Raw genomic sequence first — 108,417 nt, 5'->3', positions numbered from 1 at the left:
CTGAGGGCTGGCGAGAGAAGGTGAGAGTCTTGGATACTCCTAGAAAAGATTAAAGGGGTCTTCAGGGAACTCAGGCATGGATGCCCAGGTAGGAGAAACCCTGAAGCTTCTCTAAGTCCCTCCCAGCCAAATTCTGAGGGTCACTTCAGAGGATGCCATGGCCGACATGGGGTGGTGATGGTTCCAGCCAGTGTTCACTGCCTGATGCAGTGGATAGGAGGGAGCCTCTCCTCTTGTTCTGAGTACTTGTTTTGTGTCCTCTGCTTGCAGATTCCCCAGGCAGCCTGGCCATAACGCCTGCAGTCCCAGGGGGCAGCCTCCTTGGCCCTTCCCACTCCTACTCCTCCTCCCCACTCAGCCTCTTCCGTCTACAGGAGCAGTTCCGCCAGCACATGGCGGCCACCAACAACCTGGTCCACTACTCATCTTTTGAAGTGGGCGGTCCTGCACCTGCGGCGGCTGCAGCTGCGGCTGCTGCAGTGCCCTATCTAGGGGTCAACATGGCCCCACTGAGCTCCCTACACTGCCAGTCCTATTACCAATCCCTGTCAGCAGCTGCTGCTGCCCACCAGGGTGTGTGGGGGTCCCCATTGCTGCCTGCGCCCCCCACAGGCCTGGCACCCGCCTCAGCTGCGCTGAACAGTAAAACCACGAGCATTGAAAACCTTCGCCTCCGGGCCAAGCAGCACGCTGCCTCCCTGGGACTCGATACACTCCCCAATTGACTGTCTGGCTTCCAACCCAACCATGGTCTTGGGTATTCCCCTGTCTCCGTCCCATGGTTATTCCCAGAAGGTTCTCCAAGTTTTTCCAGAACTAACTTTGAGAGCCCAGGGATCCTAGGGCCTGGAGTCCTTTCACCTTGGCCCCTTCTTCAGAGTTCCAATCCCAAGTGAAACCCACACACCCTCTGCATGGCCCTGCCTGGACCCCATGGAGGCCAAATGGGGAGAAGGGGAGCAACCGGCTAGATCCCCCTTCTCAGTATTGCCTCCTCCCTCCTGCTCCTCCATTAGTAAGTTGATGTGTGGAATGTGAGATATAAATATAAATATATAAAACTATATTTTCAGGCATTGCCTGCCCCAGGCCCCTTTCCCTGTTCTCCTCATATCATCGCTACTGCTACCCTTGCCTCTGAGATTAACTCCAGCAGTTGTTCTCTCTCTCTCTCTCTCTCTCTCTCTCTCTCTCTCTCTCTCTCTCTCTCCCTCCCTCCCTCCTTCCCTCCCTCACACTCTCTTGTTCTTGTTCTTCCTCCTCCTTCTCTTCCCTCCCCTCCCCCACAGCCCCACTGCCTTGCCTCTGTCTTGATCCCTGTCCCTCTGCCTACCTGGATCTAACTGCTATGCCTTGCCTTGGCTTTGGTGCTGGCTCTATTGTTCTGTATTCTCAAACAGTGTTTCCTTTGGGGTTGTGGCTTTCTTGGTTTTAGTCATTTTGTTTCTTCCTGTTTCTCTTCTGCTCTGCTGGCCTATCTCCTCCCTTAACCTGAACTCTCTCTAGGCAACTCTTCCATTCCACGCCCCATGATTCAACAAAGTCCTGCTTAGAGACCCTGGAGCATCAGTCAGGAGGTAGCTCTAACCCCACAGCATCTTCCAGATATTAGGAGGGGCTCACGGTCACCTTTTCTTCTTTTTCCTTGCTTGAAAAGTACCAGCTCCCTAGATTGCAGAGGGGGTGTGGCCTCAGTAGAAGAGCAGCCTCATTGCAGGGTTCTGGAATTCCTCATCAGCGAGTGAACCTTATGGCCACACACTCTCAGGATTTGTTGGCTTCCTGACACAGAGGCAACCATGGGAGTAGGCGGGAGTAGGTGCTTCTGTCTGGTTAGTCACTGGCACAGCAAGTTTGCTCTGCAGACTCCCTTTCAGGGCGGTATGACATTGGGTAAGCCCAGTGCTTTCTGAGACTGTCTTGTCTGGATAAGATGACTTGGAAGATTCTGTTCATTTCCAACCACCCAGTGTTCTGTGCCACAACCTTGTATGGCAGAGGCTTTGATTAATTTTAATAATAATAACCACAGCCTGAACACTTAGAGAAGCCCAACGTGTAAGTTAGAACTTACTGTGGTTTTGCTGAGGAACAGTGAGTCCTGCATACCTGAAGCTCTCTGTGGATACTGCCTCAGTTTCCCAGTAAATGCACTGGCACCTTTCTAGGTCAGACAATCTGGATTCGATCCTATTTTTCTTGGATTCCAGTGTGAGCCTTCGGAGCTACTCCATTTCCAAGCCAGTGGTGAGGGTAGGGCAAGATAACTTGAATAGATTCATGGTTAGGATTCCCCAACCCTTCAGTTCACCGCAGAACCCTCAACCCCACACCCACACAGTGGTGGCCACCTGAGTAAGGTCAGTCTGGGCTGGGGTAGGAGAAGGTCTTGGCTAGTAAAAAGTGGGGAGGGCAATACCCTGAGACAGGAAAAGCATGCAAGAAACAGGAGAAGAAAGCATTAGTGGACCATTGGACGAGAGGTGACTGGCCTCGTGAGAGGTGAGGCAGAAGGTCTCGGAGGCAGCCTCATATTCCCACTGTCACGCAGCAAGCACCGAAGGCACTTGAGGGTTTCTTAAGAAGGGGTATCCTCCTGGGATCTGGAATCTGGAAGATCAGTCCAAAGCCTTGCCAACAAGAGGAAGAGAGACTTGGCCAGGGAGATGAGAGGTTAGCAAATCCTTAGGGAGAGGAGGGGTTCTGGGTTGGGGAGGGTTCAGTGGCCCATGGTTACCCTATTGTTGTTAGTTTCAAGAAATTCTGTTTCTGTATTGTCTCATCTGGAACAAGGCAAAGGGCTGAAGCTGTCTTTCTATTCCTGGGTGCAAACGACTGATTGACACTGGGACTTGGGATCCAACACTTCTAGGCAATACCAATCCCAGAAGCCTCCTCAACCTCTAAGGAGCAAGACCACCTGAGGTGGGATTCTGTCATGACACAAGCCTGGTCTAGCCTAGGCTTTTCAAAACTTCCTTATATCTTCACCATACATTCTCATTTGCTGACCCAAATCCACAAGGCCAGAGAAGGAAGGGAAGACACATGTGGGTCTTATCCTCAGGGATCTCAAGGCAATTTAGGGTACCAGAGAGAGCTAACATGTCTTCTTAGGAGGATTAGAGGGCACAATTCTTTGAAGAAATTAGAGGGCTTGAGTGTGGGTGAGCCCACCTGCCTGGCACCGCTGATGGAATCTCTCCCACTGCTGGTCCCTTAGGGCAGAAAGCCCAAGGTTGAAACCCTGACAAGCCCTTCTAGGAAGTCCTGTACTTCTTTGCTCCTTCCTGTTTGAGGGCTCCTTTTCTCTGCTTCCTCACTTCCCTAGAGCCTGGTTCAGGGGCCTGGGTCCCCACCTCCATGCAGAGGCTGATTGGCTGTATAGACTGCTTTCCAAACCAGCTGTTTTGTGACCACTTGTGCTTAGAGGTTGTACCAGCCCTTGGCAAAAAAACAAAAACAAAAACAAAAACAAAAAAAAACCAAAAAACAAAAAAAACAAAAAACCCACTGTGTATTGTATTTATTTATTCTGTTAGTTGACGACAAAACAAAACTCAAACCTCTCACTTGCCCTTGTCCCGCCCCCTGTGTAGCACAGCATGCTGTCTGTCCTGTGTACCTGTCTGTCAATCTTTTGGCCTTACTTCCTGTGACTTTGTGACCTGTTCTTTGTCCTAATTGGCTAATAAAAGAGAACCTGGCAGCACAGCCCTTGATCCATTATTCATTTCCAGAGACGCCTACCATGGTTAAGTAGATGGTGTTTCAGAGTCTCGCCGTGGCTGATGGGATACAAGGCAGGTCCACCTGCGGCAGCTGGCTTCTCTGCTGGTTGTGAGACCCTCTCTATGACTCTTGTCTGTAGCTGGTGAGACACATCGGAGAAGTCATTGGGAACAGAGAGTGTGGTACAGCTGTCTTTTCTGAGCTTTTGGGGGGCTCACCTAGGGTGAGAGGGCGACCCGAGGTTCTGCAGGTGAGAGGGAGGGATAATGTGTGGAATGCCAAGCAGGCCAGAATCAAAGCTGAGTACCAGGGAAGCAGCGTTGACGCTCCAGGCATGGCGCCACACACCTGTAACCCCAACACCTGGGAGATAGAGGCAGGAGCGTGCAGAAGGCCAACTACCCGGGCTACTTGAGACTTGGTCTAAAAAAAAAAAAAAAGATTAATTTTGATGATTTTGGTGTGTGGTGCTTTTATTTACTTGCAAGAGCTTCTTCTTCTTCTTCTTCTTCTTCTTCTTCTTCTTCTTCTTCTTCTTCTTCTTCTTCTTCTTCTTCTTCTTCTTCTTCTTCTTCTTCTTCTTCTTCTTCTCCTCCTCCTCCTTCTCCTTCTTCTTCTCCTCCTCCTCCTTCTCCTCCTCCTCCTCCTCCTCCTCCTCCTCCTCCTCCTCCTCCTCCTCCTCCTTCTCCTTCTCCTCCTCCTCCTCCTCTTCCTCCGTCTCCTCTTCCTTCATAAAAATAACAACAACAGCAACAACAATAACAACAATAAAGTTTATTAAACAAACAAACAAAAATCCAGAGCTCCTCTCTGGTGGAACAGGGGGGCCTTTGAGTGGAGTGAGTTCTTTATCATCAGAGGTGAGCATACAAGTCAAGGAGAGGGGGTTTCAGCAGTGGTAAGGTCATGTGTGTTTATGTTGTTGGAAGTCCGTGTGTAGGAATGAGGACTTGTGCCATGACTTTAAGGGCCTCCTGGCATTTGTGTTCTTCGGATGAGCAGGAGAGAGTGAAAGCCAGGAGCCAGGGTTTATAGGTGGAAGCTAGCTGCAGGAAAAGCATACAGCTCAGAAGTGTGTGTTTGCGAAATCTTTGTTTCTTCTACTTATTTCAAGAAAAAAGAAAGCCAGGCATGGTGGTGCATGTCTTTTTGTCCCAGTACCCTGGAGGCAGAGGCAGGTGAATCTCTGTGACTTTGAGGCTAGCCTGATCTACGCAGTGGGCTCCAGGACAGCCAGGACTACTGAGACCCTGTTTCAAATATAACAGCAGAAGAGAACCAGACAGCTCCGTTCTTTGGCTCTCATCACACTGGCCCTATCTTCCTTCTCTGAGCATCAGAGTGTCTGCAAAAGGACCCGTAACCGGGAGGAGTTTTGCTGGATGGAGCTGGGGTTTAGAGGGCTAGGCCCTCTCTCTGTCAGGCCTTCTTGGTAGGAGAACCCCAGCAGGCCCAGAGAGTATGCAGATGGGCTATCTACTGGATTTTCCAGAGCAGGTCCTGACCTCACTACTTCCCAGGTCATTGTGACCCCAGCAGCTGCATTCCTCTCCCAAGTGGGGCTGAGGATTAGAGTGAGGAGCACCCCTTACACCTCCTTGACAGAGAAAATGTCACCCCAAATCTCCCACAGGTCTTATCTGGGCTCCGAGCGACCCAGTGCTTCCTACATACCTCAGCTTTGAGGGACACACCTTCCCTGGAGTGAAGCTTGTCAGGTAACACTGCAGTTCAAATCCCTCACTCATTCTGTCAGCACTGACAAGCACCTTCTGGATGCCTAGTCTTATGAAGGATGCTGGGTATAGAGAAACAAGCATTAAAACCGTGCCCTGACAATCACAGCTTGGGGTGACTCAGAGTTTGAAAAATAAGGAACTGGCAACACACAATGTCCTTAGTTCAGCACGGGGAGGTCAGATAGGTGCTTTAGGAGAAGGACATAACCTGAGCCCCGTATGTCAGGTGCTTCCTAGGAGTTCAAGAGCAAAGGGTCCGAGGAAAGGCACAGTCCATCCAAGTTGCAGGACTGGAAAAGGCAGGGTGGGAACAGAGGGCCATACGGCGGGGCCAACAGACGAAGGTAGAAAGGGAACTGAAAAACTGGGCATGTGGGGCACACTGAGATCTCAGCACATGGGAGGAGGGAGTGGGGGCAAAGGGGATCCTCAGAGGTCAGCCTTGGCTACAAAACAATAACAACAACAACCACAAATGTCTAGAAAGAACAACAAAAGGGAACTGAGTTTAGAGTCAAGCCCTAGGACTAGAGTCTGGAACTTTGGAAATGGGTAAGTGAAGCAATCTGTCTTGTATTTTAATAATATCATATTCCTCATGGTTTGTGCCTAGTGGGTCATAACAAGGATCTAGATGGAGCGAGAGAGGAGGCCACTGCTATGTCCTGACAAGAGACAGTAGCATCAATCTGGTCTACAAGAGTTGAGGAGACGGGCTGATAAATGAGTGATTTGGGAGGTAAAATCACCATGGTAACAGCAGGATGGGAAGGCCCTAGGAGCTCTTAGGTCTGGCTCAGCTATAGGGTAGATGGATGCCTACTCTGCTGGACCTGGGATGATCCTGAGCTTAGATTGGTCTTGTTGGCATGTAGGAGGAGCCTTACCTATACTTAGGGGAAAATGGTAGCCTGGACTCTTCCGTTGGTATGAACTTGACTCAACAGGTTCCTCGTGGTATGCATCCTTTAAACAATCCACTTAGTCCAGATGCAACTCTGTGGGTAAGTATCGTTAGCATCCTCATCTGATATATAGAAAGAGTCCAGGAGCACCAGATCAGGACCCAGCTAACCTTGACATTTATATCCTTAACCTTGATGGTTGCCAACACAGAGATGGCTACGGGAGCCATGCGGTTGAATGAAGTGGTTCAGAGAAGTCTGAGGTCAGGACCTCCAGGAAATGCTGGTTGTGGTAGAGCCGGGGCAAATGCAACACAACTTGTTGTTTACTGTGGGTTCTTCTCTGGCCCTCAGTTTCCTCCTCTGTGAAATGGGAGCTGTTAATCATGTCTAGCCTGCTTCACAGGAGACTCAGATGAGGTAAAGAGTAAGAAGGCATTTGAGACAGAAGCTGAGTAGTAGTATGGCCCCCACCCCCAGTATTAGTGAGGAATGAATGGGCAAGATAGGAGGTTTCCTCAAACTGTAATCTGGAGTTTCACTTTTTCTTAAGGCTTGGCCTTGATGTGTTCTTTCAGATTAGGAGTCCATGCCTCAGCTCTGGTGGAAGGAACACCTGCTGACAGGGCCTGGAGATGGTCCCTTTTAGGGCTGGGGAACCCTTCCCCATCTCTTTCCCACAGAGCTGCCCTGGGCTAGAGCCCCCCACCCCTAATCTTTCATTCTCCTTTGCTTCTGGGAAAGCCGATTAGGAGGCGGCCTCCTGCCCGCCCCCCTGACAAGTTCGTCTGAACTTCCAACAAAGGCTCTTAGAGGGCTGAAGAGGGAAGGCTAGGGCACAGGGAACCTGACACCACTGGCCTGGGATCACCCCAGCAGCCAAGCAGGCTGCACTGCGGCTCTGCCCACCCTGTGGTGAGCAGGAATGTGCCTCCAAGGGGACATTGGCCCCACAAAGGCCTGGGGGATGCGGTGGGGGTGGGGGGGGGTGGAGCCCTTCACCTGAGAACCCCTCACAGCTCCTAGGCTAGCAGCCAGGGACTGCATGCATTCTTATACACACATACATTACACACATACATCCTAAGCCCCCCCGCCCTGTGATATGCCGACTTCCAAATTGAGCCACACTCTGTGTCTCATGTTCGTGTACGCATCCACCCCCTACAAATATCATACACAGCCTGCAGTCTGCCATCTAGACACTCCTGCATAGCTGCTCCGCCCCCAGAAATGCATTCTTTCAGCTTTACTCACATCCGGACAGCCCCCTGAGTGATCAGAGGTAGGTGTAGGGCAGGCTCTAGACAGGCCTCTTGAGAGAGGGGCCAGCTTGGGCCGGACGGTTCCTAGGTGATTGTTGCGCTGCACTTGTGAAGATGCTGCCCTGCTGCCTGGCTGAGGTCCTACACCAGCCCTGTTGCCCTTTGTACACCCACAGCTACTCCCACGCACCCATGCAAGGGGCCGCCCTTTCACACACAGCAGCCTTCCACTGAGGCCTAGCTTCACGGACCCCAATGAGGAGTCAAAAAGGGCCCTGGGCTCAGTCGCCTCATGCCATTCAGGATTTCCTTTATTTATTTACTTATTCATCTATTAAGATTTATTTTTTCCGGCTGGAGAGATGGCTCAGCGGTGAACAGCACTGACTGCTCTTCCCAAGGTCTTGAGTTCAAATCCCAGCAACCACATGGTGGCTCACAACCATCCGTAATGAGATCTGATACCCTCTTCTGGTGTGTCTGAAGACAGTTACAGTGTACTTACATATAGCAATAAATAAATAAAATCTTTTAAAAAAAAAGATTTATTTTATCAGCCGGGTGGTGGTGGTGCACGCCTGTGATCCCAGCACTCTGGGAGGTAGAGGCAGGCGGATTTCTGAGTTCGAGGCCAGCCTGGTCTACAAAGTGAGTTCCAGGACAGTCAGGGCTATACAGAGAAACCCTGTCTCCAAGAAACCAAATCCAAAACACAAAACAACAACAAAAAAAACCAAAAAAAAAAAAAACCAAAAAAAAGATTTATTTTATCTGTTGTTTGTATGTGGATGAGGGTGCATACATGCTATGACATACATGTAGAAGTCCAAGGGCAACTTTTCAGGAGTTGCTTCTCTTCTTCCACCTGTTTTTTGAGGCAGGGTCTCGTGTTTCTGCCACTGTGCTGCATATGTGAGCTTCTGACTCACCCCTTGTTTCCCTCTTCCTTCTTGCCAGAGAAATGCTGGGATTACAGACAGGAGCCACCACATCAGGAACTGAACTCAAGTCATCAAGCTTGCATTATTTACCCACTGAGGCATCTTGGGTTGTCCCCAACCCCTGTGCACGCCTGTTTTCAGACAAGATCTCATTTTGTACTCAGTCCTGGCTGGAATCACTGTGTAGTCTTGAATTTATAGAGTTCCTCCTGCCTCTGTCTCCTAAGCACTGGGTGCCAGGCATCCATCCATCAGCCAATCAATCATTGTCACCATTTTGGTTTTCTGAGACAGGGTTTCTCTGTGTAGCCCTCCCTGGCTGTCCTGGAACTCACTCTGTAGAGCTCGATGGTCTTGAACTCACAGAGATCCTCCTGCTTCTGCCTCCCAAGTGCTGAGATTAAAGGTATATATCATTACTGCCTAGCTAAAATCCTTTTTTTTTAAACAAAAAAAGAAAAGAAAAAAGATTTATTTTTTTAGTTTTTTATTTTTTATTTTATATATGTGAGTACACTGTTACTCTCTTCAGATGCATCATGGTTGTGAGCCACCATATGGTTGCTGGGAATTGAACTCAGGATCTCTGGAAGAGTAGTGAGTGCTCTTAACTGCTGAGCCATCTCTCTAGCCTCAAATCTTATTTTTTTTTTTAAGACAGGGTCTAGCATTCTTATTTTATAATGGCCTCACAGATTATGTGGTTGCTCCCTCATCACTGTCTCCCTCAGCTGACTGACTAGGTTTTAGAAGCCCTTGGCTTCTCTATTATCCAAATGAATTCATTCCCCCTGACCCACACACACATACACAGCGGGTAGCTAGAACTTCCCTCCCCACCCTCACACCTTACGTATGATGAGAAGGGACCCACTCTGTGCCTAGCATAGTCACAGTCACATGGGGCCAATGATAATGCCAACTCCAGGGTTCTTCACGATCATTAATGAGATGACGTCTGCAAAACGCACACGTTGGCCATTCGGTAACTGCTTGTGTTTCTTATTGCTGCTACATTCTTATCAGTGCTGGTAAGCAAAACCAGGCTCTGCCCTGCATCTGGTCTCATGGGGAAAGCAGAAAGTGCCACACTAATCACCCTGTGTGGAGATGTAAAGCAGCCAGGTGAATGAAAGCACACAGCTCACACGGCGCAGGGCTTACAGCACACAGGAGGCGACTGATCTGAAGCCAGTGATCTAGGATGAGTCACAACTCTATTAGAGGTCAGAACCAGAGCTCAGTTTGGAGCTGCAGTGAACTTCGCATGTGCCTGGCCAAGGCCATTTTGTTTCCAGTCGATTGTGGCCCATCTAAGAAGCTTGGGGGGGAGAGGAGGGGGCAGAAGGGATGGCTCAGAACCTGGGAGTGATTCCCAGCACCAGCATGGTGGCTTACAACCATCCACAGCTCCTGGTCCAGAGGATGCAAACCCTCTTCTGGCTTCTGCAGGCACCAGACACACAGATGGTACACAAATATACATGCAGGAGAAGCACCCACCTATAAAATAAAAACCCATCAAAAAAGAATTCTTCCAGGTTTCTGTGAATTTGTTTCATCACCTATAAAATGGGGAGTTCTCCACTGACCCCCCCCCCCTGGTTTGTGAGAACCCAGAGAACCGAGCATGGAAATGAAGGATTAAGCTGCCTGCCACCGCTAATGACTCTAAGCCTCACGCTGGGTTTCCTCCGCCACCTCCCAGTCCAGGCCAGGGCTAACTTGTGCAGCCCTCTACCCTGCCTCCAGCCGTGGTGGAGGTGGCAGTGGCGAAGCTGCCACCTCAGCCTGGGATCCCTTCCAAGACAAGTCTGGAACAACAAAGGCCACAGGAGCCGTATTTCCTCCTGGGGGCTGACTGCCCAGTGGCTCCTTTATCTTGGCAAGCAAGCTGAAGCACTGTTCATGGAAAGAGCTCGTGCGGGGCGTGTGGGTGGGTGCGTGCGATCCTGAGCGTGTGCACACAAAGCTGCTTATTGTTGCCGTCCCTACCTGAATGGGCTGACAGACTGGAAGTCTGGGTCTTTCTCAGGCCACCCCGACCATCCCTGGTCCTCCTCACAGCATGTGCTGGGCAGCCAGGAAGGAAAGGAGGCAAACTTTCTTACCGAAGAATACTGGAAGGAAGCCACGGTACTTCAGAAAAAAAAAAAAAAAAATCCAGGCTAGCAGAGGTGCATGATGACAATTAGGGAGAGATGAAGGAGGGATTCCATTCTTTTAGAAGGGGCAGGGCGTGCCTCAACCCTGGACCACTTCCGGGTACACACCTAGCAACCCTGGACCACTTCCGGGTACACCCCCACCAGGGCCTACGGGGACTAAAGGGCTCATTTACCATTCCCTTCAGCCCTCCATTGATGAGCCATCTAGAGAAAGACTGTGCAGCTGAAGGCTCTAGCCTGGCTCCAGTTGTGGAGGCTGTTGGCAAAGGCTTCACGGCTGTCGTAGGTCTGCCTTGGACTTGGACAGTTTTGTAACCCTGACTTTAGTCCCTTGGACTGGGTTGGCTGGGAACTGGAGATATGCAGGCGGGAGTGGCCGGAACTGTCCACCAAGTGGCTTGGCCTGGCCCTTATCTTACTTCAGCCAACCAGAAGACAGACAGGTGGGGCTGGATTGCCTGCTGGAGGGTCAGGTCTGGGCAATCCTAAATCAGATCCCCAAAACAGACATCTGTGGGGCTCTCTTCAGTCCTAACCCAGAGCAAGAGTCACCACGCTCCATGCCTATCCACAAACCTAAAGAGGTGGGGGTCACTGCTATGTTTTGTAATGCGGTGACATGATGTAGGGGAGGAGGGGCTTCAGCGGGTCCATGTGAGACACGCCCCCCCCCAAGTGCCAGCTATACAAAGGGAGGCTAAGAAGGGAGTAGAGGCAGAGAGAGAGAGAAGGAGAGGGAGAGGGAGGGAGGGAGAGAGAGAGAAAAAGAGAGAAGAGGAGGAGGGAGGGAGGGAGAGGAGAGAAGAGAGAGAGAACAGTCTTTTTATAGCAGGCCAGGCCAGGCTCCTACCTGGCTGTTGCTAGGTAACTGTTGGGCAGAGCCTAGAAGTAATGCTAACAATCACCACCTTCCATCTTGCTTTAGGGAAGTTCTTTACACTAAGCTTAAACCTACACACACAGTAGTCAGTCTTCTTATTGGGCTTGACTTGGTCAGTTCAAGGACCATGTAGAACGTGTCTAAGCACACTGTTTTGGCACATGCCACAAGACTGTACCCAGATGGTGTCTCAGATGCCCAGTGCATCCTTTCTCATGTGACTTTGGTTCTGCTGAAGCAAACATACTGAGACTTTGGATCACCTGTTCCAGGAATCACTGCCCGTGGGTGGGAGATGGTATCCCCTCCTTCTCCTGCCCTTCTTGGCTACTTAGGTACAATTCTTGGCTACTATGCAGGTGAGATCCATGAGCAGGACTTGGCTTGGGACAGGTCCTGGTTTTCAGAGCTGGTGTCCAGCCAATACCAAACTTGTCGAGCTAAATTGGAATATCCATGTGAGGGACAATCAAGGTCCGGGCCCCTGGTGAACCTGGTTCCTGTCTGGCCTTGTCCTGGCTTTGCAATATGGCCTTGGGCAGGTCTTAACTTTTTCTGGGCCTTTGGTACTTATGTGCAGGTTGGATAGAGTGATCTCCACATGCCTCGGACAGGCTTAGTTTCCAAGTGTCTTGCTGAATCTTTTTTCTTCTTTCCAATAATAACCCCCAAATTCCTTCACTGTTCTATCTAGATCTCTGACCATCCAAGGTACTCCCAGATATGGATATAAATGGGACTTAGAGGAACATATGTGGCAAAGGCCCAGCAGTGACTTGATAAATCAGGTCAAAGGAATCTCAAAGGATGGCACTTGAGGACAAGCGAGTATGTCTGTCCCTTCTCTAGCCTGCTTCAGTAATGGCGTTCGTTACAGTCCCCATCTCTTTCTGAGATCATGGCCTTACCCTAGCGTAGGCTTTAACTTTCTCTTTTCAGTCCTAAACATCAACTTTTAGTGTTTAGGGACTATGCATCAGCCTGCAAGGCAATGAGAGTGGGCTCAGTGAACTGATGGTTAGGGAGCATCATTCTTCCACTGGCCAGATGTGAGTCAGCAGTAGGCAGGATGGAGTCCCTGCATCTAATATGCTTCTGTACTAAAGAGGATCCAGACAGCAAGCAAATGAGCAACGAAATATGTACATCTTGGCTGCTGATGGACGGTTATAAGGACCCAGGAGATGGAGGCACGAGGACCGAGCCTGAGCTACATAGTGAGTGTATAAAGATATTAAAACAGTGCATGGGGTCAGGGCTTGGCTCAAGAGACCAGCAGAATGATCAGACCCACAGTTAGAACACACAGATCTTTAGCCAGGTAAACAGACCGTGGGGAGAGAGGCTGGTCCAGGCCTGCAGGCAGGATGGAAGCCTCAGGGGTAGAAAGAATAAAGAGGGGAGACAGGATCTATTAAGCTGATGACTCCAGGCCTTAATCCTGTGCCAGGCCCATTCGGGCAGTGTACGTAGGGGGAGGGGAGCACCCCCCGCTGGGGTGTAATTTCACGCTGAAGGGTCTGATGGGGCATCCCATGGACTGATCCTTTCTGGATCAGAAAACCCACTTCCCTTTGTCGCATGCAGGGCGATTAGCGCCTTAACCCTTTGTAGGCTGGCTCAGGGCCAGTTCTGCCCCACCTTGCCTCTGGCCCCTGGGGACCTAGCCCAGAGTCTTTCTTTGCTCTCAGCCTATCCAGCTCCTGGATCTGGTCCTGTATGTGTGTGTTGGAAGGATGAAGCTTCCTGAGTAAGGAAGGCCTGAGAAGACCAGGGGATAGGGTCTAAAGCAATTTCTGACCATGTCCCTGTTCTTCGATACCGCTGCCTCTGACTGCTGTTACTGCCAGTAAATTGGTGACCCCCCCATGCAGGGTCCTCCTTTTATTACATTTTAAAGTATTTAGTGTGCGTGTGGGTGGGTGTGCATGCATGCTACAGTGCACACATGGAGACTGAGAGACAATTTATGGGAATCTTTCCATCATGTAGGCTTTGGGGATCAAACTCAGGCTAGCAGACTTCATGTCAAGCCCCTTTAGCCACCACTGGCTCTGCAGTAGCCTCTTATAGCTCATTTCAGTCCACACTCCTTCAAGAAGTCTGGAGTCCACTTTACCCCCTTGCCTTACTCAAAGGCTGGCAACCCAAGGCCACAGCCTTCCCACAAACCTTGCACTGAGGAACTCACTACCTCCCAGGCAATAAGCCAGAATCCTCTACTCCCAGAGTCTCCCTGGGAGTGAACACTGACCCTTGAGGTCAGACCCTCTGAACACTCGCAGGCCATGTGTCAGGAACATCGCAGAGATACCCCTGGCCAGTCCTTCCAGTCGTGACATTCCAGGACTAAGTAGGTCATCACGTCCAGCCCCTGCATTCACTGTCTCTTTTGCTGATGACCTCCTCTTTGTGTCTCTGCTCAAAGACCCACCAGGAAGTGGTCTCACCTTTGGCTCTGTATGTCTTTGCACCTTTCCCAGGCTAACTTCAACATCCAGGGGCCGCTCCCCTGGCTTGGGAGAGAAGGGCAGGGACCAGACTTGGCCTCCTTTAAGCTCCCTGGGTCTCTAAAACCCCAGTCCCATTAAAAGAAAGCCCCTAAATGTTATTTACACTTCGGAGTCTTAAAAACCATTAACAAAAGCCACTTAATTCAATTATCTTCCCGGCTGGCTCGGTTCTCAGCGCTGAGCACTGGCCTCCCCTTGCCACCCCTCCCCACCCCCCCACTGTCATTGTGTCGGGCTAATGAGGTAAACTGAAGCGAGCCTGTCCCCCCTGACAGGTTTATGAGAATTTAATAAAGCGTGGCCGGGACCAAATGAGTTGCCTCAGCCTTGGAGAGCTCATTGTCTTCAGCGTCAGCGTTTTTTGACTCAAGCTGCCCCCTCCCCCGCCCCAGCTCTTGCCTGGCCCAGCCCCAACCCTCACCCTTAGCACCCCTGTAGGTAAACCCAAAGTCCTGTGCCTGGCAGAGACAGGGTGTGGCCCTGCAGGGCCAGAGCACCCATGCCAGTCCCTGAGCAGGGCAGAAATTAAATCTATCAGTTGTCCCTGGGAAGTGTCCCTTTGTGGGCCTACAATCCCCCACACACATCAGACCCCAGAAACAGACCTGGGGGCTTCTCCTGCTTCTGTGCTATAACCCCTGACAACCCGAGGCTAATTTGGGCAAGCCTCACTTTTTTTCTTGCTTGTTTGAAGTGACCGGCCAAAGGGAGCATCTCAAACCAGGGGATCTCTCTTCTTGCAAGGGCACATGGTGGGTTCTGGGGTCTCCACTGCGGCCTGGACTGCGTCTTTACGTGGACAGTCATCTCACGTTCTCAGTGACAGAGGGTGGAGCCCAGGAAGCAGCAGGGACTTGTCCAAGGTTCCAAGGCTGTCATAGATGGAGATACTCCTAGGCTAGTCTCCCAGCTAGACCCTCCCGGGAGCGCTGTGAGACCCTGAGAAGCCCGGATGCCTTTCTTCCTTTATATCCCAGCTATCCTAGAACCAGCCTTTCTCTTCTTGCCCTGCCTGAGACCCAAGGACTTGAGCTCTGGACAACCCAGAGACCTAAAATTCTTTTTATCTCCCACAGAAGTGGCGCTAAGCATTACTTCCTGTGGGGATAGAAGCTAGACCTGAAAGGAATCTTAGCTTATCTTCGTGTCAGTGGACTATCAGGAGAGCAAGGCTTAGTGATCAATGAGTGTGAGTGTGAGTGTGATACAAGTTCAATCAAGGGTCTGTGACCAAAGTTGGATTGGGATGTTGTCAGTCAGGGCTCAGTAAATAGACCACGGTCAGAATTGCTTGTTCCCAGAGTCAGAGCTTAGTCTATAACCAAAACAAGAGCTAATGCATGTCCATAATAAAAATTCAGGTCGTGTCTAGGTCCTAGTTCAATATATAACAAAGGTCAGGGATCAGAGAATTTGGTGATAAAGGCCTGGCTCAGTACACTGACAAAGCAGGATCAGGACTCAGAGTGTAATCAGGGTCAAGTTCACACTATAACCAAGGACCAAGGCTCAGCATGGACCAGGGTGAGGATCAGTCTATGACAGGCTCAGGATTGTTTTTTGTTTTTTGTTTTTTGTTTTTTTAATCTTGATGAATTTTATTTTCAGGTCAAGGTTTCCTCAGTAGTTTCTAGTTGTAGAATGAATACTTTCCTTAGTACATTTAGGTGACTAACCCCCTGTTCCAGCTCCTCTGATTTCCCAAGTCCTTGGGGGTATTTGGCCTTCAGAAGATAAAAAAAAAAAAAAAAAAGACAAAATTGTTCAGGCGGCTGGATCCCCTGTCGTGTACTCAGGGCGCCCTCTGGTGGCAGTCTCCATTAGTGTTGCTTTTCTCAGGCTTGGCCCTCTTAGGCTTCTGGGAAGCCTCAGCCTCTGGTGTAGTTATGGAAACACACTTGGTTGTCTATGTGTTTTGCATTACTGCACAGCACATGAACAGAGGAATAGACAGGGGAATCTGCACAGTAGACATCCCCCAAGCTTTTCCCTTTTCCTGTCCAGCTGGCATCTATAATCCCTGTTACCAGAGATCTACGCCTCAGCCGTATGATGAGAGTCGCATCTTTTATGCATCAGTTTGACAGGTATCATCATTCACCTACCTGTGACAGGTATAGAAGAGAACATAATAAATATCTGCACTTCCTGGTTCTCATTCCTCTTCTTAATCACTAACTCCTGGCCACATGCCCACTAAACCCACTGACACCAGCTGAGGGTCCACAGAGCTCCAGAACATCCTAGGGTCCCTTCTAACCAGACTGACAGGTTAGACTAAACTAGGCTTGAGGTCTCTGCCTCTACCTGTCCTCACACCCCCACCACCCGTAGGCCAGAGGCTCCTAGGTCTACATACCAGGGGCCTCTTCTCCAGAACCCAGGCCTGTGAATCCGGGTCCTTCAGGGCTGCTTTGCTGGGCTGACAGCTCCAGAATATGGCCTAACAATCTGTACCCAAATGCTCTAGGCAAAATTTTAGCACTTCCTTTTAGAGTCTTTTCTTTTCCTTCCCCAGGAAATCCAGCAGATAACTTGTCCCATTTACCTTAGAGAATGGTGTAGCTGCTACAGTGGCTACTCTAGCCCCAGTCCCAGCCCCGGCCCCAGCCCCGGCCCAGCACAGCCCCAGCCCCAGCCCCGGCCCCGGCCCCAATGTCTCACCCTGTCCTTACCAAGCTTGCTGTGGCTGGACAACACCCCCCTCCACACAGCCCTCATATCACTCCCTCCAATCTCAATCACCCTTCTCCCTTATTTTGACACAAAGAGGCCAAGTTCATAATTACCTCTGGGCTTTGTCAATGACCATTTTCTGAACTTAAAGTGTTCCTGCTCTGCCTTAGCATGGCTAGCTCTTGTCACTCCATTCAGAGTTTAGCTTCTCTCAGAGAAGATCTTCCTGACTGCCCAGGTCCTGAGACACGCTGTCCTATTGTGATTTCTAGCATAGGACTGTTTACTGGTGTCTCCTGGTCGTGTGTGTATGTGTGTGTGTGTGTGCACGTGTGTGTGGACATGGCAGCGTGGCATATGTGCATGTGTGGACATGGGTGCCCATGCATGTGTGCACAGGGGCAGTGGTCAGAAGACAACATCAGATGTCCTGCGCTGTCACTGTCTGCCCATGCTCTTGAAACAGGACACCTCAAGCTGAAACTAAGGCTCGGTTGGTGGCCGGTAAGCCCACTGATACTTCATACCCACTAGCAGTGTACTGGGCTATAGACTCGTGGCTTCCGTTGACTCTGGGATCTGGTCTCAGTGCCTCATGCTTCTGCAGCAAGCACCAGTACCCATGGAACCATCTCTCTAGTCCTGCTTACTGCCTGCTTCCCCGGGTAGAATGTATAATCCCAGTGCTGGGCACATGGAAAGGTTCAGGAATCATCTGTTGGATTCATTTATAAAAACCGACTCTCAGTGACTACCCTCATTTCTTCTAGTAGGATTAGAAGGAAGACACCTCAGTTTCTGACCCCTTATGGGTTCCCTAGTTCAGTCTAGCAGCAACTTCCTCTGAGATGCAGGGATTCCTGGACCACCCCAAGTTCCCCATGGCAAATCCTGGGGAGCACTATCCTTTCAGAAGGATCAGCTCCGTGTTCTTCCTGTAGCCCTGTACCTCTGGGGATCACAGGATCAGGTTAGAGCGTTTAGTCCTCTGCTGTGCCCCTTGCAGGCCTTATCAGGCTCTCAATGACCCCTCCAGGTCAGGGAGCTTGCTGTCAGAATCCCACCCTCATCTTAACAGAAGCAGAGTCCCAGTGGCCTGCCTGGGAGGGGCCTGCAGAGGTGTGGGCGCAGAGCTGTTGTTTGGCACCACTATCTATAGAGAATGGGGCTGCTCCTCGTCTCACTGAATGATCCTCCCATACTGCACTGAATGGGTCTGTCCCTTAGCGCTCACTGGGGAGGTTGTAAAAAGGGAGGAAACCCTGGGTGGCAGGTCTGGAGACCTGAAGGTGCTTTACTGGGACTGATTGGAAAGTGGGCCCCAGGGCACTTGTGTGTCTGAGAAGATGGAGTGTGTTCAGATGAAAGAAATAATCATCTTTAGCTGGGGGTGGCAGGAAGAGGCTCTAGGGAGTCAATGTACCCATCCTGCTCTCTCTCACAAGTCTGCTCACACCACTGATTTTTGATGTGTTGTTCCACTTACAGGAATCCTTATCTGAAGTCCATTCCTCCTCTCAAGTAGCTAACTCCAGAACAAGATCAAGGAATCTTCTTGTGTGGGGGATAAAGAGCCCCAGGGTGTAATTCAGGGCATCTGTCAGCTGGGAGAGGGTTTGGGGCTAGGCCTAACATTGTAGGGTACATAAGGGTGTCAGTTCATATGGCGTTGGGGGAAGCGAGAGCCAGATCCCACCTGAGACTGCATCAATGGGAAACCTCTCTTTCTGGCTGCTTTCAAAGAAGAGGAAGCAGTTGGTGTTTGGGATGGCAGAACACCAACTCAGAAGAGTTTGAGCCTGGGAATGACCACAAACACACACATGCGCATGCACACATGCATGCCCACACATACCCAATAGAGGTGGCAGGATGTTCCAAGAAGAGGCCAAGTATTCCAGCTACGGAAGGTCAGACTACCGGCTTGTGTCAGCAAATTGACTGCTGCTAAATCTGCTTTCATTTAGGTCCCTGGGAGGCTGCAGGAGAGGATGACAAGGCAGCAGATGAAGGAAGGAGGAGCCCCAGGGCTGTGGGGAAGTACCTGGTCCTCAGCAGAGGCCAGCATGGACAGAGGAAGGAGGGCTGATAAAGCCCAGAGTCACTGGCCAAGGAGTTACCACCGTCAAGGGATGGTGGGCTAGCCTGGGCCACCATCAGTTCTTGCTCTGGTACCTGAAGTGAGAAGAGGGGCTCAGAGTCACAGAACCTTCCCACAGTCTTCTGTCTCCTTATATCCCTATCACGAGCCCTCATCCACCTGCTCAGATCACACCGAGGAAGCTCTCCTCGCTTCCGTGTCTGTGCTGGGTGACCGCACTCTCAACTGCTACCTGTCATACTCTCCCACACATGCGTGACATCAGTAGTTATCTTAAACACTGACACACGCTTCTCACAGGATCCAAGCAATCACTGCTACCCCCACCCAGTCACACATCTGACAGCTTCTTCCATGGACATTCCCAGCTATACAGGGTGTCAGAGAGCATCTTGTCCAGTCACACACTCCTCCCCACTTGGGATCCCCTTCTAGATCTCCAAGGAGGGCTGGTGCCAGGATGCTGAAGTGTTTAGATGCTGAAGTGTTTAGCTATTGGCTGCCACCACTCCAGGATCCAGGGGTTCATCCAGAGCCCCCCCTATCAGCCCCTCCCCCACCTGGGCATCACAGAGTACTGACTCCAAAGGGGCTTTATTGAGGGAGGCACAGATGGAATGCACGGTGTGGCACAGTCATGGCGGTGGGTGTTGCTAGCAGTGAAAATCACACAGAGACCTTCAAGACTGAAAAGACTCTTCACCACGGAGGACCCCAGCCTCAGTTCCTCTGCCTTTGTCAGACAGGAAGGATGGGTGTGCTCTACCCCGCTTATCCCAGGGACCATCCCGAAGTCAGAACCTTTGTTCCCCAATTAAACCTAAAGGGCTTGTTGGCCTAGGGACAAGGAGGAGAAAGGCAGGCGGGCTAGATGCCCGACACAGTGCACAGGGTCTGGTGGAGTTAGCTAGACCTTTATCCCTCGTTCCACTCCGAGGGCCTACCCTACTAGACCCTCTAGACTGGATGAAGTTTCCTCCATAGAGCTCAGACGCCATGGGGAGGGACAGGTTTCCAGATCCAGGGTTCAGTTTCATTAACGCAGAGAGAAGGGGAGGGTGAAGTAGAGCTTAGAAACTTCACCTAAGAGGTCAAAGCTCTGCTCTTTGGGGTGTACAAGCCAATCCCCTCGCTACACTCTCCCTATTGGACGTTCTAGAGATAGTACAGATGAGGCCACTTGCTCTCAGCCCTGGGTCTTCCCTCCCCTCTACAGCAGCTTCTCTTGGCCCACTAGGAGGCAGCCGGGTCCCGAGGGAAGTTGAGCTGGGTCCCTTCGGTGCGTGGCAAGTAGGGGCCCGCGGTTGCGGGTGCGGGAGGGTCCAGGGCAAAGAGGCCGGAGCCGGGGCCGGGGCTGGGGCTGGAGCGGCCGGAGGATGCAGCCGAGGCTGCTGGACTGAGCTGCACCGCCGTCGTGTCCTGCGCCGTGCGCTCGCTGCTCTCCATCTCCAGTGCCACAGTCCCTGGACGCCCGCCACCCCGGCCTGCGGTGGCAGAGGAGCGCGCGCGGGGCCCCGGGCCCCGGCGGCTGCACACGCAGCAGGCAGCAAAGAAGCCGAGCGCCAACACGAGCAGAGCGGGCCCCATCACTAGAGGCACGTTGTGTCCCGGCAGGAAGGCGGCGAAAGCTCCCACCAGTGTCACGTTCAGGCCTGCCAGCAGCACGCACAAGCCACAGGCACAGCATAGAGCGGGCGACGGCAGGCCCCGCAGAAAGCTTCGGGAACGGCCCCGGGGCGCTGGGGCCAGGGTCTCTGTGCTCTTCTTCTCTGGCGGCATCGGCCTGCCCACGCCCTGCACGCGTCAAGCTCTATCCCGCTGCCTGACAAGAATGGCTCGCATGTCAGGGGCAAACAATGGTGATCCTGCAGGCACACAGCAAGAGAGTGAGTGAGAAGGGAAGGAGCTTGTTAACCTCCAACCTGGACTCAGTTCTGTGACTGCCCGCAGTGTTAGCAAGTTGCCCAGGATATCTTGAGCAGCCCTAGGAAACAACCCATCCAATGTGAAGAATCTGCAGATTGTTTTCCCCACCTAGTCCCTGAAGTCCCCCACTACTAATCTTACCCTCTCTTCTCCTCCAGGAAGTCTTCAGGCTATAATTAAGACACTAATTGTGTGGCTGAAGAGATGGCTTAGTAGTAAAGACCACTGACTGCTCTTCCAGAGATCCTGAGCTCAATTCCTATCGAACACACACACACACACACACACACACACACGGCTCATAATCATCTGTGACAGGACCCAATGCCCTCTTATGGTGTGTCTGAAGAGAGCAACAGTATATAAATCAATTTTTTAAAAAGAAAGAATAATTTATGTAAAGTGCAGGTCACTGATTAAATGAACCTTTTTCCTTTTCTTATTCCTTAGTCCTAACGAAAAGGCAGCTTTGGGGTTTTAAACAGTCCTTTCACCCTCCAAGAGGTGGAGGCCTGGGGATAATCTGGTCTAGGTTTCTTCTTGCTCATGTGAAGAAAATGAAGCACAGAGATGTCTAGCAGTTTACACAAGAGCCAGAACCAGGACCTACGAGACCTGCTGTCTGCCCCACACTCTGGTAGACATAGCGATAATAGTAACTTTCCTGAATGTCAGCTGAGGCTCGGGTATGGGTGGCCTGTGAGCGTGATGAAGCTTCTGATGTTCAGCTGAGGGGTGTTTCCCCATGATCTGGACCCCTGGCCCCTTTCTAGATAGTGCATTCTAGTAATTCCAGGCCTACCTCCATTTCACCACCTAGGATTCTGCAGTCGAACTTAGCTTTGAAAGCCTTATCTACGGAGCCTTGGAGGGGGCTGGCTCAGTAGGTAAAAGTGCTTGTTGCCCAAGACTGACGACCTGGAACACAAGTAAAACATCCCTGAAACAAGTAACAAGCCAGATGTGGGGCAGCCTCTGTAATCCCAGCAGCCCTGTCGTTAAGATGGGAGGTGGAGCAGGAGAGTCATTGGAAGCTCACTGCTCGGCTAGCCTGGGGTAAACGGCACAGAGGCAGAAATAAGAGAAACTCCACCTTAAAGCATAAAGCAAGTGGGTAGGAAAGAACCAGGTGAAAAGTTTTCCTCTGACCTCCACATATGTGATTAGCATGTTTGCACCTACAGTTACACATGTACACGCAAAACAAATTAATAATGGAAGTCCAATCTACGGATGTTGAAATCCCTTTCTTGGGATCTCTATATGGGTCTCATTCTGGGAATACCACTGGCTTGGTAAAATCAGAACTATGCAGAAGCAACGACAGTACAGTCACTGTGTCAGAATGTGACTTCTCAAACTAACAAAGCAGGAGCAGAACACGGTGGTACAGGCAGGCACATGCCTTTGCCTTTAGTTACAGCATGTGAGAGGCAGAGGCAGATGATTCTTTGGGGTTTCTAGGCCAGCCTGAGCTACATAGTTAGACTATCTCATAATCATCAAAAAACAACCCCAAACCCCAAAACCAAACTCCAGCATTTATGACTTGTATTCGGGAATTCTGACTTATAATATGAGGTCACAGGCATCAAGACCTGGGAGAACATGGTTTGTGAGCTGTGTTGAAATTGTGGAGCAATGTCAGGGAAAGGTCCTAGGTAGAGAGGGGAGTAATCAGGCAGCTCCGCAGATGGCACTGCAGAGGGAGAAACAGGGAACCTAACACTGTGAGGAACCAAGAGAGCCCTCTCGGCCTCTCTCGACCTCTCCACCTCCTTCTGTTTCTGCAGTAAATCCTCCTAGCCCTCTGTGTCTCACCGCAGTTAAAGCCCTCAAGCCCAGCACAGAGCTCTGAAGAGCAAAATGTGTGGACTAAAAGAACTTTGCTTTAGTGACTCCTTCAAGTTGTCTGGTCCGTGGAGATCACCTAGCCCAGGGCCCATGCTGGTGATTAAACCCAGGGCCTCAGGCATGGAAGTCACGTGTGGCCTTGAACTTGTAAACTTTCTGCCCTACACTCATGAGGAGGTGCAGTTACAAGTGTTACCACCACATTCTACCACCATGGCCTCTATAGAAGGGAGAAATTAAGGTTTGGAATGAGAAAGGCTGTGGAAAGAGACTCTTGCCAAGCTTTTTCCAGCATACACAGGGCACAGGGCACTGACCACTGACATCTGCTACCCATGATCCTGGCTAAACAGTGCCCTCTCCCTGCTGGCCTGCCTCTGGCCAGGAAGGGCTTGGGATCTCTATCAGGAAGTCTGGTGTAGAAACAGTTTGGGGCAGGGGCAGGGGCAGGGGCAGGGGCAGGGGCAGGGGCAGGGGCAGGGGCAGGAGCAGGGGCAGGGGCAGGGGAAGGAACTTGGGGTTGGGAAGTAATCAGGTTTGGATTTTGAGCTGATGGGCAACTTGAAATAGCTGGGACCTCTCCTTAGGACCTTGACCTGCCTGAACGTAGAGGGATATAATAGGTGGCTATCTCTAAACTGAGGTCTCTTGTCAACCTGATACCCCATGTTTAACTTCCTGAGGTTTGTGAAGATAGAAATAGAAGCCTGTTCAGAAAATCCTATCAAGTTCTGGAAAGACTCAGTGAAACAGTATTCAGCAAAACCAGAACGGGGAAGTGGGAAGGGGTGGGTGGGAGGACAGGGGAAGAGAAGGGGGTTTGCGGGACTTTCGGGGAGTGGGGGGGCTAGAAAAGGGGAAATCATTTGAAATGTAAATAAATTATATCGAATAAAAAAAATCCTATCAAAACATCACAAGGTATCATAAAAGAAACCCACCAACCAGTAATATGACTGTGCTAAATCGTTTCTGCAAATTCTTTGCTTTGGGTCAAATTAAGCTATTCCCTAAAAGTCACTGTTGCACTTGGGTTCTGACTCTATGTGTGTGTGTGTGTGTGTATGTGTGTGTGTGTGTGCATGCATGCATTAGCATTTAGTTCAGAGAACACACACACACACACACACACACACACACACACACGCTCAATTTTTTTTAAACTTTGTAGCTGAGCCATGTGGTGGTGGCACACACCTTTGATATCAGCTCTTAGAAGGCAGAGGCAGGCAGTTCTCTGACTTCAAGGCCAGCTTAGTCTACAGAGTGAGTTCCGGGACAGCCAAGGTTACACAAAGAAACCTTGTCTCAAAACAAAACCAAAACAAAACTAGACTGCAGCCATTGATTGTAATTACCCAGGTAACCTTTAGTACCTGGGGTGATCGTCAGTAGGTGGAGCTAAGAGCTAGCTCCTCGGAAGGAAACTTTCTGCCTGAAGCCTCTATGTGATCCTGTTGCAGACCATGACTCTGAGACTTCTGTGTTGAGTAGAGCAACTGCCTGGAACTTTTCCCCCTGTGCCCATGTGTTCAAGATTCTTCCCCACTTTCTCCTCTATAAGCTTCAGTGTGTCTGGTTTTATGTGTAGATCCTTGATCCACTTGGACTTGAACTTTGTACAAGGAGGTAAGAAGGGGTCAATTTGCACTTTTCTGCATGCTGACCTCCAGTTGATCCAGCACCATTTGTTAAAAATGCTGTCTTTTTTCCCCACTGGATGTTTTTAGCTCCTTTGTCAAATATCAAGTGACTGTATGTGTGTGGGTTTTTTTCTGGGTGTTCAATTCTATTCCATTGATCTTCCTGCCTGTCTCCATACCAGTACCAAACAGCTTTTATCACTATTGCTCTATAGTAGAATTTGAGGTCAGGAATGGTGACTCCCCCAGGAGATCTTTTGTTGTGGAGAATAGTTTTTGCTATCCTGGTTTTTTGTTATTCCAGATGAATTTGAGAATTGCTCTTTCTAGATCTATGAAGAACTGATTTGGGAGCGTGCCATGATTGTCTCCGGAGGGGCCCTGCCAGAGCCTTACAAATACGCAGGCAGATGCTACCAGCCAACCATTGTTCTGGGTGCAGGGTCCCCAATGGAGGAGCTGAAGGGGTTTACAGCCCCATGGGTAGAACAACGACGTCGGCCACCCAGACGCCCCAGGACTCCCAGAGACTAAATCATCAACCAAGGGGTGCACATGGTTCCAGCCAAAAATGTGGCAGAGGAATGCCTTGTCGGGCATCAGTGGGAGGAGTGGTCCTTGGCTAGGCGAAGGTTCAATAGATGCCCCAACAAAGGGAAATCGAAGTGGGGATGTGGGAGTGGGTAGGGTGGAGGGGCATATACTTGGAGGCAGGGGGTGGGAGGAGGGGTTAGGGGTCTTTGGGGAGGGGGGAAATTGGGAAAGGTTTTACCATTGGAAATGTAAATGAAGATATAGTCATAAATTAAAAAAAAAAAAAAAAAAGAACAACTACCTGGCTGGCAGCGGCTGCTAGCCCTCCAGCCCTGACTCCTGCTCTAAGATCCTCTGGGTAAAAGCCTCAGGGTCTTGACAAAGGTATTAGCCTCTGCTCTGCCTTGTCCTCCATGTGAGGCCAGTCTTTTTGTTCGGTCAAAGCCCTTGCTGTCCCTTGAGTGGGAACTCTTCTTCATGTTCTTAGTCCCTAAAGTCTGGGCAAGGCCTCCCCTCTGGAAGCCCAGACTAAGGCTCACTTCATCCTCCACTCCACCCATCCTCAGGGACCCCCCCCCCCCATAGCTGTCACTCATTGCCTGCTGGGACTTATTCATTACACTGAACATTCTCAGTTCTTGCCAGATGGATTCTGCCTCCCCAGGGTCCAGAGAGACACATCATCCCTTCCCAGTTAATGGCTAGAAGTTTTCTCACCCTCTGACATAGCAAACACACACACACACACACACACACACACACACACACACACACGCACGCACGTGCACCCCAACTTAGAAATAATGCTTGAGGAGGGGGAAATTTGGAAGGCCCAGCTTTCTAGTTTGTGTGTGATTCCTGGGCTCTGTCATCCTGTCCCCCAGTGTGTGACACCCACCACCCTCACTCCCTACCTGCATGCTCATGGACCTAAGATACCCAGGACACTGCTGCAGTGCGTGCAGAACTGCAGACATGGGCTGACTTATTCCCATCTGATGGAGATGAGCTTCTGCTTAGCAGCTGTGTCTCCAGACACCTCCTTCTTGGTGGCCGTGGAGGGCGAGTGACATGCCTGAGAGCAGTGGCCCCAGGAGAGGTCACAGGGCGAGGAGTTCTGATTCAGGTGCTCCCTTCCTGCCTACAGTGTTCTTCATGCTTTTAGCCAGCAAGCAGTTCCAGATCCCGTCATGGGCCACTTCACTGTCACACACCCACCTGTGAGGTAGGAGTCCCATTTGAAAGGTCTCCACAGGCTTCGGAGGCTCTCATTCTAGCACAGCAGATGGCCCAAGGGACAAAGGACTCTGCATCAGTCACAGTCCTGTGTCTATTAGACCAAGTTTTGTGCCCATGAAGCTGGCTCTGCTGCCGTGGCTCTTTTATTTCCTCTCAGTTCTTTCTGATGCTCTCCGATGTGTTCCTCGTCCCTAGCCAGGGGACATGTATGGACAGATAGTCTAGACCTCTGGCTCCACAACAGCAGCTCAGCTACCTGGAACAATAGGAGGATGGCTGGTGGGGACTTCAGACAGCTGGGTGGGGCTGTCCTTCCTCAGCTCCTTCTGAGGCGTGGTGTCTAGTCCCTCTTATCCCTCCTCCCTGTCCTCCTGGCCCGTGCTCCCTTAGTTCTTGGACATCTTATCTCCACTGATGTTCCTTCACCCCATTTCAACTACACTGCCCCCATGGTGACCTCCAGGACTCCATCATCCTTGGCATCACCCTGGACCAGCCCACCTTGGAGAAGCCTTACATCCTGTTCTCCACTCTCCCCCTACTTCCATCACGGTATAGACTCCATGATGACACCTACTGTGTGCCCAGTGACGTTCCAAGCTGTTATGGGTCAAGTATGGCTCGTCTCTCCCAGACTCAGGAAGAGATCAGACGTCTCAGTGAGGCCTGAATGTAAGGCCAATCACCTTCAGAAAGTGATTAGGAGGGCTGGAGAGATGGCTCAGTGGTTAAGCACTGACGGCTCTTCCAGAGGTCCTGAGTTCAATTCCCAGCAGCTACATGGTGGCTCACAACCATCTGTAATGGGATCCAATGCCCTCATCTGGTGTGTCTGAAGACAGCTACAGTGTACTCATATAAATAAATAAATAAATAAATAAATAAATAAATAAATAAATAAATAAAATCTTTAAAAGAGTGATTAGGAGCTGAGCAGGCTGGGAGGTGGTGGTGCACGCCTGCAATCCCAGCACTCTGGGAGGCAGAGACAAGTGAATTTCTGAGTTCGAGGCCAGCCTGGTCTACAGAGTGAGTTCCAGGGCTGAGCAGGGTAGCACATGCCTTTAATTCCAGTACGCAGGAGGCAGAGGACACACACACACACACACACACACACACACCAGAATGAGATCCTGTCTCAAAAAATGTGGTTAGGGAATATAGGCCAGCCCTCTTCTCTTGAACTTCACGGTCTCCAGAATAGTGTAAGTTACTGTAAGTTCCCTAGTCTTAGGATTTGCTATAACATTAGAAAATGAACATTAATTCATTTAGTCCTATGACAATCCTAAGAAATAAACACATTACTATCCCTTTTAGACAAATGAGAAAACACAGATTCAGGTTAAACTGAATCACAGACCTGGTGGTAATACATGGCAGACAGTGCCCAGCGGTGTCTCCTAAGTCTGCACCTAAGCCACTGCGGTTCCAGGGCTGCTCACTGTCCCTCGCTGTAGCTGGTCTTTGGTGGCATACAGCGCCCAGAACCAATCCCCACGATCCTCGTGTCTCTGATTCTTTCTCTGTCCACCTGTAATCCACACTGAGTTTACGTTAGCTACTTTTGTGATTTTGTCTCATCTCTCTGTCCTGCCAGTGCTGACCAGCAAAGCTCAGCCCTGTCTCAATCCAGCTCTCTGCTTTCTCAAGTCTTCATCCAAACTCTTAAGCCTGGGAGATGAGACAAAACCTCACTGGGTGTCACCAGCCCACTGCATGCCAGCAGCTGCATGGTCACGACTCCCCTTCCGGGCCTGGGTGCGACTCTCAGCAGGCCATCCACACCTCCTCCTGGAACTGTTGCCTGTTCCATCTTCATCCCCAGCCAATCACGGTTTCGAGCTAGCAGTCTCTTCCCTTCCTTTATACAGGGCCTGCAAGGGCCACGTTAGTCTGGTTTCGGTCCCATCATGTTCCTGCCTCTCTATTCATCAGTATCACCGGTGACCTTTGTCCCTGAGCTTAATGAACATTGTTCAGCATTCACGGTCTGCTTTTGAAGCCACCTGAGCCACCATACTTCCTGGGAGCACTGCTTTTTATGTGGATTCCTTTACTGTTGTCCTTCTCCACAAAGGCCGCAGACTCAGGAGGAAGGAGGCTTGGCCCTGGTCCCTCCTCCACCCTCAGGCTCCCCTCCACACACCTGCAACCCCTCTTGGGACCTTTTAGATCCCTGTCAAGGGTCTTTGCAGTCCATCCTTTTTTCCCTGGTCCCAGTAATCGACCTTGCTCATTCCCCACTTCTTCTCATTGTTAAAACCCTCCGGGACCGTCTGGGGCTCCCCCAGGCCAGACTCCTCCAGGTAGCCCTCTTGATTGGCTCTGCTCTGCTGGGGCTGAACTCACCAGCTGGGCTCCAAGTCAGCTCTGTCCTCAGCTAATTCCCTCATCTCTACCTTCCTGTGCAGATGGTGTGCCACTCAGCTTGGGGTCCTCTAGTCCTGGGGCTTCCTGTGTCCAGGACTGTAGGCCCCACTGAGGTACCCGTGTCTTCCCAGGGCTCTGTGATTATTAGAGAACTGAACGGAAAGGGAACACTGCTCAGAGAAGCCAGGAAAGGTTGTCTTCCGGGATTCACTTGTCTCTCAGATTTGGAGTTGCTATCTACTAGTTTCTCTCACCTTTGGGCACTGGAGAAAGCATAGAAGATCAAGGGAAGCTAGAGCGTAGATTCAACTGTTAAGAGGGCCCAGGGTAGAAGAGGGAGGCAAAGCAGTCAGCCTGTCTCCTGTTCTCTTACTCCTCTTTCTCTTTTAAACTTGTTTTCTCAAGATCAGCGGTCCCTGGCCCCTTGTCTAGTACCTTCCTTTTTCGGGAGTTCAGAGCAGGGTAAGCATCTTTCTCTCTCTGCAATCCCACCAGAGTCCTGCCCACTCATTAGGACCCCCTTCCCCCAATTTCTGCAACTTCACTTGCCTGTGAGAGTGTGGACACTTCCCTGCTGTGACCCGGCTGACCCCTGAGGGGAGTCCCGGTGTCCTGGTGTTCTGTTCAAGGGTTGGTCCAGCTCTGGCTCCTTGCCTCGCCTGGGAGAGCTGGATTAGCCAAAGGACCACCCGGTAGGGGATCCGTGAGGGTGGGCTCGCCAGGCTGAGATGAGCGGTCAGTTCCTCTCAGCAGCTTCAGTGGCGACCGTGGCAGCATCGGCGGTGAGTGGGAGGCAGCGGCGCGGGCTGGGACAGCAGAGCCTGGCTGTGGTCTACAGCAACCTCGCGCCGCGGGCGGGCGGGCGGGCGGGCGGAGTCCCTTCCCAGTGTGGGCGGCTGTTCTCGCCACCGGTTCTCCCACCGCTTGCCTCCAGCCAGAAGCCTCGCACTCTCCTTCTCGCCTTCGCTCCTTTGAGTTCGTGGGTTGCGAGCACCCCAGCAACTAATTCCCCACCGCCCACGCTGTCTCGGCTGTAGTTTTCCCCACCCTGCGTGGAAACAGTGCAGCTCCTTTCAGGACGCCCCTGCCTGCGTTTTCTGGCATTTCTGCAGCCCTGGAGGGTCTGGTACTAGGGAGGGGGTAGGGGGAGGTAGAGTTTTCCCAGAGGTGAAACTTTGTTGTTGCTGTTGTTGTTGTTTTTCAGCACCTCTTCCCTAATTAGCCCTGACCAGCACTCTAGAAAGGGGCGTGGCCACATGCCCCTATAGGCTTGAGAAGAAGGTTCGGAGGCAGCTTGCGGCTGGATTTTGTTGCAAAGTAGCCTGGATGGACATGGAAGAGTGTGGCTGGAGGACATCTCTGCCCACTGTCCCTTCATCCATTAAAAATCCACCTGATGTGTCCACAGAGCACGGGCCAGTGAGGATCTGTCATGGTTTCCTGTCATGTTCTCTGAACGGGCTCAGTTGTGGCCCAGGGCCAAGGAGATAGGACTTCTGGAAAGACCCAGTTTCCTTTTTGAGTAGACTCCTGGAAGAGATCTCTCTCCCATTGTCCACTCCTATCCTATTATCCATTAGGACCACTGGAGAGTTCTGTTGCTGCTCAAGTACTAACCAAGAACCACATAAACTACTGCAAGCTTGGCCCCACCTCCTCTCTGGAGAGAAGGCGTGCCTCACAGGGGCCACTGGGGGGGGGCACTCCTGGAGAGGTTGTATCTGAAGATCACGTAGGCTGGAGGAAAGGAGGTTTCAGGAAGTCCACAGCAGGGCAAAGAGGGGGATGGGAGGGCCAGGCCTCCAGAACTCCTACTTACCTCAAGGCTGCCGGCTTCTCCAACAAATGTAGCTCTTGCTCTTTTCATGTGACTATATTTTAATTTATTCCTCAATGGTCACAAATACTTCTTTATGCCTGGTCTCTCAGGTATCAGGCTTACCATATCCTATTTTAGGGCTATCACGCCTGGGAGGGTCAAGTAGAGGGGAGCCACCTTCTCCACAGCTTAGGTTTATATCTGCAATTCCCACCGTCTGCCTTTGGGCATCTCTTTGGAGCACAGAGGTGAAGACTGAAGACAAATAGGAGGAAGGGTTCCTCATCCATCAGGGAAGAGGTGAGTGGTAATGGTGCTGAGGAGGAGGAAGAGACAGATGATGAGGGGCAGGCAAAGGGCAGCGGAGAGAAAGCTGGAGCAACCAGTCTCCACAGCTGATCAGCATTTGTGAAATTCAGCCCTTGTGGACGTCAGCCCACTGCTGCTTTATCCTGACATATCTCAGCTTTCTCATCTGCCCAAGATGGGCTCTCCCATGTCGCCTGTTTCCCAAAGCCACGGGCTATCTTCTGTGTACCTGGCTTTCTGCTCTCATGCTTAACAAGGAGGAACAGACCATAGCCACTTAGGTGATCAGTTCTCCTTGAACTATTGGGGCAAAGTCATAGAAGGCTTCTGAGAAGAGTCGTCTGCACAGGTCCTGCAAGAATAAGACTGCTCCCAGCTTCTCTCCTCAAAGCAGGACAGGGAACAGATGTCTGTGGAGATCAAACAATGTTGCTGTTCCTGGAGGCTGTGGCAGCTTTCTGCCTGGGCATGAGCACCTGAACCTCCCCACCTCAAACTTACTGTGGAGATGCTGTAATGTACCTTCCCAGGAAAGCCTAGTGGGTAGTTTTTGTTTTTTCAACTTAAGTTAAGCCACTAGCATTTGCTGAGCAGCTACTGTGTGCCCTGCCTTGTTCTAGGGATTAGGGGGAAAAGTATATCTAGGTAGGCTTGAGAATTTATTTATTTATTTTTTGTGAGCGCTAGGGATAGAGTGATTGCCTAGTGTGTACAAGACCCTGGGATCAGTACTCAGAACAGAGAACAAAATTGCTAACTTTAGCTAGGCATCATTGAACACATAAGATGAACTTAGGCTATGAGATCCTGTCTTAAAACAAACACAATTGTCTTTGTGAAAAAGAATTCAAGCTTTCCTGGAGGTTCCAAGGCGGGGGGGGGGGGGGGACACAGGCTTCTAGAATAGGGCATGGGGGCCTTGTAGCTATGGGATTCTGAGCTGGCCTTCTAGAAGAAACAAGAAGCCTTCTTCTTGCAAAGAGGAATGGGGATAATAGGAGATGGAGGGCTGGGAGGAGATGGGGGGCTGGGAGGAGATGGGGGGCTGGGAGGGCTATCTGGAGCCTGGTCTGAAGAAGGCCAATAGCAACCGTGCCAGCATTGGACTTAGCTGGAAAGTTACCTTGCCAATGGTCACCTCTGCTCCTGACATAGACACAGTCTCAGCCAGGACTCCATCTGTGGTCAACTTCTATGGCCAGGATAAAGCAACCATCTCTGACTCTAGTCAAGGGCCTTTGATCAAATTCCAATAAGGGATCAATGAAGGAACAAAGTTGAGATGCTGTCCAGAACAATGAGGCCAGGGAAGAGGGTCCCGTGGGTCTTTCCACGATGCCAGGAGTGAAGAAATCTGCTAGGGAGAGCCTCACTGGAAGAGAAGGCAGGCCCAGCACTCCCAGGGCACACATCCGCATCTTCCAGCTTGAAGGAGGACCCTGAGTAGGGGGAGTGGGGAGGTGAGATGGGCTCAGCCCTCCTCAGTTCCCCGGCCTCCGGGCTTCAGCCTCTCCAGGGTTCTGGTCACCGTGGACAGGCCGCCGCGGGCTCCTGGAGGAGACAGCAGGACAGGGATGCCTGAGCGCAGATGCCCACTGAGATGTCAGATCAGGAAGCCCAAAGAGCAGGGGTCAGCATGCTCCAGGAGCCTAGGGCAGAGCTGGGATGGAGAGGGAGATGGGGAGCCCTAGGGACCAAGAACAGGGTGTGGAGCAGACTCAGGAGCTGCTGCTTCAGTCCTGGTCCCGCTGCCTCCCAGATGTGATCTTGGGTGTGTCAGGCAATCTTTCTGTTCCTCAGTTACCTCATATTAAAACACCAAAGAAAGCAGAAAAAAAATGAAGTTTATTATAGTACTTCCCAGCATGCCGTTTGTGAGAACCAAGCTGGGGTGGCATCTGGAATGGACCCTTCTGCTGAGTAAGCACTAGAGGGACGCATCAACACATGGGGTTGGGTTGCCTTGGAGACACTCCTCCCTCAGGGGAGGAGAAGATGCCTAGTTTCAGGTATCATTGCCAAGAGCCATGTTTCAGCACCAGGAGGAGAGTGGACAGTAACCAGGACATGAGGCCCAGTGGGTAAGGGAAAAGAAAGCAGGAGGCCCTCTGCTGGGCAGGACAGGGAAACACCAAAGACAAATGAGAAGGGCTTGCACCTCTGGAAGCTGATCGCTTGGGTGGGGACGCCTCCCTGCCTAAGACCTTCAAAGCTCCTCCCAGGACCTACAGAGCTGCCCAGTCTGAAAGCAGAAGCAAAAGATGGAGTCAGGCACTTACCTTCTTTATTGCCGTTGTTGCTAGATCTTCCCTCCCCATGGTCTGGTCCTGAGTTAGGATGGACTCTCAGGTTTCCTGCAGGATGAGAGCACCCCAAATTCCCATCTACTGGGTCATCCCCCAAATCAAGCCCAGCTTGAGAAAGGAAGTTCTTCCTGTTGTCTAATCTCCGTGGGTGGCTGTCTCTGCTCTCCTGTGCTCCTCTAGGTCACATTATCTAGGCTGATTTGGGAAGGGCAGAAGAAACAAATCCTTGAAAAAATGGTCGTGGTTTTTGTTTTGTTTTGCTTTTGAGACAGGATTTCCTTGTGTAGCCCTGGTTGTCCTGGCATTTACTACATAGACCAGGTTGGCCTGGAATTTGCTCTGTAGACCAGGCTGGTCTTGAACTAGAGATCTGTTTTTCTCTGCCTTCTTAGTGCTGAGATTAAAGGTGTGCGCCACCACACCTGGCCAGATGTGGTGGGTTACTAAGGAGGGAGGGAGGTGTATGTGAAGCCCCACAGGACTGAGGGTGTTGGGAGTTTGGGTGCGGGCTGTGGAAGTCAGGCGGAAACTATTAAGAGGTTGTGGGACTCCAGGCATTAGAGGGTCTTTACTGCGCTGGAGATGAGTGTGTCATCTGGAGAGCTTGGAGACTTTGGGAGTGAAAAGACTCTTAAGGGACACAGATTCCTGAGGTTTAGTTCTGTCTGCTCAAGCAGCTGCTGGATTCTGCTACTCTGTAGCCATGGTGACTCTGGCATACACCACACACCACACACACACACACACACACACACACACACACACACTCATCCAGGAGCATTCTCACATATGGGCATGCTCACTGACAGTCACTCACAGGTTGCACACAAAGGGTTTGTGGGGGAGGAAAGGCTCACCGATGGCAGGTAGGATGTGGTCCAGGTTGAACCGAGCCTTCAGGAAGGGGTAGGCGAAGATGAGGAGCCCTGAGGAGGGACACAGAAAATGCTGTGATGGAGAAAGCCTGAGTGATGTGAGATGCAGGAGGTTGGGGTGGGCGGTTTGTTTATGAAGGTGATGTAGGAGGCACAGGAACAAAGGATCAGGACTGTGGGATGTAAATGGGAGGTGTGTGTGTGTGTGTGTGTGTGTGTGTGTGTGTGTGTGTGCCTCCCCAGCACTCAGCCCTGACTGGGGATTCAGCACCTCTGTGGGGAAGGAGCTACAGACTCTGCAAGTCACAGGTGTGCAGGCCCTTGACTCTACTCTGCGCAGGTGAAGAACAGATTGGTTGCTCACTTGCTTTTTTTTGTTTTTTGTTTGTTTGTTTGTTTGTTTTTGTTTGTTTGTGTGTTTTTTTTGGTTTGTTTTTTGTTTTTTGTTTTTTTTTTTTTGCTAGAACTGGGCCAAGTAACACCAATATCACTGCCCCTTCCCCTTCCAGCTCTCTCCTCTCCCAAGACCTCTACTGTGGCCTTCTAGGCTCCACTGCTACTCCTCCCCACGCAGACCTGATGGCCAGAAAGCCACAGGTTGGGACCTGCCCTGCTGTCCTCCCAGACCAAATGCCCCTGGCACTCAGGGTTTGAAGACACAGAACTCCAGCTTCTCCTGGACAGGGAGGTGGGGTGAGAGATGGCATTCTACATTAATGGGCCTGACTAGGACAGACAGACAGACAGACAGACAGACAACTGTTTGCTGCTGATACAATGAGGAGAGTCTTTTGTCTGAGCTGTCTCGGTTTACAGGCCTCTATCACCCTACTCCAACCAGGCTGATGAATCCTGCCACAAACACAAGATCCCACCAGGTAAAGGTGTGGGACAGCAGCCTGCCCTCCTTTGTCATCCAGCACACTCAGCCAACCCCAGGCCGGCTCTCCTTCCTGCACTCCGAGGAGGCTGCACTGTTTATAACTTTGGCTTTCACGCTCTCCAGCCAATTCCCGCTGACCAGCCCAGCCCTTCACCTCTTATTCACCTCACCAGACTCCTGCTTCCCAGAAAACCCCCTCCCTCTGCCTCAGCCCCGTGTCTGCTCACCGAGCCCAGCAGCACCAAGAAAGATACCACCCACAGCAGCGGCAGCCTTGGACACGGAGACACCGATGATGATGCTGCCGGCCACCAGGCCAAGGGCCACACAGGCCAGCTGCAGGCAGCGGAAGTCTCTGGTGCTAATGGGGATGTCCATGCAGGTCTACCCAGGGCGCTGCTTCCAGGCCTTCTGGGAGTCTTGGCCTTCTTGGATGGATGCTTCCTTGTCAGGGCACTATATCCAGGGTGGAAACTTCTGGGCTGTACGTCTTTAGGCCGATCTGGGCCTGGGATTTATCTGCAACCTTATCCCACAGTTTTCCAGGAGCCCCAAGGCTTGACCTCAACACTCCAGTTTACTCCTCCTCCTGTGAAGAGTTCTGAAGCCAGAGGCCGCTCTTGGGGTCCCTGCTTGGCCACATTTCCACTCTGGCCAGGGTTCTAGGTAGGTGGGCCTGCACCATGGGCTCCTCCTCTATCAGCCATCAGCTGGGCCCAAGTTCTCTTGCTCAACTTTTGTCCCAGCTCTGTGGGCCCTGCTCAGTTGCCTTGGAGCCTGGGCCTATTAAAGTTTAAAGAAATGCAAGGCGGGGTCAGGGGCAGGCCTAGGAAACAGGTTTCTCAGAGGTGCAGGCAGCAAGCAGGTGATGAGTTATTCACGAGCCTCGCCTGCAATATGAGCTTCCCTTGCATCCCCAGGCTCCAGTGGGCAGACAGCCTAGGTTCCACTGTGGGTTCCTTCCTGAGCAGGAAGACTGACTGGGCTCATGGCTTCCTGTGGTGCTCAGTGGGTAAGGATGTGAGGAGACTCCCCAGTCATGTGCTCAAGGCTGATTCTGCTGGTCTCTGCCCCTTGGCCTAGAGGTGCACCTGGGGCCCTGCTTGGAACCATGGAGGGAGGGATGGCCCTCCATGTCTCCTGTCTTCCCTGTGCCTCCCATGCTTCTCCAACCCTTCTGTCAGCCGCTGGCCCTAGGTAGGGCTGAGAGGTCTTAGCCTAAGTCTTGATCTTAAGAAGCCCCATTGATCTCAGGTAGGCACTGGTAGCACCCCATGTTAGCTTCTAGTAGGAGGAACAGCTAAGCCCTGGCAATTCCTGGCTGGGAAGAGCCAGTTGGGTAGGGTAGGGTTGGACAGAGGAACTGGGGAACAAGTGTCATGAAGTTGGGACATGGTAGGGACCTCTTAGCTTGAGTACCTCTACCTAGGCTGGCTGACCTGGTGAACCTGTTTGGAGGACCAACTGAACTGAGCCCGAGTAGCGGTAACACAATCAGGCAGTCCTGATTCCTGCCCTTCTTTCCTAGAGCCTAGTACCAGTCCTCATCAACACTTGCAATCCCTGGACCTGTATGAATCAGGGCATTCCCAGTCTTCCAGCTATTCCCTGCTCGAACCTGGGGACGCTTCTCAAGGTCACATTATCCCTTTCATTGCCCGTTTCTTACCACCAGGCCTTCGGTCCCACCAGCCTCACAATCCCCTCCCTCCACCGTTTCTCCCTCCTCAAGCTCTTCTTTCCTTTCCCTGCTGAGCATCTGCCTGGAGCTTGCAAACCTTCCTTTGTCCCTCAAGACCTACATGGACAGCCATTCCTGCGCAGCCTTTGTGACCATGTCTGGGCTGTTGTGCCGCCCCACTGAAGGATTCCTTCCTCTTCTTTGCTCTGTTTCTTTTGGAGACTGTGAACTCTGCTACTGATTCTGGCCTGCTTCTCCCCTCTGGGTATATCTGCACTGGGCTGGGCAGGAGGGAAGCTTAGCTGGGGTTGGTGGTTAGGCAGATCTTGGTTGGGGTCAATGCGAGAGAAACAACCTTCTCCGGAGTCAACTTTTAGTGAAACAGCTCTTAATTGGGGGCAGAGATAAGGGCTGTATAAACCTTGGGGAGTTGGTAGGGGCTTTGGGGATGAATGTACATCACTGGCTGGGGCTGAGGGGCTGGAGAATGCTTCATTTGCATGAAGAGGAATTCCAGGTGAGAGGAAGTTTAATCTGTATCCTGGCCACCAGGCTACATGACTACCTCAAGGGTGGCAGAGATCGGGATGCAAAACTACGTGCTGGTCATACAGGTCCAGAGCAGAGAGGAAACAGTTTTACAGATGCTGGTCTCAGGATGAGAGTTTTCTAGGTTTGGATAGGTCTCAACTTCACAGCTTCTTCCCCTATAGCACCCCACCCCATTTCCCAGTTACATGGCCTTCCAGCCTCACACTCTGCAGAATGCTATGCTACAGAGACCTGGCTGAAGCTTCTGGATAAAGGATAGGACGGAGCTCTGGGCTTGGCCCAACATTTCCACCTTGAGTCATTAGAGAAAAGAGGGCATAAAGTAAGCCCTGTCTCTATCAATAGTCTGCTCATGCTTTACAGTGTGGGGGAGGGGTCAAACAGGTCCCAAGGGCACCTGAAGGGAGCCTCCACTGTAGGACCACAGAGCTTGGATGGCCTCTCAGCTCCCATAAAGATGGAGCCTCTGAAGCCAAGCATTCCACTGCCATCTCCATGTTTCCAGGACAAGGCCTGAGTTTTCCTCTAATTCATCACCAGTTTATATCTCACGTCTCTGTCCTTTGTAAAGCATTTCTGAGCTAGCTTTAGCAGGAGTTGTCAAAATAAATGGCCATGAATGTGCGCTCCCTCAGGAGTCACATCGCTGCCCACAATGCCTTGCCTCCCACTCGCTCTTGAGTGTTGGCATCACTAGGGGTTAGTAGAGCCAGTCCCAGCTCCTCTCAAGGTCCAAGGCCAAGAGTGGCTCCCACACAGTCATCAAGACAGAGGCTCTGGGGCTGGGCTGGCCTTCACCACTTGCTCTGTCTTACATCAGGCACCAGCCTAGGTACTGTACCTCAAGCTAGATTCAAGAAAATTCTGATCTCTAAAACCCAGAGTCCAAATTCAAAGGTAGACGTTCCGTTTGGCACTGTAGAGGCACTGGGGAGATGGCTCAGTCAGTAAAGCGCTTGCTGTGCAAGCATGAGGACTTCAACTTGATTCCCAGAACAAACACTAAAAGCCAGGCATGGCGTCACACACTAATAATTCCACTGCTACAGAGGGCAAAGACAGGTCCCTGAAGTTCATGTATCTGAATTTGGCCAGCCGATGTATCTGAATCAGTAAGTCTCAGGTCTCCATGAAAAACTTTTCTTTCAGAAACAAAACCAAACCCCAGGATGAATGACTCCTGAACACCTGAGCTTGACGTCTGGCCTCTCCACGCATGCACACGCATGTGCGCATGCACCACACATAAGCACTCAACTGCTTGCTCTCCCATTCTTCCTTCATTGTAGGCTAGACAACTCCTGAGGAAATACATGCTGATCCCTGAGTGATTTACATGCAGTTAGAGATGAGTTCAAGGAAACCGTCTGTGGAGACGGTGAGTTGCAGCGGCCTAGGCTCCGTGAGTTCTTAGCCTTTCCAAGGACCAGAGTCCTTCTCGTGGGAGCCTGGGTTCTCCTGGAACCATAGGACTCAGAGCCCCACTGAGCCATGGCTCACACTCAGCCCCACACAGACTCTCTCTCGTCTCCAGGGAGGCAAAGGCTGAGAGGGTGTCTGCCTACAGAGATGTCCGCCCATGGTGAGTGTCTGCTGTGGAGGTGCCCGACTGTGGAAGGTGTCTGTCTATGCCCGTTCTTTCTCAGAAATGCCACGTCCAAGTGTGGGTTGAGTGTGTGGAGGGAATGATTGAACGAGACCCAGTTTAGTTTGGTTCTACTTATTTTCCATGATGGGTGAGAACCCCGAACAGTGTGATTAATTCACGGGTCCCCTGGGGGACGGGCAGCTTTCTTGGATGGTTCAGAAGCTGAAGTCAGGGAAGCAGCTTCCAAGGCAACTGCTACCATGGAAACAAGAATGTCAGCCTTCTGGGGACCTTGCTCCTAGGGTCTCTCCAGATCTGAAGCCGCTGGAGTCGTCGGCATGAACAATGTAAGCTGGCTGTGGAGCTGGGTCTGGCAAGGGCAGTGGGCCAGGAGGGAGAAGAGGCCCCAGGGTCCAAGGTGGACACATGGAAGCCCAGGGACTTGGCCATCCACGGCCAGAGCTCCCAGGGTCCAATTAGAACTAGTACTGAAGCTAGACCAATGGCCTCTAGGTGGATTTGAGAAATGAGGCCCGAGGTCTGAGACATTTTGTTGTTGTTTTTTTGGTTTTTCGAGACAGGGCTTCTTTGTAAAGCCCTGGCTGTCCTGGAACTCACTCTGTAGACCAGGCTAGCCTCGAACTCAGAAATCCGCCTGCCTCTGCCTCCCAAGTGCTGGGATTAAAGGTGTGTGCCACCACTGCCCAAGGTCTGAGGCATTCTAGGCGGCTTAGAACCAGTTCTCTTTCCAAGATGGAAGGACTGCCAGAGATAGTTGATAGCAGAGACACGAATGTCATTAGCGTCTGTCATCTCCTTGAAGCTGGCTCCCTGAAGACTACAGTCCGGAGTGATCCCTGGGGCTGGAAAACTGGCTTTACCATCCATCCTAAGCCTCAAGGCTTAGGCGAAGCGCCATGCCTCAGAGCTCCCTCTGAGCGCCCTCCATGTCTCTGTCCAGCAGAGCTATGACATCGTGGTACCCCAGGGAACAGTGGCACAGGCAGGACCAGAACCCAAAACCTCCAGCTTCCAATAGCAGGCGGTTCCCTGGCACTCCGGCTGGCCCTCTGACAGTCCCTGGACACAGTGGTGGGCAGAACAGCCAATTAAAATAAGGATCTCCAGGGCCAGAGACTGGACATCTCAAAGTTAGATCAATCTACATACCATGCAGGGCCTCTCAGGACTCCCCGGGAAGGTGAGGGGTGGTATTACTAAGCTTGGTGTTATAGTTTTATTAATTCTACCCAGGAGACAAGTGCAGCAAGATAACTAAGGATAGTGGACTACCTGCTGGATGTTCCTAGATCAGCACGACTCTTTATCATTCCTTCATAATTTTTACAGCTTGATGTGCTAAACACCGCCATCCTCACTGAGAGCTGCTAAGAGATGAACTTGTAAGCAATTTGTCTGGGAAACAAAGCCCACGGAGTGGCTGAGTTGGGACTGGAACCAAAGCACCAAGGCTCTGGATTCCAAGCTTCACTGGAAGGAATTCAAGTCCCACCATTCATTCCCAGCTATCCTGCCCTGGGACACCTTCTTTTACTTTGTCTGCCTGTTTTTCATGTCCAGTGGAAAATATACATGTGAAAATAATAGCATGTACCCATAGAACAGCTGTGCAAACAAAATGCCTGCAAACTTAGAATGGACCTACCACTTTATAAATGTACAATTGTTAGCAAAACCAAAGCTGCATTGTATCATTTAAACAGCTTTCTAGGGGAGTGGGACCAGTGTGTGTGTGTGTGTGTGTGTGTATAGTATACAACTTGAGTAAAGGCCAGAAGGATGAGGGCCTGGGGTCTGGAGCTGCAGCAAGATTGGGGACCTGTTGGAGGACTGACCAGGCCAGTGCCCAGGTCCACAGACAGAATTCATTTCCTAGTTCTGGATGTCCAGGGGCTGGGAGCCTTTGGGCCATTCTGCAAATCTGGTTTTCCAGCTGACCTCACCTCAGAATGAGGAGATGCAAAGGGAAGACCACCAACCATGCCACCCAAATATGCAGGCATTCATACTACAGGATAACAGGTAGCCCGTGACCCTGTTACCAGATGTCCTCTTGACACCTTGGGAAGTTAAAGTCCCTTTCCAACCAGCTCCCTCAAGTCTGGGTACAGGTGGGAGGCACGATTTCTCTTTGTCATCAATTCTGGTCGCACAAGGGCAGTCCTGGGCATACATCAGGTCTGCAATAAAGGCATAGTAATGCTTTAGACAGGGAAATATGGTTTTCTGTGGGGGTGGTTACAGGGTCCTCTTATAGCTCCTTTTGAAACCTGTTATGTGATGGCTTCTGATCCTGCCTCAACCTCTTCTTGGTAAACAGCCTCTCAAAAGCGGAGTTGTTTATTATAGATGTGGTGTTTGATAAATTTCATTTCTTCAACTACAAACAGAAGAGCAAGTCTCGCCTTGTGGACCCATTGGTGTTATATCTGGGAATCCTCCTTCCGCCTCGTTAGGCCCAGCCTCCATCTTGGAGGTCTGCCCCCTCCTCAAGGCTGCAACTGAAGAAAGCACCACCAAGCCTGCCACAGGCAGAATTTTAAATTATTTATTAAAACAAGCACAAGTCATGAGAGAACTTTGGTAATTGTGGTTGACTAATGTTGTATGTCATGTATGCAAATCTGTTTTATGTGACTCCACAGCTTATGACAGTGGCTGTGCCTTCATGTCTGGGGCAGAAGGCACAGCATTCCTCAGAGCATGGCGCAGGGCTTCCGCCCAGACACAGCAGTCTGACTGCCCTGGGTGTGTGCCTCTCTCCATGACCTGGGAGAAGGCAGCAGTCTCTAATATTTTCATCATAGTAACAGCTTAAAATCGGTTGGGACTGTGGGGAAGAAAGTTAAAACCCAAGTGCATGGATATCTGCTTGGGGAAACCCATGGGCTTGCAGTTTGAAGTTCTATGACTGCTGGAAAAACATGGTTAAAAAAAGCAAACATATTTTAAAAAAGAAATAATACTGACTTTAGCAGCAATCCCAAACATGGAAGAGGATGATAAATGAGGGACACATTTCGGTCACGGCAAGGAAAGATTATGTGCTACAGACTGGAAGACTGATCTGGTTCCCTGCCCTTCCTCAATTGAGGGGTGCTTTGCTCAGCCAGGGGGAGGGCAGGCAGAGAGGACGTCTGTAGGACAGAGGAAGGTGGGAGGATCGCCGGAAGGTGACAGTGCAGGGGAGAAGAGGCATGTGTGTCCGCAGCTTCTGTCAGCTCCTGGAAGCCGGCTCCCCGAAGGCTGCAGCCCAAGCAGCCCCCACCGCAAGCTGGATCCGGGATCTGCACACTGGGAGCATTTGGAGCCCGGCAAAGAGATGTTCCTGCTGCAGGCGATTATGCAAAGTGACAAGTGATTGCTTTCCTTTTCAAAGACAACCCCTTTAGAAAACGCTTTCTCCTTTGAGGACTCAAGGGAAATGGGGGATGGGTGGGAACCCGGGAGCCTTTGTGGCTGGTAAAGGCCTGCTGGGGCTGCAGGGCAGGTCCCTCTGCCTGCTTCACACTTTGACCTTACAGATTTTCAGGGGGCACCGCCAGGACAGGTCTACAAGGTGTGCCTGCAGTGGATCAGAGCCCTGCCGATGTCGAACACGGGTTTGCATCTCGGCTTCGGCCAGCCTGAGCCAGGGCTCGCCTTCGAGCCAGGCGAGATTTGGATGGGGGGGACAGCTTCATGGAGCAGAGGCCCTCGGCTAGGGCCTCCTGTTCCTCAGCCAGTTCATTCTCCTCATGCTGAGACAGCTGGCGGTTAAGGGCAATGGCTTCAGCTGCGAAGAGCGTCAAGTCCATGGTGCTGCTGTTTCTGCAGGGGCCAGGGAAGGCACGGAGAGGAGGGCAGCGGGATTGAGATCGGCCTCGCAGGCTCCCGGATGTACCTACCCGCGGCTGGATTCCACAATCCAGTGGATTTGCCTGGGCCATGATGCTCTCTCCAAAGCACCTTTGCCTGGTTTAGAAGCCCGCTTGACTAAGATGAGATTGGGCTTTGAGCCTTATGGGCAGGAGAGTCAGGGCAAATGGTCCCTTCTAAGCGCACCCACTTCCAGGCTCTCCCGCTGCCCCAGCTAGGCGCGGCAGCTGTCTCCTTCCCCCACAAGCGGGGGCTCTGGTACAGGCCTGTGCTACTTCCATCTGTGCTCCTAGAGCCTAGCCCTGGTGGGCATCTGCCAGACATTTTGGGGTCTGTTGAGTTATCATCTTAGAGGGACCTGGGGTTTGGCACGAGGAAGCATCTGCAGCAGCTTAGCCGGGTGGGAATGCCCTCCAGGTGGGGGCAGCCTGCGGTGAACAGAGAGACCCATTTGGGTAGCTCCTCTTAAAAGTTGCGGTGGTTCAGAGCCCCATGGATGCTGACTATGGGTTTACATGAGGCTGAATTCCCAAGGGAGTGCCTGCCCAGCCTAGCTCCATCGCTGTGGGCAGAGCTTGGTAAGAATTTATCTACAGCTGCTCTGTGTCCTAGAACAAGTTAACTCGAGCCTGATGACTCTTACCTTTTCCATCTCTAAAAGGATTCTGGAAAACTTAAGTTTGTTGTGAAGAAACAGCATAGTCATGGGCTGCATGGCATTTCAGTTGCTGACACACACCATGTGATTCTATTACCCAGTGTCATCTCTGATGACTCTACATGATGAAATTGTATTTTTCTCTTTTCTATTTTTAGTGCTGGGGTCTGAAGTCTGGGCCTTTCTCTCACTGCGTTTTTTAGGATGGACCCTGGTCTTTGAGCAACACATGACTGTGCGTGAAATGCCTTTAGTACCACACTGGACATGTGGTAAGTATTTAAGACACAGAGGCCATTATCATTCTTGTGTGCCTAGCAGTATATGTGGCAACTTGTCCCTCTGCCTTACAGAGGCCCTGACCCCCTCCTCTCCTTTTGCTAGGAGCAGAACCCTCCCGTGAGGATGATCCGGAGATGAGGACCATCTTTGGGGTGTAAATGGTGATTCAGTCATGTTCGAGTGAGTAGAAAACAGGGGTTTTCCTGAAAAGAGGGGCTGAGATGAAGCTGAGAGAGAGGAATATGGAGATCAATAGAGGACTGAGGGGTAGTGGCCAAGAACTCTCAGGAGAGGGCCTCAGAGCCTGAAGACGGGCCCATCCCCCACACGTGGCTGAGCTCTGAGGGAAGGCCAAGGCCAAGGCAGCGGTAGGATGGAAGGTTTACCTCTGAAGGACTTGCGGCGTGGGGAGTCCCCTTTCTGGAGCTTGCTAGAATGGGAAGGACAGATTGTGGTAATACTGCTCCCACCTTCCAAGAGCTGCCCCCACCCAGGCCGGGAGAGGGGTGTGTTACTGCAGGTGCATGGCCCATCATGGAGACTTGGCTATGCTCACAGGGAGAAGCACACTCTGAGGTCACGGATGCCTCTGCAGACAGCCAGCCCTCTCTCCCCTTTCCTGTTAAAGCCTTAATCACTTCCTAATACCCAGTTCAAAGTCACTTTCCCTGCCACTCTCCCTCCCCACGTCAAGCAGAGGCCTCGCTCCTCTATGTCCCCTCTAGCTTTCTCCAGCATCCATTACACCGTTCCACAAGGTCTACCTCTCTCCAGGCCTGGGCCATGCTCTCTCTTGGCTTGGCTCTGGCATGCAGTGGATGGGAATTAGCTACTGAACAGCCCTGCCATCTCTCTGGGCAGGCAATGCTTGCCCCCTCCCAGCCAGCGGCAGGGTGACAGAGGCTGGTTAGGGCCTGGCAGACCAAGGACAAAGACTTCTTGGAGGGAAGAGCTCACGTCCTGTGACTGACCATGGAGGAGGTAGTTTTATAGTGAGGACTTGGTTTCTGAATTCATGGAAAACACCACCACTTGCCTTTAGGGCCCTGCCTCTCAGTTGCAAGGAGAATCACATGACCCGAATGCAGTCACATAAGCTGCAGGGCCTTGCTTGCCTCTGAGTACTCTTAGCTAATAATGTTTTATACCATAGACCCTGAACGGTAATGCCAGACTGCTTCCTGGGATGGGTGCCTCTGCTAACAGCGGGATCCATGTGTCAAATCCTCACAGAGTACTAGGGGTTTGGTAAGAGGGGGTGGCCAGGTTGAGAGGCAAATCTATGGTGCATCAAGGGGCTGCGTCAGGAGTTATTCCTTCTAGCACAGGATGACTGGAGCTGCTGCCCCACCTGTCCCCAGCTTGGGGGGAGCCGCACTGTGAGGTGAGAGCTTCCCTGTGACACCTCCTGTAGGCCAGTAGAGGCGTCATGCCACCCATCCTGTGGTCACTCACCCCTTGTACCCATGGATGCTGCAGAACTTGGGCAGCGCTGAGTCTTTGCTTCGCATCTCGAACCAGGAGCTTAGAGATGAGGTCTTTGGCCTCGGTGGAGATGTGAGCCCAGTCTTTGTCAGGAAACTCATACTTGCCTTCCTGGATGCTCTCAAACAGCTTGTTCTAGGTGAAGAGAGTTCCTTCTGAGGTCACACTGGCCAGGGATGGGCAGGATGTGCTGCTACTTATCTGGTCACCCTGACTCCAACTCTGCTAGAAGTGTTGCTCATGGTTTGAGAATGACAAGGACAGAGCCTCCCTCCTAAATTTCCCCGAGGTCCCTCAGTAATACTCAATGACTGAGGAAGGCAAAATGGCTATGCCACTTGTAGGACAGAAGAGGTGATATACAACAGTGTCCATCCAACAGAGCCCGTTCCTGGTTCCTTTCCTGAAACCTGCTCCGCTGCCAACATGCTACCTTCTGCCCCCGGCAGTGCACACGCCTGCCCATCTCTTGCTCTGTACTTATCCCACCTACTTACAGGCCTTGTTTCTTCCCCAGGGACAGGCATACTTGAGTGTGTTCAGACCTGCTGCTCTCAACAACCCTCCCCGCAAGTATGATAGCTAGCCAAATGTCTATCTCTGTTTTACATCTGGTTTCCCCCTCAGCCTGGGGACAGTCTCCTATCTTAAACCTGTTTGGTACCCCACAATCATGCTGACCTCACCTATGCCCAGCGAGGCCCAGGTGGCACTTACCTGGCACATCCTGCATACCTCTCCCCGGTCCCAGCCACAGTCAGCCCCACAGTGACCTACAAAGGGGGGGTAGCCACTCAGCATGATGTAGAGGACCACACCCAGGCTCCACAGGTCACAGCGCTTGTCATAGAAAGTAGCCTCGTCCCTAAAGACCTCCACCACCTCAGGTGCCATATACTCTGCAGAGCCGCACTGTAGGATAAGGGCACGGGAAGAGGAGATGGCAAAGAGAGAGGGTGAGTTCTCGGGCGAGCAGATGGCGAAGTGAAGAATGTATTTCAAGCAAGAGGAAGGAAGGATAAAGTCACAGACAGAAGTCCTTGGGAAAGCTGCAGGTCTCACCAGCACCTCAAAGACACAAAGAGAAGTGTCAGCTAAGGTCTCACCGCTATGGCTCACACGGCCACGTTACCTTCCTGTCTTTTTGGGTCCTTCTCCAGTGGTCCCAGGAGCACGTTCCTACCTCATCTCTCTATAAGCAGACCTTGTATGTATACATGCCAAGAATGGCGGGGGAGAGGGATCTGAGGAGATTTGCCTCCATCCCTTATAGGGTTTTTAAGGTGACTCTTGCCCAGCTTTCCACTAGCTTAGAGGAAGGAAACCTAATGGTTTAAAATTCAGAGGCCATCAAGTCTTGAACTCTGATGAAATGGCCAATCTCCTTGCCCTTTAAAAAGAGAAGGTTCAGGATGGACAGTGGCAGAGCCAGGCAGCCTCAGGCCGAGACGCCCTGAGCTCTTGCACAGGAGAGTACTGGGAGGAAGAAAAGACACACGTTTTGCTTCCTCCTTGTTATTTCAGGCTCACCGACTCCCACTCGTAACTAATTTGATTAGAGAATGGTGAGTGCTCTTAAGAACAGATAGTTTGTTTGCTTCTGGTAATTAGAGTTAATGAATTTGAAAACAAGGGAACACTGTATGTTGGATGCCGATATGAAAACATTCCTAATACTGTTGCTTAGAATAAGACACAATATAAGCATATTTAAAGGCAAGTCTTTAAAGAAAAAGGCTATTAGCAAAATTCACTGATGGAACCATACAAATCTCAAAAGAATCATCGTAATTACAGCACATTAAGTATGTGTGAGAGATGTCTTCTGGGGAACGCCCAGCATTACCATTTGAAATGTGAAATGTGGAGGAGGAGAAACATTAGGAAAAGTGATCCTCTGTGCAAGATGTCTGGGACCTCACCATCTTCCCCGAGCAGGAACCATGTACAGTCCTGGGTGGGGTGATCGCTCCTATCCTCTATACAGGGGATGAGGGACTTACAGGGCTCACTGGAGCCCATGTGCAACAGGGCAGTGTCTGTTTTCATCTGGGGAGGAGTCGGGATGCGGCCTGTGCTTGTGGAGAACATGGGCTCCTCTTTGCCACTCTAGTGGCAGTTTCATTAGCTTCTGGGTGGGGCTGGTTTGAGGGCCAAAGGACCACTCAGGCTCAAGAAGTGCAATGCGGGGCTTCCTTTCCTATCCTTCTGTTCTGGGTGTCACAGATTCAAATGTCCCACACACACAGCAGCAGGGGCACAGGCTACGAGGCCATACGTACTGGAGTGGTCAGCTCTGGTGTGGTTATGGGAGTGCAGGAGTTGTTCAATTTTACCCCACTGCCCAAGTCAAAGTCACAAATTTTCACCGGAGACACCTGCAAAAGAAGACAGGACCTGTCATAAGAAACTGGAGGCCATTGGGACAGCAGCATGACAGAGGCTTGGTTGTCAATAACAGCTGCTCTCTCTACCAGGCCATATTTCCTGTCCTTGGGTTAGTAAGGCACCTGAGGACTGACTCTCCTTCTCCCCTACACTCTTTTATTTCCTAAAGGAGAGGGGCTGAACTAGATGGTGTTAAGATTGCTGTGACCTAGTTGGGTGGTGGTGGCACAGTCCTTTAATCTCAGCACTGGGGAGGCAGAGGCAGGTGGATCTCTGAGTTTGAGGCCAGTCTGATATACAGAGTGAGTTCCAGAATAGCCAGCAGACCTGACCTCAAACTCTAAGAGATCCACCTGCTTGTTTCCTGAGTGCTGAAATTAAAGGCATGTCACCACACCCCCTGTTTTAACAATTCTTAAATGTACAACCTAGTGTCATCAATAATATGTACCATTACCACCACCAGTTTTGAAAATTCTTCCACCCGGCTAAGTGGGGAGTGAACTCTCGTAAGTACTGCCCATTTCTGACCCGCAGCTCAGAACAGCAACCGACTTCTGCCTTGATTGATTAGCCTGCTGTAGATGGTTCGTGTACGTGGGGCGTGCACCCTATACGCAATGTAGCTCCCTTCACTCAGCTCCAGTGTTTCCACTGTTGCCGTTTTGGGCAGTGCTGGGGTGGAACCCCAGGTCTTGCATGCTAGGCCGGTAGTCTAGCTGTGTGTCTCCATGTTATAGCAGGTGTCAGAACTTCATTCTGTTTAGGGTTGAGCAATATTCCATCGTATACAGAGATCACATTTTATTTATCCATTTTGTTGATGGACACAGTGGCTACTAAGAATAATGTTAAAGAGATTAGCACACAATACCTATTCCAATTTCTCTTATCAGTTTTGGGCACATCTGTAGGAGAACTGCTGTTTCTACACTTAGCCTTTGGAGGACCTGCCAAACCATTTCCCACATTTCACAGCAATGTATGAAGGATTCCAACTTACCTACATCTTCCCCATCAAGAATTGTTTTCCACTAAAAAAAAAAAAAAAAAAAAAAAAAAAAAAAAATCTAGCCAGCCTAGTAGGTGTTTTAGTGGCCACTGTGATCTGCCGCTTGGTGATAACTTATGGCACAGATATGTTTTCTGGTGCTTGTCTGCCACCTGCAAGTCTCTGAGGAGAGTCCATCCAGGCCCTTTGACCATTGCTGTTCTGTGGTCGAGTCCCTCGTCCCCCTCCCCCCAACTCCACCCCCTCAGCGAGACAGGGTTTCTCTGTGTAGCCCTGGCTGTCCTGGAACTCATTCTGTAGACCAGGCTGTCCTGGAACTTAGAAATCCGCCTGCCTCTGCCTCCCAAGTGCTGGGATTAAAGGCGTGCGCCACCACCGCCCAGCATATTAAGAGGCCCTTATAGATTTTGAACATTAAACCCTGATCAGATATATGACTTTCAGATATTTCTTCCCATTATTCAAGTTGGCTTTTCAGTTTCTTTATAATGCCTTTTGGCATTCAGCTTCTCTTAAAATTTAGTTTTTTTCAACCATAAAAAGGGGGCAATAAGCATGCACCATGGAGAACAGATGAGAGAGAGGATCTGAAGCACTGTAAGTCAGAGGCAGCCCTGGGAGCTCTAAGCACCCGCAGGGCTCCAGGGCCTGCTCTAGAACCATGGTGTCTGCCAGGCCTTTCCACTCGCCATGGAAGTGTCTGTCTGTTTTTGTTTTTTGTTTTTTGTTTTTTTTTAAAAAAAAAAAACCTCTCTAAGTGTCAGTTTCTTTATCTATAAAATGACGATAATAGTAATGTCTATCTTAAGATGTTTTATACATATTAAATAAACATAAATGCCTGGCACAATATGAATATTTGAAATGTTAACTATAATTATTATTAATGATTATAATAATGATACATTATGAAGGATAAGATGTCACAATCACAAAAGTCTTTGTTTTTGATTTTTGAGACAGGTTCTGTGTATCCTTGGCTGTCCTGGAACTCACTCTGTAGCCAGGCTGGCCTCAAACTCAGAGATCCGCCTGCTGGGATTAAGGATGTGCATTACCTTGACCAGCAGAAGTCCCAAGTTTTACTTGAGCCAGTACATTAGCACCCACAAAGAACTGTGTGTGGTGGACCAGCTCGCACGTTCACTTCTGGCTGTTCTTAGCTGTGAGCTAAAGCTTCCGCACTGAGACACATTGTTCTTGCATTAGTACATGCATGTATACACATGGAGCTGTGAATGTGAGCTACTGGTATTTTCAACCTCTTCTAACACAGCATTTGTTAAATTCATACACTCTATAGAAATGCAAACACTTCCATTTGTAATGTTAATGTTAACAGGGAGCATTGTTAAACAGAAGCATTAGTGTTTTACTATTAATGAGCACCTTTGGAGATAGAAACAGAAACAAACTCTTACCAAGAACTTGCTTCCTAATTATTACTTCTAATAGTGGACACCATCTGGCATAATACCATACCACAGTTAGCATTTATGGACAGAGACATAGCCATATAAAAGAACATATTTCAGTTGTCTCTGACTCACACCAACTACCCTGAAGCACTGTGACAGAAAATATTAATGCTGTTCATGGCTCACATATTTTACAAGCTTGTAGACTGAAGCCAATCAAACAGACGATATGATCGAAAAGGCACAAGGACTAACTACCTGGAATTTTTTGGGGGGTTGGGTAGGGTGACATGGGAGTCATTTCAGACAAGATCTTACTCTGTAGCCAAGGTTGGCTTTAACTCATGGTGACCCACCTGTTTCAGCCTCAGGAGGGCTTGGATCACAGGTGTGAGTTGCCACATCTGGCTGGAATGTGGGGACATTACATATTAGGTACAACGTTTTCCTGTGTTCACACTAAGCTGCTCTTGGTACTTGGCCAGGGGAACGTCTGACTTCCTGCACGGAGGCAGGGAGGCATTTCTGACTGACATGAACCCAACCAGGCCCCAAGTACCTTTTCTGGAGATTCACACAGTATGTTTTCTGGCTTCAGATCCCGGTGAGCGATGCCTGGAGTGACAAACAGCAAAGAAAGGGTTAACATATGCACATAATTATCGAACATTCCACACACAATTAATTTTTTCCAAATGCTGTTGTTCGCAGATTAATTCCCAATTATGGTACATTAAAAAACCAACGAGCTGCAGGAGGCAGCAGGAACCAGAGTCACACCGGAAGCACAGTGGATTCTGCAAAGTTCTTTTGAAGTAGAGGCTTTAGAAGTCTGGCAGGGATAAGAAGCGCTAAATGACTGCCAGGCAGCCTCCTTTCAGCACCGTAGAGACAACCGAGGATTCTTACTGTGCCACCTGACATAAAGCAAGGCAGACAGCCCTGCAAAAGGCAAGGCTCGGGACGGCGATGCAGAAATAATGAGTGGCTTGTTTGAGAGCATCTTGGGGACCAGGGCGGCCCTCCCTCATTTCTTCTTGTGTAACTGATTTTAGAAGAAGGTCCTCCGGTGTGACTCCTGGAATGCACTGAGGACCAAGTGTTGCTCTGCAGTTCTCCCAAGGCTTCTCAGTTCCCCCTTACCTGCTCCACCCCACGTGCGCGCTTGGCTGCCCTGCCTGCAGCAAAGTTTTGATGGAGCACACAGCTCTTCAGAGGAGACACCCCAGTGTCTGGACCACACCTACAGAGTCCTGCAGACAGCAGCTGACCCACGGGGGTGTTAAATTTTGCTGAAATGGCCAAGACAGCACCTGGGGTTAAAACCATCTTCTAACCATAGAAAGGGGGCCCTCCATCCACACAGCACACACAGCACTGCCTGAGAGACTGAACATGCTGCTTCGCAGGCCTGGGGAGCAGTGAAGACACAGAGTTTGGGGAAAGGGGACTTGCCACATCCGAACTCCCTGGGCCGGCTTCTCAGGCAGCCCTCCAGGTCTCTATTAACAGGCCCAGCCTTCTGAAGTTACTTCACTAGAGAAGAAATGGCTGAGCTCCAGCAAGCTCGGTAACTTCATCAGTCACCTAATTGAATGAGAACCCAGAGCCACTCAGCCCGGCCTGCACAAATGGAGGCAGGCCACTGCTCGACGCACTAAAAGTGAAGGATATTTTCCATTACGGCAAGTGCTCCCACAGATGATCACAGGCCGCACACAGAGCCTTAACTCCAAATAGGTGCCCGTGGCCCATCTGTGCCTCGGCCTGGGAACTCAGGGAACCAGGCTGTAATAAAGGGCCTGCCTGAGCGAGTGCTCCAGCCATCCAGCCGCTCTGGGTCATTTCCCAGAGGTTAAGCTGCAGTGTGTCCAGTATTTAAAAGTAGGAAACTTGTTTTGAGGCTGACCCATTCTTGCCCAATTCATCTTCCCGGCATGAAGTTATTTAGAAAACAACCACGTTCACCTGGAAATCGTTTTTCATCCTCTCCAACTTCTAGTCACATGAGCAGAGGGCCAGCTAGATGGTAACAAGCACTTCAGAACTTCTAAGACACCATTGGCCTCTGGTCCCTTTAGTGCATTTTTTGTAAATAAATAAATAAATAAATAAAAAATAAAACTGCCTTTACCCCTCCTCCAAGGTATGGCTCCTGTGCAAAGCGTGACCCAGTTTTGCAATCTACAGAGGCAGCTTGGGGAGTAGTTGTAAATCTTTGTCAGGCAGGTGTTCCCTGCATACACCCCAGCTTTCAGAGACAGACCGCTTCCATTCATCATGCTGTGCAAAGCATAGACACCCCCTGCTAGGAATTTTCAGCTCAGGTGCAAAGTCCAGGCCTCAGCACGGACAACAACGTTGTTTGCAGCAACAACGGCAGTTTGCAGATCACTTCCAGCCACCGAGGAACCAGAAGGAGTTGACGAACCCGGCTGGCTGCTCACCTGCCGCACCTGGCTATGCTAGACGCCTGACACGGAGCGGGATCCGTGGACGGATCCGAGCACTCACAGCTGTGCACGAAGTAGAGCTAACAAATTATTTGTTCCACCTCTATTTCCCCACCCAAACCAGGAAGAATGCTTTTCTTCAAGGAAAGCAATTTAGAAGTTAAAACTCTTTGTGCCTAGTGAGAGAGGATAGAGGCCCCACCACCACTATATGTGTGTGTGTGTGTGTGATACATATAATAAATGTATATGTATAAATATGAACATATATAATAAAGGCTCTAAGCCTTTACTTGAATTTGTATATGTAGCTGTGTGAATCTTCTGTATGTACTGTGTATATATACATACACATGACAAGAACTGTGCACAATTACCCCATCACTATACATGGGTATAGTTCCTGACATGTATACACACATACGCCCACAGACATACAAAAGATAAAGTCAACTACATAAATGAATAATTCACCTAATACATAACAAGGGTAATGTGTTAACTACCATGGAGGACTGTCATCTCTCTTAATCATTACCATAATGACACAGGAACTGAATTACCATAATTGCCACTGAAGGAACACAAGAGGGTAACTCAGTTTTCTGTGGCATTAAAACATGTATGTAATAATAGCCCAACAGACTTATCGACATACAAAAAGATTTAATTCATTACAGATGTTCTTAAACTATCCGATAAGGAAGACTACCTAATCCTACCAGGCCAATGTGGAGGAGATGTAGGCAATAGGCTCTTAAAGAGGAAACGGAATGATGCTAAAGTGCTCCGTGGGAATGGGCCATTCATTTACGAGTTTTACAGCATTTGTAAGGAAAAGGAGGGGCTGTGGAGATGGCTTGATGGCTGAGACTGTTAATCGTCCTTCCAGAGGACACACACACATCCTCCCAGCACCCACCTCAGGCAGCTCATAACCACCCGTAGGCCGAGCTCCAGGGGACCTGGCGTTTCTGGCCTCCTTGGGTGTCCCCCTTGCACATGTCTGCTACTCTGTGGATTCTTCTTCTTCGAATCTTTTATTCCCCCTTTACCCCCATCACTAAGAACGAGAGAAAGAGGGATGAGGGGGAGATGTCGGAATTCTTTCTTCTTTGAGCACAACTAGTAACAAACCACAGCCAACCCCCTGGGATGGCGGACAGCTTATTGGGGTTCTAGCATTTATATACCCTCTAAAAGGTTCACAGGATTTCAAATGTCACACAGTCGCAGAAACTATATACAGCTGGCAAAACCATACCCCTGCTAGAGTATGAGGCAAATCATAGTCAGCTGCTGTAGACAATCTGAAGCCACTCCACATCCCCACACCTGGGATTAGGACAAAAGCATATCTTATAATATTTGTGTTTTTTATAGAAACCCAAAATTCCAGAATTCTCAAAATGTCATTTATTACACCACACAGACTCACACATGCACCATTAAAAATCAACTGAATTTTAAAAAAGAAGAGAAACATCACCTACATAGAACCACAGCGCAGAGACCACACGTGCTTTGGGCACTGTGAATCCAGTGTTTTTGCCCCTTCTTTTGCCTGTACCTCTATCTTGCCACTCTATCACCCCCTACCTTCCACGGTGAAGCCTTGGAGTCACACATCTCCTCTCCCTTTCTAGGTGGACAAGTTTGAATCGTGAGGTGCCTGCCAGCTGTGCCACCTCTTGGATAGGTTCCCTGCCAGGACTGTGTCCTCTACCTCGGTACCCAGAGGGGGGTTGGCCCAACCTGCCCAACCTGGCCACGCAAAGCAAAGGCTTGGCTCACCTTTAGTGTGCAGGAAGTCGAGGGCGGTGGCGACATCCCGCACCACTCTGCTGGCTTCAAGCTCATTGAAATGCTTCCGCTTCTGGATGTGTGCTAGGATGGAGCCTGGGGGCAGAGGGACACGAAGGAGTGGCTTTGTAGGTTCTGGTAAACATAACTTCTTTAAGGACAAGTTTGTGATAGAGACACAGGCTTAGCCATTGATTAATGTCAAGCACCAACTGTGGTGCTGGGTGCAGCGGGACCAGCATAATTCTGCTGAACCAGACTGCTACCTTCTATGCCTGTCTATGAGGCATCCAGATGCAGAAGAATTACATACAAGGCAAAAAGATACTAATGCCATTGGAGCTGCTCTGGCTTCTGAAATCAAAAGGAACTAAAGGAGAAAACACACAGGGCTGTGGGGCTTATAGACATTTCCCCCCTTCTTCTGAACTCTGATACACAGACTGGCCTCCAGTGGAAATTCCCCACACTCCTTGTGTAAGCAAAGCCTCCGAGTGGGGAACCAGAAAAGACAGGACTGCTTTTCCTCCTAAACCTTCTCCTTCACATGGCATTATTAATTTTGTTGGCAATGATTACCATTTACTGAGTGTCTACTATGTGCCCCAAACTGTTCAATCCTCTTTAAATATATTATCTCAACACAAATGCACAAGATGAGCAGAACAGCTATGCCCATTTTACAAATGGGCAATTTTATGTCAAAAAAATGGTTAAGCAACTTGTTTAAACTCACACACAATGGTGTAGTCATGACTTTTGCCCAGAGATCCAGCCTCAGAGCTTGTGCACACTTCCTTTCCACAGGCAGGACTGAGGTGCAACCTCTGAGGGGTGGATAGTCCTGAGCTCCCCACCCACCTCCCCTGCATCCCATGCTCTGGCCTCACTAGAGCTGCCCCTTAAGCCATATGGCTACAGAGGATCCTGTTGCGTCTGGCATTCTTAGCATGTAATTCACAGCCTATATACTCACTATTGGAAGCCAGTATTGGGTTTCCACTGGGCTGAAGGTCCTAAAAATCGGCCCTAAAAATGACCCATGTTTATTTATTATGGTTTTTGCTTTGCTGTTTGTCTGTTACTTATAAATTTAAAAAGCAAGGCAGGAAAAAATATTTCACACACTTCTCAGGTATCCCTAAGCACAGTCCGTTGCTTTGAAAGTACCAACAGCCAGGACTTACTGATCCCTTCGTGCCTAGCAGCCGGGTGCTAAGTGTTTCTTCTCAATAAGTCTCATTCAGTCTCCACAGCAGCCCTCTGAGGCAGGTGCTACCAAGAGCTCTATTTTACAGATGAGAATACTGTTGATGTTTCCAAGGTCATGGAGGCTGGCTGGTGAGTGACTTCTGCTTAGCTTTGTTATTTCTGTGTAGCCTTCCCCAGCCCCACACATTCCTGTAGCCTTCATTCATCTTGCAAATGTGCCCTTCCCCTGGGTACGCAGAGGGGAGGGCATGTGTCACCCCAGTGACAGCAGTGTGGTGGCAGGAGGGGCATCTTCCTTCTACCTGAAGGGTGGCATGTTCTTGTTCTCCCCTGCATCCCGAGTCTGTGTTCCAAACAATGGGGCCCTCCTCTCCTCTCCTCAGCCTTTCTAGACTTCACAGTGTAAGCCATGGCTTCCACTTCATAATTAATTTAGTTAAATAGTGAATGTGTCAAAACAGGGGATTGATAAATTGATCACTAACAGTATCTATATGGGACTCCTATTATAATGAAAAGGCATTTATAGACTATCCACACAGGTGACATTCTGAGCGCTGCAAAATGCTAATTATCATCCTTCCCTCCGGCCTCCCTTCTCCCAAACCAAGGGCAGGTTTTAAGTCCTTCATCCTTTTTATTAGCTTGACTCATTTTAGAAGTCTCTGGGATTCATGATGGATGATCACCACCCTGGGTCTTAATCCAAAGTCCAAACACATACTCAACAAGATATACCTCCTTGCAATTTCTCAAAGACCAAGTAAAACCGTGTGTCATCTTCAAAGAATTCAATCAGCTCCAAAATGTTCCTTAAATAGAGAAAAGGGGGGAGCATTATATGCTAAAGTCCACTCATAAATATCCAATGGACAAATATACAGTGGCTGTAGTGGGCAGAAAGCAACTTGAAATCAGAATGCTTATTAAAGACTCATGTTTGAGAAGCAGCCAAGGGTGTTAGCAAGATTCAGGTCACCTTATCTTTCCATAATGTTTAGTCTCTGGTGTTTTCACCAAGTCTGGGCTGTCAAACCCCAACCCTAAAACCCACTAGGTAGAGTTATAAAAAGTCCTGGTCACATTAAACTGAATAAAATCTGCAGCCGACTGGAAGCAATTGCGGCTAATAACACTGAATAGTAGGTGTGTGTCCTGGAGGCAAGCAGCAAATAATTACTTGCCCTCCCTCTTGCCCATAAATCATGGGGCAGTATTTACATTGCCTGGAGAAAATGGAAACATCTGTCAAATAGACTTGGGGCCTAACGTGGGCACCGCTAGACCCTAACTGCTAAGCGCTGCTTAATGAAACCGCAGCGTTCCTGGCCGCTGTAGCACTTGTGGCCTTCCCCGGTGAGCACTCTCTGTCTGCCAGAGTCTTGCAGCGCTCTGCCAACAAGGTCGTCTTGTAACTCAGTGGGGAAGCCACCGGCTTGGATATTGGAGGTGTTGGGGGCTTTTTTCCTTTGGAAGAAGGAAATAAACCTAGCAGAGTCTCTAATGCTGAGCTAAGAAGCTGCAGGGCTGAAAATAAAAATCTGTGCCTCATAAAAAAATGCTGACCACTTGGGGAGATACCAGGCTTTTACTAGTGTGAAGGCGTCCGAATAAGATGGCCAAAATGGCCTAATTTGAAAGAAGATTGTAGAGGCAGTGCCTGGAGTTAAATCAACAGCGGCCCCCTTCCTCCAAGCTTAATGACAAAGCCATCAATACCAGGCCACTGGCTCCCTGCTGACCCTGCCAAGGAAGTGGGGGACGGACAAATCTTGGAGGTGACCCTGATTTAAAGCCACTGTGGGAGGACCACTCATTTGGAGCCGTGTAACACGGGGCTAAAGGTTACTGTGGCCCAGTTATCAAGCAAAGACTGCTTGTCCCACCTTCAGCACTGTAATGGCATCGTAGGCTGGAACAGGAAATAGCAGGAGCAGTCCAGCAGTCCTCTACCTTGTGTCTGCGTTAGAGCGGCCCTAAAGATTGCTCCCAGGCAGCGCTGCTGGCCCATCTTCCACAGGCACTGGGAGAAAACAAAACCCCATTTCTTCCTCAGAGAGACACTGATTAGGAGCGCTCATTCCTCTACCTTATAGACTACTGTCATTTACCGTATTTCAACCAAGAGAAGATGGTATTTTGGGGGCTACTGATATCCCTCCTCCCCTTGAAAGCTGGAAGGAGCTACATGCAGTTGTGGAAAAGCAGTAATGTGTTTGAATCGGGGTTGGTAAGAAGGAATCCCTTCCGTGGCCAAGTGTTCCTCAGGGAAGCAGCCACTGCATAATACCCACCTGTTCCCTTGGCACTGATACAGTGTCTCCACCTCACGGAATACTCGACTTCGATTGTGCCCTGCTTGCTTCTCAATGATCTGTGGGGAGAACGAAAGCTGTCAGGTACACTACCTCACCTCAAGACAGATCCCCAGCCAGAGTCCCTGAGAGAAGGCAAGGTTAGACATGGAGCAGCAGGAGTCCAGAGTAGGCCTCTGTGACATGGGAGCAGGACACCAGCCCTAGGGTTTCCATGTAGGTGTGTCTGGCTACACACAACATCTGGGGAGCTTATGAAGCTGCTGCTCTTGGCTACACCTGGGATAATGGAGCAACCAGTGAGATAGAGCAAGTTCTACTGACTTTCCCCCCCAAAGGGCGTATATTTTTGACTTTCTTGAAATGGAGCAAGGGCAACAATGAGGGAGGGCAGGGTAGAGAGGCGGCGAAGACTCTCCTCAGATGCCACTCAGCAACTCCCACAGAGAGAAGAGAATCCCTCCTCTTCTGATACCCTTACTCTCTGACAGGCTCTGTGTATGTAATTTAGATATTCTGTCTTGGTTAACCCTGACAGCACTGTCTAAAAAGCGAGGAAGGTGTGTCTTCTGTCCATTCCCGGTCCTCTCTAGCCGACACCTGCTCCAAGCCTGGACAGCTTCCTTCAGCACCGCGAGGCTCCACTCCACCCACACTGTGGGCAGTGTGCCACTTCAGTCCGTCTCCACGGGAGCTGCTGGCAAGCGTTGAATTCAGGAACACCTGAGCCTGTGCAGCAGAGGTTTGCACTGTGCCTTGCCGACTCTGCAAAGCCCTCTGGAGCCATCCAGAGCCCTGGAGCACTGTAAACAGAGCCTGCAGGCAAGCCTTCTTGCAGAGCTAGTTGTACCTCACAGCTTAGAAGGGAACATCCTGCCCCTTCCTTCTAGATGCTTGGCACAATACATCAAAAGATTTTAATATGCGGTAGCACAAACATGTGTATCCAACTGTAACTTGAAGGTTAGTCATCCCTGCTAGGAAATCACCCTGGACCCATATTTTGAACAATCAGTACGGAGTGGTGCTGGGGAACAGAAACTATTTGACCCTGACTATTTGACTCTATTCAGATGCATTCATCTAACAGGGATGGTCAAAGAAGCAACTTTCCAGCGGGCAGGCTCTCCAGGAACAGCTGACTTCTCTCTGAGGAGATAACTAATGGGTTCTGATCACTAGCCAGAGAGCAAAAGCATGGATAACTACTTTGAGTTTGAGGCAGTGTGGATCAGATTACTGGACCATTCCACCCCAGCTCTGCGATCACAGGGTGGATGCTTAGCTGAAGCAGCAGCAAACCGTGTCTTGTCATTCTGGGAGATCTAGCTTGTCTCTAGGTTGTCCAAAGCTTCCAGATCCAAAACATGGGTCAGATGGCCATGCTTTCTTTCTGTGACTCACCCTGGAAGAAAAAGACCTCTTGTCCATCCCTCTGTCCATCTATATCTGTTTTTTGAGACAGTCTCTCTTTCTCTCTCTCTAGCTCTAACTGGCTTAGAGTTCACTATGTAGACCAGGATGGTCTGAAACTCATAGAGATTTTGCTCGTCTTAGCCTCCCAAGTGCTGAGAGGAAAGGTGTGTGCCACCACAATGGGCTCCATTCAAGTTAACATTTATGTGTGTGTACTTTAAATCACTTTTAGGCATATAAAACTTCTTTTTAATTTATAATAATTTGTTTGCAAAAAGGAATGAAAGTAGGTCTTTTGTTCTGTGTGGAATGACACTCCAGCTGGAAGGCTTAGTGGAAGTGTTTTTCATAGTCACAGCCCACAGCTGGGATGGAGGGCTTGGCCGGAAGGGGTGTTTCTCCGGATCCAGTTCAGCAGGGCTTCCCTGAGGGAGGCACTGCATAGACCTGATAGCTCAGCCGGCTGATCTGAAGAAAGCTTACTTAACCCATGTGCCTCCCCAGGTCAGAAAGACTGCCACAGAGCTCAGTGGTCCTCACACAGTGGGTCTCAGAATCACTGGGGCACCTTGGCAAAGACATGGCTTCAGGCTCTCTCCTACACCGAGAAACTTGTCTCTGTGCTGTTGTCTCACTGGCTGACCACTGCTGTTCAAATCTGCCCTTCACCAGCATTTTCAAACTGTACTGAGGCTCATACTCGCCTGGATGCCACATGCACAGTCCTGGGCCAGGCCTACTTTTTAGGGTAGTAGAAGTAGATCCAGTTTATTTCTTACACTCTCCAGGGGATGCTGGTGCTGCTGCTCAGGGACCCTACTTTGAAAACCACACCTCTGCCTCCATCCCTTCAGTAGCCAAAGAATTCAAAAGTGAGACTTGCCAGAGTCACGCAGCTAACTAAAGGCAGCACTGAAGCAGACCCACGGCTCCCGTCCCAAAGCCCAGTGCTCAGCAGATGCAGGTTTTAGTCCCTGCATCCTGATATTGTTCATCGCTTGTACTTTGTGGTTTATAAAGTGCGTCCACCAGTTCACCTTCATTTCTGCCTTCATAGCCCCTTCACCAAACTCACTGCCATTTAGATACAGGAACCAGAGCTTAAGGAGGTTCAGTGATTTATCCAAAGTCATATAAGTTTCTTAAAACAGATTTAGGCAGAGCTTCTACTTCCGAGGCTGATGATGCTTACTGGAGTACGCAGAAAGAGCCTACTCTGTGCCAGACGCTGATGGTGGTACATTGCACATATTAATTTAATCCTCACAATCCTATGTACGTTCTATTATTTATACCCGTTTTACAGATGGGAAGACTGAAGGACAGAAGGGCCGACTAACTCGTTCAAGGTTACGAAGCAGATAAGTAGAAAAGCCCAGATCTGAGCCCAGTGAATGCAGCTTTGCTCCCTGCACCAGCCTTTCTTTCTGAGCTGCCATGCTGCGTAACACACACTCTATTTGGTTTGGGACAAGCTAGGGATGACAACTTACAAGGTAGAGATGGGAACCCAGTGGGACACTCACTTTGACCGCATACTCTTTGCCACTCTGCAAGCTCACGGCACCCTGGACTTTGGCATAGGCTCCTTCTCCCAGCAGTTCCGAGGTCAGCTGGTACACATCTAGAGAGGAAACGGGAGAAGAAGAATCAGATGAGTCACCCCACCGCAAGCCATGATGGGGAGGGTACTGTCACTCAGCACCAGGCCTGCTCCCCCAGGCAGAAGAGACCATGGCGACTCTGCAGCCTCAGTGACAAGGACCTCCCAGCTCTCCCAGATAGCACCTGACTCTCAACAAGATTCAGCTGACACCTGTTCCTCATATTCACTTCTGTCCTTCAGCACCTGCGTTCTGGACATCTACTGTGTCGGGTACCACAACAGGGACACAGAAAGGAACGGAATCTAGTCCCTCCTCTCTGGGGGTTGAGTTCAGTAGGAAAGACAAAACACTCTAGTAACCCTGTGAGTACCAGTGAGAGCACAGCACGCACACAGCAGGCCAGGGTAACCCAGGCCCTGGTGAGTATCACAGCAGGTCAGCACAGCAAGGGTAAGGTGTAGGGGGAGGAGCAACCAGGGAAGGGGATGGAAAGACCCGCTGGGCAATGCAGGGGTCTTTGGAGAAGGGTATTGTCTGAGTGAACCGCATTCGTTCATCTGCTCATCTGCCAGGCACGGGGGATGCTAAGGGAATCACACAGGATTTCACACACACAAAAGTGGAGGTCAGGGGAGGAGCCCCCCACATTTCTGGAAGTCACTGCAGGGAATTAGAGGCCAAGCAGTACGGGTGAGAGTGGTCCCAGCAGGGCAGTCACAGACCCAGGCTGGAAGAGTGTTCAAACGCTTGCCCACACTTACAAATAAGAGTTCTCTGAGCCTTTCCAAAGAAAGCCGTGGCTCTACCACAACCCTTGCTGGACTGACCTTGCTCTCCTTTGCTCCCCTCCTCAGTCTTTCTCTTGAGGCAATCTAGTCTTTCAACCCACTGCCTGAGCAGAAGACTTAATGTCAGAAGATTTCATCACTCTTAGTCATGAGATATCTGTGCAGCATCAAGTAACAGGAAACGCTTGCTTTCAACAAAAGACTTGTGAAGTCTTCTAAAACTCCAGGGACTTTTGTCTCCGCCACTGCCCAACACACACACACACTACATACACACACAACACACATACTGCATACATACAGCATACATACTACACACACAGCATACATATACACATACACACACTATATACACACATAGCACACACACTATACACACAGCACAAACACCATACACACAGCACACATACACACACATAGCCATATACATATACACCCACACACACCCATACCATATCTACTATACATATACCACATACATACACTACATACACACACAGCACACACACTACACACACATACCCACACACACCATACACACACACACCATACACACACACACCACTACATACACACACACACTACATACACACACAGCACACACACTATACGCACAGCACACATGCACACACATAGCCATATACATATACACATACCCCCCCACACCCATACCACACTCACTACACACATACCACACACACACATACCACACACACACAAACACACACACACACACACACAGGAGAGATGGCTCAGCAGTTAAGAGCACTTGGTGCTCCTCCAAAGGAACTGAGTTCAGTTTCCAGCACCCATGTCAGATGGATCACAACTGCCTGTAACCCCAGCACCAGGGGAACTGATGGCTTCCACAAACACCTACATGGCATACACTCATACAGACCACACGAATACACACATACACCTAGGTAAAAAAAAATTTAAAAATCCTTTAAGAAGAGCAAACAAGTCAGATGTAGTGGTGCATGCTTTTAATTTCAGCACTTGGGAGGCAGAGGCAGGTGAATCTCCATGAGTTCAAAGCCAGCCTAGTCTACAGAGTGAGTTCTAGGACAGCCAGGGCTATAGAGGGTGATCCTGTCTCAAACAAAACAAAACAAAACAAAACAAAACAAAACAAAACAACAAGAACAAAAAACAAACCCTAAACTTCTATGCTAAGTCTTTTCTTGGTTCCATTCCAGTCTGGGCTTGCGGCTTCCAATATGAATGGTTGGCATCCTGTTGGCTACTACCTGAGGAGATTTAAATGGCATGCTTCTCTCCCAGCATGCCCTTCTGTACTGGCCCTTACATACACCAGGATGCCAGGTGGTTGGAACAAAGTATTCCTGACTCACACAGTGCTTGTTATCAGAATAGTCTACAAAACTTGTGGGATGTGTGTAAGGCTAGGAAAAGGGCCCACGAGGAAAAGCTACTTCACGTCTCACAGTGAAATAACCACATAAAGGGGTTATTTCCTAAAATGGCTGCTGATCCTTTGACCACTCAGTAGAGACACTCAGTGGTTCCTATCTTCTTGTTGAATGCCCAGAGATTACCCTGGCAACCCCCGGCTAGTGACTTGCCCCTGGTTATTCCAAATGTGTGATGATGCAACATCATGTCCCCTCGCTGCAGTGCACTCTCGAGGGGGAGGGTCAAGCACACACAGCACACACACACAGTGCAGCCTCTGCAGACCAGCACCCCTTCTGAGAAGACAGCCATGTCACTGCAGCTGTGGTCTTAGTGGCTTTGCTTCCTCTTTTCTGATTCTTCTGCCTTTCAGCCTTCCAGGAACCACGGGAAGAAGGCTCACATCTGAAGAGGAGCGGAACAAGCAAGGCTCTGAGCTCTCACAACTGAGGTGATGTCAGACCACCTCAGAGGGAGTCAGTGCTCACCCGAGAGGTTTGCCCATCTTTTTCTGGTTTTTTTTTTTTTTTTTTTTTTTTTGGATTTGGTTTTTTCAAGACAGGGTTTCTCTGTGTAGCCCTGGCTGTCCTGGAACTCACTCTGTAGACCAGGCTGGCCTCAAACTCAGAAATCTGCCTGCCTCTGCCTCCCAGAATGCTGGGATTACAGGCGTGCGCCACCACCGCCCGGCACTGCTGTCTTTTTAATCACATGGATGAGCTGGTTCTAAGGGAAGTGTCCCGGAATCTGGTCCTGTGGATATCAGAGATGCCTCTGTCCTGCGGCACTCACGTCCAGACCCATGAGTTGGCCACAGCACCAACCTTCAAACTTTCCTGGCAGAGAGTCCGTGGCCCGGGTCTTACGCTTCTTCTTCCTCCTCTTGTCACTATCCACGATGGGAAGGGGCTCGCTGCTGCCCATCTCTGGGAGACAAGAAGGAACATAAGGGAAACTGCACCATACCCATCAAAGTTTTCCCAGAAGGAGAAAAGAGAGACCCAGGAGTTTTATACTGATGGTTTTTAAATATCTGGGAGGGATATTGATTTGCTTTTGACCCAGGAGGCAAAACTAAAGGCAAAACCATTATAGGAGATCATTAACTGTGGGAAGGAACTCAGACAGGCAGCTAGATTAGGAGCAGCGACCAGAAGCCTAGCTCATTAGCACATGGATTTAGGTCGGCCACCAGCCGAACCAGAGTCTCTAAACCGAACAAGCAGGGCCCACCTGTGATCATCAGAAAGGCAGGGTCCCTGGAGCTGGGTAAGGAGGGAACAGGCATAGAACTGATGGCAAAACCAGAAGCTGAGCAATATTTCCATGACCTGCACTGGGGGCTGCGAAAGCCTGCTATAGAGTCTGCCTTATCCTGGAAGATAACAAGAGGGGCAGGGGGCCAGGCTGAGAAGAGGCCCCAATCCCTTCACCCCAGGGGCGCAGGCTGAGTGCCTCATCATCCTCTCCCTTCCTTGGTCCTTCTCTGAAAGAGTCAGGGAGGCCAGCCGCTGACAAGCCTAGGAGGCGGCTGGATGAGGCCACTTGTAAAGGCATCGTTATCTCTCCCTGGCAGGCCCCTGGCTCCCATGCTGGCAGACACAGACACAGGACATCTTGAACAGGAAGGGTCAGGACAGAAGGAAGCAGCGAGACTGAGATGGGGAAGAGAAGAGGGGGAACGATGACAGCCGATCTCGGTTTTATTTCTAGGCCACTCTAGTGGGGCTTCCCCTGGTTAAGAGAAATCACTTATAGAACATGCCATGCCCCTGATCCAGAGTGGAGCCTTAATACTCTTTGCCTGCAGTTAGAAATAATAAGATTTCTCTGAAGTCTCTGGTCTAAATCCCCACCAGGGTGATTAAGCCTCTACATCCTCTAAAATAGAGGCACCCGAGAGCTGACGGTGGAGGATGCGAGAGACTTCTACACGAAACTTCAATGGCGGCCAATGTGGGGCTTGGTTTGTCCTGAGAAATTTCAAAATGGGTCTCTGCTCATGGAGGGGAAGGCCTTCTCCAAGGATCCGACAGAAGGTTGTTTAGTGCCACGGCCCACATGCATGCTACCCACAGAGGCAGGCACTTGGCAGCTGTTAGCAGGAAGCACACAGATTGGCACATTCAACACCAGAATCCAGGAAGCACAGCCAAGCAGCCAAGCGTCCGACAGCCCCACTTGGATACATCCCTCCTTCCATGTGAGGGGTCTGTTCACAGCAGGTTTTCAATTACACCGCAGAACAGAGAAGAAAAAACACACGGATAAAGAGAATCCATAGAGTATCTAAAAATATTACTCCTGCCAACAGCTTCAAGCACACATTCTACCTGGGGACAACAAAGTCCTACAACTCTCAAAGGATTAAATCCTGCCACTGAAGTACCCATGCTCATAAGGTAAATCACAAGAAAAAAATGCCATCTAGATGCATTTACAGGGCACTGGGAGAAATTCTTCAGAAACAAAGCACAAGGTCATTTGTCGTTGAAGGTTTAGGGGAGGGGGACAGGATGAGTTGGGACACGATTGGACTGTCCCCCTCTGGCGTGCAGTCTAGTGTCAGGCCATGTCCCAACTATTTCCTCACCAGTGCTGCTAACCCGGAGTGGAGTGAACAGATGTGGTTTCTGCTCCTTCACCCTCCCCTGGCCACACTTCGATTAGGAGCCTGTGGACAAACCAAACAGCCAACAGGCAGGCAGTGTGGAGAACAGCAGGAGAGCTGGCGGCATTGTGACTCACAGGGGACTCTCAGACATACTTACAGCTCTAGACAGAAAACCCTGTTAGCGGCAGTTTATACGTGCTCTTTACCACAGCAGGGCTGTGGAGCCTCCCGTGGAAGCAGCATACCCCTGGGCTGTGCCACGTACTCATATTAGATTTTATGGCTTCACACACAAAGACGGAGTACCTGGTCTATTCTGCATGGATCTCAGTGGAAGAAGGTGCGCCAGAAGGGACAAATGGGTTTCCTTGCAAACAGAACTTGTTGAGGGAGAGTTGTTTTTGAAACTAGGAAGGAAAAAATGCAGGGAAACAGTGAAATGAAAGAAGCGTTAACTTTCCCTGCTTTCATAGCATGAGGTACGGGGTGGGGGAGGCTGCTGGGATGAGGCAGACCACACTCTAGTTTCATCACAGAGACCGTAATTCAGTATGTCCCAGCCACTGGACAAACACATCCCCAGGGAAGCCCCACACTCATCCCACACCTGGACCTGCCTGATCCCCTAGTGTAGAAATTCTTTCTGGCCATCAAAGCCTGCTCAAAAGTCCTCACCTGTGCAGCTCCCCAGTAGCTCCAGAAGAGCTATGGTGCATGCAATCAATCACTCTGGAAGTCAGTTAGGCATGAGGCCAGGGGTGGGGGAGAGATCACTGTGTAGAGCTAGAGGCTGGAACCAAGGGTCTAGGAGAGGCTTCAGGACATCAGACATCAGACATCAAGACATCAGCATTGCCTTGATCATCCCCTGTGTCCCCACACTGTTCCTGCATCCCTATGTCTACTGTAAGTCACAGTATAGCATAGCTGAGTACCATCCATTACCTACTGCACCGAAGTGGAAATAGTATATGGTACATATGGCACATGGTACCCAGTAAATGTCCAGTGCACACTCTAAAAGACAATGTGGGTGTGCATGTATTTATCTTGCAGAAGATGTGGGGGAAAGCTGCTCTGGGCTGTGAACCCCATCAACTCTAAGACACTCCCTCTTCCAAAAGGTCTCAGACACACACGGTTCTTAACTTGTTTTCTAAAAGACCAAGACCAGTCCTCTTTTAGACTAGGTAACCTGAAAAGAAAGTGAGCAGTTGTTTTCAGTTTCCAGACAGACTGCAGTGGCCTGGAGGCCTTGTGTCAGCAGGGCTTGGGAAGCACATCTGTATACTCTGGTGGAGGTGCACATGGAATGAGGGATGCACATTTTGGACAGGGGAGGCACATGGGCCTGGGTCAGGAGAACAAAGGAGAGGTTCTAGTGCTCATTTTACCAGACGGCCTCAAGGTTGAGCATCTCTGCCTCTTAAGATCCTTAATTCCTTTACCTTCATGCATGCACATTAAAACACACGTTTCCTATCTAGTTGCCAGGTTGCTATAAGATTCCAGTGACATAATCAATATAAATGTGCTTCAAAAACTGTATTATGTGCACATAGGCATGTATATACACAATGAACATACAACAGAGTGGGAAGTCCAGGCTGAAATACAGGACCCTGTTAATATTATAATTTAAAGTGTGCCAGTGGACCATCTGGTGCCACGTTGGGTAGTTTCTATGTTCTTTTAAGTCTGTCCCATTTTTAATTTGTAGACATGCTCTATGTGATGGGATGGTTTTTATTTTCTTCTTTATTCTTTTCAGGATTTTCCAAATATATGTGACTGAAATTTATCATTTCATTTCATTGTTGTCTGAATCAAATTTTACTTAAACAAAATAAATGGGCTGGGGGTGGTGCATGGAGGTTAGGGTTGAGTGGGAGGTGTGTGTGTGTGTGTGTGTATGTGTGTGTGTGTGTGTCCATGCGTGCGCATACAAGTAGCTCAGTGGCAGAGGTCTTGGCACACTCAAGGCCTTGGTTGTGATCTTCAACAATGAGGAAGGGAAAAAAACCCTTTTATCAAATATACTTTGTAATTTATAGACATTTATTACAGTTTTTCAAATTATGTCTAGATTTTTCTGTATAAAAATTAACATTTAGTTGGATGTGGAGGCAAAGGCCTTTAATCCCAGCACTCAGAAGGCAGAGGCAGGGAGATCTCCGTGAGTTCAAGGTCAGTCTGGTTTATAAATCAAGAGTTAAGGCATGGCTGTACAATGAGGCCCTGTCTAAATCATGCTGGAGAGCAATTGAAGAAGATATTCAGGGTCAACCTTCTGCCTCCACACCTCTCTGCACTCACATGTATGCACCACATACAAGTGTACACCCACATGAACAGACTGCACTAGAAGTATAGCAGGCGTTAAGGATGCATACCTAAGACTCAGTCTGGTACCCCAACTCAGAAAACAACTGGGAGAGCCCAAGGAGTATGGGCAACCAATAACAATAAGACATACTAGACACTGCTCTCCCCAGCAGAGAACATCAAGGTCCACTTTCCAAAAATGACTGGCATTTCTCTACAGAGCCCGATGAGTCAGCCCCACTTTCCCCCAGACATGCACCTATTCCTTGATGGAGTCAGTACACAGAGCGCCAGCCATCACATCCCCCTCAGGATGCCTGAGGGCCACCTAGTTAACTCAGCTCTGCCATCAGCTCTCACCCCCACTCCACCTCTGCAGCTCTTGAGGACCCGGTCTGTCTGAGCACTTCTTCCATCCCCAAGGGCTTTCTAGAAAAGGAGGCGTGGTGGGGAGCAGGCTGAAGGGCATAATCACAGGCAGACTCAGCTGCGTCCTCAGGGTCAGCTGAGGACAATGGACAATGGGAGGAAACTGAGGGCCTGGGAATAGCTTAGTAAGAATGCTCGTCTACCATGCACAGGACCCGGGTCCCATCTGCATCACCAACCATAACCAAACCACAAACAAAAAAGGAACTGAAGGAACTGAAGGAAGTTTGACACAAACTTGAGGAGGGGTTGAGTAAGCCATGTGAGACAAGGGAAGAGGGAACACAAGACTGGGGTCATCCGTGCCTCTGTAGCAGCATAAGTTATGATGCGCACTACCAAACGTACAGTGCACACTCTCGCGTGGTCTGCTTGTGCCGGGCAATGTCTGAAGCCCTTTACGGGCCTCACACTCTATGGCCTCAATGATGCAGCCTTCACAGCGCTGACGTAAGCATTATGATTGTCCACATTTTACTGGTGAAGAAACTGATACAAACAGGTAAAAATGATACACTCACCGTAATCTAGTGACTGGGTGGCACCGCTAGAACTGAAGCCTGGAGCATGGCTCAAGGGTGTAAGCTTCCAACCTGTCATGACTCTGTTCCCGAACACTAATGCCCCTCAGTTTCCTCCCACTGTCCCAAGGCAAAGGTGGCAACTGGTGACAGCCAGTCGTCAGTGCTTATTGCTTATAAATCTTGGTACAGGACTTCTTTACTGATGTACTGTGCTGGCTGGTTTTATGTTAACTTGACACAAACTAGAGTCACCAGACTGAAAGAAGGAACCTCAATTGAGAAAATGCTTCCATAAGATTTGGTTGTAGGGCATTTTCTTAATTAGTATTTAATGGGGAAGGGCCCAGCCCATTGTGGGTGGGGCCATCCCTGGGCTAGTGGTCCTGGGTTCTATAAAAAAGCAGATGTAGCAGCTTCGGGGAGCAAGCTACTTAGCAGCACTCCTCTATGGCCTCTGCATCAACTCCCGCCTCAAGGTTCCTGCCTAGTTTGAGTTCCTCCCCAACCAGCTGTTGATCAAGATGTCTTATCACAGCAGCATGTATTATGTATGATGTCATGTATTATAAGACTCAGCTTACTGTTTACACAGGTGTTCTTGCATGTGCTCCAATGTCCAAAAGGTTGGGCGGCTCTCTTCCACGTCACATAACCACAAAGGACTAATAGTTACCTCCTTGCTACTAGTTAATTAACTTTAACCTTCCAGAAAACTCTTCTTGCTATGAGATACCTTAGTATTTTGTGTTCTGTCATTTTGTAGAAGATGAACTACAAACCAGTGTCTAAGCACATTATTCATGGCGCTCCAGAACGAAGGATGAGGTGACAATCTTCTCCCGTCTGACCTGGGAGTCAGTAGATGTGGTTTGTGTTAACACCACTAGGTGTAAGGGAAAAAGAAAGGCATATTTGAGCAGAAGCTGGTCAAATTTAACAGACAATAAGCGTCAGGAGCCATGTATGGAATGAGCTCCATCAGAGGACTGTCTGTGAGATTCCAGAGCTGGAGGTTTATATCCCTCCAGATCTTCATGTGTAGAAGGCCTGGGCCATGTGGTTCAAATCGGCTGCAGGGAAATTGGCATGGGGCAATACTCTGCAGGCCTTCAAGAGGGCTGTGATACTCAGATACCCAGAGGCAAACTCTCAGACTCATCTTCCCTCTGCTCCCATCCTGGGATCGTGAGGAGCCTTTACAGCCACGTTGCAATTCCTGGTTATTCCTGGAAGGAATAACATCAGAAGGATAGAGAAGCAGGGACCGGAAGTGTGTGTTTACAGAATACAAAACGCAGCAGTGGTAAAGGCAGGCTGAGCTGGCCAGCTAAGCTCATTAATGCAGTGCATAGGCCTCCAACACTGGGCCCTGTCTTCTCTCCACCCTTAATGACCAACACTCATTCTTTTCTGGAAGAATGACAACAGCTGCTTTTCACTCCATTTACAATCCAAACAGTCCTCCCAGCCATGTTCCTCGGTACATCATCATTTTGCTTTGCTACATAAAAGTACCCTGTACGTCCATCTTCTATATTTCACACAGAATAGCAGAAGTTGGTCCTCCGGTGAGATTCAGTAAAATCAACACCTCTGCTGCTGCGTCAAGGGCATTCTTAGGTGAAAGTGGCTGTAATGTAGGTGGCGGTGAGAAACAGCAGGGGTGGGACCACAGCTCTATGCCACTGCCTTAACCTTACACAGTCACCACACTGTAACAAATAATACTCGACCACCACTTTGAAACCTTTTGGTCTTGCAGATCCTGTGGAAGAGTTTTTGTGTGGCACACTTGTGAACCTCTGTGCTGGGCAATGAGGAGGAAGCCAGGAGCACTGCAGATCGAGCCAGCTGTGATATGCAAACAGCAGCCACTCAGAGGCAGGCTAGTCAGGTGGCTGCAGCAGCGCAGAGAGAGGCTTACACCAGAGGCAAGGGTGGCAGGGACAGGAAGGGCATGCAACAGAACGAGGGAGGAAACCACAGAGGCCGAAATTGTCCTGTCAAAGGACTGGAGACAGGGGAGGAGGTCACAGTTTATGACCACCCCTGACAGAGGGTTCTTCTCTAACATGGGCCAGCCACAGAGTGGGACCTCAATGTAGGTGTATGAAGATATGCTTTTTAGCCAAAGGCAGCCGTATGAACAGTAGTGCCAACAGAGGAGGGGAGAACTTAGGGTGGGAGCTCAGGAGGTAGGGAGCTGGAGAACATGGCAGTGCCAGCAGAGGGCTTCAGGTGACAAGAGGTGACATCCAGCGCTGGTATTGTATTACAGGTCAGGTTAAAACAATCTTACTCAACCCTCATGTTTCCCAAATCGTCACTGAGGCTTGACTGATAACCTGCCTGGCATGATGAGGCATCCGGCCAGCGCAAAAGACAGAGCACGCCACCGCCTTAGCATACGAGCCGTGTCTGGGATATAACTGCACAGTCAGAATTGTCAGCATTTCCTTGAGAAGAACAAGACTCATTGGACACAAGAATTTCACCTTGGACACTTCTGCTGAACTCGTTTCATCTTGTTACAGTGTGGAGCTTTATTTTACATGTTTTACCTACTATCCTATTTTCCTTCTGTCCCTCAGCCATTTTGTTCCCTACAGGATGTGATCCTGTTTACTAAGTAACTGTTACAAGAAGTAACTGGGACCTGAGAAGGCTAAGCCATCAACTGCTTAGATGACCTTGAACTCACACCTTTCTGCAAATACAGAAAACGTTCAACTTAATGTAAAAGAGTAAGTTGGGGGCTGGTGCAATGGCTCCTCGGATAAAGGAGCCTGTCTCTCACCCTGATGACTTGAGTCTGACCCCTGGCACCCACACGGCAGAAGTAGAGGACCGACACTTGAAAGTTGTCCTGTGACAGCCATGTACAGCACGGCATTCCTGTCCCCAACGAACAGAAAATAAATCAAGATGAAGCTTTAAAGAGAAGGGAGGGGTGAGCGGCATATCCCATCTTACCCACAAGGCTCTTCAACTCAGCAGTGACGCCCGTGAGCCTGAAGTCTCAGAGGAATCCCAAGATTGGTGTCTTCCAGCCACAGGGAGTTATCCGCTGGCCTTGGTCCAGTCAGTGTGCTTCAGTCTGTCACCTGCTTCCGTTTCATCTCCTCCAGCACGGAAGTCTTCAAGAAGCAGAAGGAGAGAGAGAATGAGAAACTGCTGACTTCTCCAAGAGGACTAGAGGAGATGCCGATCAACCCCAGTGCCCCAGCTCTGCGAGTGACATTTGGAAGTAGGTGTACACACAGGAGTCACAGATGTCCCCCAGCTTTAAAAGCTGACCGATGGGCATCTGAAAATCCTGATGCTAAGCACTAGAAGACTTATCAAGGGTCTGAATAAAAAAAAAAATCAGATTTGCTCCCATTGTGGATTCTAGGAAGTAAAAGGTGTATCTTGCCATGGAGACAGAGATGGACCCTCCTCTGAGAGTCTTTGAGACTCACACAGAGGTTTCAAGCTGACGTGTCCCAGCTGTTCGCTTGGGAGAGGTGCTTAAGAGCTGACTCCTGGTGGCCAAGCCCAAGTCTCACAGGTGAGGGGTAATGGTGCCAGCAAGATAAAGCAGACCCTGAGAGTGGCAGGTGGTAAGAACGGAGTCAGTTTTGTGCCAAGAACAATCATGGCTGATTCCCAATGTGATGACTTCATTTTCTGTGGGCACAGTGCAGCTTTTTGCTCAGCCTTTGCTCTGTGAAGCACACTTGCACTTCCTCTTTTCTCTAGGGAAAAGCACAGAAAATGTGCTTAAGTGTGAATTCTGAGCTTCTGTGCCAAAGTCTCTGAGTTTCTAACCGGAAACTGGATGCATTTCAACATTACCTCAAATCACATTTGCCAAGCTGGACTTGTCCCCAGCCTCCACTGTGGCTTCCTTCCTTCCGATTTCTCTTCTTCTCTATCTGATTACATCAGCCTGCCAGCCATCTAGTCAGAACCATTAAGTCATTTCTCCCCCTCTACATAAGTTCCAAATGCTCATGCTGCCAGGCCTTTCCCTCAGCCTTGTCTACAGCTCCTTACAAAGGAACCCTCAGACTGGAGAGATGGCTCAGTGGTTAAGAGCACTTGTTACTCTTGCGGAGGACCTGAGTTCAAGTCCCAGTATCCATATGATAGCGGACAACCATCTGTAACTCCAGTTCCAGAGAATCTGCCAAAGGAATTCCCATTTATCTTTCAAGGCCCACAGCAATTTCCCGAGAGGATACTACTAGAGAGGACACTGCCAGAGAGGACACCAGGGACTAGACAAGCAGTCTGGACTCATCTTTCTTCACTGACTCCAGCATCTCACCTAGCTCCCATTATTCCATTACAACACAAAATCCACGCCATGAGTTTCCCACCAGCCTGTAAAATCCTTAAAGACAGGGTGTCATAGATATTTTCATTTAGATATTTTAGCATTTAATACAGCATCTGGCACAAAGCAGTTCCAGTGAGTCTGAATGAGTCACTTCATTCACAAAGTATCCCATTCACTGCTAGTTGGAGAATTCAGCACATTGGACAGCCCATTGTGCTTTTTATTCCCAAAGGACTCTCCCGGGCTCAGCAAAACTATTTCTGGAGCCCAAGGAAGTTTGGCTGGTATGTTTTCCTGTTCCTACTACTGTCCTTCTAGGGTCAGCCCTAGACATCTAGGAACTTTAGCCTGCTGCCTTTGGTGCTACTAGAGGCTAGCGATTGTTTTTCCACAAAGGGCCAGACAAGAAATACTTCACACTACATGTGCCGCATGGCCATTGCTTCATCTGCTCCGGTTTTAGAGAAAAGGGCAACCACAAGTTGTATGTAAATGAACCATTATGACATATGTCAACCACACCTTAATCATGGGCACCACAGTTTGAAATCACATATTTTCTGTGTCTCACAAAATGTTCATCTCCTTTTGATTCTCCATCTCCAAACACTAAAAACTGCAAGAAAGCACTCTTAGCTTGCAGTACCTACAAAAACAGTTGGAAAACCATAATTTGCCAACAACTAGTCTACTGCAAAAACAAAACAAAACAAAAAAACCAACAACGACAAAACCCAACAACAAAAAGTAAGATTCAAGCCGGGCAGTGGTGGCACACACCTGTAATCACAACACTCTGGGAGGCAAAGGCAGGCGGATTTCTGAGTTCAAGGCCAGCCTGGTCTACAGAGTGAGTTCCAGGACAGCCAGGGCTATACAGAGAAACCCTGTCTCGAAAAAACCAAATCCAAAAAAAAAAAAAAAAAAAAAAGAGTAAGATTCAGAGTTCCATGACAGACTCTATTCCCAGCCATTTGGGGCTACTCTAGAGTTGAAGATGTAGAAAGCAGACAGACTTTCAAACACTAGGCCGCAGGTTCTGCTTTGGGCCCTAGCATCCACTAGCAGCACGAGGCATACTCCTAAACTCTCTTCACTGACAGAATCTACAAAACAGGGACAATGGCATATGCTGTGAGATAGTAGACTGTCACCATGGCCTAGGATTTAAGAGGCACTCCATAACTCCCATTATTATACCTTGTGAGATGGCCTCCCCATGTCAACTATAGTTCTAGAAACTACAGCAAGAAAGAACATGGTGTCTGCAAAGGACAAAAGCAGAGAGGAGGTGGGCTGTTTTATACACAGGAGTTAAATAAACAGGAGTCTAAGAGTCCAGTTAGCCTGACTGCTCTGTGGCCACTCCTAAATCTTTTGGGACACTTTCCTTCTTTACCAAGAACTTTGAGACTCACAGACCACAAGGGGTCCACTTGATTTTCAAGATAAAGAGCATCTGGGGGACACAGAAAAGTCTGAGGTTTATGCATTTCTAGCCTTGATCCCCAAAGCCAGACCTGAGCCTGTAATGTCTTTGCTAGATGTCTAACAGGTGCCACTGCCTCTGCTGGGGTCACTCCGGCTTCCCTTCAGTGCCCAGACCTTCAGTGTTCCTACAGTAAGTACACTTACCAGAAGTCATTACCTATAGTCCAGCCAGAGGGGCTAAAGGCTACACCTACCTGACTGCCCTAAATGATTCCATCTTCCCCCAAGTGTGCATAACTTACCCAGGTTACCTGTGCTTCACCACAGCCTCCCGGAGGCTGAGCCAGGATAGAGTGGACCAGCCTGAGTCAGCTCTGTCCCTCCACCTAGCACAGAGCTGTCACTTAATGAGTCAATGAGACTTCTGAAGCATTCTCCCCTTAAACTTTTTAGCTGGACTCTGATTAGCAGACTGAGCAGAGTCTGGGTCACCGCCAGGAAGAGGGAAACCTCAGAGAGAGAAAAGCAGCATAACCAATGGGATCCGGGAGATGGAAAATAGGTTTTGGGGATGAGGTGAAAGCAGCCAGGCGGGCAGCCTGGAGAAGCGAAGACGAGGCCTGACTGGATTCTGGCTTTAAGTACAGAAAAGGCTCTCATGAGAAAATCTTGATCTCATCCCTCCTCTATAATCAAAGGGAACTTTTCCATATTCATGGACAACAGAACAATAAGAACTCGCTTAAGTTCAGGCCAGGGGGTTTTAAGCTGGGAGAAGCTAAATTAGACACCACTTTCTAGAGACACCATACTGCTGCTCTTTTGGCAAGTGAACTGGGGGGGGGGGGGCTTGCTTGCAACTCTTGCTGAAAGCTGTGGAAAAGGAAATGAACACCTACTCTGGTCCTGTTTACTGTGGAGACAGGTGTGGGGAACCCCAGTCAGGTGAGATTTTTCTATCAAGCCACTGGTGGGTTTTTTTGTTTTGTTTTGTTTTTTGTTTTTGTTTTTTGCTTTTTGTTTTTTTTTTTTGAAAAAGGGTTTCTCTGTGTAGTCCTGGTCGTCCTGGAACTCACTCTGTAGACCAGGCTGGCCTTGACCTCTGAAATCCACCTGCCTCTGCCTCCCAGAGTGCTGGGATTACAGGCGTGCGCCACCGCCCGCCTGGCTTGCCACTGGCATTTTAATAGACTGTTTCCCACCTAGTACTTTTGTGGTGTCAAGCTTTGGAATCCTATGATGGAATCACCAAGCATTTCTAAGCTTCTTGATGGGACAATAAAAAGAGAGAACAGCAATGTCAGAGGGAGACAGTGGAAAGGATGGCCTGTGTGTGTGTGTGTGTGTGAATATGTGCACATTCTACATATATGTATTTATTATATATAATTATATATACATATTATATATAATATGTATTGTGTATTCTCTCTCGCCCTCTCTCTCTCACACACACACACTTCCTACAAAATCAGTAACAAACAGGCTATTAATATAATTACTACTATTGCTACTGAGAAGCTTTTATTCACTAAGCATCTGCTGCCTGCTGGCCACTGAACTGCTTGATATCATTTTAGTCCTCAGAGCAGATGCATGAGCTAGGGAATATCTGTACCCCATTTTCCAGATGAAGAAGCCTGAAAAGAGGCAAAGTCAAATAACTTTGTCCAAGTCACACAGCTAGCCAGTGACAGGGCCAGCACTCAAACCCAGACAGTCCAACTTAAAGTCTGTACACTACCTATTGCTTCCCCACAGCGGGAAGAGTCTGGAACTTAAACCCTTCTTTCTGAATCCAGGTTCATCCTCTTGGCTTTATCTTTAGGCAGGGAGAGCAAAGCAACGCATGGCACCGGCAAGACAGAAGAGCTCTCAAGTGAGCCTAAACCTGCCAGAGGAGGCCAAGAAACACAATGGAGGATGAGTAAGGCCTGGACCGAAGGCCAGACTCCTGGCTCCAGCTCTGTCCATCACAGATTCTTGTTGAATTTGATGGTGAAAAAATAATGAACCATTATGATGCTGTTGATGAATCACAGGACCTGTATGTGAAATCCCAGGGTGCCCACAGCCTCTGTAAACTCTAAGACTGTAGGAGCAGAGGACAGAGATGCACGGATTGAGAGCATGGCGACAGCAGTCCACATAACCTGCACCAGCAGACCGAGACCGGGCATCTCCAGCGCTGCTCTGCTGAAGCCTCCTCATTCATGTCCCTACTCTGGAAGCTTTGTTCCAGTCAGTCCCTGTCCACAGCCACGGGCAACAGAAGCCTTATCATGGCATCCAGAGCCCTGCAGCCCTGTAATGGAAAGAATATGAGCCTCTGATCTCAACTCTCCTGTGTGAACCGTGCTGTCACTTACTAGCTACCCAGCCTTAGCAAAGCTACTGTCATCTTTCTGAGGTCTTGTTTCCTAGTCTTTAAATTGGGGATAAATGTGCCTCTATTACAGAGGTCGTGAGGATTAAGTAAATTACAGTGGGTAAACTGTGTGGTTCACTGCAGGCCACAAAGCAGACACGTGCTGAATGCTAGCACTCTCCTCTCCTCACGGGCCACAGCTCTTCCCCAGTGTGCCGTGCTCACTTGCGTGTGTGTTCCCTTCCATGCATTTCTGCCTCCAGACATGGCTCCCACTGCCCTTTCTCCCAGTGACGAACTCCCTCCATGTTCCAGCCTAACGTCTCCACCTTCAGGAATTTGGGCATGCAGGGATTGATTTCTCCTAACTCCCACTTGCTTTCATTTACCCAAGTCAATCTGACTCCAGTTATTTATGTACTGATCCATCTTCCTAACTATACACGAGGGAGAAGGCTTCCAGCAGACAATTACTTATAGGAGAGCAAAAGACATGTTGTTATCATTGGTGCATATTCCTCAACACTAGAGGCTCTTTGACAGCAGGAGCTTTGTATGCTGCTGAATGGAATCTTTCCATCTTACAGTGGGAATCTTAACTGAAACATCTAGGACTGCGTTTTTCTTAAAGCTGTGCATTTTACCGGCTGACAATACGCAGTTTTTGTATTCCTGGGGATTATAGAGCCCTGTAAGCACCAGCCCAACAATTTTGCATGCATATGCTTACTGCTAAGCTAAGATCCACTGGTACTCATGCGGACTTGCGTCTTCCTTTGTCCATCTTTCTGGCACATCTTGGGCTCCTCTTGGGATATCTCTTCAGCATGAGGACGGCTTTCACTCACAGAGGAGGAGGGCTCCCGGAGCAAGCTCTCCACCCCACTGCCATGGTAGGTGACTGCCATGACTGCCATACTAAAAGTCCAGAACTCTAAGACCAGAAAACAGTGGGAACGCTTCCTATCTGCTTGGGTTTCCAAGTCCACAACAGTTTAAGATACTTAAAACTATATATAGTCCAGTCCATAATGTTTGATAAATGTTAGCCTTATCACCCGAATAGGGCTCCTTGGGATCCCCCACAGGCAGAGCGCGGACTGTGCTTAGCAACTGATGCCAGCCTGGGAATCACAGAGAGTCCATCTCAAAGAGTCAAAATCAGTTCATTTACGTTTTTTATTATTATTAATTTTGTAGAGAGCCAGAAAGATGGCTCAGTAGTTAAGGGCATGTGCTACTCTTGCAAAGGACCTGAGTTCAGTTCCCAACAGTCACGTCGAATGGCTCAAAATGACCTGAAATTCCAGCTTCAGAGAATCCAACACCCTCTTATGATCTTCCTGGGGACCTACACTCATGTGCACACGTACACAACTAAAAAATACAAATAAGGTCAGATGTGGTGGAGGCACATCTTTAGTCCCAGCATGTGGGAGGCAGAGGTAGGTGGATCTGAGTGTAAGGCCAGCTTGTGCACATACTGAATTCCAAACCAGTCAGAGAGACATGGTTAAATGCTGTCTCAATTAATTTGCTAGAGTAGAACTGGAAAAAACAAGGGCCTGGACATGTCTCTTCCAGAACTCTCTATCCTTGACTGAGTCCTTGTGTAATCTTGCTTGAGTCTTTCCCCATACACAAGATTAAGGTAGTATACCTAGATTGTTTCTATGCTCTTTCTGCCTTAATACATACATACATACATACATATAAATCATACATATATAAATCAACAAAGAACTTCCTATTCCATATGCTGGGGCTGTTGGCAAGGAGAGATGTGAATTTGTAGCTGCTGGCCCACATGGAAGGGACTACTGTTTACCAAGGCCAAGGGCAGAACAATTGATTAGTCAGCCACCTGTGAGCTTGCCATACCTGAACTATATCACAGACTGTACAGGTCCCTGAACACCGTACAACTTCTCTCAAACTAAACTCAAAAATAGCAAGGCCAGGGCCTGAAATCAATAACAGCAATGAAGAATCTTGGTTCATAAAGAATTCCTGCACCTTTGTGCCTCTGATGCCTGTAAGTAGGGCAACAGCCATCTAAACCAGGGCCCTCCTTAGCCATGAAGGAAAACACGAGGTCGCCTTCTAATCTTGACAGCTTGTAAAACAAAGACCAAAGCGAGGGGGGGAAAAAGACTCTGACTCATTTGACCACAAGCATTACAGAGACCTACTATGTGCCAGTCCTGTAGAAGAGAAGGTATGACAGGCCTGGCTCCTTGCCACGTACGAGTGATGTACCCCATCACAGACTTTGTTAAGAAGTCTATAGGAAGTTCAGTCTCTGCCACAGGGACTAGAATGGGAGCACCAATCAGCGGGAGGATGAGAAGCTTCACCAAGGAGGTCGTACGATGTGGCGTGAGTGCCCTGAAGAAGCTGCAGAAGGTGCCATATTACTGAGTTACTACAGACCACACAACAGGAGACCATGCTCTTCCTAGCTGAGCATGTGCTGCAGTTTGCCAGATTGTTCTCAGAACTTCTCTCTCCACGGTTGGGCTGGCTGGTGGCAGGCCCTCTGACTGCCAAATCTGCACTAGAGCAATGACACTCCTACGCAAGCCAGAGACCCTGGATTATAAAAAGAGGAACATTGAGGTGGGGCCAGGTGCTTGGAAGGGACTCCAAGCTTCTCGGCTAGTTCACTTCTCTACACAATCCTGACCCTGTGTCTATCCTTCAGAGCACCCCCACCCGCCCCGCCCAGGCCCCTTTAGAAGGCATGAAGCTGAGGACTGTGGGCTGAAGCTCTTTGATGGCTGGGGATCCAGGGAAACATTATACATCAGCTACTCAGTAGGTTTTTGGCACATGGCCTGTGGTCAACAAGTTTTAGCTCCCTCCTCATACTTGCAAGGTCAATTCCGTGGTAAATCCCAGAGGCTCCAAGGCTCAGGTTACATCAGCTTTCCCCTCAGGGCCTCCCTGAAATATGCCAGACCAAAACACTCTTTCCTGGAAATCACAACAGTATGTTATGTATCAGTTCCATTGCATGTGGGCAATTTACATATAATCATACTTAACCCTCACAGTGACATTATTATATCCATTTTTAAAAGCTCTAAAAGAGGAGAATGAATTGTTCTAGGATATGTCCTAGGAGAGGGGAAGGCATTGCTGACCCCCAAAGTCACGCACTCTCACGCTTTCCTAGCCTCTGATGGGCCACAGTCCTACAGCTATAGGAAAGAGACTGCATCCTACCCACACTCCTACCTCTGTTAAAAAAATGTGGCAGAAGCATTTATACATTGTATTGCAAAACAAGTGGAAACAGTCAACACAACGAAGTACACATATTTTATAACATGCTCATGCCAATGGACTGTCTGAGCCTTGAGCCCTGCCAGTCTTGAGCGTATCCTTGTTTGGTCTGAAGCTCAAATTCCATATAGGCTGAGCCTCGGCAACCGGTACCCACCGGGTCCCTACCTGTCACAACCCAAGCCCGTTCATAGGCACAGGCTGAGAGCCCGAAATAGAAATAAGATTTATACGCTGCAGTCTGGGCAGGGAAGCAGCTTTGGGGACAGTTCTAAAAACCCTTCGGCTGCTCCTCCTCAGAAGAATCGGGTCGTGACCTCGAGCTGTCCAGAAGGCCCTGGCTGCCCCTCCCGGGCGACTGCACCACCGCACTCCAGACCCCAGCCCCGTTTCCTGGCTCACTTTTACCTTAGTTGACCACCGGGGGAACGGCCGCGCGCACCCCCATTCGCAGGTCTCAGTCGAGAACGCGGAAGAGGCGGAGCTAAACTCAGGGGGCGGGCCCGGGCAGAAGGGGGCGTGAGGGGGAGGAGTCACGCCTGCGCCCTGAGGGCCACACGTGGCGAAAGGCAAGCCGAGTACTCTGCGCAGGCGTTGGCCGTCCTCTGGTTGTTGCTGGCTTCTTTTCCAAACAGAAAGTGGAAACACAGTGCTCGTGCAAATAGTTACTTCTGCGAGCTAGAACGGAGTTTTTTTTTTTTTTTTTTTTTTTTTTTTTATAAATCTGTTAAGTAAAGTTTATTTTTGGGACAAGGCCTTGTTGTATACTCCGGACTGACCTCAAACTCGTTTTTCTTCTGACTCAGTCGCCAGAGTTCTCTGATTACAGACGCACACCACCGGGCATGACTATAAAATTTCTATAAAGGTCTGTGTATACAGAAGTTCATGAGGGTTTGAATAAAACATTTCTTCCAGTAATTAACATTTTTTATTGTTGTTTTTCTAAACAATCTCACTATGTAGCCCTGGCTGGCCTAGAACTTAAGAGATCTACCTGCCTTTGCCTCCTGAGTGCTAGCAATAAAGGCATGTGCCACTACACCAGCTAAAACAAATGTTCTTAAAGATAGATCTATTTCTTCTGCTCTCTCTCTCTCTCTCTCTCTCTCTCTGTGTGTGTGTGTGTGTGTGTACTAATTAGAGTAATACCTCAAGTAGCCTCCCTGCCTCACTTCCACAGGCTGCAGGTGCCTGAGACGGGAAGACGGGGTGGGGTGGGGGTGGGGAGGTGTTGCTTGGCTTCAGTTCAAGTTCTGATGCAGTTTTCCTTTGTGTGGTGAAGTGAGTTTCCCTATCCCATTCAGTATTGTTGTTAGGGTCTGGTGTAAGGGGCTTAAAGAACAGCTCAAATTCCCATCACTCATCTCAAAAACATTAATTCTCTCTTCTGGCCTGGGTGTTTGACTATATGAGGGAAGGTAGTGGAAGTATTCAAGACTTTGCTAGAATTGCAATCTAGATGAAGATTGGAAAGGGGTGTCTTTTCCCAAGCTTTTGTATTTAGTTCCTTTCTGAATTTGAGTCCTCTTCAAAGGCTGGATATTACAATCTCTTTCAACTTATAATCTACCAGTCTTCACAGGCCTTTCTAGCCTATTCTGCAACCCTCAATAGCCAGCCAGTCCAGAGTCACTCAAGCATATACTGGGATCCAGAATCTCAGTTACTATCCCTCCCCATGGCAACCACGATGGTTAATTAACATTGGATAGAGGTGCTCCCAGGAAGAAGGGCAAGCCTGTAGAACTCAGCCATTCCTCTGGGCCATCCCACCGCATTCCATGGTTCCATACTGTGGCAGCAGCGAACATAAAAGGGGCCACAGGGGTCACGAAAGCTGCAGGTGATCCAGTGTTACTCAGTGTGGGATGCTCTGCTCCAGGGTGGAGATGATAGCTTATTCCCTGTTCCTTCGTTGATGCAGATCCTGACAACAAGGCAACAAAACCCTGGCTTCCCAGGTGAGCTGCTTTTGTTAGGTTTTTCCTGTTTGGGTGAGAGTCTTATTTCTCATTACTGAGGTCAAAGTTCTCCCTCTTTGTCCTCTAAGCATCCTTCTCAACCTCTTGAAGTAAGTGTGTGTCTGTCTGTCTGTGCATATGTCCTTCCTGACATATTTCCAGATATCTTAAATTTGAGATAAATCTAACTCTTCCTTCCACAATGTACATGGACTTTCTAACAGTTGGACTGTCCAGTGACTGAAGAGATAATGGTTTGTAATGGATTTGAAAACACTACTCTTTTAGAACACTGGGCTCTGGGCATTAGAAGGAACAGAAAAATGGAGAACCTTCCAGATTCTAGAGCAGATCCTGGGGGCTGGGAGGAAAGCCAGGCAGCTGGCTAAAGACTTGATTACGTCAAGCACTTGCAGCTGCGCTTGAGACATGGCATGTATTAGCTGAGTTATTATGTCTGTTCACAGGCTGAGGATGAAGGAGCCTAGAGGTCAGACCTTCACTCCCACTTCTATTTTAAAATGATACTTACGCCAGGTGTGGAGGTGTACACCTTTAACCACAGCACTTAGGAGACACAGAAAGGTGGATCCCTGTGAATTTGAGGCCAACCTAGTCTAGAGGGTGAGTTCCAGGCTAGCCAGCACTACATAACGAGACCTTGTCTCAAAAAAAAGTTATTACCACTGTGTATGTGATGTGAGTAGGAACCCGTGCCGGGGTGGTGCCCCTCCTGGTCTTGAGAACTGAACTTAGGTCATCAAGCTTACATCGTTGGGCAGTAAGGTCCTTTGAGCACTTAGCCATCTGGTAGACTACCACTTCTGCCTATGAAATAGAAAGTGGTTTATAGAGGGAGGGCCAGGGCTCAGGCCTCTGCTTCCCAGGCAGAGTCCCTGCGGCTCTTTTGAAGGTGTAAGAGGCCTTTGTTGAATCTTCAGAACCAAGCTGCTTTGAACTCCTGTCCTGTGGTTTGGGGGCCCTGAGTTCTAGCTGCCTCCTGGGGACTGTGCTCTGGATTGAAGCCTGCCCTACCTCCACTGCTTTGAGTTCTGAGAGGGGCTTCTTGTTCTGTGATTGGGGTTGTGGCTGTATTTCCTACTGCACTTTTAGCCATTGGTTCCTCCAAACCACCCTGACATGAACCAGGGTTGCCAGTGTCAAAGCGAGGAGGATCCCCCCCTCCCCCCTCCGAATGAGAACCCTGAAGGCGAGGCCCTGCACTGCCCTTCCATCTTCTCAAGGCTTGGTCTACAATTCCAAGCCCTGGGAGAACTTGGGCGTCCTCACACCGGGAAGCTGGTCAGTCACGGCTGTGCCCATATGGTCTGGGAGCTTAGGCCAGAATGTCTTCTTAATTCCTCTCCTAAGACCCGCCAAGACCCATGTGGCACCCAGAACATAGCTTCCCACCAGTGGTTGCTTTAGTTTGTATCTTTTATTTTTACCAAAAAATAGCAAAATCTTTCCTTTCACAAAAATAGATTTCCCTAACCCCCACCCCCGTGGTCCCTTTTCACAGCCTAGAATTCAGAATATATTCTGTAGCCCACCGTGGGGGGTGGGAGGGAATGTCCCACTGTCCTCAGTTCTGAACCACTGCCAGAGCTGCAGGCCAGCATGTTTCCCTTGGGGACTTTTCTGGAGCCAGCAGACATTCCCGGTGGGCCCTGCTGCCCCGGAGAGCCCCAGCTGTTTCTCTGGAAGGCACGAAGGCAGCTCCTCAGCCATAGAAGTGCCTGGTTTTGGAGGTTTGCCTCGGCAGCATCTCTAGCCAACCGCGGGGTGTGGTAGGGTTTTCTGCCATCAGGCTAGAAATCCTTATTCAATGCATTAATAGCTGTGTCCTGGAGAGCGGCTGACAACCTCTACTTGCGCACACATCTCAGTGTTGCAATCAGCAGGGCCCAGAGTGAAAGTCAAGAGCCTTGGATTTTTAACGGTTTCATTTCCCTCCGATGCACATTGAGAGGCAGAGGCAATATTCCTATGAGACTTCTTGTTCTCATCCTGGGCTCTCAGGATAAAGGCTCTGGAAGGGTAGAAACCTGGTTCTGCCGGTTTCCCTACCTGTGAGTCTGTGCATTAGGGCTCAGCATGGAGGTACTGAGTAATGGCTACTGCACAAGCATCCCAGCCTCTTTGGATAGCTGTGCTTGGAAATCCAAGAAGCCTGAATGTATCAGGAGGTTGGGCTGAGGCAGGTGTTTTTAGGATGGGAAGGTCTCCCCAGTTGTATGATCCTCAGTGTCCTGAGATAGAAGAAAAGACTCTAGATTCTCCAATTCAAGTTCCAGTGGCTCCCTGGTCTGGAGAGCTATTTTGTGCTGGCCTTCAGTCAAGTCAGTAGGTTCTGTGTTCGAGATTGAAGTATCTGTGTCTAAGTTCAAGATTGAGGGGACCCTGAGGATTGAGGATTGAGGATCCTAACCTCAAGAGGCTTACCGTTTGTTTGCTTGCTTTTGGTTTTTTCGAGACAGGGTTTCTCTGTGTAACCCTGGCTGTCCTGAAACTCATTCTGTAGACCAGACTGGCCTCGAACTCAGAGATGATCCAATTTGCCTCTGCCTCCTAAGTGCTGAGATTAAAGGTGTGATCCACCACCATCAGGATCAGAGGCTTAATGATATCAGGCCCTTCTGGAGGCAGAGCTGAGTTAATTGACAATTCAGACATCCCTGGCTGAGCAAATCAGCCCACATGGTGGTAGGTCAGAGGTTTAAGGAACTCAGGGCAAAGCTGCACTGTCTAACCTCCACTCAAATGCTGGGACTCATGTTGATAGAAGATGGTAGTCTAGAAGATTCAGACGTACAATTCCATCTACACACACATTTTGTCAGATGTGTCAGACATCTGGTTAGAGTTGGGTCACTAAGCTGTCATTACTCCTATAATGGTCATGGAGTTATAGCCAACCTCCTCATGTATCATCCATCCATGCATCCCTCCATCCATCCCTCCATCCATCCATCCATCCATCCATCCATCCATTATGAGGGCCTACTATGTGTCTGGAAGGACCTGGATCTCTCAGACAAATCCCACAATCATACAATCCCACAATCATACAATCACACACACACACACACACACACACTTGCTTTCTCAGGGACAGGCACTCACTCTATGTAATTTTCTTGACATCACTTCAGCCACATCTATATTCCCCAATGGATTTGGGAACCATCCTGGTTGGGCAAAGTTTCAGAGCAGAAACCTGGTAGCCTGCCCTACTCTTGGGCTTAACATGGGGGGCTAAACTCCTTTTCTTCTGTGGTCCACGTGAAGTCCTCCCTTCCCCACACATTCTGGGAAACAGATAGACTTCTGAGAAGTCCAGAGGTGTTGGGTCTATAGAGGGTTCCTACTCTTCAGTAGGCCTTCAGATTTCTCTACCCACAGGCTCCTAAGGGTCCCCTCTCCCAGCTACACTGTGTTCAGATGGTCCATCTGATAGGCAGCAACATCCAGATCTGGACTCAGTGACAGATCCGTTCTGTCATCTCCCTCTGTAGAGACACAAAGTAAGGACGGGTTAGTTTGATCTCAGCCTGCCGGGCAACCCCTTGCCAAATCATGGTGTTTATTGAGCCTGACTCTTCCCCCACCTCAGCTGCAAACCATGGCAGCAGATCTGCAGTTGTATACTGACATCTCCATGACTTTTCTATGAGAGTACAGAATCTACTGTTAAATGAGTTGTCACCCCTCATTTATCCACCTGAGAATAGGCATTTCATACAGGTCCTTTGGAGACAGCACTGGCAGCGGAGAGCAGTGAGACTCGGCCTTACCAGTGGCTCTAGCTCCCGCTGGTCCACCAGGCTGAACTCCTGGATGAAGTAGTAAAAGTGCTTATAGCAGGTGTTGACGTGTGCCTCCGCCCCCATGCTGAGGATGCTGTCGAAGTGGTGGATGTAAACATGGACGAAGACTCGGAAGAGGCGGGTCAGGATCTTGGTGCAGACCTGCTGGAAGTTCTTGGGGAAGGGAACTCCTGGGGATGGAGATGAGGAGAAGAGGAATCAAACTCCTCTGGAGAAAACTCTGGCCCACCCCTCCTCGGCACAGGACCCACAGGACCGTGAGGGCCGAGCTAGAGTTTGCCTTTTTCCTCTACTTTTCTTTTGGAGTGGGAGGAAGTGCTGGGGACTGAACCCAGGGATCCATTCACACCACTGAGCTCAACCCTGCAGATCTGAAAACGCCTTCTCCCTGCAGAGAAGATCGCCTTCCACATTTCCCACTCCCTAAAGTAGGGATTTGCAAGCTTGTCACTGGCCAGTCTGCCTCAGGCCACAATGAAAATTACGGCATGGCATAACCTCTCCCCAGAACCTGAGCACCCACACAGATATATACATCACTTTCTTCTATATAGTCCAGTGGTGAGGCTGTCGGTATGTGGGCCAGTTTTTATTTTTATATTTTTTAAAAGTTTTATTCATTTATTTACTATATATGAGTACACTGTAGCTATCTTCAGACACCTTTTCTTCTCTCTCCAGCCCTGCTCACTCCCAAAGATTTATTTATTATTATATGTAAGCACATTGTAGCTGTCTTCAGACACACCAGAAGAGGGCATCAGATCTCATTACAGATGGTTGGGAGCCAACATGTGGTTGCTGGGATTTGAACTCAGGACCTCTGGAAGAGCAGTCAGTGCTCTTAACTACTGAGCCACCTCTCAAGCCCCGGGCCAGTTTTTAAAAACATGGGCCTGCAGCGTTGTCTTAATATACCAGCATGGCATGGAACAAAGCCTTTATGAGCCAATCCTGACTGCCCTCTCCAGCCACATGCTCAAATCCTGCTTCCTGCTCTCACAGCTGGCTCATAACACCCTTCCACCCCCATGCTAACACTTTAAGAACTGCTTCAGATATCAGTCATTCCTTTAGATATCCAATAACATAAAGACCTTTCCCTCTGTTAGCCCAGCTGTGAGCTGAGCCCTTTGTACCTCTGCCCTCTGCCCTCTGCAGTTGTGCTGATGGCTCTGATAGCCATTCTAGATATGATAAAATGTAGGGAATGTATAAAGGTGAAGCCACTTGCCTGAGGACCCATAATTATTAATTAGTACAAACTGGAGGCAGGATTCAAACCCTCTTTGTACAGCAGTATCTCCTCGAGATAATTAATACAGATCCTGCCTGGCCAGGAAAGGCCATTAGAGGCATGGGAAAAGCAGTGCATGCACAGGCCCGGCATCCAGGGCAGAGATCCTGGTGGCTTACACCCTCATTTCTGCTATGACAAAATCATCCAGTCATCTAGTTGAAAGTTTACCCAGGGCTCACAAACCCAGGGATGTAGGCTAGAGGAAATAAGGACCGGGATCAGACTGAGCCTTAGTCCACACACATCCTTCCTTTCCACTGTTCCTTAGGGCTTGTGCTCCGCCTCTCTGAGAACCCAGCCTAGTCCCCACACTCCTGTCCTACTTATCTAGACAATGGCATCTGGGCCCCACAACACTGAGTTCCAGTTCTGAAGCCTTTTCTATTGGGTGTGTTGTCCCACTGTTGGCCTCAGTTTCCTCCCGTGTGACATGAAGATACCTGCTGCACACAATGCTACAGGAAATGGCAGCAACAGCTGGGGAGGGGCAGGTGCCTGAACTGTGACTCAGTGCCCAGCTTTCCCCAGCATCCAGACTTCTTCCCTCAGGGCCTGGCCATCTGCCCCACCCACTTGAGTCTCTATAGCCCAGGCGGGTGCTGGGACTCAGTTTGAGGGTGGGGCTTCTGTGAGGAACAGGGCTCAGCTTCTGGGGTGGGGACCTCAGGTCAGGGTGTTATTATTCATCTCCTATCCCCACCCTCACCTGCCCAAGCCCAGCTGGACCTGACCAGAGCACACCAAGTCTGAGGGAAAGATACCTTCTGGGCCAGCCTAGCTTCCAATCCTTCCCTTTCAGAGAGGCCTGGAGGCTGGGAGCAAGATCAGCCGGAGCACAACATAGCACTTGTTCTGGAGAGTGGAGAAACGGTGTTTATGGACATGCGGGGACAGTCCATAGTGAGACACTCACGCTTGGGACACGAGGCGCTCCAAATGGGAGTCAGATAGGCCTTGTTAAATGTTTGATCATAACCAAGATCCTGCCTCAACTGGTTTCTACTTCCACGATATGGGAAGGACCCTCCCTGGCTAGGCTAACTCTCCAGCCAGACAGTGCTCACCGACACGTGTAGGAAAGACGTCCTCGTCGTTGATGAGACCCTCGATCCAGTCCATGAGCAGTGCCATATAGCGGGGTGCCGAGAGCTTGGCAGGCCTTCGGTACTGACGCTCGTCCTGCCAGCGGTACTCATAGCGGGGCCCACCAGCCATGACTGGGCAGCTGGTCTCACTGCAGTGCTCAGTCATTGTGCCATAGATGAGGTTGATGCGGTTGAAGAAGTCCACTACGTGCACGGCAATCCAGTCATCGATGCTCTCGCCGGGTGGCAGCCTCACTACACTCCGAAGGTCCAGGCCGGACTTGAGTGAAGCTTGTGCCTTCTTATACAGCTCAAAGCGCTGTGTGCCAGGCTCAAAGCGCTTCCGGGGCCGGAAAGTCTTGTCCTTCGCAAACACCTGCTTCAGACACAGCGCCATGGCCAGGCGGGTAAAGCTGGATGTCTAGGTACAGGGACCTGAAGATGCCCTGCCAGAGATGAGGGCAGGGGAAGCAGGTGGTCAGGGCCTTATAAAGTGGGTTTTGGCTTCCCAACACATCATTTTTCTCTTAGCTGTCAGCCTGGGGATAGTTTCTTTACCTCCACGAAACCCTCATCTGCGCAGTGTCTAATCCTTTGTGGTCTACATTAGCCACACACCCCACCCCTGGAGCAGTTCCACAAGCCTTTCATTCGGCTTGCTTTCCTCCCTGCTTTCTTTGAATCTTGCAGAGGGTGTGCCCTGGGCTCCAAACCGGTGCTTACAGGACTTACTGTGGAGCTTCACAGAAGCGACAGGGGTTTCTGCAGGCCCGCCAGGGGACAGGGACCCCAGACAAGGTGTTCTCTGGAAGCCCCAAAGGTCATCTGTACAGCGAGAGAGCCTGACTGCTCTGAACTTGGGGCAGGGGCTGCACCCTGGACTTGGATTTCCTCTGGGACATCCCGAAGCCCATCCGGCCACGGGGGATTCCCAGGGAGCAGAAGGGACTTTTCTACCAAAAATGTCTTTTCCTTTTTCTTTACACTGAAAGAGGAAAGGGCCCTCACAAGGCCAGCTGGGTGGCCTTAAGTGTGGCTGCAGGCTCTGCAGGAAGGGGAGGGTGGCAGGCCCAGAAGATTGCTACTTCCTCTGACAGACACTGGAGTTCCTTTCCTCAAAGCTAACCTCCTTCAATTCCGAAACAGTACTGAGCTGCTGGTCTTCCCCTTGCCCCTGACACTCCATGGATTTTCAGCATGCCTACTATGCACCCGGCACTGGGGGCTGGAGCAGAACAGCCAGACCCATCCTACTGGTTTTTCTAGATGTTTGCTTTACTTCTTAGAACGGAAGGATCCCACACGCAGAACAGACTTCAGGGGGTATCCATCAGAGCCCCCAGAGTCCTAGCACTTTGTCCCTGCTTCACAGCTAGCTTGCTGGCATGGCCGTGGGCTTAGTCCTTGAACACCTACAGGTGTCTGAACATCTCAGGCACCTCACTTCCCACAGCAATCAATACACGAGCTATTGGAGAACGCAGATCCAGGCCACAGCCACGACGGAGCGTGGCCGCTGAGCACAGACTTACAAACTGAGCGCAGGCTCCATGCTGAGCCCTGGCTTGCCCCAGCCCTGGTTAGTCTGAGCCCTGAGCTGAGCTCCACACTGAAGGAGGCTTGAGACTGTGGCAGACAAAGCCTGTCCTTCACCTCCCACTGCCTTGACTTTGAAGCAGTTTCCTTTCTCACTGATACCTGCTGTGGCAGGATTGGGGAAGAAAGGGAGGGAATAAGGGGACAGTGTGAGCGTAGAGTGTGAGCATGGAGCATAGAGGGCCTCGCTTCTGGCAACAAATCCAACTTACAGAAATGTTTGCGCCAGGAGTTTTCCCTTCTAATCACAGCAGGCAGACAGAATGGAACAGCCAGGAAAAACGAGAGCAGTTTGCAGAGTAGAGAGCTCCTGGCCTCTTGGACGAAGCTTGAAGATGTGGAAGGTCCCCCCATTTATTCTGCCCCCAACCCTCCAACTTCTTCCCAAAGAAATGCCAGGTTGTGACTGAACTTCTCAAATGAAAGCTCTGTATGCTTCAGTTGCTGTCTTCCTTGTAAGCTCTGCCTGGGGCAGGGCGTCCAAAAATCAGTCACTGCAATCAGGGGGGGGGCTCTGGGTCCTCCACCTTCCTTCGGCTTCCTCATTACTGACAGTTACAGATCCCTTCACTCTGCCTCCCTCTCCTTAGCCTCCCTTTCCTGGCCCACTGGCCTCCGGCAGGCAGCCACCCTGGATTCTCCTTCATCCCTAAAGGGTCCTCACTTCACTGTCCTGCCTGTCTTTGCCGGTCAGTTTCTGTTTTCTCTTTCCAACTGACTGACTGCTTCGTTCTTGGCAGCCTCCCCTAGATCCCATCCTTGCGTGTGGGCTTCTCTTTAGCTGCCTCTGTTCCCACCCCTCTCCGCATTAAGTCAGGACTTAAGTTGGTGGCTAGGCTCTAGGAAGAACTTAGACGCCAGAGTCTTAGAGTTGGCTGGTGAGATGGCTCAGTGGGTAAACTTGCTCGCCCGAGTTTGATTCTTGGGACCAACATGGTGGAAGGAGAACACTCCCACAAACTGTCTCTGGCCTCCATGTGTGCTTTGTAATGTGCACATAAATGTGTGTGTGTGTGTGCACGTGTGTGTGTGTGTGCGCGCGCGCGCGCGCGTGCGCGCGTGTGCACATACATAATGTAATTAAGGTGTTGGGTTTTTTGTTTTGATTGTTTTTTTGAGACAGGGGTTCTCTGTGTAGCCCTGGTTGTCCTGGAACTCACTCTGTAGACCAGGCTGGCCTAGAACTCAGAAATCCACCTGCCTCTACCTTGTAATTAAAGTTTTAAAAGTAAATCTTGCCTCTCAATAAATGAAGAGTGAAGGGGAAAGAACTGATATCAGCTCTGGACCTCCACCATCCCTACATGCCTACCCTCATGGTGGTACGCATGCCCACATACCCACACCCCAACCAACCACACACACACACACACACACACACACACACACACACGAATAAAAGTCTTTAAGTTAGAATAGCTGAAATGTCAAGTGGTGCATCCCACATGAACAGATGGAGAAACTGAGGCCTAAGAGGAGGATTTGAGGGCCCTACTTGACTTTGCACAGTAAGTATTAAGACGTAGGGGATTGGTATAAAAAAGGGACTCAGGCTATGACAAGGTACAAAGTTCCCTTTTCCTGCTCTGTCTGGCCACTGACCTGGTGTAGACAATCGAGGAAGGCAGTAGAGGCCCCACCTCCTCGGTGTAGAACTTTAGGGCCCAGGACTTTTCCTAGAAAGAGTAACCGTGGAGGTGAGTAGGCAGGTAGGCTAGGAGGGCATCCCCTCCTTGCTATGTCTGTTACTCCTGTCCTCTCCCAGACGCACACGGGGCCTGTTTCCCTTCCCTGTGGACCCTCCACTTTAATTACTGGGTAGGTGGTCGGTGGTTTGCTCACTCTGTGACCAAGCATTTAATCTTCTCAGATGAAGAGCACAGGCTCACTGTCACTGCCTGTTTTCTTTTACCTAGGCTCTTGCCAGGGACACACCTGCTCCTGCCTTAGCTTGGCTTAGGAACAGCCAGAAGATGGCCCCAGTTTGAACTCAGAACCTAGCCTAGCATGCCCTGCGGGACAAGGTCTAAGGTTGAGATTCTCAGACAAAAGTGGTAGCAAAAGACACAGGGCTTGTCCGGCCAGACCCGCCCCTACCTCCCTCGAGCCCCTAAGAACCGCCCCTTATCTTCAGCTGTTAAGGCCAAACAGGTCCTAGGACCCAGAGGAGCCAGCCTGACATTTCCGCTCCGAAGACACGCCCCCCACCCCCACCAGCCACCGCCACCCCCACCCCGGACTTCAGACGCGGTGAGCCTCGGACCCTGGGCTGAGGACTGTGGCCAGCCTGCTTTAGTGCGGGAGTCGCTTCCAGAAGGTGCCACGCAAGGTCCACGAAGAAACTAAAAGTGGAAGCAAGACCGGGCCGCGCGGGGCGCAGAGACGCGGTGCTCACTCACCCGCTCCGCCCGAGTGGACAGCTCCGGGTCTCGGTCCCTGCGGCCACACCGCAGCGCGCCGGGTCGTCCTCCTGCTGTGATCCCGCGGGGGCCGGTCTCAGCGGCTATCCACCAGTCTGTTCTGGGCTGCGGCCGCCGCCGTCCCGCCGCCACTGCTCGAGGAGACGCCAGCTCCGCCCCGGGCTCAGCCACGCCGTGGCCACGGGGCGGGGAGGGGCGGGGAAAGGGACTCCCCGTCCCAGGATACACACTCTTCTCTTTAGCCTTTCCGGGAAGTGGGAAGTCCATCGGGCTCGCTGTCTCCCGAGGGCAAAGGACTAACTGAGGAGCGCCCCAAGGGACCGCCTGGATCTTCCCTAAGGAAATAGCCTCAGATTCTCAGGCTGTAGAATGGGAACAAGTTTAGCTTCCGCCTGAAGCAGAAAGAAAAACGCTGTGGTTTGAAAGGTTTCCTAGCCCTCCTGCAGTTTTCTGAGCTTCACTTGTCTCTGAAGTTCCTAGCAGCCTGGTTCAGTCCACTGCCACACACAGCATCTCAGAACCCAGCACTGGAGGCTGCTGGTGGTGGATGGTGCATGTCTTCAATTCCAGCACTAGGAGGGCAGAGGCAGGCAAATCTCTGAGTTCCAGGCTAGCCAGGACTAGGTGTTGAGGCACTCTCTCAAAACCAACCAACCAACCAAACAAACAAAAAACCCACTTAAAAGAATAAGTAAATGAATTGCGCTCGCGCGGGTGGGAGTCATAGACTGGGTCACTCCAGACAGGAAGAACTGAGTCCTACACGCTCCTTCCTAAAGAACCTTCAAAGAAGACCCCACCTTCCCTGCACCTTGTTCTGGTTGTGTAGACTCTCACACCACCTAACGTTACCCATTTCCTATCTTTCTTTGTCTCTACTGTTCTTTAGACTGGCTTCTCTCTCAGCCTGTTCCATCTGGTTTCAAACCTTTGCATACGTGATCTGCATTACCTGATCTTCTACCTAGATTCGTCCCCTAGAAACAGGCTGATATCCTGCATCAGTGCTCAATGCATACCATGGCTTGGCCCCAGGAATCAGTCTGCAGGCTCTGCCTGGGGTGAGGAGGGTGAAGCCTTTCTAGACTAGGTGGGTGCAATGGTTAACCTTCATTGTTAACCTCGCTAGCTTCAGAACTGTCATGGAGACACATCTCTGCGAGTGTGTGTTTCCAAGGGGTTTAACTAAGGAGGATGGACTCTACTTGAATGTGTGTCCTACCATCCCCATGGGCTAGAGTCCTGGACTGAACTAAAAGAAAGGGGCGGAGGGGAAGCCAATGGAGCACAGGTTTCCACCCACCTCCATTTCTCCACCAGCTGCCCCAGACTCTTGCTGCCACAGCCTAGAGCCAGTCTTCTTGCCATACTTTCCCCACCATGGTGGACTGCACTCTCAAATTGTGCACCAAAACAAAACGCCTTTCCTGAGTGTTTGGTTACAGCATGAAAAGTAAGTAACGCAGAAGGCCAAGGCAGGCAGCTGGGCTGCAGAAGGCATCCTGGAGGACGTAAACGGTGAGCAGGAGGGACTGTCCAGCAACCGGAGCCAGAGGTCTTATACTGTGATGAGATCGGATTCCCTGGGCCTGGGCCTGCTTTCTCAATTACATGAGAACACACTTAGATCCTTAAGAATTTTAGGTTAGAACTGAGAATTCATTCTTTGACTAAGGGCTTCTTCCTTCCTTCCTTCTTTTTCTTTCTTTCAATTTATTTACTTTACGTATGAGTGCAACAGCAGGTACACCTGCATGCTACAAGAGGGTATCATATCCCATTACAGATGGTTGTGAGCCACCATGTGGGTACTGGGAATTGAACTCAGGACCTGTGGAAGAACAGTCAGTGCCCTTAACTGCTGAGCCAACTCTCCAGCCCCTTAAGGGCTTATTTCTGTTCCAGAATAAAATTCTCCACTGTTTTGTGCCCGAGTCTTAATCCCAAATTTCTTATAAACTTTTATATATTGATGGAATTCACATTTGATATACTATCAACTTGATATACTAAAGCATTTTGTTGAGTGTGACAGTGCACTGAGATTAGGATGATGACTCAGTCACTGACTTTAGGTGCTGACAGATTAGCAGCAGGAACACAACATATACAGGTGACCATGTCAGAGCTTAGTCATTCAGAGATAGAAACGGGGTACATGATGCACTGATGGTCCAACACTAGACCCGGGTGGGGATATCCACAGGAAACCCAGAGCACCCTGTCTGTTTTGAGGAGACTTTAACAGTAGTACTGCAGCTGGGCGGTGGTGGCGCATGCCTTTAATCCCAGCAATTGGGAGGCAGAGGCAGGTGAGTTTCTGAGTTTGAGGCCAGCCTGGTCTACAGAGTGAGTTCCAGGACAGCCAGGGCTACACAGAGAAACCCTGTCTCGAAAAAACAAAACAAAACAGTGGTACTGCATAAAGGCGTAGCTTGAGGGAAGCCACGGAGAGACCATATCACCAATGAGACAGCAAGGGCTGCAGATAGCTGCCGGCAACCCTGAGCTGAGGCACACTGGGAATGAGAGACATGAGACGGCTTCAGCTAGCTCTGTGGCCTAAGGTGGAGACCATACCCAGATCACAGTAGTCAAGGGGAAAACTGCTGGCCAATAGGGGCCTCATTCTGCTCTCTTCTCTGGCCAAGTTCCCCATAGCCAAGTCCCATTAAGAGCCAAGGACAAGGGAACCTGTTGCCACAGCCCAGAGGTCAGTCCCCTGGATGCAGAGCTGGGAGGAGGATCTGGGAGAAGTGTTGGGTAAGGGATGATGTCACAGAGGAAATGACTTAGAAACTGCTTGAGCTCTTATCTTGTTGTCCTAAATATTTTACAGTTGCCATCCATAATTTCTTCTTCCTAACTCTTGGGTGATCTAGAAGTGGGACTTTAGTTTCTCATCCTAGGAAGGGTTATTATGTTTTTCTTGTTCATTGCTCTTTACATGGCCTTGTGGTCAGAGACCTTGTTCTAAGAGATTCTTTGGAATTTGATACGGCTTCCTCTGTGGCTTTGCACATGGTCATTTTCTGTGCCTCCGAGCTAGGTTTTAAAGGAAAGGCAGGGATTTAGTGAAGAATGAAAAGATTCTCTGTGGGATATGTAGGTGATCCATTCTGAAGGAATTTTAAAAGTTCCAGGGTCATGTGCAGGCTCTCGGATGTCTGTAGGGCAGGGTGTAGGAAAGTTGGGGTGGGGGCAGCACAGAGAGATGGTGTGGATTTCTTAGTGCCCATACTCCTTCCTGCCCCTCTCAGTCTGGGCTGTATTTTTTCAGGAGGCCCTTCTGAGGCTGAGAAGACCTCGACTGTGCAGACAAGTTCCTGCTTTACTGTGTATCTATTGTGTGCCCTTGGGTTAGTCTCACCCTCTCTGGTGGTGTACTATAACTGTCCAGTACTCACTGGACATCTATACTGGTAAGTCTCTGTTCTCTCTCAGTGTGTCTTAAATGTGGTAAGTGGTTCCAGAGGGCTCCAACAGAGCTCATCTCTTCAGGTTGGTGGGAGCCAGAAAGGATCTACGACAGTGTGTGCTCTCTTCCATTGCCCAGCCCATGTATTTAACTCCATGATGGAAGCACCAAGTGACCACACTGTTGTGTTCAGGAGATTTGGACTCCTGCCCTTACTGTCCCTGCTACACCCTCTGGTATTCTGGGAAAGCCCTAGCCCCTCTTTAGGACTCAGTTTCCTCGTTGGTACCACCAAAGCATCTTGTAGCCGCACTAAGTGCCTTATCAGAACTAGCTCTCAGCCACATCCTGCTAGGCCTGTACCTAGATAAAGAGTGGCCTCTTCCTGGGGACTCCCAGTCCCTCCCATGTCAGGAAAGGCTCTCATCTTCTTCCTGAAATGAGCTACCACAGCCCTACTTCACTTTACCCAGCATCTGGATCTGTTAGAGCCCTTTAGGGCCAACTCTCTCTTCATTCACTGCAGTTTCTAAATCAGTCTCTGCCCTTCCCAGGAGGCAGGATCTCTCCTCCTAGCCTGTTGAGTGGAAATCTGACAATCAGAGGAATTGAGGTGAGGCTTCCTTTAGCTCAAAGAAGACAAAGTTCAGTGAAATATGACCATAGAAGACAGGATTGACAAGGATATGCAGTAAGATTTAGTGTGACCTTGAACAAGGCACCCGTTCTTGCTGAGCCTATTTTTCCTTTTCTAAAATAGCAATAACATCTGCTGCACTGAAGAGCTGTTAGGATTACATGTGATAGCTCCTGCAAACGGCAGGAGATGGCCAGTATGTTCAGAGGTGCTGCCTTCAAAGCATCTGTGTAGAAGAGCTGGGTTTGTTCTGGGGTCCTGGGGAAGTAAAGGCTCAGGATGCTATGAGAAGACGCTAGCACACTAGAGCTGGCCAGCTGTGGTGCCTCCCTGGCCGTGCTTCTTTTTGAGAGGGAGATGTGCAAGCAGAAGAAAACCAGCAGTCCCTTATGATATATTTATGGTCTTCCTTCCTTTCAGAGCTTCAGACTGCCACGTTCTTTGCTCCAAGGTCCTCCTCCCTGTCAACTCCTCCCCCAGCACTTGAGCAGGGGACAGCTTTCACTTCTCCAAGTTTAGGGTTTTCTATCTTGGGAAGAAGGTCTCCGTACTTTTCGATAGGAGCCCCGTTGACCTAAAGGAGACAAGTCCATAGGCCCCTGGACCTCAGTCTGGCTCTGGGAGACACTGTCTCCTTCAATCCCTTGGGTTAGTTAGGTCACACCCTGGGAGTGGAGGTGACAGTTGGGAAGGAGTGTCCCAGGTTCGGCTTCCATGGTACACAAAATGTAGCCCACAAGCTGCACAAAATGTCCCACCCCATACCCTCCTATGCTGCTGTGCTCCCTCAATTGCAGCTTCTAGGGATGCCTACCTAAAATACTGAGTTCAAAGCCCTTCTTCAGGAACCTCCTTAGACTTCCCCACGGCCCTCTCTTCCTTCTTCCGCATCTTCCTGTCTCTGAGTGTGTTAATAATACCTGCCTAGGAATTACCAGTGGGGACATGGTCCTTACGGTCCCTGTGGGGCTAGAATGGTATCTTTTAGTTACCGTTGGTCCAATAGTAGGAAATTAACGCAGTTTTAATATCTAGAGTATGATGGGATGCAAACTGCACATCCACTCCTGGAAGTGCACCTGTCATTTATTCATTCAACAAGTGTTTACCAAGGGCCTATTAAAGGTCTTAACTTGTAATGGATTAGGAACAGACTTTGTCCTTACTGAGTGGAACTTTCATTGGATTAGTAATCGCATCATCTAGTTGAAAACACTGAGACTGGAACAAAACATAGTGACCATTATCAGGGAAGTGAGCAGTTCATACCAAAGGGTCCTTGGATGCCACTTAGTCCAATAACCTGGAAGTACTTGGGAAAACTGAGGCACAGGGAAATGCTGATTATTCCAATGTTAAAATCATAAAAACCAAACAAAGCAAACAGAAAAACACCTTCAGTAAAACTTCTATATACTGGTGCTTGAGATGCGTTTTCTCATTTTCTCCTTTTGGCAATGTGGGGAAGTTTGTGTTCGAGTCAGAGGGAGGGATGGAGAAATAGGAAAGATAGTTTCACCAACAGGGCCAGGACATTTGGATAAGGTCCCAAACTGTCCTGCAGTTCTGTGTCCCTTCCTGAGTCACTTACAGAAGATGGAAATGTTTTGTCAGCTGCAGCAATTCAGACAGTGGTGGGGTTCACTTCTTGGTGGAGACCCGACTGTACCCTATGAAGTCTGGGTCCCATGCCAAGCGTGGCCGATGACTTCCTGCACTTGTTATCTGGCTTGTCACAAGGCTGCACATGAGGCTCTGCAGAGACAGCTCGGGGAGCGGTCCAAGTGTGTGTGTTCTCTTCCAAGAGTTTTCCTGAATAGCCCCAGCTACCTAGAAACGGTCTCTTCTGTTGGAACCCTTGATACGGAGTTCTTAATGCTTTGCAGATGTGCCCCCACTGTCTTCCCTTTCGTCCTGTAAACCCTTACAAGTGAGGTCTTATTTATTTTACACCCCGTGGAACCCTGCGGTAACACTAAGGGCTATAAGCAACTGTCTTATGGAGTGCCTTCAATATCTGGTCACTTCTGAATCTGTCTACAACCTATGTGAACACTGACTTCAATAGAGGAAATGTCTTGGCTTAGAAGCACAGCCCAAAATGCACACCTGGGACTCAGTCACAAGACCTGCACTTGTGATCCTTCCCACCCAAGCATTTAGCAAATGCATTGCTTAGAGAGATGTCTCAAATGACACACCAGGAGGCTGGAAAGAGGGCTAGACACTTCAAGAATGCTCTCTGGGAAAGAAGATAATACAGTCATTTGTGCCTAGGTCCAAGTTAAAGCATTTAACAGAGTTAAATACATCAGTCATCCTCAGGAACTTTGACCCCATTGAGATCCCTCTACTCTTTGGATATCAAAATCTTCTGGGACAGATCACATTCACACAAATGGCAGCCAGGGAGAAAGCCATTTAGTGCAAGCTGAGAGCAGAAAGAAGAGAGGTCTGAATGCGGCCACACAGAAAGACAGGTAAGATGGAGAAGGCTACCTGAGGGTCACTTGCTTTCCAGAGGCAGGCTGCTTGCTTCTGGAAAGGCCTCTAGTGACCACCAAGAAACTCAGATCTTTCTTTGACCTTGAGAGTAATTTCCTCTCCTAGGAGCATTCAGAGAGAACAGCAGTCTGCTGCTCTGAGACACACTTGAAAACAAGAGATTTCAGCAGATCAACCCCAGCTCCAGAGGAGTGTGAGTTTTCCCAATGAGCTCTGAAGCGGAGTTCCCATTAATCCCTGACTTCTTCAGAGCTGCTGCCTGGCTTTCCATACGTCAACCCCTTTCGCTTGCTCACCACAGACCAGGACGAATGCATGCTGGACACATGGGAGGCCAGGGTGAATGCATGCTGGACACATGGGAGGCCAGGGTGAATGCATGCTGGAAACATGGAGAGGCCAGGGCGAATGCATGCTGGACACATGGGGAGGCCAGGGCGGACGCATGCTGGACACATGGGAAGCAGCAACCCTTACAGGCAACACCCAATTCACACAGGCGCAGGGGTCAGGTCCAAATCATCAGGAGCTACAGCTAATCTAGCATTTGGCCCCAGGGATCATGAGCCAGGGGACATTGCAACTGTCAAAGTCGAACAAGGAAAACATCTAGGCCCCATGAATCTGGAAAGGCCTCTGCTTTCCTCTTGGGCCACATTTGGTTCTCACCTAAGACATCCCGGCAACAGTGTTTTTTCCTCTGGAAAACTTTCTTAAAGGCAAACAAATCTTTTTTCTTTCTTTTATTTTTTTATTAGTTCTCTGAAAATGTGTTGTCTTAGTCAGGGTTTCTATTCCTGTACAAACATCATGACCAAGAAGCAAGTTGGGGAGGAAAGGGTTTATTCAGCTTACACTTCTGCATTGCTGTTCATCATAAAAGGAAGTCAGGATTGGAACTCAAGCAGGTCAGGAAGCAGGAGCTGATGCAGAGGCCATGGAGGGATGTTTCTTACTGGCTTGCTTCCCCTGGCTTGCTCAGCCTGCTCTCTTATAGAACCCAAGAATACCAGCCCAAAGGTGGTACCACCCACAAGGGGCCCTCCCCACTTGATCACTAATTGAGAAAATGCCCTACAGCTGGATCTCATGGGGGCACTTCCCCAACTGAAGCTCCTTTCTCTGTGATAACTCCAGCCTGTGTCAAGTTGATACACAAAACCAGCCAGTACACGTGTACAACATATTTTGATCATATTCACCCCCTAACCCCAGTTCTTCCCAGATCCACTTCTCCTTTTCTACCTGCTCAATGTTGTATCTTCCTTTTCTTTTTTTTAACCCATCAAATCCAGTTTGTGTTGCCCATTGACTTTGTGTTGGATGTGTAGTGTAGCCTTCCACTGGAGAGCAGCTGTCCTACCAGGGACCACATCCTTAAAGAAAATGGACTCTCCCTCTCCCAGGGAGAGTTTCTCAGCTCGGTATGGAATTTGTATCCTCTTCCCTTCTCCGTGCTTGGGATTGTCTGGCTGGAGTTTGTACAGATCTTGGGCATGCTGTAACAGCTGCTGGGTAAGAATGATTGCCTTTCCCTGCCGGTATCGTGCATAGCATCTTCCAGTCCTATAAAAGCTAGCCAATAGGGATACAGTTTCCAGGTGAATGCCAGCTTGATTTCTCCATGTTCTATGACTCAAATATGTGGTGTCTTCAGCAATAGAGTCTTACTGTCAAGCTCTGGAGGGTAACCAAGAACATTGGCGATAGTTTGTACTCTTTAGGGGAGCCATCTATGCCACTAGCCAGCAAATCCAAAAGAATTAATCCATACCCAGCACTCAGATTTTTATGGGATTTCTATGGCTTCTAATAGGGGGTTTGCCATTATCACATTATAGTGTTTCCACAGAGGGGGGAATACACACACACACACACATCAGCTTATGTTAAATCGTAACAACATTGTTTTACACCAAAGATGCTGGGAGCCTGGTTGTTGCTTGGTCCTAGAGGCTGGGGTCTCAGCAGTTGGATTAGTTATGTAGTGGCTTTTCACACTGAAGAAGCGGACAATCTTAGTAGCTGCTCAGTCCACTAAGGTGTGAGCCTCAGCACACCTAATTTAGCACTGAAACCTGAAGGTTCCTGGAGAACCGTTGGCTCTTAATTAATGATGGAAGCCTGCAAATGGAGGTCCTTGTATCAGCAAAAGTCATCCTAGCAACAAGAAAGTTAATCAACGACAGCAAGAGGGAAGGCCAAACAAAAAGCAAAGACTCTGCCTTCTGCCCATGTCCCCTCTGAACAGCCGGGTCTGCTATGGCAGCTTACAGAACTGGAGTGTCAGCTGAGGCATTAAGGACAAGTCTTCAGGCACAGCTTCTCAGGCAACTCTAACTTGTAGCAAGGCGACATTAAAAGCAGCCACCATGAAGCTAGGCATGGCAGTAGATGCCTTTAATCCCAGCACAGAGGCAGAGGCAGGAGGATCTCCATGAGTTCAAGGCCAGCCTGGTATGCATAGTGAGTTCCAGAACAGCCAGGGCTACATAGAGAGACCTGTCTCTTAAAAACAAAAACAACAACAAAAAAGCAACCATTACACTCAACACACAAACAGCTTCTTTAAAGCCTTAACTTTTTGTGGGTGCACACAGACACATAAATACAATTTTTGTAAACAAAAAATAATTCTCAGATAAGCTACATATAAATAATGACATAAGCTTATATACCTCGGCCCCAAATTCCAGGTGTTAGTTGCTGATCCAGATGTTAGCTTGCTGGCTGTAGGGCTGCCTGCCTACTTCTTATTCCCTCCCCTCTTGTCTTTGCCTAAGTGTAGGCACTGGCTCCAGCAGGCTGGTGACTAATGAGTGCCAATGCATTACCATAGTCTGTGTGATCTGAGCATAACCTGTTCTTCCCCTCCAGCTTCTGATTCCAGCCTTAAGACTCCCCAGATTCTCAACATCTGCCCCTCATTTGATGAGGGCTCAAGCCTTGCAAAATTCCCAGAAGAGGATTTCTGAAAGTGGCAACACTGTACAGGAAATAGCAGAATAGAAATGTATGCTCCAGAAGCAGAAGGTCTATATTCTAAAAGAAAATTTACATTCCAGCAGACTCACCCCTCTATGGAGACGTGCACCTTGCACAAGTCAGAGACTCAATCTAGCAGCTACGATTTTGTATGTTCACTAGTGTTAGGCACTATAGATACCTTGTTGTTTTAGGACTATTATTTTACTTATAGATGAGAACTCAAAGGCTCATAGTCCATGGTTAGACAGCTACTGAGAGACAAAGCTGGGGTTTTAATTTAGATCTGACTCAAAATTTACCATATGGTCTCCCGAGTGTTCTCATCTGTAAAATGGAAATGTAATATTACCTTTAGTGTATTGCTGCAAAGATCAAATGAAGGGAAACAAGTTGTAGGAGCAAATATATCGAGAGTCTGTTTGGAGTCATGTATGAAATGAGTCTCAGCAAACACCCATGTGTTCTCTTTATTCATGTAATACCAGGGCAACAATTAAGATGTATCTGCTATCCTCCCCACCCCCACTCTGCCAAGTGTCCAGAGACTGGATCACAGTGAGAAATGATTGAAGAAATAAGAATACAAGTGGTGGTGCTGTCACATCATAAATGGTCTGGGGCCACAGTGAACCACCAGTCAAGAGTGCCCGGGCAGCAGTATTTTAAACTTCGTAGTAAATAAACTTGAATTCTCTGTGAGTTGGGATAAGGACCAGACTCTCAGGTTGCCTACCTTAGTCCAAGGAGCTCTTGGACTTTCATTGAAATGTATGCTCCAGAAGCAGAAGGTCTATATTCTAAAAGAAAATTTACATTCCAGCAGACTCACCCCTCTATGGAGACGTGCACCTTGCACAAGTCAGAGACTCAATCTAGCAGCTACGATTTTGTATGTTCACTAGTGTTAGGCACTATAGATACCTTGTTGTTTTAGGACTATTATTTTACTTATAGATGAGAACTCAAAGGCTCTAAGACTTTCAATGTTGAGATGTAGTGATCTAGGACAAGAACAAGGCCCAATGCTGCTCTGAAAAGATTGTCTGATCCCAAAGGCTTAGCCATGATCTTCCAGCTCTAGACTTTTTTGCTTCTTATGATAGCCCCTTGTCTTTATTTACATGCAGCTTCTAAAAAGAGTAAGCAGAATAGCCACTGTTTGAGACTGGGACATAACTGCGTCTGCCAGGACCGGACCTCAAGGATGCTTATAGAGGCAGGTGGCTTGAGCTTAGTGAACTTATTCAGCATCTTTAGGATCTCCTATCTCTCTGTAAGATTTCATGCTGGAACACAGAAATATAATTCCATCATGAAAGGGTATGTTTGTAATGGCTGAGCATGAAATGTTGGGAAAACAGAGCATGCGATCCAGACAGGGGCAACAAGGGGAGAGTAGTCTCAGGGAAATAAAGTTGAGATGCCAGGAGAGCCAGGAGAGCACCTTGAGGTGCAATAGAACTGACCTTGGTAACATGGGCATGGGTACTACCCGACCCTTCCTCCCCAACCCTCTCCCGCAGGCATTGCCCCAGTAGTGTGGGGTTTGAGCAAGCTGTAGGCTGACCAACTTAGAAAACTCTCAGGCCCAGATCTGGAACTCTGAATCAGCCCACCCTAATACCTATCTCATTGATGAACTGCTATAGTATGTGAGGGGCTGATCCTCAGATCCAAAATTAGAGGATCTCCATGACACAGGGCATCAACAGGGTATCTGAGAGGAGTCCCAGGGACACTCCAGTATCAATAGAACAGCAGAAGCCTGGGGCCTCAAACCAGAGCAAAGATTCATTGCAATGAACATTTGCAAGCAAAGAAGTGTGGACAAAGGGTATATACTCAGACACACTACAGCGTCCACAATGAGAATTTTTTTTCTCTGTTGTGGGAAAGGTTGCAAGGATAGAGGGCAGGTACAAGGGGAGGGGAAGATGAGTGGGATTGAGGTACGTGGTGTGAAATTCATAAAGAAACAATACAAAGTTAAAAGGAAAAGGAAAGCACTGCTTTAATGGTAGTTTGAAAGACAATTAGGAAATAATTTGATTAAAGGAGTATAGGCATTTCAATCAGACAAGTCAAAAAGACCAGGACACAGTGATCAGGGGACTGTCAATAAAATGGCTGTTGCTAAGGAGTCCAGCAAGAGAGGAGAGCACGGGAGCACCAGATCTGGAAGAGAGTAGCGCTCAGGAGCACCAGATCTAGAAGAGAGGCGTGCACAGGAGCACCAGATTTGGAAGCCCTTGGGAGGCGATCCAAAGGGACTTTGTCCTGAATGCTCTCGGGATCCCAGGAAGCTTGTTTGGGAACAGGTTTTTTCTTAAAGATATCCCAGTTGATTTATTTGTCGTTGTTTGTTTTACTGCAAAGATAGATGGGCCTCTCTATTCTTGAGGCTCAAACAGCCCTGAAGTAACCTTGTATGAATGGATGTGAGAAAGGAGTCTGCTTAGCAGCCACAACAAAGAAAAGCCACAAGTCTGGAGCACGGACAGTCTTCTTTCCTGGGCGTGGCTCCTGATGCAGGCAGGTGCCTTTAAGTCACCTCTCCCCATGCCTGAAGTCTCTGCTAGCAGACAGGAATAAAAATGCTGCCACCACGCTGCTATACTAGCCGAGCCGCTGAGAGGACCAAATGCTCTGGAGCAAAGCAGGGCACCAGGAGGGCCCTCCCTACTTAGATCAGGGCGCCTTTCAATGCTCCTGGTGTTCTTTCCCCACCAGAAAGTTGGCAGACATCTTTCTTTGGACTGGTTCTGCTACTACCCATGCCTTCTGGATAACTGAGCTTACCGCTGTGGCTGGAGTTTGAAGTGACTGCAGGTTGCTCTCTTCTGAGCAAGCTTCCTTCTGAGGCAGGAAGAGTATAAGGAGAGTGGGCGTTACATCTCCCCGCTGAGCAGGTTCCTGTTGATCTAGGTGGGACTAGCTAATCTGTGTGAAGGAGTGTCTGGCTTGTGATAAAGCCCCAGTGTTGGTGGCCCCTGCACACATTGTAGAGCAGAAGCCAGTTTGGGGCTCACAGGATATTCTATTTTCTGCATGAAAAGTGCTCCCCCTCTCTTTTCTTTGTGTTATATATATATATATGCTTTAATAATACTTACCTGTTATTTTCTATTAAGCCATAAACTACCACCTTAGCAGGTACTAAGCTCTAGCAAAGTTTGTATCTCCTGCCTCACCAGAAAGAGGCAAGCTGTCCCCGACCTTCTCTGAGATGGCACTGGTCACTGCCTTGTATTGTTATTGTTCATGTTAGTGTCTTGCCTGAAACCTAAGCCCAGAAACAAGCTTGCTTCTGTTTCAAAATCTTCACACCTGCTTTACTTTACTGGGCACTCTCTCTCCAGCTCACACATCAAGTGACCTCTGCAGAGATGGCTTTCCTGGCCAGTAAGCCACCGCATTCACTCCCCTTATGTTTCATAGCTGGTATCTGAGTTGAGATAAGTTTACTAGCTTACTAGTATAAGTTACTGAGAGCAGAGGCCCCGTTTATCCTGCCCACTGCTATATTCTCACTTTAAGTGTTCGGTATAAAAACTGGCACTTGGTAAGTGTAGTCGCCGAAACAAGGCTTTATCAAGTGCCTGGTTTGATTCCCATTTGGTGATTCACAACCATCTGGAACCCTAGTTCGAGGGGATCCAACATCCTCTCTGGCTCTCACCGGCATGCAAACATACATGCAGCCAAATACCCACACATATAAATTCTTTGTAATAAAAAATAAATTCAGGGTGTGGGGGGAGAGAGAATGAGATTTGGGGTGTGTGTGTGGTGTTAAGTTCCAAGTGTATCACTAGTTACTTTTGTGTCACTGTGTACATGCACCTGACAGACAGCTTAAGCAAGGGTTTATTTGGGCTCCTGCTTTTAGCAGGTATAGAGCACCATGGCTCAGAAGGCCTGGCAAAATTCATACAGTGGATAGTGGTAGCTGAGGCTTGTTCACATTGAGGCCATGGGTCAGGAAACAGTAATCTTGAACTAGAAGCTGGTACACAACATTTATTTATTTAGTTAGTTTTGTTTTTTGGATTTGGTTTATTTCGAGACAGGGTTTCTCTGGTATAGCCCTGGCTGTTCTGGAGCTAGGTAGACCAGACTGGCCTCGAACTCAGAAATCCGCCTGCCTCTGCCTCCCAGAGTGCTGGGATTACAGGCGTGCGCCACCACAGCCTGGCTAGGTATACAATCTTTAAGGCCATGCTCCCTGACCTACCTTTGCCAGCAAGGTTCCACCTCCCAAAGGTTTCATACCCCTCCCTGCTCCCGACAAGTAGTGCAGCCAGCTGTGGACCACATGCTCAAACACAGGAGCTGTGGGGAAACTTACATTCAAACCACAACATTATGGAATTTAACAGAGAAGTGCATAAGTCAATAAGAGTTTTTGGCTAAATCTGTATCATTTATTCGTTCAACAATTGAGTTTCTTCATCATTTATTCGTTCAACAATTGAGTTTCTTCCGTGGTTCAGGTCATATTTCTGGCACTGATAATAAAGATAAATCCTGACCCTCCAGGAGCTCACAGTCTAGTGGGGTAAACACATACAACTAAATCCAATGTGATGTAAATGGAGCACACTGGAACAATAGGAACTATCAGGAAGACAGAGCAGAGGACTCTAAATCCTGTGTGAATGTCTGCAGGGGAGAAAGACCATCTAGTGGGCATTTTCATAAGGAATAGATAAGGCAATGGCTAGCCAAGGCTCACTAATCACTTACATCAGAATTAGCTAAAATACATATGAAAATGTAGGTTCCCAGTGCTTTGTGTCAATTCAGCAGGTCAGGGTCCTGGAACTGCATTTTAAAGAGCTCTTAAGTGATTCCACTGTATCTCGAGCTAAGAATCAGTGAGATAGGGTGTGTTGTTTAAGCTGAAATGAAGGGTGATCTGTCCATCTGAAATGCTGACTTAAGTTTCTTCCTGTCTGGTGCTGGGAACTGAACTCAGGGCTCAGGTTATATTCCTTAGCCCCTGTGTTGGTCTTTAATGAAGAAGAGAAGTAAAGGAGATGAAGGGACTCGGCATGTACTAGATCCTATTGTTCTCTGTATATAAGCTAACTGGAGCCTCACAATCATCCTATGAGGTAGATATCATCCTCATGTTCAGAAGAAAAGTAAGACTTAGAGTTTAAGTAATTAATCATTAAATAGCTAATGAAGGTAACGGTGATATCTGAACCCAATTCAATGGGTTTTCAAAGCCTACCACCATCTTAGAAATACCATTTGGGAATCAGAGAACAAATTTATAGACTAACTGCTATGGCTTTCACTATTAGTTGCTAGATCTCTTTGGTAAAACAAATATTATCAACATCCAAATGGTACTGTAGTCACGTCTGCTATAATCACCAGTGCATCATCCTTTTTGGCAAGATGGGGCTGAGAGCAAAGCTGGGAACAACTAGGAAACGAATGGCTAGTTCTTTTCCCCATCATGGTTTCACTGTCTAGTAGAGCAGCATGAAAATGTTCTATGGCTGAGAACTGGGTCTATCAGGAGAGAAAAACAAACATAACTGGATACCCACAAAAGCAACCCTACCCAATGCCTAAGAGTCTTGGGACAAATATCATCCAGAAGCTTGGAAGGCATTTAAGGAAAACTGCAGGGTTGATGAGACCTCAAGTTTCTCAAATGTACACTTGAAACCATAGTGGGTCTAGAAGCTGCGTTAGAAATCAACTCAATCTTTAGCACAGCTTCTTCTGTTAAATAAACATTATCTGTTTCTTGCTCCAGAAAATAATGGGATGGCCAGCCCTACTCTCTTAGTCACTGTTCTATTGCTGTGAAGAGATACCATGACCAAGGCCACTCTTATAAAGAAAGCATTTAATTGGGGGCTTGCTTACGGTTTCAGAGGCATAGTCCACAATCATCATGGCGGACAGCATGACAGCAGGCAAGAATGGAACTGGAGAAATAGCTGAGAGCTATATCCTGACCCATAAGCAGGCACGCACGCGCGCACGCGCGCACACACACACATACACACACACACACACACACACACACACACACACACACACGGCCTGGCATGGCCTACCCACAGTGATATACTTCCTCAAATAAGTCACCTAATCTTTGTAATCCTTTCAAATGGTTCTATTCCCTGGCAACTAAGCATTCAAAAATATGAGCCTATTGGAGGTGGGGTGTCATTTTTATTTAAACTACCACACCCACTTAAAAAACTTTGGGAGACTCCAACCTTATAAAAAAAAAGTCTGTAATGAAGAACACACATAAATTGAAAACACTACTTAAATGTCTACTCACCATAGTTGGTGGCATCCAACAAGATCAGGCAGGGGTGGCAAACTAAGGTGGAGCATATTAGACCAAATGGCAGGTGTGGTACAAGGAGTACCAATAATTCTGGGGAACATCGGGGCTTTGAGGTCATAAGGTTGGTATGGATCCACCATTCCGTTTTACCAATGAACTTGGAGACACAAAATGATATACATGCTTCTGGTGCTGGAGAATAACTTATTCTCCAGCTTATTTCTCCTCAGAAATCTGGGCATGACACTTCCGGAGGTCCCTGCTATACCACTCCTGGGCATATACTCAGAGGACACATGTTCCACTATGTTCATAGCAGTCCTATTTGTAGTAGCCAGAAGCTGGAAAGAACCCAGGTGACCCTCAACGGAGGAACGGATACAGAAAATGTGGTATATTTACACAATGG

General features: G+C 49.3%; 5 protein-coding genes across 14 annotated transcripts in view; 1 reads left to right on the top strand and 4 right to left on the bottom strand.

Moving 5' to 3' along the window:
* The window catches only part of Dmbx1 (diencephalon/mesencephalon homeobox 1), a 5,824-nt gene extending 5,099 nt beyond the window's left edge, over positions 1-725 (top strand). For both annotated transcript variants that reach the window (XM_052175630.1, XM_052175629.1), the window contains exon 4: positions 271-725. In XM_052175630.1, the coding sequence (XP_052031590.1) occupies positions 271-725 (455 nt within the window). The remainder of the gene's footprint in view (positions 1-270) is intronic.
* A 19,428-nt stretch (positions 726-20,153) lies between these two features.
* Positions 20,154-20,699, bottom strand: Tmem275 (transmembrane protein 275). Its single transcript, XM_052175628.1, has one exon. It carries the CDS (start codon positions 20,697-20,699, stop codon positions 20,154-20,156), a length of 546 nt encoding a protein of 181 aa, XP_052031588.1.
* Positions 20,700-32,088: 11,389 nt separating this feature from the next.
* Positions 32,089-35,059, bottom strand: Kncn (kinocilin). Of its 2 annotated transcripts, none has more exons than XM_052175625.1 (4): positions 34,909-35,059; positions 33,781-33,849; positions 32,897-33,001; positions 32,089-32,168 (listed from the first exon to the last, which is right to left on the bottom strand). In XM_052175625.1, exons 1-4 carry the CDS (start codon positions 35,057-35,059, stop codon positions 32,089-32,091), a joined length of 405 nt encoding a protein of 134 aa, XP_052031585.1. The 2 variants fall into 2 exon arrangements, with proteins under 2 accessions (XP_052031585.1, XP_052031587.1); XM_052175627.1 differs by having other exon boundaries at positions 32,897-32,971.
* A 5,998-nt stretch (positions 35,060-41,057) lies between these two features.
* On the bottom strand, positions 41,058-80,440 carry Mknk1 (MAPK interacting serine/threonine kinase 1). Of its 7 annotated transcripts, XM_052177041.1 has the most exons (16): positions 80,349-80,425; positions 79,524-79,628; positions 71,503-71,666; positions 71,327-71,424; positions 65,558-65,658; positions 63,462-63,563; positions 60,350-60,447; positions 57,387-57,466; positions 55,831-55,904; positions 53,872-53,976; positions 50,184-50,239; positions 47,089-47,184; positions 45,524-45,718; positions 44,777-44,941; positions 43,708-43,751; positions 41,058-42,333 (listed from the first exon to the last, which is right to left on the bottom strand). In XM_052177041.1, the coding sequence occupies exons 5-16, from the start codon at positions 65,571-65,573 to the stop codon at positions 42,099-42,101; spliced, it is 1,266 nt and encodes a 421-aa protein (XP_052033001.1). In that variant the 5' UTR covers positions 65,574-65,658; positions 71,327-71,424; positions 71,503-71,666; positions 79,524-79,628; positions 80,349-80,425; the 3' UTR covers positions 41,058-42,098. The 7 variants fall into 7 exon arrangements, with proteins under 7 accessions (XP_052033001.1, XP_052032998.1, XP_052032999.1 ...); XM_052177038.1 differs by lacking the exon at positions 71,327-71,424; XM_052177039.1 differs by lacking the exons at positions 71,327-71,424; positions 79,524-79,628 and having other exon boundaries at positions 80,349-80,440.
* A 2,887-nt stretch (positions 80,441-83,327) lies between these two features.
* Mob3c (MOB kinase activator 3C) lies at positions 83,328-93,821 on the bottom strand. Of its 2 annotated transcripts, XM_052177046.1 has the most exons (5): positions 92,115-93,821; positions 91,318-91,391; positions 88,099-88,565; positions 85,702-85,904; positions 83,328-85,416 (listed from the first exon to the last, which is right to left on the bottom strand). In XM_052177046.1, exons 3-5 carry the CDS (start codon positions 88,514-88,516, stop codon positions 85,387-85,389), a joined length of 651 nt encoding a protein of 216 aa, XP_052033006.1. In that variant the 5' UTR covers positions 88,517-88,565; positions 91,318-91,391; positions 92,115-93,821; the 3' UTR covers positions 83,328-85,386. The 2 variants fall into 2 exon arrangements, with proteins under 2 accessions (XP_052033006.1, XP_052033005.1); XM_052177045.1 differs by lacking the exon at positions 91,318-91,391 and having other exon boundaries at positions 92,115-93,458.
* Between the last annotated feature and the right edge of the window lie 14,596 nt (positions 93,822-108,417).

The sequence above is a fragment of the Apodemus sylvaticus genome, chromosome 3 (genome assembly GCF_947179515.1).
Source record: "Apodemus sylvaticus chromosome 3, mApoSyl1.1, whole genome shotgun sequence".
NCBI classification, from domain to species: domain Eukaryota; kingdom Metazoa; phylum Chordata; class Mammalia; order Rodentia; family Muridae; genus Apodemus; species Apodemus sylvaticus.
This window is presented reverse-complemented; position numbering and strand designations above follow the sequence as displayed.

Bases quoted from the DNA above. Each gene is read 5' to 3' on its own strand.
- Mob3c (XM_052177046.1), bottom strand. From the start codon at position 88,516: ATGGCGCTGTGTCTGAAGCAGGTGTTTGCGAAGGACAAGACTTTCCGG. The intron at 85,905-88,098 runs GTGAGCACTGTC...CTCCATCCCCAG, and splicing joins CGTCTTTCCTACACGTGTCG to GAGTTCCCTTCCCCAAGAAC. The intron at 85,417-85,701 runs GTAAGGCCGAGT...GTGTCTCTACAG, and splicing joins AGCGGGAGCTAGAGCCACTG to AGGGAGATGACAGAACGGAT.
- Mknk1 (XM_052177039.1), bottom strand. The intron at 50,240-53,871 runs GTGAGCCAAGCC...TTGTCACTCCAG, and splicing joins CGACTTCCTGCACACTAAAG to GCATCGCTCACCGGGATCTG. The intron at 47,185-50,183 runs GTACTTGGGGCC...CTTCTTTTGCAG, and splicing joins TGTGTGAATCTCCAGAAAAG to GTGTCTCCGGTGAAAATTTG.
- Tmem275 (XM_052175628.1), bottom strand. From the start codon at position 20,699: ATGCCGCCAGAGAAGAAGAGCACAGAGACCCTGGCCCCAGCGCCCCGG.
- Kncn (XM_052175625.1), bottom strand. From the start codon at position 35,059: ATGGACATCCCCATTAGCACCAGAGACTTCCGCTGCCTGCAGCTGGCC. The intron at 33,850-34,908 runs GTGAGCAGACAC...GTCCCTCCTCAG, and splicing joins TCTTGGTGCTGCTGGGCTCG to GGCTCCTCATCTTCGCCTAC. The intron at 33,002-33,780 runs GTGAGCCTTTCC...ATGACCCAGTAG, and splicing joins CCACATCCTACCTGCCATCG to ATGGGAATTTGGGGTGCTCT.